The sequence below is a fragment of the Cinclus cinclus genome, chromosome 1 (genome assembly GCF_963662255.1).
Source record: "Cinclus cinclus chromosome 1, bCinCin1.1, whole genome shotgun sequence".
Lineage (NCBI taxonomy): Eukaryota > Metazoa > Chordata > Aves > Passeriformes > Cinclidae > Cinclus > Cinclus cinclus.
In genome coordinates this window covers 140,183,172-140,316,090 of record NC_085046.1, presented here as the reverse complement: position 1 = coordinate 140,316,090, position 132,919 = coordinate 140,183,172, and the positions used below count along the sequence as shown (strand labels likewise).

The 132,919-nt window shown below is 42.4% G+C and overlaps 5 protein-coding genes across 15 annotated transcripts; 4 read left to right on the top strand and 1 right to left on the bottom strand.

Annotated features, from left to right (window-relative positions):
- The first annotated feature begins 4,277 nt into the window (after positions 1-4,277).
- On the top strand, positions 4,278-28,376 carry FBXO32 (F-box protein 32). Of its 2 annotated transcripts, XM_062491480.1 has the most exons (9): positions 4,279-4,548; positions 7,583-7,695; positions 9,393-9,442; positions 10,114-10,206; positions 17,154-17,247; positions 18,045-18,229; positions 21,243-21,425; positions 22,597-22,740; positions 23,387-28,376. In XM_062491480.1, the coding sequence occupies exons 1-9, from the start codon at positions 4,433-4,435 to the stop codon at positions 23,474-23,476; spliced, it is 1,068 nt and encodes a 355-aa protein (XP_062347464.1). In that variant the 5' UTR covers positions 4,279-4,432; the 3' UTR covers positions 23,477-28,376. The 2 variants fall into 2 exon arrangements, with proteins under 2 accessions (XP_062347471.1, XP_062347464.1); XM_062491487.1 differs by lacking the exons at positions 17,154-17,247; positions 18,045-18,229 and having other exon boundaries at positions 4,278-4,548.
- A 1,211-nt stretch (positions 28,377-29,587) lies between these two features.
- On the bottom strand, positions 29,588-53,455 carry NTAQ1 (N-terminal glutamine amidase 1). 9 transcript variants are annotated; one of them, XR_009933130.1, is made up of 7 exons: positions 53,242-53,455; positions 52,969-53,068; positions 52,265-52,315; positions 50,119-50,267; positions 49,672-49,796; positions 32,216-32,398; positions 29,588-31,369 (listed from the first exon to the last, which is right to left on the bottom strand). XR_009933130.1 is itself a non-coding variant. In XM_062491547.1 (7 exons), the coding sequence occupies exons 1-6, from the start codon at positions 53,313-53,315 to the stop codon at positions 47,847-47,849; spliced, it is 540 nt and encodes a 179-aa protein (XP_062347531.1). In that variant the 5' UTR covers positions 53,316-53,455; the 3' UTR covers positions 41,399-41,511; positions 47,843-47,846. The 9 variants fall into 9 exon arrangements, 8 of the variants coding, with proteins under 8 accessions (XP_062347507.1, XP_062347522.1, XP_062347483.1 ...); XM_062491547.1 differs by lacking the exons at positions 29,588-31,369; positions 32,216-32,398 and adding exons at positions 41,399-41,511; positions 47,843-47,887; XM_062491523.1 differs by having other exon boundaries at positions 29,588-32,398.
- Positions 53,456-53,723: 268 nt separating this feature from the next.
- Positions 53,724-83,798, top strand: ATAD2 (ATPase family AAA domain containing 2). The gene is made up of 28 exons (XM_062491468.1): positions 53,724-53,930; positions 57,960-58,099; positions 58,611-58,660; positions 60,019-60,172; positions 61,199-61,295; positions 61,719-61,767; positions 62,103-62,213; positions 62,676-62,754; positions 63,689-63,781; positions 64,706-64,814; positions 65,034-65,149; positions 65,857-66,031; positions 66,727-66,815; positions 67,155-67,314; positions 68,686-68,776; positions 69,153-69,467; positions 70,376-70,481; positions 71,775-71,958; positions 73,452-73,637; positions 74,889-75,024; positions 75,175-75,371; positions 76,607-76,766; positions 77,125-77,247; positions 77,348-77,482; positions 78,520-78,876; positions 79,551-79,675; positions 81,353-81,481; positions 82,892-83,798. The coding sequence occupies exons 1-28, from the start codon at positions 53,724-53,726 to the stop codon at positions 82,928-82,930; spliced, it is 3,912 nt and encodes a 1,303-aa protein (XP_062347452.1). The 3' UTR covers positions 82,931-83,798.
- An 18,329-nt stretch (positions 83,799-102,127) lies between these two features.
- ZHX1 (zinc fingers and homeoboxes 1) lies at positions 102,128-104,984 on the top strand. The gene has a single exon (XM_062503807.1). It carries the CDS (start codon positions 102,244-102,246, stop codon positions 104,866-104,868), a length of 2,625 nt encoding a protein of 874 aa, XP_062359791.1. The 5' UTR covers positions 102,128-102,243; the 3' UTR covers positions 104,869-104,984.
- A 14,147-nt stretch (positions 104,985-119,131) lies between these two features.
- On the top strand, positions 119,132-128,119 carry C1H8orf76 (chromosome 1 C8orf76 homolog). Of its 2 annotated transcripts, none has more exons than XM_062503784.1 (6): positions 119,132-119,246; positions 119,796-119,891; positions 122,307-122,450; positions 123,245-123,762; positions 126,649-126,781; positions 127,876-128,119. In XM_062503784.1, exons 1-6 carry the CDS (start codon positions 119,133-119,135, stop codon positions 128,080-128,082), a joined length of 1,212 nt encoding a protein of 403 aa, XP_062359768.1. In that variant the 5' UTR covers position 119,132; the 3' UTR covers positions 128,083-128,119. The 2 variants fall into 2 exon arrangements, with proteins under 2 accessions (XP_062359768.1, XP_062359779.1); XM_062503795.1 differs by lacking the exon at positions 127,876-128,119 and adding an exon at positions 127,550-127,622.
- Positions 128,120-132,919: the final 4,800 nt, after the last annotated feature.

The following is a 132,919-nucleotide window of genomic DNA, read 5'->3' as shown; positions in this document are numbered from 1 at the left end:
TCAGTGCCCATTTTTGTAACCAGATTTGCACAGTGGTATCTGTATGTGCTGACCACGAGTCTATAGTTGAAGTTGAGATACTGCTGGAATAAAGACCTCAACACACCCCCCATGCAGATTCACAGCACCAGGACTGTGTCCAGTCCCAGCTGCAGCCTATGGCCACTTTGCAGTGTCACCCTGTACCAGGTTGTCCCAGAAATAACAGGGTTTGGGGTTGTTTTTTTTTAAACTGTGGCATGGTGAATTCCCCCAGCTCCAACCAGCACAGGGCAATGGCAGAGCCACTCTGAGCTGTTCCATGTGCCCTGAGATAAAACTCATTCCTTGGCAAGAGGAGCCCAGCCTTGAAGGGGCTCAAAGTGGGGGAGGTGGGTTGTGTGCTGGACTCCAGGAGGGTGTGCAAGGGGCTGCTTTGATGTCTGTGCAACACTTGGTGTCTGCACACACACATGCACAGCAGGCAGCTCATACAGTTGCCTGCCACAGTTGTCAGCTGTGATGGACTTGCTGCAGCAATTGACCCACACGAGCCACCACACCAGTGTAGGGTAGGGATATTCTCCTTTCACAGCTAAACATGCAGCTTCTACTTCCTCTGGTGCCAATTCCCAGGTCTGTAAACACAGAGCCATGATCGGATAGAGGAGCACCAGCTTTGGGCAAAACTGAGGGCAATGCCTCCACCAGTTCCTTTACAAATCCCTGCACCTTCCCTGGAATGCACATGGGTTTGTCCCTGCTCATTAACCCCTGCATACCAATGGTCTGTGGAGGACTGAGGACAGAGTTTGAGCACCTGTGGTACCTGCTAAGTAAAGGCTGAAGTAAATAAAGGAAGCTGCTGCCCTGCAACACACCAGTGTAGAAGCATGCTGTCGTAGATGCCCTCAAGAAAGCTGCCCCTCCATGACCTGCTCCTTGCTACTGTGCCCAGCAGGAGGAGGAAGAGGAGGACGAGGATGAGGACGAGGAGGAGCAGAGCAGCTCAGCCATGAGAGGATCAATTTTGGCCTGCGGGAAAAGGATCTGTGCTCTGGAGCACTATCTCCAGTTTCTTACTGTGCCACCAGTTCTACAATGTCAGTACCTGCAGCGGGTCCAGCCTGGCCAACCCTGGCTCTGCACCTGTATGTCTGCACAGTGAGCTTCACTCTGGGTTTTTTTGTTGGGTTTTTTCAGTCATAACATTTTTTACCATTGACTCAGGCTACACTAGAGTGCCAGTGGTGGCAGCTCTCCATGCCATAGTATGTTAAAATCTCCAAAGGTTTTAACACCCACCCACTCTGTTGAACCTGCAGCTCTCACTGCATCATGATTTGACATGGTGCTTTCAGTCAGCAGCTGACCACCTGTTGCAGCCCACTGGCAGCTCCCTGGCTGCTCACCAGGGCTGATGGTGTTTGCGGGTTATCATGACAGATCACAATGGCTTTTAAAAGAGATAGGAGAAATTAAACTCTGTATCTACCTTCCCTAGCACTCAATTCTCTCTTCATCCCCTTCTGCAGACCAGACCCAACTGCATTTCAGAGTTGCCAAGTGATCCACATTTTTAATGAGGTGTATTTTCAGTGACAGTGACATGTGACAGTATTTTCAGTGACATGGATCTGCCTGGCTGAACCCACTGTCATGGTTTCACCCCAGCCAGCAACCAAGCACCAGGAGCTGCTCACTACTCTCCCACCAGCAGGATCAGGGAGTAGATTAGCAGACTAAAAGCCAGAAAACCTGTGGGTTGAGATAGAGAAAATTTAATAAGGAAAGCAAAAGCCAATCACACAAGCAAAGTAAAACCAAGAATTAATTCACTGTTTCTAATAGGCAGCCAGGTGTTCAGCAATCTCCAGGAGAGCAGGAACGTGGCTCCATCACACAAACAGTTGCTTGGGAAAACAAACCCCATCACTCTAAACATCTTCCCCTTCCTTCTTCTTCCCTCCACTTTATTTACTGAGCATGAGCATATAGTTTGAAATATCCCTTTAGTCAGTTTTGGTCATCTGTCCTGGCTGTGTCTTCTCCCACCCTCCCATGTACCCACAACTTCCTCACCAGTGTGGCTGTACAAAAAGCTGGAATGGCCTCAGCTCTGTGTAAGTCCTGCTCAGCAATAATAAAAGTATCACTGCATTATCAACCCTGTTTTCAGCACGAAACAAAAACACAGCCCCAGACCAGCCACTTTGAACCAAATTAACTCTACCCCAGCCAAAACCAGTACACCCACTCTTCAGGGCAGGATGTGCTGACAGGTGATCACAGCCATTCAGGGACATAAGAGGTGGTCTCACCTCAAGCATCTCCACTGCTTCAGATCTGGTCCCCTCTGGAGTCTCCTGATGTGTGGAGGGTGGTATCATCTGCAGTGATGCTGCTGAAAGATGCTTAGAGCATTTAAATTGCAGAAGGAAAGAGCCAGATAAGATTTTGCAGCTCAAAGCACTCTTGCAGCTCAAACAATATCTCCTGACACTCAAGAAATAGTTGGCACTGCCTGAAAGAGGTGAGACCACTTCTCTGAAGGGGTGAATTAGCTGGGCAGAAGGAAGAGACCTCAGCCCTGGGGCTCTCATATCTGGATTTTAACTTCCACATGCACTGTGTCTCACCACTGCTCTCAAACACTCTCTGTGCCATGGGGCTGCAAGAGCCCTTCAGATATAGCTGCTTTTAGCTGCTGGGTTTTCACTCTTCCTCCCACTGGCCCTCTTTAACACCCACACAGGTGAGCCACAGCAAGATGGGGAAATGTGGTGGCCAGGGCAGCCAACACTCCTGGGGTGAAGATTCCAGCATCAGCAGATGCTCCAGCATCTGCTGCCTTTAGCCCCAGCAGCACTGCATCTGCACCTGCAGCCTTCCCCACACCTCCAGGGCTTGTTTTTATTGGGGTTTTTCTGTTTTTTTGAGGGAAAATACATAACACTCACGAGCAGCAGATGCCGCCGAAGGCCCCGCGGCGACGGCAGCACAGACAGAACGGCTGCAACATGACGGGATTAGGACAGTTTATCCCCCCGGCCCCACTGCCACATCCTTCAGCCCTCAGCCCCAAGCACAGCCCAGGCCATGTCCTGACAGCCACACACCCCTTCCCAGGGCACTGGAGCTGCTCCCAGACACCCAGAACACCCCACGCACAGTGTCCCCTAGTAACACTGACTTGGTAAAACCAAAACATACATACTGAGATATATATACCATAGAACAGGGCAAATATATCATAATGCTAATACAAAATGTCTTATATTTACAGAATGTGCCATAGCACATTCTTAGCTGGGAAGGTACTCCCTCAGCCCGGGCTTGGATGAAAGAAAACCCATGTTTTTAACGTTCAATAAATAACAGTTTTACTAAAAACTGCTGGTACATGCACCAAATAAACTATGGTAAACAGCATGTATATTTCATATATAATACTATCTTATATTTATATAGTTTTCAGTCATACGTATTTATCTATAAAATATGAAAATAAATAGCACTGAATGTAAAACCATAGTACACATAAGCCCACATGAATATATAAAGCAGATACATAAAATGTTATCTATACATAAACCCTTACAAGTATAATATAAATACATATACGGCATACATTTGGAAAACATTCCATAGTATATTTTTTATGTAGTGTCCTCTATAAAGAGCCAATATGTAACATAATATTTATTCTGTTTGTTTTCACAAGGTTCTAAATTGGTAGCTTTAAAAAGAGGCAGAAGAAATCCTGTGTCTGCCTTACCTAGCACTTCTTTCTCTTCTCACCTGCTCCTGCAGATCCTCATTAAAAGGATGACGGTACAGGGACATGGATCTGCCTGGCTTAACCCCCTTTGCAGAGCAGGATTTCGATTCCGTGTGTTCCTATAAAGATAACTTTGCAATACATACACTACACATTACACTACTATATACTACTATACGGTACAATATTGCAACAAGTAAATACCTAAAGCACATCTATAAGCCTATGAAAACTCTCCTGCATAAATATTTATATTTTGTACCAATAACACGAATATGGGGGCCATATTTGACACTGAGATACACAAAACATATTATTTTTGCGTTTGTTTGTATTCCGCACTCGATGGCCACACACACAACGCTGACAGTGCCGAGCCCGCACGCACGCGCGGCGCTCGCGCAGCGGCGCTGGCCCCGCCCCCTCTGCCCCGATAAACACGGCCACGTGCGGGGGGGCGGGGCCGCTCCGCGCTTCCGGCAACACGCGCCCGCCGCCGCCACATAAATAGCGCGGAGCGCGCCCGCAGCCACTGCACCGCTCTAGCCGCCTCTCCGGGAGCTACCCCGATCTGCCCCGCGGCGCTCCGGGTATTGCCCTGGTCTGTTCCCTGGACTGCGCTCCCGGTCGCCGCCGTCGCTCCCGGTGCCGTTCCCGCTCCGTGCCATCGCCATGCCGTTCCTGGGGCAGGACTGGCGCTCTCCAGGGCAGAGCTGGGTGAAGACGGCCGACGGCTGGACGCGTTTCCTGGACGAGAAGAGCGGCGGCTTTGTGGGCGACATCAGCAGGTACCGGCGGCGGCGCGGTCCGGCCCCGCTGCCGGGCGGTGCCGCCAGGGGGCACGGTGCCGGGACCGGGGCAGCCGTGAGGGGCGGAGGGGGCCCTCGGCCCGGGCCGGCTCAGGGGACGCCCCGGTGTCAGGGGAGCGGCGTCCTTGTCTGGGTGACCCCGGCCCTGCCGGCGGAAGGGCTCGGCGGCCCCTCGGACCGAAGGGAAGCTCCGGAAGGGGTTCACTTAGCCCCCGGCGGGGACCCTCCCGATGGAGGCTGCTCGTGCCCGGGCGGCCGGGCTGTTCTTGCGGGGTGGAGTGTGCCCAAGAGTCGAGGAAAAAAAAAAAAAACAATCACCTGCCCCGCGGCCAGAGGGTTGTGCCCCCGGGGAGCATCGCCGGGCGTCTCCTGGGGGCCCTGGAGAGGGCTGCCCACCCTCCCCCTCCAAAAACAGCCGAGCTTGGGGCTTCCCGGTCTCGGGCTGGGAAGGATGATGTGTCTGCAGCCATAAATCTTCCCCAGGCCATGAGTAATGTACCTTACGTTGCTGCTTGACTAATCTGGCTGCAAAACATCAACAAACCCCCAAGATGGTGCGGCAGGAAGCTTTGCAATGCGTGGGTGTCGTAAGCTCGAGCAAGATCGCTCCGGTCAAAGCCAAACTTTTCTCACAGAGCTGCATCTTCTCCTCTGCTGTGTTCTGCCAGGGTTGGGGTTACTGCCACCAGGCCTAGGGATTGGTCAGGAATGCCCATGGCAAATGGACTTGGAGTAAGAAGAGATTTACTGTGAGCCACTGATGATGTTATTGTGCAAGGAGGCTTATGTAGCAGGTATCTCCTGCTCTCTTTTATGTAAGCTGTAAGTAAAACTCGAGTTTAGGTTTGTAATTTGAAAACAGGTAGAAAAAAATGTCTGGCTAGTGGTAGTGTGTTGGGAATAATGAATTTAGCATGGGTTTATGCATCCCTTTTCCCATTTAAAAACAAGGATGTGGCATATTGACCCTGGGCTGAGGTCTTTGCAGTGTGAGGTCCAGGTGCCCAACTGATCAACCTGTCAGGATGCCCTGGAGAAGTGTGTGGAAACCTGGCAGCACAAAAACAGGGAAATAATCTGCCTCCCATGCTGGATTTGTCCACTGTTGCTGTTATGGTGGTTTCAGATTACAGTCATTCAGTAGGAAGTCAACAGGCAAGGATGTGCTGTTGACATGTGAGATTTAAAGCAGATCCATCTTGTGTTCTTGGGCTCAGATTCTGCCACTGCATGGGGTGTGTTAACCTGACCCCCTGTTGACTTTTTGCAACCATGATAAAACATGAGCTTGGATATTCCAAAACATCTTCTTCCTTGCTGCCATATTCTATTCTTAGGTTTTGGTCGTCTCCCCCACAGGAAGCAGCATGGATGGGGGGTACATGAGCAGCTGAGATGTTCTGCTCTCAGGTTTAAGTGGTTCTGAGCAAGCTGCAGCTGGCAGAAGTGTCTGGTTCCCCAAGTTATTGTTTCTGTGAATACTGTTCACCTTTGTTGCTGCTGCTCTTCCCCTTCTGCAGTGTTCTAGTGGAACCCACAGCAGTGGTGCCTTCTCCACAGCTCAGATGTCCTGCAAGGGGGATGTGGTGTAGGAGGGGGGAGCTGAGGGTCACAGTGTTCTGAAACTGGGAGAGGTTTCTTCCACCTCTGGGGCCATGTGCAGGTGCCAAACTAGAATACCCATCTGGATTGTGCCAGAGGGAATCTAGGTTCCTCCTGGGGTTGAAACTCTGACTTGGTTACTTGGCTTTTACATATGTTGGTGGTGTGGCTATGCAGACAGCTAGTGAACAGGGGAAACAAGTCTTGTCCCACAGGTTTCATTCCTTTGCAGGAGACTGTGCTGAATAGCTGTGAGAGGTGTGTTTGTTTGGGTTTTGTTTAAGACAAAACAGTATAAACCCATGGCCTGTACAGGAAGCCTCCTGGCTGCATAAGGGTTCTTGTGGCTGCCTCAGAGGAAACTTGCCCAGGACTGCAAGCAGTAGCAGCGTGTTTTGGCACCTGTCAGAGCTCCAGGGCTGTCTGAGCCACAGCAGCTGAGAGGTGCAGTGAGGTGCCTGTGACTCTTCTTCGAGTTTAGGCCTGCAGACAGCTATTTTTCATCCCTTGCAAGCTGCTAGAGCAGTGGTGACAGCTCTGTTTTGTTCTCCTGGATGCATGGCCTGTCTTCTCCATGGCACCTGTGAGGCACCCTGCAGCTTTGGGCAGCAGTCTGTGTGCTGGGCCTCTGCTGAGAGCTGCTGGTGGTGCTGCCTTCCCCTGCCACCCCCAGGGATCTCTGCAGCAGTGCCACGGCTGCCCAGGGGCTTCTCAGTTTTGACTTGTGGCTCGGATCTGCTGATTTGCAGGTCAGCAGAATGTAGGGGTGTTGATGCACAGCTTTTTAGCTAGCCTTTCATTATAAGGGGTTATAGCTCCCTTCACTAATAATGCAGTTACAGCAGAGCTCCTGCAGAAACAGGCAATGGACAAGAGATCCTAACTGTTAACTTGTGTAGTTACTACTACGCAGGGTCTGGAAAACCATCAGATAAGTCTGAACCTTAGCTAAGCTTTTCTGGTAAACTTTAAATAGTATTTTGTGGGAACTCTTTTATAATAAATATTTTGAGTAGGTATGTGTCTTCAGGGATGTCTAAATGTGTCCTTCCCTTGCAGTCTGACTGGCTCAGAGCAATCCGCTACCTACGGGAGGAGGATAGGGTGTTACTTAAGGATACAAATAGGTTAAAGAACATTGGTCAGCAGCATCCTGGTGCTTACTGTGTAATCTGTGTCATCTGTTCCTCTCATGGGTGTCTTGGCTAGCCCAGAATTGAGGCACCAGAGTTTTCTTTAAAAATACCATTACTAGATGCTAAAACTGTGTGCAGACTACTTCTCAGGAGCAGCCTGCAAGGAGACAGCTTTGGAGGCCACAATAAAAACTTGTGTATTTTCTCTCCTTGCAGGAAACAGTGCTCAATAGAATGCAGAAATAAACAGAATCCTTGCTTTGTGTCATTCACAGCTTTTGTAAAAAAGATGATCACAACAAAGAGAATCTCTTCAACAGCATAAACTATGATGTTGCTGCCAAGAAGAGAAAAAAAGATCTGCTGAATAACAAAGCCAAGACTCAATGTAAGAATTTTTCTGGACTTCTTTTAAAACAAAAGTTGCTGCAGAAGAATGGAAAATGCTTCGTATCTGTGTTTTTTGCACAGTGCATGAAGAGCCTTCTAGAGTCTTGAAGGGCTTTGTGCCCGTGTTTGACCTAAGTAGAGGACTTGGATGCATTTTAACATGAAGATTTATGCCCCTGTTAGTAATCCCTGTTCTGAGGAGTTGTGCTTGTTGTGTTCAGATTTTTGTCATTTGTTTTTCAGGAGGGTAATTTTTTCCTATGGTACATTCAAATGAACCAGTTCCAATATTTTCCCCTTGTAGACTTCCTTGTGCACAGCAGGCTAAATTTATTCTTCCTTCCATATGCATGTTGAGCACTATTCTGCATTACTGGAGGCTACAAGCCTGAATATAAGCTTTGATCCTATCTCTGTGTTCGGAGTGCATGAAAAATTAAGTTAGATTTCAGCTCACTCGAAACAATAGAAGGCTTGAAATCTGTGTGCACAGCGAGCAGCCGGGGTCTCGGATGGGGCCCTGGGGGAGGACCCGGGGGAGCCTGCAGGGACAGCGAGGTCTGCACTGGGTTGATTGCAATATGGGTGCTGGAGTTACATGTGGAGGCTATGAATGTAAACATACCCAGAGGAAATGAGTTACTATTCCTACACTGCTATTAACTCTTTGTGCATCCCCCAGGATTTTGGAAACTGTTGCCAAAAGTTGGCCCCCTCAGTGTATTCAGTTCTCTGAACAAACAAATGTTACCATGATAGTTTTTGGCTGGATTCTGCTCTGAGCCACCATTAAAAAGATCTTGATGCAGGGTCAGCCTGCCTGTAACTCTGACTAGGTCTGTCCTTGGACTTACAGTACCAGGCAGGAGTACATTCCGTAGCTTCAGCTCATTAATTTACAGGTTGCTTTAGGAGCTCAGCATTTTTTTTAATGGAAAGGAGTCCAACAGGGTGGGGAGGAGAATTTATTTTATACTAGCAGTTAAATTGCCAGTGTGTGGTGGAAGTAGGGTCAAAAGCCCATGTGAAAATGGAGTGGGAGAAGGACTGAGTGGCATAACTGCTTATAGTACAGGCTCTTCTGCAGACAGAGTTAGCAGTGTGTGGTGGGTATTGGGAAGTTAGTTTGGGGAGTGGATGGGACAACTCCTATTCAGATGGGAGGGGCAATTAGAAAAAGGAAAATTTTGGTCCTACATTGTTTTTTTCATTTTTAGCAAGTTATGTGCAAGCATAAGCATGCTCCTCTGAGCCTGACCTCACTGCTAAAACCTCTTACGTGCCTGGTGTCTCATGACATTTTTGCTCAACTTCAAATTTGACATACAATCCCAGGCCTGTAACCACAGTAATAAATAGTTAATAAAATCAATAACAACAATACCTGGCTGTCAGCCAACTTGCTGTCTGGGACCAAAGAAGAGAAGGTGCTATGGTATATCTGTGGCTGGCAGATTAAACATTTACAGTCTTGAGCTATGTCAATGAAACAGAAGCCTTTACTGAGGCTTAGGGCTACAGTCTCAAATGATGCTGTATAGAAACAAAGAAGCTCAGCAAGTTGCTAGATTTGGTTTCAAGTGTGGTGGTGTAAGCAAAATACCTTATTTTATCCTGAAAGATGGTGAATGTTATGAGCAGAACAGAGATGTAGCCCTCTGAGGTGGAAGATTAACTGATTCTTTGTCCTAACAGATTTCCACCAGGAGAAGTGGATCTATGTTCACAAGGGAAGCACAAAAGAGGTGAGTGCCTCTATAGGTTTTGCCTTCTTTTCTACTGCTCTTTGCAAGCAGTAGAAGATCCTGTGCTGATACAAATCATCAGAAGCTCTTAAGAGATAAGTGGAAGATTTGGCTTGTGGTTGGAATTTCAGTAATGATTTTAAGCCCCTATCAGGGATCCAACTCTTGATGTACAAGGCTTTGTGCATGTGTTTAAAATATGACTTGTTTGCTTCCTTCATTTAAAAAAAAAATCAGCCATTTGCAGGCCAAGCCATAATACTGTTCTTGGCTTTCACCCAGTACAGTCCTAACATGGAAAGTCATTGGAATTTATCACAAGGGCTTGCTTGCACTCATGGGGAGAAGTGGCTGTATGAGACTGCTCTGAACTCGCACTATATATTGAACCCCAGGAATCTGTGGCCCATTCTCACACATAAATTCATGGGTCATGAGCAGAGCATGGGTCTCTCTTGGGAAACTACCATAATCTGCATTGGGCCATGCCTACTCTTGATGTCAGTAAGTGTAGCTCAGCAGCAGCCAGGCCTGCCTGCACTGGCTGTGACCTTGCTCCTGTGGTTTGTACCCACCAGCTTGCTAAATCAAGTTGCTCTGGGTCAGGTCTACCTGGTGCTGTCTGAACTCAAGCCTGCCAAAACACGACCCAGAGTGTTTTTTCTTTTCAGCGCCATGGTTATTGCACCTTGGGAGAAGCCTTCAACCGACTTGACTTCTCCAGTGCTATCCTGGATTCCAGGCGATTCAACTATGTTGTGAGGGTGAGTCAAAGACCAGGGTTTATTTTGATGGGATGGTGGTGAAGGCTCTGAACTGAGTACCAGTTGGATAATGGGAAGCACTGGCAAAGAAGATACATCTGAGCATGCAGGTGGGAGTGTTAAGCTTTTCTGTATTAAGTAATTCATGGAAGTTTTGTGTGTGGATAGAGGCCCAAATCTTGTCTTTACTTTATTAAAATGGAAAGGAAGGAAAGCAGTTAATATGTGGAAGATGAGTTGTCCTTAGCCTAGCATTCCTACTACTTTTCAATAGTGCCATTTACTTTTGAAGCCCAGAAAGCTTGGCTTCTAACGCCTGAGTTTTCAGTTCAGCTTCTGAAAAAGAACATGGGCTCTCTGAAGATGCCACAGGGCAGTGGTTACCTCTTTGTTCTGCAAGCTCTAGTCTGAGGTCTGTGGAGCTTTGTCATTGAGGTGATACAGGAGAGACCAAGGGGAGTTGAGCATTTTAGAAATTAGGGGATGGGCTGAACCTCTTGGTGGCATGGATCTTAACTTCTCTGTTGAGGACTGCGGTTGGTCTTAATCCTTTGACTGGCAGTGGTTTCAGTGGGTGAAACACTTTAGTCCGGACAACTTTAGTTAATAAAGGAGTCATCAGCTTCAGGTTTCCCATCAGCTCTGGCTTTGCATAATAGATCAGGGCTTTTCTTTTGGCTTGGAGTGGCCAAGGAGGTAGTAGTGGTTGGGGGGACCTACTGTCCCAAGGGCTGTGGGTAATTGTACATTTACCTGCATGTGATCTGCAAATTGATCCTGAATTTCAGAATGCTTAGCAAGATTTGCTGTTCAATAAGGTTTAAAAATAGTTTACTTGAGGCTGTTTATGAGCAGTTCCTTTTCATGTCTTGTAAGCAGCTGATCACTGATGAGGCAACAGCTGTTCAGGTGTTAGGTTCTGGAGCAAGCAGCAGTGGTATTGCTTTCTCTTTGAGTCAAGTGTCTTGAAAAGTATCTCAGGAAGAAATTATATGAGCAGGTTTACTTTGATTTATTTGATTTATTTTATTATGTCTAGGTGATGAGTCACCTGTGGAAACCTCTGTCACCCTGGGAAGAGTACAAGCACTGGGAGTGATGACCCACTGGCTGTGTAGGAAGGGCAATCACTTGGATGTCCCACTATTGGAGTAGTGGCAGGGAGTGGGGATTCTGCAGGAGGCAAAGCAGGAATTCAATTCAATGTAAACTCAGGCTGTCCTAGTTCTGCTAATCTTGGGACAATTTGTTTTCCTGCTTGTGTGATCACCAGTGTTGAGGTAGTAGGTGTTTGCTGATACTGGAGAGATATGTATATACACACATACACAGCTGTGTCATCTTCAGGGGGATTACTGGAGAAGGAACAGTTCATGCCAAGGCCATAACCTTTTAGTCAAATATAAAGAAGGAATGCAAAATAAAACCTTAGTGCTGCAGGTATCACTTTGGCAGACTTTCTTATGACAGTGAAGAACTCCAAAGACCTCTGCTAAGCATGGCCTCAGGTCATGCTGTGCCACATGATGGGCTTCTCCTGCTTGGGTCAATGTCATAAATGCCTCACATGGGACTGCAATGGTTGAACAGAAGTCCTACTACATTTGAGGAACAAACCTAAATTTGAGTGAGGTCAGTGTGATCTGGTGAGGAAGCTGACCTCTTTTTCTCATGAGGACTTAATACAAAGCATGTTGGGGATGCTTTTATCAAAAACAATAGTTTTGAAAGCTATGGAAGCTGATGTGTCCTTGTTTTTACAAATTATCTCTCTTCTGTGCTTTTAAGAGTAGCTTCCCCCCAGTAGTTTACAGATACAGTACTATTAAGAAGTATGAAACTTTCTAATTGAAGTTGACTTGTGGTTTGGCAGTTTAAAGAAGATCTTAAACCTGGTACCATGGATCAAATTATAAAATTGACTTCTTAAAATGAAAGGCATATATCAGCCAAGTCTCCAGTGAATAGTAGTTCATCAAATGCCTTATAGGCCAGATTTACACATTGCTCTGCCTAGATGTGGATCATGTTTATGGTCCTTTGCAAGTCTCAGGCCTCCTAGAGCACACAGATGAGCAATCTGTCACATGGAAAATGCCTTGAATCTTGGCAGGCAAAACATTTTTCCCTTTCTTCTCTCTCCTCTTTCTCTCTAGCTCTACTCCTTACTCAGGGCATCTGATATTAATATATGCTACCCAATTCATCAAGCAAATGCTTTTCGAGGAGGGGAGTATGGAATTGGAGGCTGGGAAAGAAAATTATGTCTGTAGGGGAAGAAAGAGAAACTGCTGCAGGTTTGAAGTTCTGCTGGCTACACCCAATCTTGCCCTATAGAGACATAAGCTGCATCACTTGCTGGTAGCAAAATGGGCTTTCAGGCTTAACGTGAACTTGGCGTTCTGAATTTCTCTCAGCTTAAGTGAACAGTGCATAAGTGTTTTTGGTGCTTGCTTTCTTGTCACAGAAGTTTCTGCTTTAGACACCCAAACTAAGTTCTTAGAGTTTCTAATGGTGCACAGATGATGGGCACCTCCTTCAAGTGGGGTTGGAGGTATGAGCTGCAAGAAGCTTAGCAGGTATTTTTGATGGGCAGATACCAGGTACCAGCTGGAACCAGTAAGTCCATGTAAGTGAAGCAGAAGAAGTTTTCCTCTAACATCAGTCTTATCTTGATGGTCTGCTGGTACAGCTCTGGAAGTGCCAAGTTATAGGTGTTGGTGCTATGATTTGATCCTTGCTGATACTTGAAATTAGTGCATCTGCTTACATGTTGCAGAACAATGTGTTCCCTTTTCAGGGCTAATAAGAGTGTATGATTGACCCAGAGAACCCAAAGTGTTGTTGGTCCGAAGTAGCTCTGGCTCTTCTGTTCTTAGCGATTTAATTAAAAGACTGGAAGCGTTCTGTAAGCATAATTAATGGGAGCAGAGACAGGTGCCTGCAGCCCAGAAGTTGGTTTTCCTTCAGGAACACTGTGTTCAGATGACACATTTTTCAGGCTGCTTCTTCAGAAAGATTTCTCATATGATGGTTGTGTAGTCTTGAGGGAAGGTGATGTTTCTGATCATAAAAGCTTAGGTCAGGTTAAGCTGCCTGGCCACAACTCTTCTAAAATAACATGATCTAGGTTGTGTGCAGCCTTTTAAAGTAGTCTTTTAAATTTACTTTGCAAGTTTTAATAGAGGTTAGTTCCAGGAGTCCTGGATTTATGCTGTCCTGAAAGAATATCAGCTGGATGCTGTCTTAGGGAGATCTGTCAGCACCTGCACTGTAAATCATTATAACTTGCCTTGCTCTTGCTCCACCCGTCAGCTGACTGCCAGTGTGATGTTTCAGCCACTGAAATTGAAGGGCTGTGGGAGCAAGGTGTGGCTGGAGGAGGAATTTTTCATTTTTCCTAAGTAGTCCTGATGTGAGCAGTCACATCCCTAACTGTCAGGACCTTACTGATCCCCACGCGGTGCAGTCCAGCTTTCTTATAGCTGGCTTTTGATGTATTCAGTGGGGCAATTACACTTCAGTAGTGTTAAGACTTGTGATTTTAATCACTGCAGAGCATTTCCCTTTTTGAGTCAAGGCTGTGCTTTCCTGCTTAGCACAGCAGGAGTACTGAGGTTTTTTTGGCCCTGTGTGCTGTAAGCCCCAGCAGTGGTTATTTGGGGTATGGATTGCCTGTACACCCCAGGGTTGAACCAAGACTCTGGCCAAAGTGCCATCTGTCTGTAGCAGGTCTAAGCAATGCTGTACACAGTAGTCATAGGTGCACAACAGTGTTTTCATGGCCCTGAAACAGGGATCCTACTTCCCTGCCACATGGCACTGTTTTTTGGGGTTTTTTTGGTTTTTTTGGGGGGTTTTTTTGTGTTTTTTTTTTGTTTGTTTGTTTTTTGTTTTTTTTAAATCTCATGCTAATGGGAGAAGGAGGATCTGCTCTGCTGCTGAAGCTGAGAAGCTTTGTTGTGCTGCCTGCTCCAGACAGGTGGCTGGTGGATTTGAGCAGGAGCCCCATTGCACTCAGGGGAAGTAAGCAGGTTACTGCCCTGCTATGGAAGATGCTGCCTCCTGCCAGCTTTGCAGAGGTTCTGGGATAGCTCACTGCATCTCTTTTCTCTATAGTTCTAGCAAACCTCTGATAGCAAAGAAAATAGGGAAGGATTTTCTAGTGGAGCTACCAGGTTACCTTTCTTAACATCTGAGGAGCTGGAAGAGTGAATCTGGATCTAATGCCCTGTTTTCTAGAGGTGTTGTAGATTTCCCAGCTCCAGTTAAAATTGGCTGGAATGCAATTACTTAGTGTGTTTGAAAAGCAGACCTTTTAAAATTGCTCTTAACCTTTCCCTGTGCACTCTCTCCTACCATCTGTCCCTCTCAGTTGAGCGTGGGCTGGACTTAATGCAGCCACATCATAACACATGCTTTCAGCTCTCCAGTCTTTTTACCGTACTCAACGTTAATCTGCGTTCATCAGTCTGCTTTAGTCTGTATCATGCAAGTGGCAACATTGATTTATTTTTCATACTGCTGTAGACCCCCATTTGGCAATCCATTAGCCAAGACCATACTCATGGCCTGTGCCAACACTAAAAGACTCCCAGTGCACTGGAGCATGTGGGGCACAGATCAACTGTACTGCTTACCTGGTTTTTGTGTTATATGAAATGAGCATAGAAGAATAAAATGTCTTTTGATTTGGAGGACTAGCTAGTTGCTTCGGTCAGCGGTCCCTGGGGAGTGGAGTAGCCCTAGAAGTATTCACAACATAGTTTTCATATGGAATTTCATCCTGTGTTTATTGCTGTAGGAGAAGGGAGGTGACACATGGTATCTGAGCTGGTTCACTGAACATAAATTGAACCTTGATAAACACTGGGAAAATTTGAATTGGTTCCTTCAGCTCAATTTTGTACCAATTTAGTGTTCTTCAAGGAACTGAGATTTTTATCCTTGTTCTTCTAAAGGCACAGCTCTGGTGTCCAACTCCTCTGTTGTTACATGATGCTTATCACTGCATGCATTTTGGTGTTGTTAGTAATGGGCTTAATATTGCTGACACCCGGCCTGGAGAAAACTGTCTCTGTGTCAGTTCCACAACAGTGCAATCTGGAGAAAGCAGTTGTTTGTGCATAGACTAGCTGATCTGGGTGGATGTATGGCCAGTGTACAGATGGAGTCTGGCAAATTGGTCACTATAATCAAAGGTCTGAAGACTAAACAGTTTAGGGTAGCAGAGTATTACAGACTACTGTGGGACATTGGTTGGGTGTTTTTGACTTATTCATCCAATATTTCAAAAAAATGAAGAGACCTTTTATAGGCTTTTCAGACATTTTGCAGGCTGCCTTGTTTTTAGGAGTATTTAGTTATTCTGGTCTCAGCTGATATAGCCAGAAAATCCACTGATGCTTGTGTACCAACTATTACCCAACTCTCCTGCATTTCCTGTTTGCTCCAAACAAGCCAAGAAAACAAGAAGCCTGCCCTTGACAGGAGTTAGTGCAGGTCTTTTTTCATCTTGGGTTTCTTTTTTTTTTCTTTTTTTTTTTTTTTTTTTGGTCATGTGAGGTGCAAGATATAAATAAAATGTAAACTCAGAGCTATCTGATGGTGGTGTTGTCCTGGATATTAAACAGAAGATGATATTGGTCACTTGAGGCGACTTCACTGCTCCAAAGTGGCAGTCACATGCTGGTGCCCCAGATGAGCAGAGCAGGCTGCAGTAATGCCTTTCCCTCAGCTCCCGCTTCATGGCAAGCTGCCGGTGACTTTTTGGATACATTCCTGTCATTCTTATAGCGGGGCAAACAGTTCAGTTCATGACTTATCAAGTCTAGTCAAAAGCCATCTTAATTACTTGACACAAGTAGTTGCACCTTCTCTGGACTCTCTGTGGTGCCAGCAATGGGATACTGGAGCTGCAGATGATAAAGGATTAATAAGCTGGTCATGTGGCCATGTGTTGATTGATTTGTAGCATGAAAGGTTTTTCCTTTCCTTTCTAAATTAAAACAGAAGGCTATGTACGTCCAAAACAAATGGACTGACATGTGGGCAGTCTGCATTTATCTAATGTTGGGGGAAGGGAGAAAGGCTTGTAAGATCACAGGCTGCATGTTCCATAGGAAACTTCCCCCAGCTGTTCTTGTGGCACAGAGATGAGGAAGAGAGAGCATCCTTCCCTGTGGGAAATGCTTCCTTTAGCAACTGCAGCCCAAATTCATTGTTTAGCTTGCTCAAGAGTCAGGAGGCCAGTGATGGGAAGTAAATGCTAATCAAAAGTAAAAGCAAGATTTACATTAGGGGAGGTTGAGAAGTAAACAGGGTAGACAGGGAAAGGTGGTTTGTTATTGTAGCTGTTAGAGCTGAACAGGGGAGGAAACTTTGAAAGAGAAGGAGTTTGTTGTGGGGGAAATTTTTGTTCTTCCTACAGTACTTAACCTTTCTGTTGTGCTGACAGTGCTCTGACAAAACCCATGCAACCCAGAAGCTGACGTAAATTGTGGAGTCTGAGTCTCATTAATGGCCTGTCAATAATATCCCCATCCAAACAGGCATTTGCTCGTGTTCCCTTATGACACTGCTTGTTTATGCCCCAGTGAAGGATGGTGATGTTGGCTGTTCGCTGTTCCCTTGGTGTGAGTAGTGGCTGTCAGTCCAAGCACTGCTGTGGTTTCTCTGCATCTCTGAGCCATGAAATCAAGTTCCCTTTCCCCCCACGCTGAAGATAGTTAAAACACCTTTTTTCCCCCTGCCTCTTATGATGTGAGTTCAATTATTTGGCCTCTGTCCTTCCCCTTTGCGTTACTTTGCTCTGTTGTTCTGGCTCCTTTTTATTTTCAAGCAGCAAACAAGTCTCTGGACTGTTTTGCTGTGTCATGTGACTAGGAGTTAAGATTAGAAAGGTATCTCTGTGCTCTAAGGCTTGCAACTTCTATTTTTACCCACAGCTGTTGGAGCTGATAGCAAAGTCTCAGCTGACGTCACTGAGTGGCATTGCCCAGAAAAACTATATGAACATTTTGGAAAAAGTGGTTCAGAAAGGTAAGAAACAGAAACATTGAGGGGGAGTCTGATTTAATCTGATGTACTTGGTGAACCATATCTTTGAGAATAGTCAGGCAATGCAAAATGGGTGAAGAGGTGCACCACTGCTTATTTCTGGAGTGCAGTTCTGCTTTCTTTTCCCTCAGTGAAGGACTTGGGGGAAGGGAAGAAGTGTCTGTAGTCTGGTAGGTATGAGAGAGGTGACTCCTCCTTTGCCAGCTTTCCTCACTACCACCCCTTCTGCGTCCTACAGAGTACTATTTCTGACTGCAGAAGATCTGTCTGCTCCTGCCCTTGGCCAGGCATATCTGCAGTTGTTGGCAGTGTGCTGTACCTGCTGCTCCCACTGCTCTGGAGGGGTGTCTTCACCTGTTCAGGAGAATGAATTGTGGTTGAGATGTGACACTTCTGTCATGGATGTTTAGCTGTCCCTGAAGCCTGGGCATTGACAGCAGACATAATGAGAAGTGTGCATTAGCTGGGGTAGATGGGAAGAGGTGCACATGGATAACAACTTGCACAGCATCAGAAGGAAAAACTGGCTGGTTGCCAGTGGCTGGAAGTGGGAAGTGCTGCAGATCTCATCTGCTTATCCTGGGAGGCTCTCTTTCCATCTGCTATCTAACCTGCTGTGACTGGCTAATATTAAAGTACTTTCCTCTAAAAAGGAAAGCACAGGTTGGCTCTCTTTTTCTGTGAAATTAAAGCAAGTAACTTGACTTGCCTGAGAAGCATGTAGATTCAGAAGGGGATTTTGACAATTCCTATTTTTAATCTTTCCTGTTCTTCCTAAGTCCTTGAAGATCAGCAGAATATCAGGCTAATACGGGAATTGCTACAGACCCTCTACACGTCCCTCTGCACGTTAGTTCAACGGGTTGGAAAATCTGTCCTGGTTGGAAACATCAACATGTGGGTGCACAGGATGGAGAGCATTCTCCACTGGCAGCAGCAACTGAACAATATTCAGATCACTAGGGTAAGCACAAATCCTGAAAGCTAAAAATATTGTCTTCATCATGAAACCTTTTTGTGTTAACATCTCTCACTTGGGTGACTGCTTCCCATTCCCGGTGGCAAGAGCAGACTGGAAGGACCTGGAGTTGCTAAAATAACTGGATGCATTACTTGACTCCCTTAATTCAAACTCAATGTACATAACCCAGGATCATGCTCGAGGTTACTGGTCACAGGCTGTGGCTTGACTCCATTATGGCTGTAAAGTGCTGTGTGAACACAGCTGGGAAGAAAACAATCTCCCCCTCTTCAGTCCTCAGAGGCCAGGCCTCAGTGTGAAAAGTCAACTCCAGCTTTCTCAAATTGAGCAATTGCCTTCAAAACTCATTTATCGGATGCTTGAGTTTTTTAGGTTTTGTTTAATATATAAATTAAATGCAAATTTCCAAATAGTTGCATAACTTCACGCTTCCTGGCTGAAAATACCAAGGATTCTCCCAGTAGTCTGGAGCTACCTGTTCCAGCTGGATGACTCCTGCTTTCACAACATCTGGTTTTTTCAACAGCATCTGGTGGGGATGGGGAAGGATGTGTTAGATGATAAATTTCTAAACTGGCTTTACATGGGAGTCAGGTCTGAACTTGTGTTCACATAATCACAGCAGGTTTGATGTTGGACTAGATGTCTGGAGGTCATCTTGTCAAACCCCCCTGCTCAAGCAGGGATACCAACAATAAGCTTCCAAGGGCTATAGAGATCCATTTAAGGTACAAAAAAAAGTGTAATTACTGCACTGAAATGCTAAAGCTTTCCCCCCATGCTGATATCTGTGTTGGTGTTCCCCTTGTAGTCTTGAAGGACTCTGCCTACTCGGACAAAAGTGCACCGAAACATTGCTTGTGAAAGGAACTGCCTTTTATACACACTTGTGTGGGTTTGCAGATACTTTTTCTAAAGTAAATAAGAGATGTAGAGCTTGCAAAAAATAATTCATACCACTGAAGGTAACTTCAAGCTGGAACAAAATCAGATTAATTCAGAGAAAGGAAGCTCAGCTCTGTGTAGCCAATTACTTATGGTGCAGTGAGCTTGTGGTGTTTCTAAAGGGGGAAATGTCTTGCAACACCCAAGATGTAAATAATTTTAAAAAAGCAAAAACAAGTAAACAATCTTGCAAAGTGTTGTATGTGCTACAGCTGCTTTTAAAGAACAGCTTCTGTCCAGAAAATGACAGTGTACTGAACTGTTCTGGTCTAATCAGTGTTCGTTCTCCCAAAAAAATGCTGCTTGAAAAGTCCTGGAAAAGTAGTAGCAGATAAGCTTTTGGCCTGATCCAGAAAACCTGTAAAGATTTGCTTGAGTCACAAGTTTTTTCAGAAAGAGATAAGTGTGAGCTTTGGGCTTGTGGGGTGTTTTTTTATTATTATTTTTTGGGGTTTTTTGGTTGTTGTTGTTGTGGGGTGTTTTTTGTGGTTTTTTTGTTGTTGTTGTTTTTTGTTGGTTTTATTTTTTTTTGACCCAAGAGTCTCTGAGCTTACTCTTGTCTGTTGTGCCCTAGAAAAGCTTGTATATAGACAAAGTACAGAAGAAGGCAAAATTTGCTCTTCCTAAACAAAAGGAAGAGCAGTGGGACATGATCCAGGCATCCAGTGCACTTGTCCTAGCCTAAAAAATGACCCAGGCTCTCATGGAAAGGAATGTCCTCTGGACACTGTGGAGACAGTTGACTCCTCCTGGAGTGCTTGTGCCAGGTCTGGCTGGTGGGTGGTGATGCAGGAATGGATGTCTTGGTTGAGAAGCTCTGGTCCTTGCAGGTACCAGGCAGTGCCACTGCTCTGGGCAGACTAGCACTGAGGCACTGGAGGGGAGGGCGGGAGCTGCTGCTGTGCAGATGTACTTATTGTTTCTCTGGAGTCTCCCATGCTGGGGGATGGCTGGAGATGGGACCACATGATTAAAAGCAGCTTCATTCAGTGTCCCCTGCTGCTGGTGGGCTGTGTGCTGCTTGTTTGAAACAGTTAATAGCTCTGCCAAAGATGAGGCTGGTGCTGTGACTCTGCAACTTAAAATAGCAGCATCTCTGTGCAGGGTAAAGGATGGACTTGGCACATGTGTCTAACATTGTTTCTTTGTTGGAGCCCAATCCTAGAAGCTGCTGTTTGCCTTAATAAGGCTGGGGCTGGTTTTGAAGCTACAACTGCTGTCCAGGTTGTGGTCCTTGCTGATGCCTTGCTCCTGTGTATACCTTGGGTTTCCCCTGGGTGCAGGACATGCACATCTACTGTGGTCAATTTGTCCTGGAGCTGTACCCGATGTGGACTTAAAAAACAATCCTGGACCCTGTGGAGGCTAAGCCAAGGTGCATGGGGGTGCCTTTTTTTCTCTTTAGGCTAGAATCTGCTTTTGTGTTGCTGAACAGCCTGGAAAACCAGGGCTGCAGCCTGTGGGAAAGGGGCAGGTCCTTCAAGTGTTCCCAGAGGAAAAGCTAGCCTGCCAGCAATGACCTGGGAACCCATGCTGTGGGTACTCACCAGCCATTGCTGTGGTTGCAAGATCCTGTGATGACATGAGCTAAAACTCATGTCAGAGGAGCATGAGATTCCCAGCAGTGTGTGTAACCAGAGCTGAACTTGAGAAGTAATGCCCATCTGCCTAATGGTGGAGAGACCTGGATGGGCAGTAGCTGACACAATGATACTGCCAATGTCCTGCTTAGTGAAAGCTGATGATGATACTTCAGGGAGCAGTGTCTCAAGTATGGATGTGGGGTGGACAAAAAAGGAGAGCAGGAGGCTTGGACTGCAGTTCTCCTGATTATTGTACTGCAGATACATGTCCTCTTCCTTGAGGTTATTTCAAACTCTGCTGGGGCAGAAGGTCAAATATTTCTATGTAAAATGTCCCCATCATTTAGAAGAGGGAACTTCTGCTTTCTATGTGTGAAAAAGTTTTTAAAAAGCAGTAGCTGTGCTGCAAGCTAGAATTTCTTTGGTTTTCAGCTTCCTGGGAGCTCAGATCTATCTGTCTCTTCCAGCCTGCCTTTAAAGGAACCACTTTCACCGACCTGCCCTTGTGTTTACAATTGAACATCATGCAGCGCCTGAGTGATGGGAGGGACCTGGTTAGCCTGGGTCAGGTGGCTCCTGACCTCCAAGTGCTCAGTGAAGATCGGCTGCTGTGGAAGAAGCTGTGCCAGTACCACTTCACAGACAGACAGGTATGAGGAGAGGTGCAAACTGCCATCAGTTCATGGTCTACCCCCCAGAAAGAGTCCGCCCTGCATGTTCTTGTACTTGGCTGCCTCTTGGATCTGAAGACTGTGCAGCAAGCTGATAATGTAGGCTGGCATGAGAATGGCTGTGAAGATGATTTATATAGAGGGTTTTACATGCCACAGCAATGATTCCTGAAATAGGAGCTTGAGGAATTAATCATACACTGAATTTCAATCCTAATCCAGGTGGGAACAACTGCATGACTTGCAATTGCTCCTTGCCCCACGTGTGCAGGGAAAACGTGCAGGCAAGCTCCAGCAATCACCCTGATGTCCCAGGGACTGACAGCCTTGCAGAGAATCTTTGTGGCTGTGGTCCATGAGCTGGACTCTCTTGCCCTTTAGAGCAAGAAATCCCTTCTGAGCTGTTCTGTGAGTGATGGGATGGTATGTGGAAAACAGCCCTGCTGCTGCCCATTTTGTACCTGTGTAAACATCTCTGGCAGACTGGTAGTCATCTGGAATCATCTAAACTTAAAAGCAAACAAACAAAAATCCCTCTTTGTTTATGGGTGAATGTCTGGGGTGTTTATACTAGACCTCTGCACTTCGGGAACCATGTGCCAGATTTCTCTGCTGACTTGGCTTTATTTACTCACTCTGAATCTGACTTCGGAAGTGACTCTGGAGGAGTTATTTCTATTAAGTAAATTCAAATCCAGCCTCTTCAAGTAATGAACCCTAAAAGAGATGGGTGTGTCCCAAGCTAATACAAGAAATCGTTGACTCTTATAGAAAAATACCTCAACATTTACAACTGTTAAATGAGACTCTACTTGCCAGCCATAAACAGTGGTCAAAGTAGTATGAAATAGCTCCCAGGGTTTCAGGCTTCCTACAGTGAAGCTGATGAAGTGGGAATAGACCCTCATAATAGTATTGAGTGAGGCTGTTCCCATCAGGAAAGTACTTATAGCTTTTTCAGCTATAAGTAGAAAGGAGAGCTTCTTAGCTCAAAAAAGCTCAGAAGTCTTCCAAGTAAAAGCTTTCTTGGTGTTGCAGGGGAGCTGTTATGGCACTGGCAAGGTTGATATGTGAGGGAGAGAATGTCATGAGTTGAACAGAACAAATTGATTCTTTTGACCTTCTATAATTGCGTGTATTTTTCTTTAAGATTCGCAAACGTCTGATCTTGTCTGATAAAGGACAGCTGGATTGGAAAAAGATGTATTTCAAGCTCATAAGGTGTTACCCACGGAAGGAGCAGTATGGTGATACACTGCAACTGTGCAGGCACTGCCACATCCTTTCCTGGAAGGTATGAGGTGCTGCTGGGACAGAATTGATTGGGGCAGGAGCCATAGGGCATTCAGTGCTTCCTCGGGTTGCAGTTTGTCTGCATGGCCTAGGGAATTCCTACATCTTAATTCTCCCTTAGCTATTAAAACTTCCTTCTGTGCTTCAGAGATCCTGTCTTTATCTTGAACATGAGTAGTGTCCATTGGGGCCAGAGGGTTGGAAGATGGGCATGTTTTAGGGCTGCCTGCAGGAAGTTATTTTAGCACTTCCAGCAGCTTCCTCTACCTGTTATGTGGAAGTGGAGGTCTTGGCAACAGGATTAGCTGGAATGAAAGCTGATGGCTTCAAAACAGCTCAGGACAAAAATCTGCTGACCACTGTGGTGATATGCAAGGCATGTCTCTGGAGTTAAGCTCCAGTAGGTGATGGTAGGCTCTAACCTCTCTTCCCTCAGAAGAGGGGAAAAGAATTAATTGAATCTTTGCAGCTTCTTTAAGCGACTTCCTCCTAAGATACCAAGCCCATTTCTGAGCTGTCTGTTATTCTGGGCTCTACTCTACCCATTTGCCTGTGGGATGTCTGGTGGAAGGGCAGTGCTAAGTTGGCTGATGCTTTGGCATCCTTTCTGCAGCCTCTCTAAATAGAATTGTTTTCTCCTTTCCCAGGGCACTGATCATCCCTGCACAGCCAACAACCCAGAGACTTGCTCCACCTCTCTTTCACCACAAGAGTTTATCAACTTGTTCAGGTTCTGAACTTGGGTCAGAGCAGCTTATGCGATTCCTACAGGACACTTTGTCACAGAGCTCGGACAGTCCATTTGTAAATAGTGTAAATATTCATGTTTGTTTGAAGCTCCTGAGTCAAGGAACAAGAGGATCTCAGAAGAAAGGTGAAGTTGCTCACTGACATGCAGCACTTAAGGAATACAGACTTCCATAGGACTGGCGTATAAATACAGCATGTTGTACAGAGTCCCTTTTTTATCATCAGAGTACAAGATACAGGGCAAAAAAACCCCATTTTTTTAGAAGTTTAAAAATGAATTTTCCCCACATTTATTTGAGAATTCTTTTGCTTTGTTTCTAATAGAGAGAAAGCAATATGAGGCTAGGACTGTTGAACTGTTCCTCCATCTGGTTTTATTTAGCATACATATTTATAAGTATGGCATTTTAGAAATATTTATAGAAAATATCCCTGTGACAAGTTTAATACTTTTGTGCTTTTAAAAGGACACATTCTGAAATACTTAGGATAGATCTCTAGCCTACTTGCAAGACAGAATCGCACCATACCACTTTCTACCTCTAATAGATTGAGTACCTTTCAAACAAAAATCCAGTGTACAATGTGAACTTTTGTATTTTGTACAATGATTTAAAGGGAAATGTTTGTGACAGTAAGCATCTTTTCTTGTATTAATGCTTACCTCTTTACATTAGTTTTCTTGCTCTACTCAGTGCTTGAATGCCTAACTGATAGGCACCATATGAATACCTAAGACTTTACTCCATCCTCTTTTAATTTGTTGGTTTTATGAAAGACTATGCAAATGTGAAAAGAAGACAAAAGGAAGAGCATTATCTATAAGGGAGGAAGTTCTATGATAGGGAAACAAAGGACTGAATTTAATCTCACAAGGTAAATTCTTATCTGCTTCATTAGGTTTATTGCATTAGTTGAAATCCTAAGTGAGGTTAGAATATTTAAGTCCATGTTTTCAAACATATACACTGCTCTGTATTCCCACTGCTGTCAAGTGAATTCAGTCATCTTAGAGTTGGTAAAAAATAGTGAGAACTGGGCCACTGAATCTCATTAAATGATGCGGTTTTTATTCACTGGAAGACTGGCAGCAAATGTTTCATTTCAGAGCCCTGGAGCTTAGGGAGTGAGTAGTATTTAGCAGTAAGGACTTGGCTTAAGCAAGGGATTTCCAGCATACTGATATCTTTGGTTCTTTAAGACCCAAGGACCCTAGTCCCTTCTGCTTCCAGTGCTGAGCTGCTTTATGGAATTTTTTGACCTACATTTTCAGTCCTGCAGAGTAAGTGGCCGCTTCACTATGGCTGTGATCTGGCTCACTGTCTCCTCTGTTGCATGCAATGCTTCACTTTTCTCTACAGTGGAGCTCGAAGAATCTAGCTCATCATAGCAATCTGAAAACCTGCAGTGGAAAGTTTTTGCTGTTTGCCAGTAGCTTTCCTTTATAGCACTTTCTCTGTGTATGGTGTAAGCAGGATACCTCGTAAGGGTAAATATTTAGTGGGTTGTGTGACTATGTACAAAAATTGAGGAAAAGGAGTACTCAGGACAATTCAGGAAGAACTACTTGAGTTAATTATTGTTAAATATGCTGTTCCTTTTTTTTATATTTTTATAACTGACTTTGAACACTTTTCTGCAGCTGTTTGTATTTTAAAATGACAGTGCTTGTGTTTTTGTGAAGTAAATCACTTTGCATATTCTTGGAAGAGATGTGAAAAGGGAAAAAACTGCCTCTAGATGGAGCAGTGGGAAGAGAGGAGGAAAACAAGGAAAATGCTGACAAGAACTGCCCTTCTTCAGCCACCTAACAGCAAATCCCGAGTTTTTGTTCTTCTAGAGAGTTCTGTGAGCCTGTACCACCCTTAACCATGGCCCAGAGCTTGTCACTCTCCAGAGATGAGGGGAAAACACATGCAGGATAACAAGCTTTATCTTGGTGTTGATGCCCCATTCATCAGTTTGACTGCTAGTGGAGAGCATAAGCCCTCCTGATCATACTCATGTCGACTGAAAGTGATTTCAAAACTGCTACCTTGGAAAAACGCACTTGTGCTTGTTTGGGGATGTTTATGAGTAAAGGAGGCTGGTTTGTTTTCCCTCCTGTGTTGATGGAAGTGGGTAGACAAGGCTGAAATCTGGCTCCATGAGTGATGATATTAAGGAATGAAATTTGCAAGTGAAGTGAGTGAAGCATTGCCACTGAATTTGGAGAGTCCTGTAGCTCCTTTTTCCAGCAGTGAGGAGACCTGTTCCCCTTGGCATATTTTGTTTCTAGCTCTGACTTGGGGTTGGTTTGTCTTGTAGTTTTGCCTCTGCCACCCATGGTGAGCCAACCTGTTGTGATGGGAGGAAACAGTACTTAGGTATGAAATGCTGCAGCATTCTGCCTACTCTGCATCTGTGCTTAGCACTTACGCTCTGCGAGATTGTGACACTGAGTGAATTTTAAGCTCAGGTTTTGATCTGGCCTACTGCATTCCTTATGTAAAATGATGGAAATTCTCAGTGTTGAGCTGTGATTTGGGAATGTCTTGGTTTCAGCCATTGACTCTATCAACCCTTCACTGGCCTCTTCTACACAGAGACCATGGGTCATTCTGACAACAGATGTAATGTGCAACTGAGGCTCCTATTTATAAAACTTACTTCTATTGCTGTGTATTTTATTTCCTTTCACTGTAAGAATCAAAATCATGTGAAGATGATTTGTCATATGTAGACACTTCTCTGTTGCTTGTGTGAGGTCTTGGGATATTGCTGCAGTGTCCAAACTAGCAGCAAACCAAGCAACTACTGTACAGAAGAAAACAGACTGAAAAAGAAACAGAAAAGCCTTATTCAGTTACTGCCTCAATCCTTACCCTGATGCTGCAGCAATTGTCAAAGATGGCCTCGGTCTCTTTGGGGGACCCATTGTTTCTTGAGTGGCTGGTACGGGGAGAGGTTGCAGTGAATTCAGTGCTCTTGGTTTGTATTTAAAGCAAAATGCTGTTCCACCCAAATACCTTATTCTAACCATTTACAAACAATACAATTAGTATTTTGGCAGTGCAAAGGCAGCAGCTTGGCTGAGGGGGGCAGAGTAACAAATCTGACAGTGATATCAGGGGCTTCCAGGTGGGATGGTTTAAGGCTGCTCTCAGGCAGAAAGGACCTCTGTATTTTAAGACAATTGTGGCAAAGCTGTTGTGAAGGACGAAACAGACTTGTATTTTGGAAATAGAATGTTCTTTTCAAATGACACTTCACCTTCCAGTCAGCTGATGCATTTCCATTAGATATGCGTCCTTTCTTATACTAGGAAAGGAGTTTTTTCCTCTTTGGGGTTTTCTCTTGCCAGCATATCCAGGGAAATCTCATTGTCTTTAGAGGATGTATTAAGTAGTGCAACAGCATAGAATGTGGTGCTGTGAAGAGGAAAAATCCATGCAAGGGGGTGAGAGATCCCAAGGATGTCTTTTTTTCAGCTTTCTAGAAGAGGCCAGTTTTTTGATGTGATGGCCATTTCAAGAAGCACGATTTCAGCTGTACATACCTTAAGCCTTTTATACTAACTATGGTATGCTGAAGTTTGATCACAAAGTGTGTGTACCTCCTCTTATATTTTCTGGCTTTTTTTTTTTAACTGTGGGAGTTTCTAGATCCTTTATTATGTAAGGTGATTAGGAAAATGTGTATTGCTCTGAAGACATTGCTTTGTATGTAAACATTTAATTGCACCCTGACACTTTCTGTATATGGGAATATAATTTTTCTTTGCCCCAGGTTTTAAACTGTTTCTATTCCCATTTCTGTTTGACTTTAATTACTTCTGTGAAGCTATCACCTACTAGAACATATGCAGGTACTAAACCAGCTTTTCCTGCCTAGAAAATTCCTTGGCCCTTAGTTTCTGGAATTTCATTTAGAGCAGGAACATTTCAACTCCTATTGTGTAGCAAACAAATCAGATGTGCTTTTCACACTGCTTGGTACAGCCAACCAGCGTTGTCCTTACAAACATCTTGCACATCATCTCCCTAGATCAGCACCTTGCCAGAAAGACATAGCTTTGAATTAAAATGCACCTCTTTGTAGCTGGCCTGGTTACACAAACACAGGCCCTGTGGAGCTGATGGCTGATCAGGCTGGTATAGATGCACTCCCTCCTTCAAGGTTTGGGACTCTGGTGTTCTGCTTGTGCTGCTTCCTCAGCTTGTTGCTTGTAGTGATGCTGGTTCTAGGCTCTGAAGCTGTGGTTGGACATTTACACAGCTGTCAGTGTGGCTTTCAGGCTGCTGGGCTCTGAGTCTTTACCAGCACCTCATTTCTATCCAGTGTCTTCCTCCAGTGGTTTTACTGGTAGCAAATCAGCTTTGGAGGATCTGGCCCTAGGCAAACAAATCCATCTTGTCCTTGACACATGCGGTCTTAAGTACATTGATACTCTTGACACCAGAGGAATTCCCTCTCTATTAACCAAGTGTTGCTGCTTCTCATCCTGGGAGGGCAACTGAGGGTGGAATTTGCCTTTCTTTAGCCATCCTGTGCTGCACAGAATGCTAACATGTCAGCTACCAAGAGAACACTTTAATTTGAAATAGAAAGTATGCTCATCTTTAGGAACTAATCTACAGTAATTATAAATACTTATATATGGAAGTGTGTGTTCTGCTTTATTTTTCCTTGAACTTGTAACTAGAGACAATATGAAATGAAAGGCATCCCTTATATAAGACTTCTGTTTAATATTATTGTGTGGTTAAAATCCTTCCATTATAAGTTTGCACACTTTTTTCCTCTTTCCTTGCATGTTCAACTGATTTTTACAGCTGTTCTGTGCAGACATTATTTTTGTAAAACATTTTTGACACTGAATTGCAATAAATGTTCAAACAATGTGAACCACAGAGTTGGTTGTCTCATTGCTTCCAAGGTGGTGACCTTATCAGCCTTGAGCTTCTGAAGACTGTAAGCAAAGACTCTTTTGCAGGAACATCCAGAACTTGGCTTGTTGTCACAGTATGACATCCCAGATAGAGCTATTGCTTCATCATATCTCAAAGGAAATGAGCCCTCACTTCTAAGAGAGTGCTTACTGTGAGCTTGTGCTCATGAGTCTGAACTTGCCCACAGTGCAGGAGTGATTGCTGCCCCAAAAGAGATCACCAGTGCTCACACAGATCTGAGACCTTCAGCTCTACCTTACGGCTTACAAAATAATGTGGTTTTGGTTTTTTTTTTTTTTTTTTCTAGTCATAGTCCCACAGTGATTATTTTTAAGTCTTTTTGGAGGGTGGGGAATGTCTTGTTAGTGTCAGGACTGTAAGCAGTCTAACCTAGGTTCCTGCTCAGAGGGAATGTGAGTAGGAGCCTACTGAAGTGGTGCCTACTAACTTGGGGAAAAGCAGTTGAAAAGGCAAATAAAATGTGCCTCTGATTGGAACAGAAGCTATCATAGTAAAACTGGATTAATTGTCTCATGAAAGCTGTGCCAGCTATGGAAATAAACTCAAAATGCAGATGCTTTGTTTTTAATCTCATTTGCACTGTCATATAAGGTATGTTTGAGTGGTTTCCTAAGTCTCTGTAGTTATGCTGTGGCTTGCATCTGCAGTTAGAGGATTGCACACCTCACACACAGGTCTCTGGAAATACAGGATAAGACAAGATCACAAAGCCTTTTAAGCAAGAGAAAGCTGTTAAGACCTATGTCTTATTCAAACTTTTTTGAAAAGATCAAGTTCTACTTATTTTAATAGACTAAATATGCAAAGACTAAATCCTTCAAGGGGAATAGTGGATCTTTTTTAGGAGTATGTTGGGGCCCATTTTCATGTTATTGCTGCTGCCACCTCCACCCTTTTAAGAGCAGTCAGGGATAGAGGGAGGGGCATCCCAAAAGATAGATGAGGGTCTGCCTTGATCCATGATAACAAGTTGCCCTGTATATTTCCTTGGAGTGTCCTCACTGTCTGTCTTACAGCCTAATAAAAGAAGTAGTGTTTAGCCAAAAAAGCATTTTGAAAACCACTTACACGATGAATATTAAAATTATGACTCTGCTTAGCCCCACCTTTCCCTAATCTTAATTTCTGCTTCTCTGCTTTACAGGGGTGAACCCCAGTGAACCGTGTGAGGGATTGCTTTATTTTTGACAAAACCTGAGCTGTTCCTGTGATCAAAATTGAAGAAATTGGAAAGAGCTGCTTTCCAAAAGGCTCTGTAAATAACTCGTGGGTTCTAAGGCCTTCACTAAGATGGAAGGACACCAGTTCACTCCTCACCATTCTTGATGCATAGTATACTGCACTTTTTTTTTGAAAACAAACAAATGTCTTTTTCATGTTTTCCTTGGATAATTTCAGTCCTGCTCAGAACAGACCTTGAATACAGACAGCAGCACACACAGGTTTTCAGCTGAGGTGCCAGGTCCATCCCAGAGCTCCCTAAAGGTGCTGCTGCTTTCATGCAGTGGCTACAAGTGGGTGGTGGGACAGGAAAGACACCCACTCCCAGCTTCACAGGATAAATAAACAAACCACCCTGGGATATGCATTCGTAGACAGAGAAATGCAGTCAGTGCAGGAAATGCAAGTTCCTCCTTGTCACAACACACCAGGAATTTTGACTTATTTTAGCAGGGCTTTTAAGAATTGGGTTAAATTGCTTCTTATCAGCATTTATTTTTATTCTTGAAGTACATGAAATACGGTGTCTCTGTGAGTAATCTTTGATGTGAAAGGTGTGTGTAATAAACTGTCAGCCAAGAAACTGCCTCGCTCCCTGTCTGCACCCTGTGCCAAGCTGGGGTGGGCTACAATATTGCTTTTTCTTGCTTTCCCTCCACAAGTAAAACTCTCACTTTTGTGAGGGATTTAGCTCATGTTCCAAGCTAGAAATCTCTTCTCTCCTTCCTCTCACTCCAGTGTGACAGTCCAGCCGGTGGGAAGTGTCAGAGGAGACTGCACACCCACAAGGGGCAATTGCCTGGCTCAGCCTGGGACCAGCCTCCAGCCCAAACATGATCCAGCCTAAGCTGATGAGAGCCCCTCTGGGTCTGGTCATGACTGCAAGCATTCCAATGCTGGGCTGGGCTGGGCTGGGACCCCACACTCTGTGGCCTTGCCTTCCCAGCATGAGGTGTCTCTTGCTACCATGGCCATCACTTTTTCCCTTGGGGTTTGGGGCACATTTTGTCCATGGGTCTTTAACTAGAAGCTGACCATGGATTTCAGCATTGATCTTCTCTTAAATTAATTTCTCCCAATCTTTTTATAGCTCTCTGACTGAAGTGGAATTTATTCTTTCTTTTTTTTTTAATATAGCTGGAGGTGTAAATCCAGATAAATATAACTCCTGAGGAGGAATCAACCTGCCCATGCCACAGCTCAGCAAGGCCTGTGTTACTGCTGGTCTATATAAAGCAACCAGAAGCTTTTTTTAAACCTGTGAATTACTGAAGTAATTTTTTTTTGTTACTTATAGCTAATTAAATGGTTCTCATTTAAAAGCACTGTCTCCTGGTGGTAGGTAGAAACACACAATCTTACTCTTACCACACACTTTTATTTTTAAAGCCTCTATTTTTAATCCAATGGTGGGATTCAGGGTTAATGCTTGTTAGATCTGTGTCTAGACAGTTGTGAAAAACAGGAAATGAATTACATTATAGTACAAAAGGAGAATTTAACCTCTTCTCTCCCCACTATCTCATGGGACTGAGTAAAATACGTTACAGCAGAATATTTTAGAAAGTTTAAGGAAGTAGAAAAATAAGAAGGGAAAAAAAAAAAAGCTGGGTTTCCACAAGGCCTCATGGGAATTATTACACAGAAAATAATGTACGAGACTCTGTCCTCAGCTACACCCAGGCAGTAATTTGTTTCCTCTGGTCCCTGTGGAAAAATTGAATTTTATTATTCCCTGCTTATGCTGAACATTCGGAAGAAGGAAAAGCCAAGTGAGCCCATTTCACACACATGCACAAGCTCTTGTGGCAGCTGCAAGAGAGCAGCCACTACACAACACCCATCCTGCAGCTCCATGAGCCAGTCAGAGATGTTTGTAACATCCCTGGGCCAAACAGCACCTTGTACCCCTTCTCCTCAGGCTGCCTAAGGCTTCAAGGTATTTTTGAAATATTTACAAAATTATTTTTTGTTTATTTGGATTAGAGGCTGAAAAAATGCAAAATTCCCTTGCTTGGCCCTTCAGGAAAGTAAGAGCTCAAAGGCTCATTGGCCCCAGGGAGCAGCACAGGAATACTGCTGAGGCTGAGGATGTACAGGATAAGGCTCCAGCTTTTAAAGATTGCTGTAATGACCCCAGAGCATGAATTAAGCCAGAATTGCTGTGGACAGCTGGCCTGCTTGGAAAGAGCTGGAAATCAGAGGCCTGGGTACTCTTCACCCACTAATTCCCTCATTCCCTGCAAAATTGCTGCTGTTTTGATGCAAAATACACCATGGTCAAAACCGGTGCTGCAAGCATCTTCCAGACTGCTCTGAGCACTTTCCTCGGCCCCCTAATGTGCCCCCAGTGGTGCATTTACACAGTTTCTTAACACTCCCTGGACCCCAGAAGGCTGCAGAAGCATCAAGCAAGTGCCTGTTCCACTCAAAGGCACTGTCCTTCCCGGATGGCTGCATGTCCCTGTACCCTCCTCCGTGCCAGGGTGCTATTGGGGCCGTGACCAGCCGGGTGCTGCTGCAGGGACCCTTTCCATCATGTGCACAACTCACCTCCCTCATCTGCATCTCTTTGCTGGAGCCAATTGTTTATGTTTGCCACACATGCTGTCAGCTGGCCAGAAACATTAATACCCCTATGGCAGAGCAACAAAGCCTTCCCAAGGATCCTCCGCGCCGCTCAGCCCAGGCTCTGCTGTTCTGCTCTCCTGGGATCCCCACTGGCTTTGGTGGCTGCTGGGAGCATGGAGGAAAGGGATTAGTCCTTTCAAGAATATTTATTTGCTTAGTTTTATCATGATTTCTTTTAATTTTGAAGGCACATGAACATGCCGTGTACAAATCACTGGAATAATATTGTAGCTAATTTTATGGCGTCTTCAGCACCGTCCAAAAAGTAAAGAAAAACCTCAACCAACAAACAACTGTCCCCGCAATGGAGCAATCTAAATAAAGTTCTTTAAGCAATACAATATTTTCCTGTATAGCCGTCAATGTTTCCACTGTCAGTTTGTCTTCATAAAGGAACCAAGCTTTGGCACAGCTTATATCAGAAAAAAAATAACACCTTTAAGTGCTTCCAAGGGGGTATGGGGTAAGGGGGATTATGGAAGTTAAAATCACTGGAAGAGCTGTAGAATGCTAGCCTAAGGGTCTCAGAAAGGAAAAGAGCCTCTATTTATCCAGATTTATTTGCACACACTTGTGCCAGGGAGGGAGGGTGTGGAGCAAGAGCCCTTCCAGCATTTGCACCAGATCAGGTAGCAGCAGTTAAGGTGTGGATCATCCTCAAGAAGAGCCAGCTGCTAACAGGACTGGTGAGGAAATAATTCAGTGTTGCCCATTGCTAATGTTGAAGTGAGCTGGGGAGCCAATACCCACTGCCAAACATGCTGCTATGGAAGGAGCTGTCTGTACCTCTGTATCTGTACATGTGGGGAGGCCCAGGGCACGTGCATGCAGATGGGCATACAAATAGTACAAGCTGTCTTTCAGAAGTCTTGCTCTGGAGTGTGAGGAAGGTCAATAACTTTCTTGTCAGCAGCAGCTTTGCTTGAAGGAGAAGCTTTAGGACATGGCTCATCCTGGGGTGGTGGGGTGGAAGGGAGTTTCTTCATTAATCTTTTTTCTGTTTTTTTCATTAGCATCTTCTGCTTGATGTCAGTGTAGCCTGCTTGACAGTGTATTACTGCCAGAAATGGAGTTTGATTTACAGAAGAGGTGAAAAGCTAAATAGAAAAGGATACAGGTATTCCAAGGATCCTCATCTTGGTGTCCTTCCATGGCCACACCTGTCACCCCTGAGATCTACTGGCTCTGGAGACTGTTGGAGGAACCCCAAAGCTCTTCTTGCTGGCCAGCATGGATTGCTGTAGTACACTCTCAGGTATCTAGGAAACCACACTTACCTCCACCCCATCCTCAGGTTACCAGATGAACTGCATGCGCTGAGATCTTGCATCCCACTTAATATTTAATCACCCTTTGCCCTAATTTTCTTAAGTAGGCAGTGAAACCCTAGCAGGTTTGTGTGCCCCAGCAGCATGGTATTTTATTACAGAAAGCTCAAAACAAAGCTTCCATTTGCTAACCCAGCCATGCCAATTGCTGTAGCACAGGAGCTCCATAGATCAGTCTCCCAATGGCATTGAGCAGCAGCAAGGAGCAGTTCTAACAGTATTTGGGAGGGGGCTCTTTTGCACTAAGCAGGCCAGGCAGAAGACCTTAGTGTGGGACAACAGTGCCAGCTCAGAGGAGACCAAGAGTCAGTGAAGATGGTGACAGCTCTTTTGGACCCCACATGAGTATTTCTGTCATGTGTCAGGCTTCAGATGTCCTCAGCAATGGGCAACCTCCACGTGTGATTTTTTTGACTCTATGTGCTAAACCAGGACATTTGCTTTTTGAATGACCACAAATAATCCCCATTTCTGAGGATGTTTGTAAGCCCAGCAAGCATCCTTGCCAGGTTGGATGGGGGTCTGAGCAACCTGGTCTAGTGAAAGGTGTCCCTCCCACTGCAAGGGGGTTGGAATTAGATGATCTTTCAGGTCCCTTCCAACCCAAACCATTCTATGATTCTGTGATCATGAGTGGGGTGGTAATGTCCTGCAACCTCCACTGTCTGCATTGCCCCTGCAGGCAGTGAGCAGAGGGGACCCCAGGGTCCATGACAAGGGTCCCTGACAAGGGCTGGGGACCTGCACCCATGTGGCCAGGGCCAGGCTGAGCTATTCCACAGCTCTGGATGCCCACAGCAGTTCAAAGCAGTAGGGCCACAGAGAACATTGGCAGAAAGGTTTCATCAGGCTTTGTGCCTTGGAAAGGGTGCCCCTGGCTCACACCGCCCTTGGCCCCAGCTCAGAGGAGGTTGGGGCTTTGCCTCTGTGCATGGATCTGACCTCCATTCACCACGAGAGCATGGAAAGACTGAGAAGCAGGAGGTGCTGGGAATGTGCATGGGTCATCTTTGCTGGCAAAAAAGTTCCTCACTTGGTCTTCCAGATCTCAAAAGCACCTAACCTGGGGTGTTTTATTTAATAATTATAAACTAAGTTGAATGAGAATGACAATTAAGTAAACAATCTACCCTGTAAAGGATCTCAGTAAAATATAGCAGGCAGAGCACTGCAAATCTCCCCCAAGTCCCTCCTTCCCAGCCTACTGCTGGGAACAAGGCAGGGGGAGCACCCTGCTGGTGATGCCATCAAGGAGAACAGCTGGACCCCACAGCACTGGCAATTTTGCGTCTCAGGACTCAGCGTATCGACCTCTGTTTACTTTATGGGAACTCCATGGACAATGCATTTGAAAACAACTCCTGGCCAGACACATACCTTAGCATATTAAAAGGTATTTTTAGTACTTCTGGCAAAGCAGATTGAACTCTGCTTTTAGTTGCACTAAGACAGCTCCATGGACTTTGCTGGCAGCCCTGAATATTTGTATCAAGGTAGCAACTGGTAGAGGTTACTTGACTAAATAGTTGCATTTCCTTCATGCAAGAGAAAAACACAAGTGCAGATAGATACTGGTGGGATTCCTGACTAACAGCGGGCTCTATTTTCTTCCTAAGAGAGTGACTCTGCCTGAAAAAAGTTTGAATTGCCAAAGAAGTAGTGTCATGTAGCAAGGAAAAATTACCCTGAATGTCGCCTCCTCGATTTGTGATGACTTTGTTTTTGTACTGGTATAAATATAACTGTGACCATTTCATACAGCAAAGTGCTCTGTGATGAGTACAGTGAAAATAGTGGGACTGGTTACTCTTGCTACTTTTGGGCTGTCAAGCCTTGCTTCACCCCAGCAGTTAGAATGGTGGAAGTGGCAGGAGCTTTACAGCTAAATGGTTAAAAGCTGCAGCAGAACATTTTCTCGTGATGGCTCCAAGCATGGTGTTGGTGTGCTGCCATTTCAGCAGCCAAGCTGAGATGGAGAAGCACGCCACCACAATTGCATACTAAAAAGAAGGGAAGGCTGAGATAACTACCATCTTCTTACTGTGTAGGCTGTTTGGAAAAAAAATAACATATAATGATTCCTGCCTTATTGCAGTGTTTGGGTTCCAGATATAGCCTTCCATGGAAAGGCTGGTATGATGCTGAACCAAGCAAAATGAGCATTTCCTGCTTTTAAATAATATAATGTCAGGAATCCAGCTCACTGGAAACATCCTGCTCATCTTCCAGAGCAGGAAGCAGACATTCATCACAAGTACCAGGTGAATAATGTCATTTCAGCTGGACTTTGTAAGTAGCAGTTCACAGCTCAGGTCCTTAATGCTTATTTTTATTACTATAAAATGAAGCTTGGTACACTTCATGCCTAGGAAGTGGCTTAGCTCAGAAACCCAGGGACCTGCCAGAGGCCTTAGATAACTAAGTAAGATTTGTTTTAACTGCCCTCAGTATCCAAAGTATTTCCTACTGTAAGTATAAGGAAACATTGAGGGTACTTAAACAACCATATTTGTTTATCTTAGGTCAAACTGAAGAGATTTTCCAGAACCACTACTGCAGCTGCATTTAACTTGCTGAAAGGCTGCATTTGTATAGAGTGCTTCACTTCTGACTCCATGATCATAAACGAAAAGAGGTGAGCTCCACAGGGAAGCATGCACAAACCTGGGTTGATGTCTCCAGACATGCCCTCCTTGGGTGTGCTTCATTAACCTTGGCCTCAACTGGGCCATGTCCTGCATAAGGAGGAAGCCAGAAGGCAGAAGAAAATCACCAGCATTCTCTCCCTCAAATTTCTGAGAATACAATTGCTTGAAGAGAGACAGACATCCAGACAGGTTTTCCCACAAGAGATGAGATTCTCCAAGCCTGTGAATCCAAAGCATCATAGGAGGGTAACCCCACCAAACGTGGAGCCATCTGCTCTGCTGGGTGACATGTGAAGTGATGCTCTGCAGGTCCTCCCCTCCAGCAGGGTGGCTCATGCCAGGTGTTGGGGAGAGCCACCACCTGGGTCAGGGACAGTGTTTCGGTAATGGTTCTGCAAGACACCCAGTGCAAGGTAACTGTGACTACTGTAGGGACATGGTGGTATTTTCATACCTCATTCTTACTCCCTGGTACAGTTTTCTCTAAGTCATTTAGTCTACAACCCTTGTTTCCTAAAAAGATAGGGAAAAAATGTGAAAAATGAGAAAATGTGGACCAAACTCATTCTAACAAGGAAAACCTGACCAACCAGAGATGGCCATTTTGCAGTAGAAGCTTGGAGAGGAATAGTGCTTCAGAACATGCATGAGGCTCTGGCTGGACAATAAGAGTATGAGGAGAGGAGGCCACATGTCAAAATGTCCTGACCAAGGCTCTCATCCTGGAATTTGATTCATACAAATGCATCCCACTGCCCCCTTTCTTCCTGAATAGCCCAGATCAGATTGCAACATCCCCAGGTATCTAAATATAAACTGATAGCAAACCAATTGGTCTGACATTGTGAGGTGTCACAAACCCATTCTGGTAGGGGCTGTGACTGCTGACCAGATCCCCGAAACTGGCACGCGGTGAGATGATGGTTCCATATGGTCCCTGGTGTGCAGGAAGAGCTTGCACTGACATTACAGGCTCAGGCAGTCGATGGCAATACCTCAGCCTTCAGCCACAACCTTGCAAGACACAAATCCCCTCTGCAGTGCTGTCAGGATGACTCATTTTTAACTGTAACAGCTACTGGCAGGGCTGAGCGTGCAGGGGACCACCTCTGTCCTTATCCCAACCTGCACATCCACTGAATGCTGACTACTCTCTCTGCTGGCCAATTGAGAAATGGGATTTTTCTCAAGACAGACCTGGTCACATATAAGTTTGCAAAAATGCACTTACCAAGCAAATGCATGCCAGAAGAAAAGTGTCTATTTCTCTAAAGACACAAACAGCTGAATAAAAGCGGTTAGTTATCAAATAAACTATATTCTTGGGTAAAAAGCAGCAGCAAAGAAGAGAAACATGCAGGAGAGATGTGGGTGTTCCATCTCATGCTGCAGCTTACTGCTGCAATAGCCTGCTGGAGATGGGAGGAACCACCCATGAGATGGGATATGCTCCCATTATACAGCTATCAGAGTCTTACACTATGATGCCTAGAAAGAAAAGGCTTGGAAATTTTCCAGTGATCAACAGAATATAGAAGCTGGGAGATGGTGGGATTGTGAGTAACTGCCTTGAGAGCAGGAGTGTTTCTCCTCGCTTTCTTCAATGCCTGACTCAAGGATCCCATAGTCCAAAAAGCCACCACTTAGGGGTGCTCATAAAACTGTAATAACTGGACAATAGGAAAACATCACTGTGGAAAAGAACTAGGTAAAGAAGGCTGAAAGGGAATGGGAAGCTGAGCTGCAGTAGGAAATCATTGTACCGAAAGTGCGTAAGTAGCACATCTTTGTCCTGGACACAGTGGGACAGCATGTGGACACAGTAAAGATTAAAAGTCTCAGGGGCTATGGGACCAGCATGGAGTGTAAGTGAGCACAGGCTGATCCTGTTGTGCAAGTGCAGCCCAGACAATGAGCCATCAGTACTTTCCTATTATTTCCAATCTCTCAGTGGCATGAGCCCAGTTCCCCTGCATCAAGGAGTGAGACTCTCCCTAAGCACCACTTCAGCTGCACTGGCCAGCTGCACCTGAGGACCAGCAGTTGTGTTCTGTCATACAATATACCCCACACGGGTATGTATGACTGTGGTATGAAGTTCCTTGAATCTTAGGTATTTAAATACATCACTGGTCACAGAGCTGACAATCAGTGATGTCTGACAATAAGGTTGCCTCCTTGCCATCAGATTTACAGTTCTTTGCTTGTACTTCTACAGGTACATGGCAAAGTGGCTCTTGGCAAACTTTGCTTTTCTGTCTGCAACCTACTGTGGGGCTCAGTGGGGAAACCACACTGGTGGGGCCACCTCATGCATCAAATATGGGTTGACAGCAGAGGTTAAACACAGCAAGTTCCACAAAATAGTCCGGCTAGGGTTACCTGGAGAAAGGAACAAAGAGGGTAGGGAAGTCACTTAGTTCCTCTGATGGGACACTAGGACTAACCAGCATCAGAAAAGAGCTGGTTTCTGATAATTGGAGTGAAGCTTATCTTTGTATTTTGGGCTCTAAATGAGCACTTGATGTATTCCTCAATTCCTTCCTTCTGATACCATGCCACCTGAAAGCCCCAGACTTGATGGGCTACAGAGACAGCATCACACTATCACCATCCTCAGCACTGAATTAAGTAATACTCTGACTTCTACTGATCCCTCTGGAATGACAACTTTTTACAAGAGCCACAAAAATATGGCTAATTATAGAAATGCTATCATCACATACATCCAGCCTGCTACATGTAAAATTAAGCACCTGTTGAGAATGATTACAGAGAAAAAGGACTAACTCTTCACAATGATTTTTTTTAAACTTGCATATTATGAATAATGATTGTGACTGTTCTTAACAGCCTTGATGCTGAAACTAGATTAAAGCAGGCAGATTCTTGTGTCTTGACCCCCACTAAAGGGAGTATGTCACAGATTTCAGGCACCGGAAACCAGCTGAGGTTAAATCAAATGACATACTCAAGCAGGGAGGGATGAGAACCTCATGTTCTGTAACAACTTAAGGGGCCTGTTGAGCAATGCACAGGAACTCTGTGTCTGTGAGATTCAACCACTTGAAGGGTAAGAAGTGCTTAACATAACCTGTTCATGTGAAACATGGATCTTTACATTCTCACTTCTGCTGTGTCTAACCCAGCATGTTGGCAGCTACAGAGAGCTGAGCAGGCAAACTGCTGCTGCTCTGCACTGTCACAACCAGCCTTAACATCACCAGCAAGTCACAACATCTTCATTCCTTCAGAGTGTGCCTGCTACACCAGCATCAAGCAGAAATAACTGCCATTTCATCCAAACATGGAGACATCAGACCTTTTACACAGGAGTAGCTGATTAAATCCAGCTGTCCCCTCTCAAGAGGGTTCTGTGCACCAGTTTATCAGGAATCCCGAGTTTCATCTCAGTTCCTTCTGGTGACACTGGTTCAGAGTGACAGAAACTGCAGATCAACAGTCCCACTCCAGAGGGGAGTGTCACAACAACTGGCCACCTAATTAGTCCATGCTGGCACTCAAGGAGTATGTGGAGCAGCAGCCTATCTGCACAGGCAACCAACTATGCTGCATCTGGCAATAGAACGTTTAAGTTCCTATATTCAGCAGCACTTATGTACAGAAAGAGATGTCTGGATGAAGTGAATCAATCCCACAGTTGTTCAGTTGGCTGTCTCTGCTGTTAATATGCTGAGTAAATTCTCTAAAACTGGTGACAGATACAGTAAAACACTATGTATGTAACAATAAACCTATGTCTATACAATAAACCTATGTAACACCAGATTTTTACAAGTTTTGATATTTTTCTTTACTTACAAATAAAATAATCCCTCAATACTTAGAATCTTTACTGTGCTTCTCCTCACAGGAATAAACATTTGTATCACAAATGTTTATTGTAGTCTCAATCCCAGTATGTTTCCAAGGCCTGGCTGGCTAAAGCCCTGAGCAGCCTGGTCTGACCTGATTTCAACAGATTGGACCAACAACTGCCTGACCCTTCTAACCCGTGTTCTCTTACTAGTCCGTGAGTCTCTGATGTGCTAGGATATAAAGTAGAACAGGTCCAAAGCTGAGAATTAAAGACCTCATTTTAGCCTGTTTCTGCAATTCCATGTTTAGGGCAGTCTTCTAAGAAGTGTGAGACTGCTCCAAACCCTCAGTCAGCAGGATGGCTTTCCTGGGATGCCCTGCAGGGATGCAGCTTGGTGTCACCTTTAAGGATATTTAGCAGCAGACAGCCCTGAAGGGGGAGGCTTTCCCACTCCCTTCCCCCCAGCCATATGGCCCTGCTGATTTCCTTACACCAGCAGGAGCAGCTGTCTGACCTCATGGCAGGCCAGCTCAAGGAACCATGAGGCAAGAAAAAAAAACCTCAACAAAACTTCCTGCTTTCTGTCAGAATTATCCTGAATTACCATAAGGCCAAACAAAAACCAAGTCCAAGAAGATGGGAGCAGGTGAGAATGCACACAGCCAGCATAAGAAGCAAAAATAGCAACTGCATCTTCCAGGAACTGTCAGCACTAGAACATTTAACTGAAATGGCAAGATTTAATTCTCCCCTTGTACAGCACAGAAACCTGGATACTTACCTGGTTCTACATAGTGCATGGGAGTTTAGAGCTGAACTACTAAATAAATTTTCCCTTTACACTTCTGCTAAATAAGGACCAATCACTAAAGCTAGTGAGGAAACTGAGATGCACTGTCTGTTTATATATAATTGACAGCAATCATAATATGAAGAAAACCGTATCTCACTTTTAAAATGTGACAACATGTAGCAATTTAGGCTACAATATTGAATATTTTATGCATGTATTTTTCCAAAAGCTTTTTTTGCATCTCTTTTCAGTTTGGGCACAGTTGCTGGAAAAGCAGTATGCTTATGGTGGCATGTCTGCCTTTGATTTGACATTAAAAACCAAGTGAATTCTTACATAATTAAAATAAAGGTTTTTATTCAGTTCAACATATTTCTGACTGGGGGTTCTATTTTCCAAATACCTATTCCATATACAGAAATATAAACCATAAATACAGTGTATGAGCAGCAAAACAAAACACATCCACTCAGAACCAGAAGACCTTTGTTCACTTTACTGTCCTTCCAAGGAATAGCTGTAATCAGTCTGACTGCCAAATTGATGCACAAAGTCTGAAAGGGATATCACTGAGCCCCATCCCACTTCAGGATTCATACTGATGAAATCATCCAAGTTCATCTTGGAATCTAAAAAAGGACCAGAAAAGGGAAATATTTAAGTTCCTGGTACAGGTTCTGTAGCAGAGGTATACATCTTTGAAGAAAACATTCCAAACCCCTCTTCAATAGTTCAGTTCACTCCAGCAAGATTCTGCAAATTGCATGGTAGTACAGAAACATCTTTTTCCACTCTCTGAAACATTGATTTTGCCCTGATTCCCCTCTCTGCCCATGGCAATAATCACATTACAGGATCAGTAGGCATCCACTAAGTCACTAGAAAATAGCATGACTGGGTAAGATTTTTCCCTACAACAACAGCCTAGAAGGGTCAAGTAGTGGTCAGAGAATTGGAGTGCAAATAACAACCAACACAGGGAAGTGCAAGGCAGTCCCCTGCATTCACACAAATGGAATGACTCAAAAGCAGGGAAAATATTATTCATCCATTTAAGTTCTCAGCCAAAATCAATGGAGTCAACTTTTGCACTGACCAGAGGAACAGGCTCACAGCAAAAGTCAGAACTGCAAGTTGCTTATTGTCTCTCAGACGTGATTAGCCCCTTGGCAAACCTGCAGTTAATTACTCTCTAGATAGCAGTATTTGTTTTCCCTCCAGCCCTTAACTTTGTCCTCACTGAACACTGACCTGCTGCAAGGCCAGAATGTGCAGAGGGGAGATGTGTGACCTAACCCAGCCTCCAGCCTGGAGGGATGCTCAAGTGAAGAAAAGCACAAACCTAGGCTGGGGCAAGTACTTATTTTTTTTGTGAATGACAGAATGAAGTCAGTGGGAAAAGTTTAACTGCCATGGTTTCAAGAGAAAAGTAACCATGACTGCTCTTTGCTAGGATTTTAATCTGCTCTGTTCCCTGCAGGAGGGGTAGAAACCATTCTGTCCCAAGAGCTCACTGGAATAGCACTGGTGTGCAGTTTTGGGTTTAGGTGCCTTATACATCCTTTTTCCAGAGCTCACCTAGTACAAGCTTTGCTGACTCAGAACCATGCTGATCAGAGGTTCAGTTCTGATGATAAACACCTATGGGCTTGTTGTTTTAGGTTCTTACTGGTGATGTTTAAATGCCCACTTTTAAATGCCCATTAAAAGAAAATTGGCAGAGAATGAGTTTAAGGAACAGAGTAGTAATGCCACTGCTACAGATTTACTTTACAGATTTACTGTTAACAGCTCTTCCACTGTATTAAGTATTTACCATGAATGATTCATGTATGCATTTAAGGATTAAGAATCAAACAAGAGAAGGCTCTGAAGAATAGATTATTATAAAATCCAAAGGATGGAATTTGCTTCAGCTGCAAAATGCTTGTGTAACTAGGCTTACCATTATGGACAGTATAAGCAATGAAAGGAAGATGATATTCAGGAACTCCAGAACCAGGAGACCCAGGCATAACCCAGCCCCTGAAGGCCTCTACACATCTACACTACAGCACAGCTTTGTGATTTCCCTAATCCCAACTCTCACCCCTTCTGAGGTCTGGCCCCTAAATCTTTTGTTAACCTGTTTGAACTCTGTATATGGAAAATCCTTACGTCCAGCCAAGCACGGTCCTATTGCTGAAGCGAGTCTGGCAGAACAGGGAATGTGGGAATTTAAAATAGCACAAGCTCAGCAATTTGCTGCCATAGCTCAAGAACAAATTAGTAGTGGATAACAGCTTGTGCTTGCTGGCAGACTGTTGAGTCTTGTCTTCCAGTTCCAAACTTGTCTTTTCCTCCCAGATGTGTTTTCAAAATTAATGTGATTCTTCATATACTTTAAGATTAAATAAATAAACAATTCTCTGCTTTATGTGCATTGAGCATAGTAAAACAATCCATAAAACTGTTCTGTGAATGGTAAAGCAGTCCAAAGGAGATTTTTCCAGTAGTTACAAACACAGCTGCTGTTCACAACTTGGAAGTTGTTACCAAAATGCCTGTAGGAAATTAAATACTCTCTAACTTCAGAAGGATTGTGGCAAAGCATAACACAGCCCACAAGCAAAATTTAATGAAAGGAAAAAAAAATCACCAAAGCAAACAAGTCCATTCCTATGAAAAGTGACAGCCTAGGAACCTGTCGGTAGATGGCACTGGAGCAGCACAGGAGATATCCGTAGGGAAAAACTCTGTGAGACCTCTCCTGCTTTATTCCTGTAATAACAGCTCCTCTATGCTGCTCTTTCCACATAGGTCTATCTAAAGGCCGTGAATGTCGTGTTAGACCTTACGGAGTGAGGAAACAGCTCGACAAAAATGCATAAGAATACAACAAAGTTCTCTTTCCGAAGCAGATGAAAAGTGACAAACATCAGCATAGATACATAGATACAAAGATACATCTAGATGCTACAGCTGATGACCAAGATGATCTCTCCACAAAAGCAAGGAGCATGTATTCCACAACATTTTTACAAGACCAATAGCAGCAAATTATTTTAAGATTTACATTACCCTTGCAGTCCTTCTCAGGTGCTGTGACTGTTATACTAGCTTGCATTTGCGCATGCTTGGGGCTCATCTTCCTTTGTGACCAAACACACTTTGTTACACACACTCCCCTCCAAATGAGACCTATCTGGCCCATTATGGGATTCTTGTGTAACTTTATTTTAGTTTAAATTGTCTGCCACTTTTACCCCCAGCAGGGGGGAAACAAAAGGCCATGTACTATCTCAGGCACCGTCAGCCATGATACTTCTGGCTTCTGCCAACAGTGGTTAGAAAGCTGCGCTTAAGCCAAGCCTCGGCTTGGCTCACAGACCTCAGACGAACTCGGCGTAATGACAGCTGCCCAGGAGCGGCTGGAAGCAAGGAAGTCTGGAACAAAGCCTCCAAAATCAGTTCTGCTGATGCCTAAAACCTTGGGGGCACCTAAACGAAAGTTGGACTCTTCATAGACTTGTGTAGGTGTTTATAGTTCTCTTCAGATCCTTCCGTCTGAGCATGGAGATAAGTGAGAAGGACTCTTCCCACTCTCAGCTGGGGAGCTGCTGTCTCCACAGCTAAGATATAACTGACTGTGCAAACCATCCTGGTTGATCTCAATGTAAAACACAGCTCACCACTACAAATTATCTTTTACATCAAGTGGTATAATTTCAATAAGCCACTCTGGGAATTTAAATACTTCTTAGTTATGTCTTTATTGCATCTATCTGACTTGACTCATTACTTCCACAAAAACTTGTGAAGTAAGGACGGAACTTGACAGACTGGAGTTTTATTCTCAAATGAGAGCAGCAGAAGGTTCTCATGCAGTACATAGGAGCTACTTGTATTCCTGTCAGTGCATTTTCACTTTTACTAGGATCCTGCCACCACTCTGGAGACAAGATACAGAAAGCAACTGCAGACATCTGCGGGGCCTCTGTCTAACAGATTTCCTGTTACATACATGTTTGATAAACAGTGTCTACAGAATTTCTCAGCTGTCCTACTCATCCTCTTCGAAATAAAAATAAAAAAAAAACCCAACCCAAGTAAACCCCCATCATTATTGACTACCAAGGATTTTATTAATAATAAAAAAACCAAAAATCTTTTACAAATCAACCAACAAGTGTGCTACTAAACACCTTGGGAGAACTGAAATTCAAACCAGTGCTTTTCAGTGTAAGAGCTGCTGCTATGACTTGTACAAAAGCCATACAACCATCTGTTCTGAGTAATTTTGAAATGCACTGTGCAAGCTGTATTTTACACAGGCTTGCAGTAAGGAAGGCTGATCTTATCCCAAATCATACACTAAACAGAATCAGACCTCATTAATTTGTGGAAAGAAGATTTAAGAGAAAACCCAAGGTTGGGCTCACCAGCTCCAGAATAATCTGTTCACCAAATCTAATTTTCTTAGTTTTTATTATTTAAACAAAATACCTTGTTTTCTTTCAACAGGAGGTCACTAGCAAACAAGTAGGACCATGGGAATGTGCTGCAGCTCAGGTATGTTTACTCCCATAGAGCAGCTTTGAGGACAGGGCAGGGTGAGAAAGCACTGTGCAGCCAGTTAGGTTGGCCAGCCTCTTGTGGCATCCATGGCAGCAGAGCAGAACAGAGGCCAGAGCAATGCCAGTAAAAACCAAAGAGGCCTAACTCTGGGAAACACCTAGAGCAAGTTGCAAGCAGTTCCAAGAGGCTAATGCTTAGCATGGGAGGTCTAAGAAGATACTGAGGAGTCTGAGAGGGTTCTTTTAAATTGCTGTTTTATCGGTTAGACTGGAGTTGTTTGTCTTTTAGAAAGATGCTTTTAAAAATCACCTTGTGCCAGCTTCAATTTTTTAGGCATAGACAGGAATTTATGACTCCACATAAACTTATTTTTGATTTATTCCCTTTGAGTTACAAGTAGGAGAAAAATGCTGAATTTGTTAATGATCGAGATTGCTCAATTAAATTCCAAAAGATTTTGGTAGCAGGGGAGAGCTGTAGAGGTGGCTTCTCTAGAAGCTTCCCCCATGTCCAACAGAGCCAGTGCCAGCCAGCACTGGGATGGACCCACCTCTGGCAAAGGCTGAGCCCATCAGCAATTGTTGTAGGACCTCTTCCTTTAAGAAATTTTTAAAAAGCTATTGCACAGAAGTAATTGTGGCCAGAGAGGAGTGAGAATATGCAGGAGAAACAACACGACAGACACCAAGGTCAGTGCAGAATGAGAGGCAGGACGTGCTCCAGGCACCAGAGCAGGTATTCCCCTGCAGCCTGTGGTCAAGACCATGATGAGGCAGTTGTGCCCCTGCAGCCCACAGAGGAGCCTCAAGCAAGAGCAGGTGGATTCCTGAAAGGAGGCTGTGACCCCTATGGGAAGCCCATGCTGGAGCAGGCTGCTGGCAGAGACCTGCAGACCTGTGGAGAGAAGAGCCCGGCTGGAGCAGTTTTGGTGGCAGGACTTGTGATCCCTCAGGGGATCCACGCAGGAGCAGCCTGTTCCTGAAGGACAGGGGAAAGGGAGCCACACTGGAGCAGTTCATGATGATCTGCACCCATGGGATGGACTCACACTGGAGAAGTTCATAAAGAACTGTCTCCCGTGGGAGGAACCCCACACTGGAGCAAGGGAAGGACTCCTCTCCCTGAGCAGCAGCAGAAACAACCTGTGATGACTGCAACTGCCATTCCCCACTGAGGGGGAGGGAGGAGGTAGAGAATTAGGAATAAAGCCAAGACTGGTAAAGAGGGAGGGGTGGAGGAAAGGTGTTTTTAGGATTTGTTTTGCTCCTCATTATTCTGCTCTGATTTTGATTGGTAATAAATTCAACTAATTTCCTTCAGTCAAGTCTGATTTGCTCATGACAGCAATCAGTAAGGGATCTCTCCCCATCCTTATCTCAACTCATGAGTTGTCATTGTATTTTCTCTCCTCTCTACAGCTGTGGGTGAGAGTGATTGAGCAGCTTTAGCAGGCACCTGGCATCCAGGCAGGGTCAAACTGCCACAAACATCAAAGAAGACATATAGGAAACAGGAGGAACATAAAAACCTTGCATCTTCTCAAAAGCTTAGGAATTTGGCTACTCTAAATGAAAGAAAAAAAAAAGGAAACCAAAACAAACCCACTCTGATAGAAATGTACCTCACAAATAAATTGGTATTAAAACAAGATGGGGTCGGTTCTGTCAGCCATTATACTGCAGTCACCTCTAACATGAAATATGTAAGTAATTTAATCTTACGCAAACACAAATCAACATGGAAAGCCGAATGTTCTATCTAAGTGAAACGGCAGGGAGAAAACAGTTATCTGTAATGGAATTTGGCATGGACGCAAACATTAATACCCCAGGCTCTTTTACGATAACAAAAGGTCTGCCACCCAGTTTTACATCAAGTTAAAAATAAGGCAGCTTTATGCCTGATAAAACTGTGCTGACACATTAGAGTTGGACCCAGACTCCTCACAGACTCACAGCACAGTGCACATTGAAGCACACATCATTATAAAGTATCTCAAGTGAATGCAAAGGGAAGACAAAAGTAAAGCTGGAGAACTGGTACTAAATGAAAGACAACTTGAACTAGACAGCCTAGATCTGAGACAAGCTAGTCTTGTTCTGGCTCAGACCTTGAAGCTCCTTAGTGAATGACTTTTCACCTTCAGTGGGTGCAGGGTAACAAGTTTCTTTCAGCCAACTAACCAGGAGACCAGAGCACGTCAGCACAGTGCTGCAATACTGTGTCCATTTGGAGTTCCTCAGCACAAAAAAAAACCAAAATATGGACATATTGGAGTAGGCCCAGAAGAGGAAATCAAGTTGTTTGGTGCCGGACATTTAATCAAGGAGAGGCTCAGACAACTGGGTCTGTTCAGTTAAAAAGAGAAGATGAAAGGGAAACATTACTGCTGCCTACATCTACCTGATCAGATGTAGGACAATGGAGCCAGAGTCTTGTTGGAGGAGCCTGGCAACAGAACAAGAAATGAAAAAAGCAAGTTGGAACATGGGAAATTCAGATTATATACTAGGATTTTTTTATTCATTTTTTGTTTACCATGCCAGTGGTCAAACATTGGAACACTGTCCAGAAAGGTGGTGGAATCACCATCTCTGGAGGCATTCAAGACCAGACTGGACAGAGCCCTGAGAAATCCCTGTTTTGGGCAGATGTCGGACTGGATGACCTATGGACATTTCATTCAGCATGGCAAGGTACAGAGCATAGAATGAAAGCATAAGAGGAAGTAAGAGCTACATATCCTTCACTATCTACCAGCATCACAGAGACAATCTGGAGGCCAGCTGAGGCCTGTGGCTGCTACTCACCAGTAAGGTAAAGCTCAGCCAGACATGACAGGTAAGGGGAGAGTTACTGGGTCTGCAGCTATGGAGTCATTTACTCCAGCGAGAGATACATGTGCACATTTGCAACTGCTTGAGTCATTATGTAACATACTACCCACAAGTTATGGTTTTTATTCTTTTGATTTGAGTAGAATGTTTTGCTTTCCTGGTCTGACCTCATCTGTATTCCTTACACTTTCATTAGCTCTCAACCAACAAAAACAATAAGGCAAAACCAGTAAGTTTTCCACAGGCAGAAAAGTTCTCAGCACCTATGAGACTCCAGCTAACAGACAACCTTCACTGTAGTTCAGGAATCCTACACTCCCTACAATACCTTTTCATAAAAGTCTGCTGAAAATAATAACCAAGAGTTAGAATACAAGGTGCTTCATAACCTGGATTGTCTAGAAAACACCCTAAAGCCTCATAACTAAGACTACATCTGTGTTCCTGCTCACTCTCATAATTAATCTCTACTCTCATGTGAAACACCAAGCTTCCTTAAAAGCCAAAGCAAAGACTGAGAATTAATTTCCCAGAAACTTAAAACCACTTGGACTTAAACACAGAATGTGTTTCTTTGACTCTGCCTTCTCTAACAAAAACACACAGCAATACTGCATTATGAAAAATCAACAAAACCAAACATGCAGAGCAGTAACATGAAAACTCTTTCAAAGCAAAACGTCACCATACTTTCCTTGGAAGAAAATGAGAGAACCAACGCACACATGGCAAATGTTACTCAGCTTCCAAAACACATGATTAGAATAAAGCGAAGTGCTGTGTGATAAGAATTCTTTAAGCAGCTCTACAGAATAGATGGCAAGTCTTCACCTCTCTCTCTGCCTGGCCCAGAAGCTATTGGCTATGCTATCACTTAGAAGAGGCTTAATGCTTAGGGAAAAACTTGCCAACTTGCCAGTGACTTAAAACATCCTGGAGTCCAGTCACCTGGTAGAGAAACCTCAAACATTTCACACAGGTAAAGCCACCACACTGAAGAGAGCCTGAAAACTTCCTCCTGCCAACACTATTTTGCCAGAATGGGCTCTGTGTGTTAGAGTGTGGTATAATCACTGTGTGAAAAACGTTGTGACCCCTAAGCAAGTTATTTGGCCTCTTTCCTTCAGTTCCCTGCTGTAACACGAGAACAGTATTACTTACCTCTCACTCTCTGCTCCACTTATGAATATCAGTTTGATACCAGTAAATGCCAGAAGGCAAGTTAGACTACATGTTCAAAAAAGTGGGTACCAAATGCTTCTTAGCCCTGTTTCTTTCCCATATGAAGTAGTAAGCTGGCTGGACAAATGTTATATAAGTTATTAATTTCCCATGTGCATCCTGGACTACATCATCCAGCACTGTAAGCAGGAAGAAGGAGTTCTGGTAGCTCACCTGCAGTTTCAATGCAAGGGTATGGAGGAGGAGGTTTCTGCCATTTCCCATTTGCATCCTTCATATGAGACCTGTCTGAAGCAAATGTCTTCAAGTACAGATCTGCTCGAATCATTCTGAGTTTTCTAAAAAAATTTGCAAAATTGTATTAAAAGGTGCATGCACACAATACTGCACTAATCACTCAGAATAAGAGCATGTTCTTCTCATCAAAGAGCACTAATGTTATTAAGTACACAAACCAGGAACGTTGGGCAAGTTGTTTACATGAAGCTACAGTAGGCAAGAAAAGGATTTTTGATGACTAAGAACTACAGGAAAGTAACACAGTGCATTTATTTTACTAGAGTATGGTAAAGAAACCTCTATACCTATGCATACACAAAGAGAACTTCAACTTTGATTTCATGAAATAAAATCCACAGTCTTTATATTTCATGTCATCACCTGTGAAACTCTGGATGAAGGCTGTCATCCAACCTAAAGGCCTCCACACTGTACACATCAAAAGGACATGGAAATGGCAACACTGTGTCAAGATCATAAATGAAGTTCTGCTCCCCACTGGAAACATGAAGTAGAATAACATGGTAGTCCTGGGAAGAAGAGTAATTGCCATTAGTTAAACAGCAATTAATGAACTGGCAGAGAATGGAATAAAAAAGATTCCTAGAAGCATAAGTTCAGATCCATTTTTTAAAGTCTGCTTGCTGTCCTTGAATATTAAGCCTGTAACATTTCTGACACCAGGAGAGAGATTTCCTAATGTCTATCTTTCCATCTGCTCTTCCAGAAACCTTGCTCTTCTCCCCACTTCTTTGCAGCCTCCTTTGAATTAAGCTAGGACAGCAGAAGTGTACGCTACTGAAGTGTACAACACTCCTAAGAAAACAGAAAATCTCTCTCATGTTCCACACCAAACCACAACAGTTGTTTCGTTAAGCACTTTTTATTAGACCCAATCATAAATAAACTCACAAGATAAAGTGATAGGTTAACATTAAAGTTACCCAGTGATCTCTTCTAATAAGAGATTCTGTACCTGTTGCAGTAACACGGTCTGTGAATTTGAGTGTCGAGTGTTCAGCTGCCAGAAGCACCTGAAAAACCAGCACACCACTGAAAAACCAGCAAACAGCTCAGACTGGGAGGACCACAGGAATAAGACAATTTCCTGTAGCAGCTCTTGAAGCTGGGAAAAAGTATCTGTGGGTACCACATCACACTTTTTCAAGGCAACTATTTTATCAAGACATTTGGGTTATGCAGTGCAGTTGTACTCCTTAGCTTGTAAGAAACACAGGTGGAGGTTTGGGGATGCTGCAGTTACTGACATTAGGTGTCAGGTATGTATACTGCTGTTTTCCAAAATTAAATTGAAGGTAGCCCTTAACAACTTATTTAAATTTACATTGAATCCACTCACAAAAAGGGTTGAGCACTCTCTTATGACACTTTCAATATTAAAACCACAAAGACATCTGAATGAAAAAGATCTGGGCAATCTACTTCACCAGACCAATACACATACAACAACTGTATTCAACTGCATTTAGAAAAACCTATTAGAGAGTATAAGAAAAATTAGCTTACAAGCTTTGCGCAACCTGTGATCCACTGAAATGTCAAAATTAAAAGACCCTTTAATGCATTAATTTTACAAAAAAAATCCATATTCTGCTATGGTGTTTCCTGACTCTGCTATTCCCTTTTAGGTTATCTCTGTAACACTTGGATCTCTTTTTAAACCAAACCTTTTTTTTTTTTTACTGTAAAGATACCAATATTTTGGAAGAAAGTGATTCAGAAATCAGAAAACTTCAGAAGTTTGCAGATTACTTTGCAGAATTTCAGAAACAGAAACTGTCACAAAAAATAGTTTTTTTTCTGTGCCAGATAACTGAAAGGATTCTATGATAGCAAGGAATTCTGCATCAGCAATTACTGAACTACATTAATTGATCAAATGACACTTCAAAGCCACGGTTTATGGGTCAGTTTAACTGCTGACACCTGAATACATATATAGCTTATATTTTTCTATCATCTGGTAGGACTACATATTTTCATCCATCTGCTTCTTACAGTCATCTACCTACAATTCTACAGGGCTGGCAGCCTCAATACCCAGATAATAACTTTCATAAATCTATTATGCATTTTTACTATAATTAAGACTTGTCACTTGTAGGTTTTACTGACTGTCTCGCTATTAATTTATGAGGAATGGTGCAAAGGATCAGCAGGTTTAGGCTATTTATAAATCTGTTGTAAAAGTTTTATAAATATTAATGCAAAACTATGCAATGTGTGAAGTTGCAAAGGACTTCAAGAGGTCATCCGGTCCAACCTCTTGCTTAAGGGGACTCTCCTACATCCAACTGCCCAGGACTGTGTGATAGCTTTTAAAAATCTCCAAGGATGGAGATGCTATGACCCCTCTGAGAAACCTGCTCCAGCACTCCATCACCCTCAGAGCAGAAAGCGTTCCTTTACGTTCAGATGGAACAGTTTGTTACATGCCCATGTGTGATCCTGCGGCTATCAAGTACAGACACACATTCAAAATTATTGAGAATAATTAATGGCTTACCCAGACAACAGGATCATCTCCACGTCCAGATTTCTGCTTCCAGAGTGGAATCTAAAAGTTATAAATTAACCTGAAGTGAATAAAATCTTATAGATTAATACAAATTCATTTCAGGTGGTCAGTTCTTTGCTAAGCTATCAACTTCCTCAGCTTATATCTGTAGTGCAGTAAGAAAATTTCTTCTAGTTTCTCTCGTAGGAGCATGAAACTGGAGATACTATTCTGGGCCACATTAGAAAAGCTGTGCAGAAAAGTGATGGAATCACCATCCCTGGAAACATCCAAAAGACTTGGGGATATGGTTTAGTGATGAACATAGTGGTGCTGGGTTAACAGTTGGGCTTGATGGTCTGTCTTATAGGTCTTCTCCAACCTTATGGTTATTAATGGTTCTATGATTTTGTAAAGATAACTATTCTCCTAAATTGACAGATTACAGATAGAATTACTCCCACAGCTCACAGGAATACCATGCCTCACTCTTGAATGCAGTGCATTATTAAAAGATCGCACGTGTGGCTGGCACACCTCTGAATCAAAGTGAGCTACAAGACTCTATCTCACCTACAGGCTGGGTTAAAGGCTCACTGCCCAACACCGGACTATGGTCGAAGTCGATGGGACCATGTCTCACCTACACGGGGCTGCAGTCTGGAGGCCAGAGCCTTTCCATAGCTGACTCCGATCACATCCCATTGACTCACCATCCTCCTATCATTGGATATGAAAACAGCATAAAATTCTTCCAAAGGATACCGATCCTGACTCCTGATGTAGTCACATAGCTTCCAAACATTTTCTTCGCTGAAAAACACAAAATCGATTATTTATTTCGTTTTCCTCCAACTTCATTTCTCGTGACGAGAAACGCGCCCAGGAGTGTCACCAGCCCGCAGCGGCGCCATTCCCGCCGGGGGCTCCGGCTTTCCCGGCGCTGCGAGGGGCACTCGCTCGCCCGTCCCCGTAGTTCCCCTTACCAGTAGCAGCTGGTGTAGGTGCAGGCGGGGCGGGGCGGCACCGCCGCCTCATAACCGGCCTCAGGCCGCGCCATGGCCGGTCCGAGCGGGGGTGAGGGCAGCGCAGGGAGCGCTGGGCCCGGCGGGGGCAGCTGCTACGCCGTCCCTGAGGAAACCGCGGCCATCGCGGCTCGGGGCGGGCACTTCGCGGGTACGGCCAGAGCGGCGGCCGGAGCTGCAGGGACCCCTCAGGCGGGGCGGGAGGGACGGGAGGGACGAGGCGGAGCCGCCGAACCAGCCCCGCCCCGCGCCGCCTGGCGCAGCGCTCCGAGTTTTCGGCGCCAAACGTGTGCGCCTTCTGCCGCAGCGCGCCGCGTGTCCTTCCGCCGTGCGCGCCGGGAGTAGCGGCTGCAGGGAAGAGCGGAGCGGGACGGAGCGCGGCGGAGGGATTCGAGCGGCGGGCGCGGGTCCCGGTCCTGGTCCTGGTCCCGGTCCTCCTCGTCATGGTGGTCCTGCGGAGCAGCGCCGCCACCCCGCCCCGCATGGCCGCCCGCGACAGCCGCTGTCGGCGGCCCCCCTTCGATCTCCTGGACTCCAGCTCTGAGTTCATCTCCCTGGAGCCCCCCACGCTCAGGAGCCAGCGCGTATGGACGCGCTCCGGATCCGCTAGGGCCGCGGGATCCAGGGGGACCAGGAGGGCCGAGGAGGCCGTGAGTGTCGGCTGGGGGTGGGGTGAGCACGGCCTGCGGGCTGCACTGGGCTGTGGGCCCGGAGAGGCGGCGCGGGGGAGCCGGTGCTGGCCGGGAGCTGCTGGGAGGAGCCGAGAAAGCACTGGGGAGTGGTGTTCAGGGGAGGAAAAAAATAAGGGAGAACCGAGTGTTTGGGACAAGCGGCTGCGGTTGGGGTGTGTGAAGAAACAGCCGGCCAAAAGGGGGGTTCAGCACAAGCCCTGGTCCGGGGGCTGTGATAGCTTGCTGGTCTCTAGGAATATAAATCTTCATCGCCTCATGGTTTGGTGTGGTGTATGTCATTCGCTATCCTCGTTTATTTTGGTTCGGTTCCTTATCTAAAAAAGTTATCTTGAGAAGATATAAGAAACCTCTCTGATTTAGTTGCAGTAAGGCTTATAGAGCTCTCTGTGTTTAGACAGCAGAAATGTATCAAAACCGGCATGACACGAAATGTATGGGACCTCTGACTGCGTTCTGTGGCCCGAAGGGCCTGTTAAATGCTCCGTAGTCAAGTGTATCCAAATAGTACTTTGGATGCTGTAAAAAAGAAACTGTTTAGAAGTCATGGCTCATTTGTGGTTAATTAAAGTGCATAACCCAAACTGGTGAAAATGTCACTTAAGCTTTCTATAATTTTGATCTACTCTACTAGTGCATCTCGGCACTGGAACTGTTAATAACTGAGTCATTTAACTTCCATTGTTTTTAATACAGCCTTCGAAAAACTAAAACTCTCCTCTACTGTTTACAAGTCAGGCTCTACTCTGCAGGCTGTCCTGCATTTCTGTGACAAATAAAGGCAGACCAGATCTGACTTGGAAGTTGTCTGCTCTTCAGGGGAGACCTGCCTTGGAGAGATGCTACTCAAAGACTGTTTCCTTCCAGCAGATATCTTTCAGGAGTCTCAGTTGTATGGATTAATTTTATATTTTTTGGCATTACATTCAAGACTACTGAACTAAGAAGGAAGAAGTCCTAGTGTAGCAGATTTCCCCCCCCCACCCCCTGCCTTACAAAGGGTCATGGGGTTTGCTTAAAGATCACTGCTTTGTTTTTGCAGTCTGCACTAGAAATGCTTGTTGGGGGCTCGTTCAGCCTTTGCACAGGAGGGAAGGCTATGCAGTATTAGGCAGATAACACTGCTGGCATGTGTTCTCAGTGTGGAAAACAGGAATGAGGCAGCTAACTGTAAAGTCATCCTTGAAACCAAAGCAGAATCATTGTTATGAAACTGGTTGTAAGGTTGTTCTTTGGTTTGGGTGTTTTTGGTTTTTTTTGTTGCTTTTTTTTCCCCCTTCCTTTTTGTAGTCCTTTCTTGTACTTTGAGCATGAATTCATTACCTCCTTTGTAGAATGCTGGGCTCTGCTGGGGGTTTTAACTGTAGAGATAATGTAGAAGTGCTCCATATAACAGAGGTCATGAGAACTGGTGCTGGCCTAATGTTCAAGTCTTGATGTCTTTTTCCTGCCTTGGTGTGCAAGGACTTGGTGGTGGCAGCTTTTGCTTTTTTTTTTTTTTTTTTTTTTTTTTTTTTTTTTTTTTTTTTCTGGTATCAGCATATGTCTTATCTTTAGTTATACAGCTTATTTCATCCGTAGACAGTAAAAAGCATACAACAGGAAATCTAAGGTAAACCAATATCTGCTGAGTTTATTCTCTTCCAAGTTTCCAGTCCCAGTGAGTTTCATGAGTGAGTCCCCCAGTGAGATCCAAAGTGGCTGCTATCCCTTTGGAAGCCATGTGTCTCCAGGTCTATAACCCTACTGTAATTCCCCAAGCTGAACGATTTTGTTCTTGTGACCTGTATTTGAGGGTGGTGTGCTCCAGAGTTCTCTCTTTGTCTGGGCATTCTGACCTGTGTCAGAAATGTGGTCAGCAGGACCAGGGCAGTGATTGCTGTGCTCAGCAGTGGTGAGGCCAGACCTTGAATCCTGTGTCTAGTTCTGGCCTCTTGTGACAAGAAGGACATTGAGGTGTTGGAATGTGTCCTGAGAAAGACAAGAGAGCTGGGAAAAGGTCTAGAATGTAAGTCATATGAGGAGCAGATGAGAGAGCTGGGGGTGTTCAACCTGGAGAAAAGGAGACTCAGGGAATAACCTTATTACTGTTTACAGCTACCTCAAAGGAGGTTGTAGGTGATCAGCCTCTTCTATCAGGTAACCTATGACAGGCCAAGAGGACATAGCCTCTGGGTGCACTGGGGAAGGTTCAGGTTGGACATCAGGAAGAAATTTTTCACAAAAAAAGTGGTTAAGTCTTGGAACAGGCTGCACAGGGAAGCATGGAATCACCACCCCTGGAAGTGTTCGAGAAATAACTGGATGTGGCACTTAGTGCTGTGGTGTTGTTCACAAGGTGATCATCATTCAAAGGTTGGGCTCAATCTTGGAGGTCTTTTCCAACCTTAATAGTTCTGTGAAAGTGACTTGGCAAGCTCCTCTGCCAGCTCCCTCTGTAGCCTTGAGTGGGATCCCATTGGGGCCGGTAGAAGTGTGGGTGTCCAAGTGGTATAGCAGGTCACTAACTTCCCTCCTGGATTATGGGGCCTTCTGTTCTCCATCCATGTCTGAGTACCATGAGGACTGCTGGTCTTACTGTTAAAGCCTGAAGCAAAGTACTGCCTTTTCCTCATCCGGTGTCATATGTTTGCCTGTGCATCAAGTGAAGTCTTCCTTTTCTTGCTGATGTATTTGTAAAAACGTTGTGTCATCTTTTACAGCAGTAGTCAGATTAAATTCTGTTTGGGCTGTGGCCTGTGTAATTTTCTCTCTTTATAACCTCCTGACATGGTTGTGGTCCTTCTTTACTTGTCATATCCATCAATCAGTGGAATTACCTCTTGGTAGCATTAGTGTGAAGAAGTAGAATAATCTGGTCTGTTTTCTGCCCTTTTCAGTGTGAAATTTAGTTTGGCATACTTTTAATGAGACCTGGGGTTGTAAATGGAACAAGCTGCTTCCCATGATCATCACAGTTTTCCTCACGTAGTAGAAGTCAAAAGCATCTTCCTTGTAGAAACACCAATGTGAACAAGATGAACATCCATGAAGAACTGTATCTGTATCTTGAGTTCCCTTTGGTTTTCTGTGCATAAATGCTACCCTCTGGAAGGAAGTCTTTTTATATCACTCTGAATGCCATTATAAATGGAACAGAGACAGGATGAAAACTCTTCTAAAAAGATTTTAATCCCAGTACTAGGAATTTTTCTGTTGCATTAAAGATACAGAAATCTAGCAGAAAATGGACCCCGCTTGGGTTCCAGCTGTTCCTCAGAGATCAGAGGAGCTGAATGCAGCGGGGCCTAAGTTCTGATTGTAGCCCATTGGACACCATCAGCCTGGCTGAATTCAATAGAAATTTACAGGATCCAGATTCATAAATAGTGTGGGTAATAGAAGCAACAGGAAAGCTGATGGTAAATGCACCAGGTGCAGGGTGTTAATATGTGCTGCTATAGAAGGAATAGTGACAGAGATCCATTAGCAATAGCTCTAAGTAGATATTCCCAGGTCTGCTCCAAGACAGTTAGGAGACACAAAACCCACCTAAAGGTGTCCCTTCAGGGACAAGGAGTGACACTGTCCATCAGCTGATCCAAAGCAAGCAGAGGGGCTTTCCTCTCTCTCTATTGTTTTGCTCGTTTGTTTGGTTGATGTTGTTTTGGGGTTCTTTTTGCCCCAGACCCCTCCTTTTGTAGTGTAATTTTTTACCTTTCTCAAAGAGGTAGAACAATTGCATGTTATAGATGAGATTTTGGTTACTGGAGCCACTGAACCGAGTTTGAAATTGAGGATTTTGGGATTTTTCTTGGAAATCTGGTGTGTTCTTTTCGTCAGAGCTACTTCTTGGTGCAGAAGTGGTTCAAGGCTTACTTCAAGTTGCATACCTTGAGGCTTACCATTAGTTGCAACTCTCTTGAATCAGGAGTGTAACAGACTAAACTTGATCAAATGAGGCAATATAAATGGTTCAGATAAATAAGTGGTTCTTTCTTCTTTTCCTAGAAATTTTCCTCTGGCAACATTGAATGTTTCAATGGGCACTGTTTAAGATCTATGAGAAGGAACATGCCTCGCTGTTCAGACTCGAGCTTTGACAAAAGCATGGAAATACTAAGTGAAAATGTCAATCGACACTTTTCAAGGTATTGTATTTCTAGGTGTTCAATCTTTATTTAAGTCATAGAATGAAAAGGAAAAGTGAAAGCATGCACAGTGAGTCACATCATGATAAATCTACAGCTAAGAACCCACAAGGGAATATGAATATCATAATGTCAGTGTCAGTGTCTTAGAACTAGAATCACTCTTCTTATTAAGTGTTCTGCTTTATAAAAGGCATGTATCTCCTTCCAGGTCCTTTGAGATCTCTCTTCCACTTTGGTTACTGAGATACTACCTGCCTTATTGAGATGTCAGGATGAGCAAGCTGGGAAATACCTGTCCTTAGAGAGCTGTGTGCATGTGGTACACAGCAGGCTTGGGATCCAAATCTTCCCTGGAGTCCACAGGCTTTTCTTTGCTTGACATGGAGCACTAGATTAAAGTTCCCCAGTGCTGAGGGGGAAATGTGCAGTGCAATGTGGTTCAATACTTTTGTACAGTACTTCTAATACAATTCTGTACTCCTTTCTTCTCCTCTTTTTCTTAATGTAGGCAGTTGGCAAAGCCAAAATCAGGCCCAAAAAGGGAAGTCTATAAAGAAGGTAAGTAATTATAATTCCTTGCATTCCTTTTTAGCCAGATTTCTGAGAAGGATTGCATTTGTTCACTTTGTCCATTTAACTGGCCTCAAAAACTTCTGAACTCATCAGCCAAAATCACCTGAAATTGTGAGAATACATATAATGAAGATAGGAATTTCCACTGAGTTTTATGAAAATAGGTAGGTGCAAATAGGAGGAGATGCTATTAATTGCTTTCAGGCTTGGGAAGAATTCAGTGTGAATTCCTGAATTTTAAGGCACTAAAAAAAAAAAATCTGTTAACTCTTGTTTCTTTGTGCCAGCTATTTTCTGGAGTCTGCAGAACTGGTTAACTTTACAGGTTAACTATAAATCAGCCTTTCAAGTAGGAGGGGTACTGCAGTACTGTAACATAAGTCAGTTATAAAGTATTTCAGTCATGAGATGCACACTGGTGTGGGGAAGGTGTCCCTGAAGTTGGGCGTTTGACCTTTGAGCTAGCTTTCCATGCTGAGTACACAAGCAGGCTTGGTGCTGTGAGGCTACTTCGAAAAGGAAAATCCTTTAGCTCCAGGCAGCATTGTGCCAGCTACGGGCTGAATGTGGGAAGGGATCTAAAATGCACTTTGTGTGTAGTAACTCAAGTTCTTCTTGGGCAATGTAAATTATTATTTACTGAGCTCAAGGTTAGTTTTATAGTTGGTGGTGATGAGATCAAACCTACCTGTGTTTAAAATGACATGGTAATGTATCTGTTACTCTCACCGATCTCTCAACAGTTTTAATGACAGTGCAAGTAATGAACCCATAGCAAGGGATGCTGTCTTGTAAATATTGGGCAGATCTCTTTTAAAGCAGGCAAGTGTTTTTGAGTTCTTTACATGTGGGAGTGTATCTTGAGGCATTTCTTGTCTTTTAGGGCTTTTGTGTCATGGTGCAGAAAATGATGCATACTTAGGCAGTGTACCAAAACTGTGTATCTTTAGAAGAGACCTCTTACATAAGCAATTTTTAGAAAAAAACATTAGATACAATTTTACGTGAATGGAGGGAGAACATCTTAGGGGTAGACATTTGTTGTTTTCACTTTCCCAGAGAATGCTAACAGGAATAAATTTGTCTCCTACGTGGAACAAAAGCTGGGTGTTTGGTTTCATCAGCTTGGCTTTTCAGTCTATTAAAAAGCTGCTATACAGATCAGACTTTTAAATATGTAGTTTAAGCAGAAGTACTTTAAGTTGAATGCTGTGATCATGAAAGTAACTTCAGTATTTAAATTTTTAAAATAAAAGGCATTTACATTTTCCTAGAGCAAGAGTGAAATAAAGTGACTGATGTATTTTCTGTCACAGAAAGCTTTATGTATTATTGCATTTTAGTGTCCAGAACACTGAGGACCAGATCTGGCTCAAAAGCTGCAGAGCAAGTCCATGAAGAAAACAGGGATTTGGAGGTTCGCCGCAGCTGCAGACTTCAGCGAAGGCGTTACAGCAATACAAATGAATCTGTTTTGTTTGACAAACTTATAACAAAGTAAGGAGGTTTTCCTTCATCTTGAAAAGCTACTACGATGAGCCTTATTAGCAACCCTTTGTACTATGGCAAAATATTGGCTAGGGATCTTCTCTTCCTTTTGACAGCAGGAAAAGGTATTGTTTGTCCTGTCAGCAAGAGCTATTTGCATTCACTGGTCAGGCTAAGACTCTGAGCTGTTATGTATACGCTATATCTCTGTGATAGGATGTTAGGAAGAAATTGTTTATTGTGAGGGTGGTGAAGCACTGGAATAAGTTGACTGGAGTAGCTGTGGATGCCTCCTCCCTGGAAGTGTTTAAGGTCAGACTGGGGCTTTGAGCAACCTGGTCTGGTATGTATGGGCTGGGTAGGTTTATATGTTGTGAACCAAAACAATTAGCTTATGTTGTGATTTCTAGTAGTTTTAACTTAAGATACTAAGGAAAGTTGGATATTGGCAAAGTGAAGCAATTCAAGTATTTCTGCCTGTCTGTGGCTTAATTCCCTCTTGTGAAGCCCAAAAACTGAAACTTGTTTTCTGAAAGGTTTTCCAAAAGTATAAAAGCAGTAAGACGTTATGTCTAGCATAAGTAGTCATTGAAAAGCAACATGAAATTTAAATAGCAGTGTAGAGAAGCAATCTGTTGTCTGAAGAAGGCTGTGAACCAAGTGACTCAGTGCTATCATGCAGAGCAACCTAAGTGCTATGAAAAACTGCCATAATTTCTTTGTTGCTTTACTGTGATCTTCTGAATTCTTTTTCCTACTGAAATAGTTGGGGTTTTTTTACTGTGTTCAGCAAGAGGGGGGAAATAAACCTGAAAACAGTGTATGTTTGCGGATACTCATGCATTTGTTCTTAATTCTCTCTATAAGAAGGTAAACATTTGACCTAATTTTTAAGTAGCGTTGAAAAATTTGGAAAGTGTCAATGACTTGCATTGTACATGCTGTATTATGGTATTATGATTATGTGTGCTGTTCTAAATGGGCTTTTTCTGTACTTGCCTATTTTTGCTTTCATATGTCAACTTTGTATCTTAGTACTGCAGAAGCAGTCTTGCAGAAAATGGATGACATGGAGAAGATGCGTAGACGGCGAAGGATGGGAGACCTGGAGGAGTTCCATGACACAGAAGAGGTAGATACTCATTTATTTTGCTGGTTTTGTATAAGTAGAGTATTTCTTTTCCCCAAGAGGAAATAGTGTTAAAATGATAGACAGCAATCATACGTCCTCTGTTCTAGTTTTGCTTTATTAAATTGTTAGCCCACTGTCCTTTTGAATGGCAGTTACTTTGTTTTTTCAGTGTTGTTGTAATCTGCTTTCATAGATTTTTTAATTTGGATCTCCATTCCTGTTTTAGAGTTGAAACCCTTGTTATTAATCTTATTAATCCTGGGTTCCAGAATGATGTTCCTGTTCTCTCTTGCTCTACAATAATTAAATCTTCTGTGTATTTGAGTACACTGATGATAATACTGTATAGGCATTAAATATGTCTACACGTTTTCTGCTTCTTTGTGACTGGTCTTTCTTTTTTTTTTTTTTTTTTTTTTTAAGGAAAGCCTTGATACAGAAAGGACTGATGAAGAAATAGCTGATAATCAAGGTAGCATTGTTGGATAAGACTCTTTTAAGTTTGCTTGACTATGCTCTAGCCAAAAGCTTTGTCTTAAATAATTGAGATGGGATGAACTACTGGGTATTTTTCACCTATTGAAAATAATCTGTGCTGTTACTGACGTTACAAGCCACAGTCAGACTCCAGGGCTCTACTGTAGTGAGCTCAGAAGAGGTTTTCAGAGGAAAAGAGAAGTTGTTTGTCCAAAGTGCTTACAGCAGGAGAGGTTATGTACTGGTGGGAACACACATTATGTAATGCATTTTGAGTTTAATGTAATTTGCGACGGTACTTAAACAGTGCAACGTAATGTTGATGTGCAGGGGGTTCCTCAGAAGAAAGTGAAGCCAAAGAAGATGATGGTGAAGATGCTCGAAAGCGTTACTCCTTTCGGCAGAGGAAAACTGTTGAGCGCTATCAAGCTCCATTGCAAAGTAGGTTATAGGCACAACTTCCCTTAAGAGCTAATTGCTTTCATGGAAGTGAGTGTTATGGGGGTTTTTAAGAATTAAAATATGTACACACACTCAACTTCTATTTCCATATCTCACTTGCAATTTTGTCAAAGGCATATATCCTGTGAACATCCTATTTCTTTGCCTTTTGGCATCCTTACTGTTGTTTTTCAATAAAAATGCTACCTATGTATCCTTGAAAGAATAGTAATTAATCAGACTTGATGACCTTACTCTTGTGGTTTTCAGTTCTTAATACCCAGGTGTGTATGTTTTTGCTTTTATTGTACACTGATTTTAAAAAACTTCTTCTTCCCTTCCCTTGAAACTTCCCCAGAATTTAGAGATGGATGATATACGTCCTATTCTCTGCCTCTTTTAGTACCCTGCTTTCTCTAAAACTTGTTTGTAACCTTATTTCAATTTTTTTCCTTTCAACAGAACCAAGACAACGCAAGATGTATTTTTCAGACAGGCCTTCACCTGTCAGACAGACAGATTCATGCAAAGGAACTAATAGGTATGTGTTTGGTTAGTGATAATTCTTTCTCAGTGCTGTCAGTCACATGACTAAATACTGCTTTCAAGGGTTTTTGGACTCAGGGCAATTAGATATAACAGTATGGTTATTGCTGTGGTAGTCAGGGGGTATAAAGAAGGCAAATATTGGAGGGAAGCCCATCCTTTTTACTGACCATTAGATTTTATTTTAAAATTCAGTTTTTGTGGTAATGATGAGGGTTATGGCTGAGATTGTACAACTGAATTAATTTGTTCTGGAATTGAAGCCAAAATCTCCCTCTGAAAATCTCAGACTGTTGTATCTTCTAGGATGGAGATTTTCTTAAAACTAAAAACAACTTTAGAGAGAGTATGGAAGTTTTAATGATTTTTTTTTTTAATCACTCAGGTACTGATTCTGGTTTCTCTTTGGAATCAATTCAAGTTTCTGTATGAAACTGCTTAAAGCAAGAAAAATGCTAAATTAAATTCTAAATTACAAATTGCAGTAGTAATGACAAATAGATTTAGTATCCTGCAAGTGTTTAATGCCATTCCTTGCTAGATAGGAGCACTTTATTTAGCATCCTTGAAAGCAGGCAGATATGGAAGGAGAGAGTTTTGAAACCAAATTTTGAAATTAAAAGGTTGGTGTTTCACAGAGTAGATAATTAATGCTGAGTGAAACTTGATTTGTGTGAGAGCGGGTGGACAAAAAGTAGCTTGGTTAAGAAATTTCTTTGCACACTGGTTAAACATTTTACCTTCCTAATAAAAATCAAATTTTGCTGTCATGAGGGAAATCACATAATGTAGTTTGAAATCAGAGTTGGATGGAGTACAATAATACAGAAATTTACTAGATCTCAAAGTAAACTGAGACAGTGTTCACTTAAATTTTGATGTTACTTAGTGTTTATTTTAATTTTTTTTAATTGTTTGAATGTTTGCAGACAGAGACACACAGTCCCCAGCAGTGATTCTTCTTCCTCATCTGATGATGAAGAGGATTTTGAGAGGCAGAGGAAGAACAGAAATTTAAGAAGGTTGATGCAGTTGGAGAACAGGGGAGAAAGGAGACTATTTGGGAGTACTTTACATCTTCCAAACTGTGAAGCGTTGCAATCTTCATCCTGTTCAGTTTCTAAATTCTGGCAGTTGTATCTGTTGATACAACTGTAACTGGACTCTCTACAAGTTGATTTTTAGCATTGATTTTAATAAGCAATTTGACTTCTAGGTGGGAATGAGGCTAGCAACATTTTGATGAAATTTCTTAATGTAAAATTCTGCTGTTCCTGTGCCTTAAGTAGCTGATTCAGAGAGAAAGCCACTATAACAGAGGATGTTGTAAATAGAGGAAATGATGGAGACTTGGGTTATTAACAAATGCTCTAGAAAACTCTTTTAGTAACAGTCTAACAAATACGTTTTCAGCCTGATGTCTCAGATGTCTTTCAGAGTAGTCTACTGGCACACAGGTTCCAGGGGCCTTGGGGAGGACTGGCAGTGATAGGCAGCCTTTGTAATGTTAAAACCAACTGAAATAAGTATCGTCGTGGGCTGTAACTTTTTGAATATAGAAGTTAAGTGTTTGAAAAGTATCAATGTATTTGGGGGTCAGAAGGGGCAGTTTTCTTTCTCACAGAATTATTGTCAGTCCATGGTCTGCACATAAAGAATAACTTGTTCTAAGCTTGTATTTCTACATATACTTTGTTGACTGGCATGGATATTTTTAAGTGCTAAGAGTTGTTAAAATAATTAGCTCAGCTTAATATCTGGAGTGACCATTTTCCTTTCTTTACTCATGGACATTAAACATAAAACAGCTGGAATGGATATTTAACAATTCAAGAAGTTTGCGCTCATTTATAAGATATTCTTAATTAATTTGCTTTTATTTGAAAATCAAAAATCCACATTGTAAGTTAGAAAGCATCTTTCTTTTTCTCCTTAATTCAAATCAGGTCTCTTCCTGTCAACTTTCGGAAGAGTGACTTAAAAGGAGTTCACAAAGATCGCATGAAAATCGGAGCAAGTCTGGCTGATGTTGATCCAGTGCAAATAGATTGTTCAGTAAGTATTTTTACTTCATTGTGTCAGTGAGACATTTTCAGTAATTCTGAAAGCTTGCATACAGTAATGTGCTGCCTGTAACTGCCTTGGCTTAGTTTTTTTTTCAAGCAGTTTGAAAATTGGCATAAATGTCTCCTTTGTGCTGACATCTAATTTCTGATGAAACTTTGAGGCTGCAGCTTTAACATCTAAAATGTGTTCTGTTGTCTTCATCTTTAGGTACGATTTGATGGCATTGGTGGTCTTGCTGACCACATTTCAGCTTTAAAAGAGATGGTTGTTTTTCCATTGCTTTATCCAGAAGTCTTTGAGAGGTTCAAAATTCAACCTCCAAGGTAAAGGATGCCATTTAGAGCTAAATTCTAATTCACCTATTTTCAGGAAAATGCTCAACTAAGTATTATGATTCCACACTTCAGAATTTTAAGTGTTGATGTTTTTGGGGTATTTTAGCAATAGAAAAAAAGTAATTTTTAAAAAATGAATAGAATCCAACATACATGTAGGGTCAAAGATTTGCAATGTGGTGCAACTATGTTTTAAAAGTGTCTTGCCTTCAAAAAGGGGGAGGTGGAGTGGTTTTGAGTTCTACATGCAAGTGGACTTGATCAGTCTGTAAGTGATAGTCAACTGCAGTTTGTTTTTGTGGAAGTCCAATTGTCTGTCTCACCAACTCTTTTTTTCAAGAGTTCCAGTATCAGCTTTACAAATGATTGGACTTGTAACTAGAACCTTTTACTGCTAGCTATGCTTGGGCTAAAAATACACCTGTCCACTTTTTATACGGCTGAATGGATTCTGTTTTATGAAATGAAATTATTAGAGATTTAAGTGTTAGATTTATATATTCTGGGCCGTCAACACTCAGTCATGGTATATTGAATTAGGACTTCAGATTATTTGGTTTCAGTAACTCAAAAAGTGTAACAAACAATGAAGAGAGCTTTGTTTAGGAGACGGCAGTTGTGCTTCAGGGATGAGGGTGGTAACAGGTAATTTTCTATTTTATTTTTCTTAGGTGAATTATTTTTTTTAATTGCAGAGGCTGTCTATTCTATGGCCCACCAGGGACTGGAAAGACATTGGTTGCTCGTGCGCTTGCTAATGAATGTAGCCAAGGTGACAGGAGAGTAGCCTTTTTTATGAGAAAAGGTGCTGACTGCCTGAGTAAATGGGTCGGGGAATCAGAACGACAGCTTCGTTTGTTATTTGATCAGGTACTGTTGAAATGTTGCATTATGTTCTGAGTTGTAACTAAATTTCTGTGGTCAAGAGCAATTCTTTTTCTTTTTTTGTCAACTCCTTCCATTGAAGTGGGATTGTCAGTGTTTCCTTTTTCAGTACATTTTTAGAGGCTTGAAAGTCTTGAGATGCATTAAGAAATGTTAGTAAAGCAGTCAAGAGAACCTTGTAAAGCAGCACATACACGCACACGCCCAACTCCTTGCCTCAGGAAAGAAAAATCCAAACAGCTGCAAAAAAAGTTTCAAGAAGTGGTGACTTCTGATCAGAGGGAAACAAATGCAGTCCAAAAGCATGGTTTTTTGAAATTGGTAACAAAGGTTGCTTCCAGAACCTGTAATACAGTTAAGTCTTTGCTCTTTTCTTGGTGATTGCCAAATGGTTGTAAAAACCAGTGGTGGGTTTTATTTTTTTTTTGTTTGTTTTGGTTTTTTTTTTTTTTTTTTTCTTTTTCTTCCCCTGTCACCTATCTCCGTGGGTTGACCTATGCTCCTGCCTTCTGTTACTCAGGACACCTCACTACTTTAGATCAATGAGTAGAAATGTAGAAATCCCTGATGCTGGTCTTAAAAATCTACTTCCAGTGACTTTAGAACCACAGTGTTGTTTGTGCATTTCTCCTCCAAACAGTGCTGTTTTCCTGATGTCAATATTCCTGTTTTCACTGTAGGCCTACCAGATGCGACCATCAATTATTTTCTTTGATGAGATCGATGGTCTTGCTCCTGTACGCTCCAGTAAACAAGACCAAGTTCATAGGTGGGGCATGTTTTGTATCAACATAGAAGATGCTTGATCTTTGTGAAAACCTATTTTACAACCTATTTAACTTAATGTGACACATTCATTTATCTTGAAAACTTGTAATTCAGTACTACTTAATTTCAGATAATCTTTAAATAGCAATTAAAAACAATTCACGAAACTTTATACAAGCACAATGTCTGTGTTACCTTATTTATTTTATGTCTTAAAATGATTTGTCTTTTTCTAGTCAGTGTTTTATCTATAAGAGCTAGTCCTTTCTGAGTGAGCATTGGTGATTATGTGGAACTGAAGAAAATCAACTACTGAGTAAAAACTGTATTCTCCTCTTAGCTCTGTTGTATCAACACTTCTGGCACTTATGGATGGCTTAGACAGCAGAGGAGAGGTTGTGGTAATAGGAGCCACCAACAGGCTGGATTCCATAGATCCTGCTTTACGAAGACCGGGACGCTTTGATCGAGAGTTTCTCTTCAGCTTGCCAAACAAAGAGGTCAGAGCTTCAACTCAACCTCAGTGCTTAGTATGGCAGAGTCCATCTTTATAACAAACCCCTGCAACACAGCAGGATCATGGAGCAGTGAAAGTTTCCTCAGTATTGTACTACTTGGACAAAAGAGAGCTCACTGGAGAGACTTTGCTTTACTGTGAAGGGCAGACCTGGCACTGAATATATATCATTAAGATGATTGTAGTAGGTAGTTAGTCCTCTAATTATTAGTTTTGGTTTCTCTGCAACCAGTGAAGAAAATGGGGTGCTGCTACTCACTGAAATGTTTAAAAATGACTTTATGAATTAGTTAAGTACTATTGCTGTAGCATTGTGAAACTGAAAGAAATTGTGTGCAGACAAGAATTCTTTTTTAGTAACAAACTTTGATCCAGGCTGGTGCTGGAACCAATTAAGTATGTTATGAACTGATATTCTTACGAGTACTCAGTAATAGGTACTTGGACAAAAATGTGAAGTCCCTGCACAGGTGCAGGGCTAGGAAAGCTTCTAGTTCAATGACAGTAGGCAATGAAAATATATTGTGGGTGGGGGTAGCAATCAAAACTAGAATACAGTTCTTGTGTTTTCTTTCTGGCTATCACTGCTAGCTCTTTTTCCTAGCACTTTTTGGAAAGTGCTGAATTGAATGCTGGTAAAAGTGCACTAAACAGTGCATTGAACGCAAACATTTTTCTCCAGTTTTATCTGCTCTCGGAGCAGGTGGGGAGGTGTCGTGAAACAGATATAATGCACACTTTCCCACTGTGGAAGAATTTTAGAAATCCACCATAATTAGTCCGTGTACCACTAAATACTTCAGTAAAAGTCCTGCTAAGATCAGAGATGGGGATATGCAACATTTGACGTTTTCTGGATGAGTGACGGTAATTTGAGTCATAATTATTGTTCTACTTGGTAGTAACAGTAGCAATTGGGAATGGAGTGCTAGGACTGTTTTCCTTGCATGAGGTATCAGAAGAGCAAATTTGATGAACTAATGAGACTGACACCATGAAATTTTGCTGAATTTGAGAGAATTTTCTGTAAAAAATCTGTTTGCAGTTAAGTTTGGGGTTTTTTACTGCAGTGTTTTCTTCTAGATCTCACACTTGTGAAAACTCACTTTTTATGAAAGGTGTAAATGCCTTTTACTTCATTGCAGCCCCCAAAAAGGAGTTTAATGTAACAAATTTAGAACTAGGAAATTTCCTGCTTGATAAAGCAGAATATATTAACTGACCCTTAAAATGCTTCAGAGTTTGGCAGATAAGGAAAGTATTTGTATTAGTGTGAGGGTTTTGGGGGTTATGCGGTGTGGTTGTTTCAAGAGAAAATTTAGGGCAAACTAAAATGCAAGTGTTCTGTTTTCAGGCGAGGAAAGAGATTTTCAAAATTCACACACGAGACTGGACCCTGAGGCCCCTGGACAAGTTTCTTGAAGAGCTGGCTGAGAAATGTGTTGGTGAGATAGAAAACACTGTTGTTCACTGCACGACTTGAGTCATGGGGATCCGGAGCTTGTTCCAGGCAGTACTTGAGCTCCTGTGCCTTGCTCCGGAGCGAGGCAGTGACACACCTGGCATATCTTGGGAGTAAACCAAGACAGATGCTGCTTTCAGGTTTTGGGGTTTTTTTCAGAATACTGAATGGGTTTAGGCCATCTCTCCCAGGAGTAAAGTTTTGACTAGGGGGCTGCTTCCTTTTAGTGCAAGATAACAGGCTCTGAGGCACATGTCAAAACTTCTCTGCAGTGCAGTAGTTCTTTAAATTATCTCTTACCCTATTAATTTTTGGCTGCATGCAAAGTCTTAACATTTGATTCTTGTTTTGTTTATTAGGATACTGTGGTGCTGATATTAAAGCTTTATGTGCTGAAGCTGCACTCTGTGCTTTGCGCCGCCGCTATCCTCAGATCTATGAAAGGAGTGAGAAACTGCAGTTAGACATCTCTTCGATTAAAATAACAGCAAAGGATTTTGTCATGGCCATGCAGAAGACTGTTCCAGCTTCACAGAGGGCTGTGGCTTCCCCTGGGCGGGCACTATCACCTATTTTAAAACCACTATTAGAAAACACACTGGAAAGAATTTTACAAGCCTTACAGAGAGTATTTCCCCATGCAGAGCTTGCGCTGAAGAAGGACCAACAGCAAGGTATAACAACAACATCCAGTCGTTTAAAATTCTGCCAAAGCAAAAGCTTCTGATACATGCAGTAACACACATACCTCTCAGCCATAGTTTCAGTTCAGTTTTATAACCTGGATGTGCAGAGTGCTGGATGGGAGCAGTGAGTGACTTGTAATACACAGTGTTTTAGTTTAGGGTTTGGCTTCCATAGTGTAGGTGAGTTGTATGTCAGTTGGTGAGAACAAATCAATATTGATACACTCTCTCTTGATTATTGAAGGTCTGTGAATAGTTAATTACTATGCTAATCTCTGGAGAGTGTTCTCCCAGCATCACTCTCAGTAAAGCTGGCATTGTTTGCATTGATCAAACAGAGGCAGGGACCCACCAACACAATGAAAGCACTGGGGCTGGGAGAGGGGTGATTGTGTCCCTTCTCTGTTGTCCCCCTCCCATTATCTCATCCTCTTGTGATCTGTGAGGAGCCTTATTTAGATGTTGTGTGGGTGTTTATACTCTGACTAGTTCTGGACAAATGGAAGTCTGTGGTCATTACATTCACTTAACTTCCTCACGTTTGATGGGAGAACCTGTTTGAAAAAGCAGTGGCCTCATTGGGTTTTTCGGGTGTCTAGGAAATACAGAAGTTGTTCCTAATCAAATTTATTCCAAGTGGAAACAAAACCTCCCACGCTTTTGTCAGAGAAACCTGATGCAAATTGTGGGGCATAGGACAGTTTTCTAGAAACTGTGCAATCTCCTTACAGCTGTGGTAGAATGAGCCATTCAGAAAATAGCATTCAGTGTGTGTCTTCAAACAAAATACAAGAGAATGGTTTCCTACACTGACTTCAAAGGTGTATTAATGAAAGAGTGAGATTTGAACTATTCAGGAAAGTCAACAAAGCTCCCATCTTTAAATCCTGTTTTAGGAAATGATGTGATTGAAAGTGAAGAGGAATCACCATCAATCTTTGAAGAGAATGGGAATCAGAAAATGCCTGATCGTGGAAAGGCAGAATTCCTCACAATAAACAGGTCTTGTTTGTCCCTTTTATATTTTTAAGGTGGTCGGGTCTGTAAACTGTTTTGTTGTGAGGGGTGGTAGATGAAGAGTGATGGGTGTGTGAGAGGTGGTTCAATATTTGCAAGAAGTATAAAGATTCAACTGGGTACTAAATGTTCTAAGCAAATACACTACCCTGGCCCATCAAACTGACTGGCCCAGCCCTGTTTGCCTGAGTCAAAGTGGTCCACAGATTATTAGAACATGTTCATTTAATCCAAAGTTTCAAGACCCAAAAAATGCGCTGTGTGCCCTTTTAGTTTAAAAAAACTGTAAGGATTTGTGTAGCCATCTTTTGCCCTTCTGCCTTCCAAGATTGTTAAATCAGAAATAAAATTGAGAAACGGCTTGATAAAACACCATGAGGAAAACTTAAACAATGTCCACGTTTTGTACCTTTTAACCTACAGAGTTTGTTAATCTTCTGATGTTTTATTGTGTGGAAACTGTATAAATCAACATCTGAAGCAGTAGGTTATTGCTGTCACTGTTGGGTCAGTTATTCTTCTCCATTTCTGTTGCTGTGCTGTCCAGAAAATGTGACCTTCTGAGCTTGGGCTCTATAATCTTTGACTTCAGCAAGTAAAGGTACCACCGTCTTGAGGTAGAAAAGCCCACAGACATCTTCCAAGTGTGTTTCATACTCATAAAACAAGATGATTAGCAAATTAATAGACAATTCAAAGAGGAAACCATAAAAGTAATTTAACTGATCCAATTGTGTGCTTCTTCAGATACAGCTAATGTGTTTCAGTGCCCACATTAATCTTTTTCGTAGAAATGCTGGTTTGCTTCTTCCTTAACCATCTCCAGGCACTACAGCCAAATTTTAGCTAAATTTGACAGGCGTAGAGATCTAATTGCTTGAAGTCAAGAGCCATTGAAAATGGTTGTGTATATGGAGCGAAGGGACCCAGATCAGTTTGTGCTTAGAGAAGAATGGGAGTTGTTGTTCTACACCATATCAGGTCACTGACCAGCTGTGTGTGTATATTTGGCTGGACAGCTTCCCTGAAGGATTTAAGAGCTCTTACGTAAACCAGCTAAAGGAATGGCAGACATGCTGGGGAATGACAGGATTTCTTAGTGGAGGCATGGTACCAGTTTTTGAGAAAACAGGCTTTGGTAGTCTTCCTGATCACAGACCAGCTTATTATTTAGTGGAACATGGACTGTGTTTATGAAAAGAAAAATAGGAAAAACTTCAGCATCTGTGTGTCTGTTAATCACTTGGTTTTAAGCTTGTTTTCTTCTTTCTGTTGTAGAAATCCTCGTTGCCAGCCAACATCTTTCAGGCCACGTTTCTTATTAGTTGAAGATCCAGGGTGTGGGCAGGCTTTTCATCTGGCACCTGCAGTAATCCATGCCCTGGAAAAGTTTCCTGTTTACACACTAGACCTGCCTGCTTTATTTGTTAGCATCACATCCCCAGAAGAAACATGTGCACAGGTATCTTTTTTCTCATTAATCTTGTAGGACTCTTAAACTGAATATGAACTACATATAAACTTGTGAAATAAGCAAAATTCACTATTAATGGAGGAGGCCTGGTTGGAATATGCTGTTATGTTTACTTCTGTCTGGAAAACCACTTTTTTCCTAGATGGCATGATACTGTGTAAGGACATTATATGTAGTCATGCTTTCCATTTGAAAGGAAGCAGCGAGGGTGTTGCTAGGAGCTTGGGAAGATCGGAGGTGCTGCTAATAAAGCACTCTCTGTGGCAAAAGTCCTGCTGGTCTGGCAAAAGTCCTGCTGATCCAGGAAGTTTTCATTGCTTCTGAAGCCTCTGTGCTCTCAGTAGATGGCTCTGCATCAGCCTCATGGCATTATGCACTTCCTGAAGCCCTGTTTTTTATTATATTTGTCAGACAGTCAAGGTTTGGGGGAAAAGGGTTTGTTTTTTACATACACAGCTTTGCACTACTGCAGTATATGCAGTAAAGGAATTAACTCGTATAACACTTAGATTTTTACCCTGGTGTGTTTTTCATCTCTAGGAAAATTAGATATAACCAGATTAGTGCTGGTTTTCTTCTTTTTTAGTTCTAGGCGGGGAAAACATGTTGTTTGGCATCACTGTATTAAAATATTTTGACCTTTAGTAGCAGCACTGGAGAGCTGCAGGAGTCAGGACAGACACATTCCGTGACTTGTTTGTCAGATAGGAGGAGCAATTTTCCTTTTATTTTGTGATGGTTGCATCTATGGACATGTAACTACCCTGTGTAGTGACTGCCTGGATATACCATGTGTGCTTCCCACCTTTTGATGGGAGCTCTGAATATTGTTAATCTGAGAGGGCACACAGAGAAATTTGACACTTCCCTCTGGCAGTAGATGCATTTTGTCTCCTGTGATTGGGGTGCCATCTGTAAGCGGTGGCTTGTGATCTTCCAAAACATGTCATCTGGTCTGATGGATCCTTTGGTAGTAAGAAGTTGTGATTTAGCTCTTCAGGCAGACAAAAGAATGGTCACCTCTTCTAAAATGTGAAATTATGCGTTGTAAGCAGGCTCCTCACATAGGTCTTTGTTTGTTGAGTCTGTGCTCCAGAGTCTTTGTTGGGTGTGTGCCTGCTCTGAACTGAAATTGGTATAGTTGCAGGCGTGTGGCAGTTTCTCCAAACTAATACACCTTGCTGAAGGACTAGTCCTGTTTTTTCAGGCACATCACCAGATTGGCTGGTTGCTGAGGCTCTTTAGGAGTTCTTGCACCTAAATAATTGTGAAACTGAGCAGAGATTCAATTCTTTCTCTGCCTGTGTTTGAGTCAAAGTAAAAATTTTACTTTATCATGAATGAGTAGTTAATTTATTGGTTTGTCTTGATGTTTTAGCTTCATGAACTCCTATTTCATAAGGTAGTTTGACTGATTCATAGTTATTTAGTATCCTGTTCTAGAGGATGTAGTTTTCTTATCTGAGCTTTCATTTTGCCAGTTGATGCGAGAAGCTCAAAGAACAGCACCAAGTATCATTTATGTCCCACAAATTGCTTTGTGGTGGGAGACTGTTGGAGCTACAGTGAAAGCTGTTTTTATGACACTGCTGCAGAACATTCCAACATTTGCTCCAGTTCTGCTCCTTGCAACAACTGATGTGAAACAGGGAGATCTCCCAGAAGAGGTATTTATCAATACTTTTATCTTCCTTTTTGCTTGTTAGTTTATAATGCCTTGAAACATGAGAATGCTGTGCCACTCTAAAGCAAATCCATACTATTTAGGCACCCAAACCCTCTTAGAAGTCTCTTAAAATTTGCTTAGACAAAACAATGCTGAAAGCATTTATCTAAAATATTTTCTGAGTAAAAAGATAGACTTCAACTCAACTCTCACCCATCTCACACACTGGTGCTTATTAGACAGATCTACAAATTTGCTTCAGGCAATCATTTTGGTGACTGCAAGATGGTGAGGTGTTTGCTTAGTGAAGAATATACAGTGCTTGAGGTAGAAAAAAAGATTGTTTTACTGAAAAGAGAAATATATTTTTACTGAAAAAGTGCAGTGGTCACACTGTTATTGATGGAATGGCATTTCAAATTTAAATAATTTTATTATTATTTGAGTTTCTCTTCACATCTGGTAGGTGAAAATTTGACATACTAGAAAGATAAAGTCCAACTTCTGTTTAAGTAACTTGGAAATCAATTTTTAGTTGTATTCATTAACAGAATTCAGCAAGACTACATGCTGAGCTTTCTAGATATTTGTGGTGGTACACGTGTCCCCCCCTCAAGCTGGGATTTCAGAAACATCATCAGAGAGTGTTGAAGGAAGGTGTTCAAAATGTGAATATGATGCTCTGATTATTTTCTCTTGGTAGCAGAAGTTTTTTGTGCTCTTAAAAAATGCTTTCCAATATAAAGAATGAAATTACTTCCATACCCTTTGGTAATAGAGGTGGAAAAACAGGGCACAAACTCGAAATTTGCAACTTTAGACACTTCATTTAAATTAATTAAAAACAAAATTTTAAGTCATCTTAACAAAAAGCTGGCACTTGTATGTTGAACCTTGCCCATTCTATAGCTGCCATAAAGATCCAAGCCAAAGAACGGAAAAGCAGGTAAATACAGAATAACCAGCCTTGGAAGTGGTGACTGTCAGCTCTTTCACAGTGGTTTATTATATCTTTTTTTCATGGAGCCTAAACTCTAGACTGTATTATTCCTCAGAGCAGATGTTTTAATTTGCCATGCTATGAAAATGTAGCCTTTTAAAGCCAAGAAGATGACTTTACATAGCTTATCTGAACAGGTCAGTATTCAGTTTAGTTTAGAAAGGTAGTCACCTTTTTGCAATAGAATATAAAAAATATACACAAAATGTGTGTGGCCTTATATCTGAAATATCTTTTCTCCTCATGCTTTAGATAAAAGCTTTATTTAATAATGATTGTGAAGAAGTTTTCAAAATTCAGTGGCCTACCTGTGCTGAAAGAAGAAGTTTTTTTGAGGACTTAGTTATGAAGCAAGCTGCTGAACCTCCTGTATCAAAAAACAACTCAGGTGAGGATATTCAAAATATAAAACCTTGCTAGCAGTAAGTTAACAGCTAATGTAATAGTGTTTCCTTTGGGGGTAATTTTCTATCAATTATTTTTCATGAGCTTGTATTTGAGTACCGTTAATTGACTAAAACTTTCCAATTAATTTAAGCTCGGCAGCCATTGGAAGTTCTGCCTGTAGCACCGCCGCCTAAGCCTCGCCAACTGACCGAGGAAGAAATAAAACAACTGGAGGAGCAGGAAGAGGATACACTGCGTGAACTGAGGATTTACTTAAGGGATGTGACTCACAGACTTGTCATTGACAGACGTTTCAGGGCATTCACAAAGCCTGTTGACCCAGAGGAGGTAAATTAGTGCTGCTGTGTGAATACACACAGGTATAATGGTAGTGCAGTTTCTCTGTGTGTGTGCTCCTCAGTGTTTGTGTGTCCTTTCTAGGAAGGTTGATCTTTGCTTTTATGATCATAGTATTAACAATCTCCAGGATAGGGGAAGTGAATTTTTGTTTTGCTTATACTTTTTTTCTGACTCTTTGGGTCTCTCAAGTATCTTTTATTTGAGTGTTTGCTGAGGTTTTCTGTGTTCCTTCTAAGACCTCTTTAAAACTTGAGAGTATCCAACATCATCCAACAAGGATCATCTAGTCCAAGTGCCAGTTATATCAAATGCCAACTCAGTTTGCTTGTGAGAAGGCTTTGATATGTTGGTGTATTACAGCATTAAAAAGGAGAGATCTCTTTCTCAGTAATTATAAACAGTACTTCTAGGGCTGTTTTAATAAGGCCTGAAGCTCTTTAATTATCTGTCAAATTTCTGCAAGAATAGGAGTAGAATCAGCAATTTGTCATATTTTCAGATTCTGTTCTCAGTGGGCTTTTCTTGATATAAGATCAACCATAAAGGCTGTGTGCTTTTTTCTTCCTCCCCTATGCTTCTCATTTAATTCATTAAGCAAGTATAGGCTGGGGCACATACTTCCAAGTCACCTGGAGATTTTAGATAGCTTTGCATTTCCACAAAGTCCTGTTTCCCCAAATGTCCACTGACTTATTTCCTTTCCTTTTACTTTCTAGATCTGAATAATCTAAAAAAATACAGATGTCCTTATCTGAGCTAGTCATTAGGCTCCTTCTATTGTCTGAATAAAAAAATTGGCGGCTCTTGAGTCCAGCTGTCACATTCTAGGTGCCTAGGACAGGTGCTTCAAAGGTGCAATTTGTGCAGCCTTTTTCTTGCTGGCAGAAACAAAGAGAATCTCAGGTGACTTTACTGAGAAACGTTTTTGCTGTTATTTTCTGAAAGGAAGTAAAAAGAGTCCCACTCTGGCTGCTGGCTCCCTTTTCTGCCCCACTCATTCTTCTGACCTCCCTGCTTGTTTGTTTTCCCCTCTTCTAGCCTGTCTCTTCAAAGCCAGCTTAAACATTCACCTTTCTGTTTTCAAGAAACTAATTGGGTAATTTCTGCATCTTTGGGTTGTATCATACTGGGATTTTTAAGAAATCCTTTATTTCACTTTATGAAAATAATTATTTATGATGGCTGCTATGTTAAATCTCTGAGCATGTATATTTCCTTTGTAGGTACCTGATTACAATGCTGTTATTAAACAACCCATGGACCTCTCCACAGTTCTGTCCAAGATTGACATGCACCAGTACCAAACTGCAAGAGACTTTCTAAAAGACATTGATCTAATCTGTAGCAATGCTTTAGAGTACAACCCAGTTAAAGATCCTGGAGGTGAGGATGTGGTTTTACCAACTAAGTTGTAAAAGTTTTAAATGTGCAAGTTGATAAACGTCATTTGTGTACAGTAGGTGTGGGATTAGATCATTTAAAAGATCCCCGGAGAACATTTCTGACCAGGTTGTGAATGTTCAGCATCAAATAAACTTATTGGGCATGAAATTGTGATAGACATGTTGATTGAAAACTACTGCTTTTGCTTTAGTAATTAACTTATCAGTTGGCATACTGAAAAGATTGACTAGAACCTTTCAGAACCTACCTATGACAAGAGAAAAAACTTTTTAAGTAAACAAAATAAAGGGGTTAGTTGGCTAGTAGAAAGTCCTCAATTCTGTCTGCAAAATTTCAGATCGTCTCCTTAGGCACAGAGCCTGTGCTTTGAGAGATACTGCCTATTCCATAGTGAGGGAGGAAATGGATGAAGACTTTGAACAACGCTGCCAAGAAATCAAAGAATCTCGTAAGCAAAGAGGTACGTTTTTTGGCACTGAGGATTTAAAGACTTCTCTCAGTATTTGTAACCAGCCATGCAAAACACCATTCTTTGCTCTCTTCTTTATTGCATGGTTCAGGCTGTGCTTCCTCTCACTTCTGTGTAATGCCAAAGGAGGACTATGTTCCTGGGTGTAAGAAAACAGACCCAAAGTGTAATGAAAAACTGAAGATGCCAGGAAGGCCTGTGGATGTCAGTACCCCCTACTCTAAAGGCAAGTTGTGTTTCACTTGGACTTCCCCGGAGAAGGTGCTGAAGCCTCTGCTCTTGTGACCTGTAGTGCCTGGTTCTTTATGCCAGAGGCATTGAATTTTTTAATATGCTGCAAAACATGGGATAAATCCAGAGGTCATTCATTCAGTATGGTTGTAAAGTCCAAGTACAATGGCTGGTTGACATTAAGACACTGCCCTTGCTAGCCCAGCTGATATTTGATGGTTCCTGCGTTGCTACCTCTTAAAGTCAAAAAAGTTGTATATGGCAGTTTCTGGATGCTTACCTAGTTTTTAGGTATATGCAATAGTGTTTTCCCCTTCCCTGCCCTCATACATTAAACTCTATTCCTGTGGTTTCCAATTGAAGGGGAAAGGGTTGATAAAAAAGGGGAGCAATAATCATAGACATGTAAAGGAAAGATCATTATTTCTTCAGTTTTACCATGAAAAGGACATGGGGCAAAAAAGGGGCCTTAGATCTCTTTCAGTTAAAACCCATGACATGATGTGACATTTCCTGGTCTTCTGGCATGTCTGGGAATTTTTCCACTGACTTGACCCATAGGCCTTGTGTGGTACTCTGTGAAGTCTCTATGGAGGATTTTTTTTCTCCAGCAAATACTCTCTTAAAAGTGCCTCTTCAGCTCTTCCCAATGTGTGTCTAACTTTTGTGAAGTTTACAGATTGAGGGCTCATCTCCAAATGCATTTCTGTTGTTCACATATCACTTACTAAGTCACCTAATAATCTTGTTTGCAGCAAGACTTCCTGTCTAAAGTAAGATTTGTGTTCATAGCCTCTTGAAGCTGGTGATGTGAATGGTTGATGGTTTTGTGATTAAATTCTATAGCTGTAATTTTAAAAATCTAATCGCTAACTGACCCCATTAAATTGCAGCTTTTTCTCCAGACACGTCTGGGGAGATGGGTGGTGGTAGTTAAGCTCATTTGGTCATTTTCCTTGTCAGACAAGTAAGATGAGCATGCTTCTTGTTTTGGTAATGCTTTGGAGTACTTTTGCTTATATCTCTTTGTAGATAAGTCAAGAAGAAAACGCAAAAGGAATAGAGAGTCTTCAAGTCTTGCAGCAAAGAGGAGGAATATTCAGTTCAATAAAGAGAATAAAATTCCTGAAGACCAAAATGAAGTAGAGAGTAATGAAGAGTCTAACTCAGATTGCACCAAATTTGCACCCTCTCAGGATACTCCTATTGAAGAACATGAAAATGTACTTCAAGAACGACAGAAAAATGGGACAGAAAATGAAAGAGAGAGAGTTCTCTTTGTGGGTAAATCTCCTTCTGGAAAAAAGAGAGAACATTTGGACCTAAGAGAGCAGAGTGAGATGCCAGATTGTCAAAAAGCCAGAACTTCTGAAGATGGAGGTTCAAATAGTAAGTGAAAGCTCAAAAAGGTCATTTACCCCCTTCTTTGTGAGGACAGTTACACTACCTACCTACCAGGTTTTGGCCTTGCTTTCTGTTCTCAGTTGTTTCTCAAATTGGTGCACCGTGTTTCTTGCATAATGGTGCTGCCCATTGAGTTATGCTAGTCAAGTTTGTGTATTTCTGCAGCTGCTGCATTTCTGATTCTGCAGTTTGTTTTTCAGATGTTACCTAACTGAAAAACAATAATTGGCTTTCTTTTATTGCATGAGGATCTTTCCAGAGTAAGAAGCACAAGTTAAAAAGCTGTACTTCAAGCAGTGTGCACACAGGTTCATGTGTGGAATAGAAGAGTTATGTCCTAGTGTTTGCAATGTAAGATGAGTTTTATAACCTAAATTACTTTGGAGTTTTACAGTGCAGTGCTGTAATGGAAACAGGATTTTTTCCCCGTTTTTCGCCTGCCTTTTTGTCTAGTGTTGTTTTTGTGTTCAAGTTTCTAGCTTTCATGGAGCAGTGATTTTTGCCAGAAAGGGGGTAGAAGTGTCAAACATTTATCAGTGAAAAATGGTAACAGTTGTCTCTGTTGTTGCAGAGAGGTTCTCTTCTCCAATTATAGGGTACTTCACTCATACTGTGTTCCAGAGAGAGAGAAATCCTGACTTTAATTTGTGTCATTGCAGATTTGTGGGTACACCGTGTGACTCGTGCAAGATCTTCTCAGGTGGAAGAGAAACAGACAGGATGTGTTGGGAAGGCAGTGAGAATTAGCACACAGAGAGTGTTTGTGGATTACTGTGAGCTCAAAGTAAGTTTAAATTTTAATTTGATTAATACCAAAGTAGGACATTTTTTCTTGCTACATACAAAGTTGTAAATTGAGTCAGTTGTTAACCAATGCCAATTCAGACAAAGCATGGGAAGGATAAATACCTGGTGATATAATTCAACCTATAATGGACTATGTTGTTTCCACAGCTGGTGTAGACTGCTGTTCTTGCTTTTGGCTAACTAAATTTTAGGAGACTGGATTATTTCCTATTTTTAATATAAAAAGGCTTGTCAGATTTTAAAATAGCCCACTGATAAACTGGTAATGCTATTGGTTATTAGTGTCTTGGCAGTTTTCATGATGGACTGAGGGGTTGCTTTTGTTTGCTGTTTGCATGTTTTCATTTATTAGGAACTGAAAGAGTACCTTGATTTTTAGCAGAGATGACTTTTAACTTGAAGTTAGCAGGTTGACTTAAAGGTTATCATCCTGGATAAAATACTAATACCTGGTCTTCTCAAAACACTTTCAAAATCCAGTAATAGAATTTTGCTTTCATATAGCTATACAGTGTTAGAAGGTTCTTCCAGTCCCCTTTAGTAGAGGAGTTATCCTGTGATACAGTTGGAGAAAGGATCAAAAAATGTGCCTAGCTGCAGGGGGTCAAAGAAGTTTCTTGGTATGAATTAGAGAGGGTAGATGGACCTGGTCATGTTCAGGAGATGGTGCAGTGAGAAGAATTGCCAGGTTGAGGTCCTGGAGGTGGGTCAAACCAGAGGGGGATGCTCTTTACCTGCCATGATAAGAAATGAAGTGAGAGAGAGAAATTAAGACAGGCTTTTTAAGGCAGGCTTCCTAAGCAAGTAAATTTCATGGGGTTGTATTCATAGAATGACAGCATATCCTGAGTTGGAAGGGACCTAGAAGGATAGAGTCCAACTCCTGGCCCTGCACAGGGCACCCCCAACAATCCTGCCATGTGCCTTGAGCTCTGCCAAGCTTGGTGCTGTATCCACTTTGCTGGGGGAACCTGTTCTACTGCCTGACCATGCACTGGGTGAAGAGCTTCTTCCTTGCATCCAAACCTAAATTCCCCCTGACACAGCTTCATGCTATTCCCTCAGGTCCTGTCAGTGCTCACAAAAGAGCAGAGATTGATTGGTGCCTGCCCACCCACTTCCCCTTGTGAGGAAGCTGTTGTTCATGTCTACCTGTGTAGGGAGTTTGCATGGGTTTCTCTGGAGTCAGGGTGCCAGCAGCATACAGTGCTCTCAGTGCTCTGAGGATACTGCCCACTGGAGAGATGGTACCATAAAGCCCTTACGGAGGTTTCAGCTCTGAGGACAGAGCTACAGTCATGAAATGCATCTTTTAGAAAACTTGATTCCTTAACATGGGTGCCACTGGAACTTACTGCTTGTGTTAAGAGAGCCTGTTTGGAATTCACTTGCAGATAATAAGCTGGGTGAACCTCCTAACTGTAGCTGCTTGGTTTTGTTTGGGCTGGTTTTTTTGTTTGGAGTTTTTTGTTAATTTGCTTGGTAATAGGCCTAGAACTTGATGAATGCATACAAGAGCATGGAGTCACTTACGTGGCAGCAATTAAAAAGTTTTGCATGGGAAGTTGGCCATATACCTGTGCCATGTCCTACCTTTTCTGTTTGCAGCTTAACTTGTGCTATTCTGAACTCTGGTTTCTGTTTTTTTCTTCAGCAAGTGTTGCATTCTATTGCCGTGGTAACTGAGAACGTCAGTATATTTCGCATGGAAAAGCTATATGCTGTCCTTAGCCAGTGCATTTACCAACATCGGGAAGATGATGACAAAAATGAATTAGTGAAGGTATTTTTTTTGTCTTGTAGCACTTTCTGTCGTTATTACAGGTGTGTGTTATGCATACGTATGTGTGCCCTGTGAACATCATGGTTATTTAGCATTACTCATTGCTGTTTAGTTGCCTGTGTTACAAGATTTGTTCATTACAGTCTGGAAGACATTTCTCTGTATTGAAAAACTATTGTTGCATTTGGCTTAGCTGTTGGCAGTTTCAGCAGGAAAAGGCTTGGAGACAACGGGTCCCTCCTGGAGCCCTCTCAAAGCAGTTAACCTCAGTCTGTCACCACTCCTGCTCCGGAACCTTTTAAGTGCTTGGGGTGCTGTGAAAGGAGGGTGCTTTTCTCAGTCTGTCACTTCCTCGGTCTCCCCTTGTGGGCAGTCACACATGGTAACACTTGCATAGTATTCATTCAGTTCCTGAAAAGAAACTAAGTATGAGGCATAACAAGAATAAGAGACTTCAGTCTCAGCAGATTTCCTTTTTTAGCTAGAACTGCTCAAGCATCTTTAATTTCATATATGGGGAGCTTCCTGCCTATGAGCATTTAATAGTAACAAGTCAAAATCTGTAATCTCTTCCTCTAAGAGAGGATTTCCAAGTTGTCAGAGCTTGGCAGGAATAGTCCACAGGAACCCATGGTCCCATTCTGACATTCCCAGTGTAGAGTTGATTTAGATAGGTTGGATATTCACTCTTCAGCTTCCAAGTCCTCAAATCCATTTGTCTTCCAGGTGGTTATGCATAAGAATAGATAAAATTCTTGTAAGTGTCTCAGTCTTCCTTTAAAAAGCCAGGAAGCCTCTTCTGTTGGGTCCTGGTCATCTTGATCTCTTCTTCCACATCTGATGAGGAGTCAGATCAGATGCTCTTGCTCTGACTGTGCAACAGTGAGGGTTACTTGGATTCAGGGATGCCATTTCTGAAAAATGCACCCTTCTCTCATCCATCATAATGACGTGATTTAACATGCTTGTTATCTTGGGGCTTGTAAGCTTTTGTGACAGATCTTGATTTCTTTGTTTTCTGCTTCTTTGAACCAAAGAATATTTCCTATTCAGAGGGCTTGCACAAGTCAGTCCAGGAGTAAGTTCTACTGTATGAAGACAGAGACTTTAACAAGTATTTATTCAGAGTGCAGAAAAGAACAGTTCAGCTTTTAGCTGTTGAAAGCACTGTTGATCCATAGTCCCCTGATACAGATCCCTGCAGATCTTCTTAGCCTACTGTCTATTTTGGGTACATAAGGATGTGTTGGAGCCAGGGAGTATAGAACAACAGTGATGGTGGTAGCACATCTGTTGGCTAAATCGTTACTAACACTTGTGTGCACAGAGTCTCTTCTTTTGATGAAGTGGTAGACAGAGTTCTTAAGTTTGTATTCACGCTGACTCCTGATGTCTTTTTTTTCTCCTTAGGCAATGAAGAAAGAAATTACAGCCTTCAGTTACCCATGATACTTGATTTCAGCACACTGGACACACTCTGTAATGTTTTCTTTTTATTGCATGCTGTTCTTTCTTGGCATTGTTCAATAAATACTAGGTCTACACATATATTTATACAACTGTATCTTAAAATTTATTAAGAAAGCTCAAATAAAGTCATTCAGTGACTTTGATTTGATATTTCCCTTTTAGATATATATGTTAATGTGACATACTGCTGTGATTGCCTTTGGAACTTAGCAGATCTGAACACATAATTTCAGTACCTCTCTTTAAAAGAAAATGTAACTTGAAACAAAGCAAAATTCACTACTGTAACTTTGAAAGTTTAATCATGCTTGTAATAATGGTAATACTGGAGAAAAGCATTTTAATACAAATTTTAATTCAGCAGATGGCTTGTAGTTGAATTCTGTTGTAAATATTTTTATAGTTACTGGGAAAGAATTATATCTGTTTATTACATAAAAGTTGAATATATTATTGGTGATAAATATATTGAAGTAAAAGCAAAGCAGCACCTTGTTTTGAAGAACTATATATCTTCAAACTTGCAGAGAAAATTTATCTGTTAATTTGATAGTTGTTTTAAAAAAGAGAGTAAGACCAAGTTCAACTATGTGAGAATAAAATCTTATATAAATAGAGATAAAACATGTAGCATGAACCTTTACTCTTCTGTCACCTCACATATACAACATCTGGCAATACTGAATGCCAAACTGTTCAATCCTTCTTTGTGTGTTTGGTTTCTTGCCTCTGTCACTTGTGTTTTTGTGTCCTTTTACTGTGTTGGTTCAAACATTGGTGTGCTATGCAGATTTTTTTTCTCTCTGTATTGTTTGGTGGATATTAATAAAAAAATCATCTCTTCCTAGGGGTGGATTGTCTGCTCTATTTTAATCACAGGACAATTTTGATAATTGATAATCTTGCATTTAAGACACTGGCATAGATACTACGATTTTAAAATAAGAACTATGTGTGATCAGCTTCATCTCCACTCAGTGTAGGGATTATACAGCAAAGACAATCTCAGGCAAGAGAAAAAATTAAATTGAAAATTTACATTTTAATGTAATTTATGACACTGGAAATGTAATAAATGAACTAATGTCTTTATCTCCTCCTTGGCTGCCATCACCAATTTCAATGTGACTTGGGGTAGGCAACTTTAAGTGCATCCCCTAAGAGCACTACTTGAAAACTGGCAATGAGGAATTGAGGAACCAGATACATTTCTGGGATCAAACCTTCTGTTTTGAGCAAATGTCTTCCTGTCACTAGGCTCGACGGCATCCTGTACCTAGGGAGGTAAATTTAAAAAAATCTACCCAGCTGTGTAAATCTTCATCTTCTGTGACCACCTGCGAACAGTTAAAGGTTCCACACAAGCCCCACCTTTCTTTTTTTCTTTCTCAGAGAAACTGTTACATTTTACTATCTGACCCAAAACGGCGCACAGTGATGGGAAAAAAACATTATAGGGAAACAATATTTTTGAGAATTGGGCAGTGAAAGTTAAAACCAAATATTAATTAAAATATTATGTATGTAGTAAAGAGAGGGAGGTCTCCTTTCTCAAAGTTCTCTAACTAATAAAAATTCCTCCAACAACCCAAGATGTGGGAAATGTCTTTTCCGTAAGAGCCGCTCCTGTGTTCACTCGCCCTGGTTTAGGTTTCGGGACCCTGCACCGCGTCCTCAGGGCGGGAGCGGCAGAAACCCTTGCCGGGCCGGCTGGCGCTGTCCCTTACAGCCCGGCCCGGGCGCGGCGGGAGGGCCCGCGCGGAGCCGAAGTTTGCGGGCCGGGGCGCGGCTGCCGGCCGGGAGCTCCGACCCTGCCGCCCTCGCTCCTCCCCGGGCCGCCGAGGAGCCGCCGGCGCCCCCGGGCTGCGGCGCTGCGGTGCCGGGGCAGCCCCCGCGCCCGGTGTCCGCCGCCTGACGGGCGGGGCGGCGGGAGCGGCTCCGCCCCCGCTCGCTGCCAGGGCGGCCGAAGCAGCGGCCGCGGTCGCCGCGCTCTCGCCCCGGGGCTGCACCGCGCCGGGAGGATGCGAGTGGGCGCCGCGGGGCGAGGCGAGGGCGCGGGCGGCCGCGGCGTTGGGAGCTCCCGGCCCATCCGCCGCCCCCCCGCCCCGAAAGAAGTGCAGTAGTTTGTGAAGCGCAAGATGGCGGCGCGGCCGTGAGCGCAGGCGGCGGGCGGGCGGCGGTGCGGGCTGCGGGGGCGAGGCGGAGCGGCGCCGGCAGGTAGGGACTCGCCGAGGGGGGCTCTCGGCGCCGGGAGGCGGGAGGGTGACCCCGCTGCCCGGGGAGGCGCGCCCTGCGCCCGCCCCCGCTTCCCCCGGGAGCGGGCCGGGCGCTCCTCCGGTAGGGACGGGACGGCGCCGCCGCCCCGGGGCGGGGGCGGCTCCCGGCCAGCGGGGGCGGGCGGGCCGGGCCCGACGGGGACGGAGCCCGCTGGGTGGGCGCGGTGGGGCGGCCGCGCCCCGCCCGCCTCCCCATTGTCTGGCGGCGGCGCTGCCCCCGCGGCCGGGGGTCATCGCCCGTCGGGGGCGGCGGGCTCCGGGCGGGCTGGTGGGAGGCAGAGCGGAGGCAGAGCCGTGGCATTCCTTGAAGCGGACGGTGCGCGTTCCCCCGACCCGGCCTGCGGTGGGGTCAAACCCCTCCGTGGACGGGCTCCTCTCCCCTTTCTTCTTCCTCCGCCCCGTGTCGGGAGCCCGCACGGTGCTTTGATCGCCTCAGGGCGGAGGAAAATCCGTCTGACTCGTCAGTCGGAAAGGAGAATCGAGAAGTTCAATCCCGATGCGCTCAGAGCAGCCGGCGAATTCCTGCCCGCTGTCACCGCTGGCGTTCAGGCGGGCGGACGGACGGACGGACGGACGGACTGACTGACGGCAGGTAGCGAGCCATGAAGTTCTGGCTCCAGAGTTACCTTGCATCCCGTGGCGTTGGGGTGCTGGGGCGAGTGAGAAGAAGCAGTACAGTGTATGTGCAGGCAAAGTTGGGGAAGATGTCTGGTTTGCTCCTCTGAGGGTGCCTGTGTTTTGGGGTGCGTTCTGATGCTCAGCTCTTCCCTGTACCAGGATGTGCAGCACTGGAAACCATCAACTTCGATAAACCATGTAACTGAGGCAGTTCTGGATCTCTGAAAGGACTCAGAGTATCTGCAGTAGTGAATGTTACCTGGTAGGTACTTGCACTTTATTTCTGAGCTGCTTGGTAGCTTAAATAGTTAATGGAAAGATGAGGAAGTTTACTGTATACAAAGTGTCACATAAAATAGTGAAGGCTAAGATGTCTCTGTCTGCAAGCTGGTATAGGTGCCATTTATTTTTAAAATCAGAGATGTACAAAGAGTATGTTGAGCATTTCAAAGTGCCTATAAACATTGTGTAAATAAAAAGTGGATTTTGTTACATGAAAAGTGGATTTTCGTTTATGAAAACAAATATTCCCTCAAATGTAGGAATGAGAGGGGAATTTTAAAAGCTGTGCTGTTAGTTTTCACCAGCAGTCTTGTTTTTTTGTTTTTATTCAGAAGGATTTCATGCCAAAAAAAAGAAAGCTTGTGAGTACTTACAGAAACCCTGTTTAAAACAACCTGTGTGATGTCGACCAGAGGACTGCCCTGAATTAAGACCTCTTGGAGCAAAAATGCATAATTCAGAAACTCTTTTGTTACTTTAAACGTTGCCAGCAAGGCAGTCAATTCCGCTGGTGGTGTTAAATGAATTCCCCCAATCAGATTAGAAGTAGATGCCATTTTGTGTAACTGAAATTATTTGCTTTTAAATTTAGGCTAGTGGTTCTTGTATCTTGGCTAGACTGAAAAGCTCTCCACTATCACATGGATAATGTGTATGTTTACTCTGATTGTCCCCACACTTGTCTTGGGAAAACATAGTACTTTGAGGTAGAATTTTCTTTTGTGAAGCTAACTTTTCTACTTTCCTGATATTTCGTATGGATCTGTTCTGGATTATTTCCTCTCTTGCAGCACCTCTCTTGGTGTGAGTGCATTGGCCGGATCCAGTGTCCTGATACCTAGCTTTAACTGGAATTGTTTGTAACTGTTGCTTATTTCAGAATAGACAATATTTATCACAAAGTTTGTCACAATACTTGCCGAGCTATGTGGTGAGCAGTTCTCTCTTCCGTAGATAGTCCACACTTAAGAATTTCTATCAAACAATGTCTTTGTAATATTGCTAGGATTCCTTTTGTCCCTAATGTACCCAGAAGGCAGTTTCTTGTGTCTTTTGCTTCACTGGGCCATCTGTAGCATTTCAGTTAAGCTTATTGCTATCACTGATATTTCCCCTGGGTTTCCCACCATTTGTTCATATGTAGTCTGAGGAAAGGTTTAAATTTTGGGTCAACTTTCTTCTAGTTGTGATTGGTGACCCATTTGTTTGTATGTAACTTTAGAAGAGTCTTATTTGAAAAACAGTCATTCATCTTTGAAGTCAGATTCTTTCCTTTAGTCTGAGTTCAGGATTTTTTGCAGTTTTACAAAGCTGGAACTTCTAAATAACCAAGTACAAATAAACTGTGGGGTTTTTTTGTTTGTGAATAGTAAATACAACCGAGCCACAATCATTTGCAAGTAAGCTATGGCTAATCTGTATTTTGGTGATCAGTTTCTCTTCACCTATCAAGCTGAGGTCTAGTAAAGATTTAATGGTATCAAATTTAGTATTTTTGTGTTTTCTAATTTTTATAAATCCGGAACTTGCTGTAAATTTTTCAGAATGATCATTGTGTTAAAATCTTGTGTGATAACAGTTTTGGGGTCATGGTGTGAGGGAGTGTTCTGAACATTTTTAGCTGAGTGCATGGACGTGCTGTTCTCTTCTGTGTATAAATGGTCAATATTCCCTCTCCTTGTGCTTTAGATGCAGGGTCATTGATCCATAAATGTCCAAGATGGTTTGCTTCTGAGATGTCAGGGACTTGTAAACAAGTGATGCAATTTTCAGTTTAGTCCCATTTTCCCTTTTGTTTACTTCCTATTTCCTAAATAGGCAGCAGTAGTGAGTATAGTGTTCTCCTTGTCCACTACCTATCAGTAGTGTCACTTTTGCTGAATATACACATCTAAAAATAAAATTTTCTCTTATTATTTAACTTTCTAATATTGTTAAATTAGGCATTAAAGGGATGCGAGTACTTAAGTTTTCAGCATTATTAGTTCTATTAATTCAAATTTACTGTCTTTTATTCTTTATTCCGATTAATATTTTCTCATTTTTCTCTCTTTTCTCTTTTTCCTCTTTTTTTTTTATTTTTCAAGGCTAGTTGAGGACTTTCCAAACAGTCAAAACATTTTGCTGCATAAACAATTTCTTTCTTTTTCTGTGGAGGTGGAAGCCACTAGAATGATACATTTCCTTGTCCTCTACCATCCAGATGGCATTTCATAATTCTGTGCCTTGCACCACTTGTGCTGATGGTTCATTTCCAGTTCTGTGGTCTTTCTGTCAAGGAGCTGCATGGAACTTGAGGGGGTCCACTCAGGTCTTTTTCAAATCCTTCAGAGTTCAGTGAACTGTTATGTATTTCTTAGAACTACCAGTGGATCCTTTCTAAGCAGCCCCAAATTGAGCAGAAGTCGGCTATTGTCACTTGTTAGAAGGTGAGCTTTGAGATCATAGTAAATGTTCAGTGTAATTCACTTTAAAAGAATATGATCTAAAAGGGAGGAATGTAGCCTACATTTATTATACCATTACAATTATAAGACACATTGACATGCTAAAGCACAGAAGACAGGAAAATTGCTGAGGACTAAAGGAGGAACAGATGTAGCATGATTGCAGAACCTTCAGGAAAAACTGTAAAGATCTTTCAATATGCTACTGTTTGTACTTCTTAAAAGATCTAAAAGGTAAGAAAGAACTTAATGTTGCAAACATTCTTTAGCATAACCTCTGCTTGTGCCTTTGGGTCTAAAGGAACTTTATATATTCTACTTCAAAAGAGCAGGTTCTGCATCATATATAGACCCTTTTAAGAAAGTGACTTTGGTATTTTAGGTTTACTCCATGCAACTTGGCCTTCTCTGCTGGTGTTTTGCAGTATGCTGCTCACCTTCCTTGTCTAGTGGTCTCACTAGGTTTGGAGGAACTTCGCATGCTTTGAGTGGACTCACAATTTGAAACCATTGCTCGAGCAAGACTTGAAGGCTGACAGTTTTTTTTAAAGAGTGGGCAGACAGAACTGTGTAATGAGGCGTGTGTAACGCCAGCCCTCGCTGCTTGGCAAAGCCAGCGTCGTTCTGTGAGCGCCAAATTCACCTCAGCAGACAGAAGGACAGAAATGAGCTTTTGAACTTTCTCATGGTTATTGTAAAGGCTCCACATGTTCAGCATTCTGAATCTTCAAAGCATCTTCGAACCACATTTATTAGATGGAAAATAGCTGTTAGCTCACAATGAATTCTGTGGATTGGGTAGTCATGGAGATTTTAGGAATTGAATCATTGGTTATAGGTTAGGACTGCGATTATTTTAACAGTCTTAGTTTAGAAAGTTGCTAAGAACATCATAGATGGAAGTGCATGTTTGTATAGTCCAAGGCAGTCTTGTTAGAGGTCTCTAAGCTTGCCTTTCTTAAAGCTATGAAATAGATTAATGTACACAAAATATGGTACTAATGTGATTACTTTCCTCCCTGTGTTTATAATGCAAAGACTTGGTATGTCACAATGCTGTTGATTTTTAAAACTCTCCTACTGGCTCTGTGTGTGGGTGTAAGGCTCTGTCTTGGTATTTAGGTTAACTTAGATCTAGGTATGTTGTATGTCCGAAAAAGAGTAAAGGGGAAACAGTGGGGAAAGGAGTCAGGAAAGAACAGTTACTAACTACCTGGCTGTAGAAGTCTGGAAGTAAAATGTTAGTTACAGCTATGTGCTTCCTCAAAAACTCCAGATTTCTTTAGAATACCTTCGAGGTAGAAAGATACTGCCTTTTTATATATGGATCAGATGCCTTCAGCAAATCAGTGGGAGCTGAGAGTGCTCTGCAAATCCAAATTGTATCAAGAGGAGTTGGGCACTTGGCAGAAGTTGCTGAATGAGTTAGATGGAGCAGGCAGGAAAGCTCAGGATTTTCTGTTTCTCAGCAGGATTTTCAGCAAGGTAAAATGCATTTGTAGATGCAGTGGAATTTTTGGAGCGTTCAGCACTGCACAATGTTCAGCCTTGTTTGCTATGTTGAATACTTAATGGCTCTCTGTCCTCCAAACTTCTCAGGGGAATCTGGTCTGACAAAAGGTTCACCTCACCTAGAATGTCATGTGAGTTTGGGTATTTTTTCATGGATCAGTTTGAGGAATTGATGTCCATACAAGATCCCTGATGGCATTGTAGGTATCTGCTTAAATAGGAGGTAAACACACAGCTTCACTGCTTGCAGCTTACAATAGTTTTTAAAATTTGACTTCTTAATACATTTTACTTAAATTTGTTGGTGAATAGAGAGCTAATTTTTTATTTCATTAAAAACAGTAATTTAGCATGGAAGACAACTACTTTTGGTGAGGCTTTCTTTTGTGAGATGCCTACAATTTTGGGTGTTTTATCAGTCCAAAACCATTTCTTTTAACTTTGATTTTTGACAATTAGCTTTTTATTTTTTATTTTTAACTCTCCTGGGTTCCTCCAGGGGAAATCCAAGGCCTTGTTAATAACGGCTGTTTGTTTACGGGTAAAGGAGGGAAGAGATGGGAAATGTTAGGAGAAAAGAGTGGTACTGAAGAAAATTAAGTTTACTCTTTCTGCACATAGTACATTAATAATCACAAGCATACATCCTTAGAAAGATACATTAATCATCATACATAGAGTCCAGAGGGGGGGAAGTTCTGCATCACTGTGTATACTGAAATTCAGATTCTTTTGTTTTGAAAACTTTCCAGTATGTTAATATATGCATGGATGATGACAGTGTGAGCACCATACTCTGATGTCACACACACTGACTTAAGAGTGGGGAATACTTTGACTGCAATTTAAGACAGATGCATATGGGCACAAAGTAGTTCTAAGTTCAGAATTTGCAGCTATATGCTTCTTTATATGAGTGGGTATCCTATTTCTATATGTAATGCTCAATTACAGATAGTAATTACTATCTGTGAGTTACTGAACAGGAGCCCTCTTCTTCACCAGACAGCATTTAAGCCCTGTTGCTGCAGAAAGCTGGAGAGAGAGGGGGAGAGGCTGAGGGTGAGAGCTCACTGGAGTATTAGGACTGAAGATTGTTTTGCACCAGAGCAGCTTCTTCAGCACTACTTTGTGTGGAAAGATTCAGTCATTTCCACCCAAAGCAATGAAATAAAAAGCTCGGTCAGCCATTTCATCTTGAGATACCCCGCCCTCTGAAACAAATATTAAAAAGAAAATGTAGGTTTTGGCCCATGCATGTCTCACTAATTTCCACTGATTAAGCTGATGCTTATAATTGGTGTCTAGACAGGCTGTGTGTTTTGCAAAATATAAGTATTTTTTTTTAATTTCTGTAGAGAGAGTTACAAGATTTATGTAATCCCTTTGATACTATATTTAACCCAATAACAGCTTGAAAAGGAGTCTGATTAGCTTACCTTTGTCCTAGATTCAGGTTTAACATCTAATGTTTAAATGGAGGGGGGATTGATCTTTATTCTTAATGATTTGTGCAGCTTCAAAGCACAGTGGTTTCTAGTTGTGTGCTGCCTTTCCCACTGGGGGATGCAAACAAAAGAACAATAATTTCAGACTCCTCCTTCAGTTTCCAAGAGAACCTTAGCTGCTCAGGGATAGCTTTGAATTTTAAAAGCATCTTTCTTCCAAATTATGTATTGATTGCGCACAAAATAGCAGTGCTCTAATATGCAATTTAAAACAAATGCATGATGGTGCTCATTTGTTTTTAATGCTGCTTTTTCCAGCAGAAAAACAAAAAGAGGATTCTATTCCCATAAACCAGTCTTGCAAAATCCTTACAAACATTTATTAGTCTAGACACAAAATATTCTCACCCAGCCTCAGCTTGATGATGACCAAAAAAAAAAAAAAAAAGAAAAGCAAGCTAATATTGTAGTTGGCTGTAAAAAAGGAAAAGAAGGAAAAAAAGAAAAAGCTTGCCCCAGGCTAGTGAATCAGTAACATTTTGCTAGGGCTGCTTACAACAACAGATGCATCTTATTCCCATAGGGTTTCCTGGCCTGCCTATTTTCTATGCTAAACTTGGACACTCTTATAAACATTCACTTTGAGTACCACGCCCCAGTTGTATCCTGGGCTCTTCTGATTTGGTTGATTTAATAATGATACCCAACATGTTCTTCTTACCTCTCTTGTATTTCCCTGTCTCCCCCAGATATCATTTCACTAATGCATTAATTCAAAACCAGTCCTAATAAATGGAACCCAGAATAATGGAAATGGATGATTTGATGACAGCTTGAATCTGAACATAGGGAACCTTGATATAAATGATTTCTCCTAATCATGAGTTAAATTTATGCTTTCGATAACTTTTGTAAATGGCAAGTGATTCTCATTGTTTGATAATGTGGTAGTTTGCAGATGTTTTTTGTAAAGGGATAAATTATATCAGGGATTACTTTATCTCAACATACACTCAGATTATTAATTTTTACTTCTGTCATTTTCCTAGAAAAATGTGAATTATGCACATACTGTTTTTCAGTTGATGATTAGTTCCCGTTTTGCTAAATTTATGTCTAACTATATTCGATTGGAAATTAAAATTTAACTTAAAATGCACCTAAATGGTATAACATGTCTGTATTAACCTACTGTAAATATGTATCATATCTAAGAGTACATTTATTTAAACATGACTTTTTTTTTAAACCTATTTATTTGTGAGACAAATTATGATAATTTTTTAATACTCCCTGGAGTAAAATTTATTGTTTCTATGAGGACATATCCATGTCTGTTAAGGTTTTAACCCTGGCAGAGTTATCCTTGAGCCTGAATTGGAGATCTTACACAGAAAAAAAGCGGTCCTGCTTTTTAAAGTTTGAGGCAGGAACTTTTGTCATCCAGGAAGTAATTTCTACCTTCACTCAGTGCAGATGTCCACAAAGTGAATTTCTGTGTATAAGGTTAGTTGTTAACTGCCAATAATTCAGTGTTTTCACAGAGAATTTCCAACTTAAGTAAAAAGCTTTAAGTAAAATAGTAACAGCATGAACTAAAAGTACTCATTATAATAGTGATTTTTTTATGTCCTTGTATTCCATTAATAAAAACTTAGCTGTATACAATTAGGACAGAACTTCCGACAGTAATTGCTGCTCTTAATGATTATGTCTGCTTTTATGTCAGTAAATAAGATAGGTGTTTCTTCTATGAGGGAATGTGTTCAGTGTGTTCTTGAAACATTAAGGTAAATGTAAAAACCAAAACCTTTCTGTTTAAAACTTACAGGCTAAATAATAGGTGGTTTAAGCATGATACTGGTTCTTCTTTTCCTTCCCCCTGCAACTGCCATGCTGTTTTGTGCTGTGTAATGTTTTTTAGGCTTTTCTGTTACCTCTTACATGTGTTTTATCAACTCATGCAGTATTCCTTTAAAAATTTTGCTGCTCATTCTCATTTAAATCAGTGAGAGTATGATTTTGACGCTAGGATATTTATGCAGCTTTTAGCTACCTATATTTTAAAAACAGAATTAATCCATTTTCCTTAAGGTGTTTAAATCTAATTTAAAAAAAAAAAAAGAAAAAAAAACCAGCTCCACAGCTGTTAAAGTACAGTGTTTTAGTTAACTCCATATTTTCTACTGAAATCATATTGTGCTAATTTTCCACCATTACAGTTGAGAGACACAAAGTGAAAGAGGGCAGTCTGTTTTCTCTGATCCACTCTCTTACTTCCCTGCCAGGACTGAACACGGGAGGTTTGTGTTTCTCCTGCAGGAGTGACTCACATGACAGGCAGCTCCAGCAGAGCAGGGCAAAAGGTGCAGCCTCCAGCTTTCTTCAGCCAGTGGTTCCCAAACTGGGGAATGTCCCCTCCAGGGCGCCGAGCAGTAACCAGAAGGGTCACATGTCTGGCACAGATTAAGTCACAGAGGTCAGGTTCACAGTCAAAGTTTAGGGCATTAACCTGGGAAACAGTGGAACAGGGAAGCAGCCTGGTGAAAGACGTGTTGGTTCTTTGCTGCTGCATTGAAGGCCTTTGTTCAGGTGAGCTGGGAGCAGCGTGGGACTGCAGGGTGCCAGGTCCAGCAGCCAGTGCCTGTGGAGCCTCTGAAATGCTGTGACTGCAAACCTCCTGTGCCGTGGGCCCAGATGCTTGTTCTGGTCTGCTGACTCTTCATTACCCCATGGCAACTTGAGTACACAGTCATCTCTCAGACTTCTGCACTGACTGTACTTCAGATTCATCTTTCTAATCCACTCGTTGTGCTTGTAAGCCTCTGCAGTGCCCTGTCTTTTACCTTTTTTGTCACGGGACTGATAGGCAGTAAACAGTGTTTATCCCCTCTGTGGATGAATGATGGGGGTAGGGGGTTGGGGGTGAGGAAATCGGTCTTGTCACACATAGAATAAGACATTATCTCCCACAGAAATCAGTGGGAGTATCCAAGGAGTACAGTACAGTACTCAGCAGGGCCGTGGAGTCATGTCACTGTTGCAAATAAAAATGCTTTACTTTTCACAAAGGTTAACTTGGTACACAGTGGTATTTTACTAGATAATTGAGACCTGCAGAGACTGTTTATGCAGACAGCTTGGACTGTCCTCTTTTTTTCTTTGTCATATGTTTGAACATCTCAAAATCCTGAGGAGAAACTTCAGAGTAGAAGGGACTTCTAAGATCGTCTAGTTCAGCCACCTGCTCAAAGCAAAGTTACCTGTGATGGTAGATAGGGTTGTTCAGGGTCTTACCGAGTTTTGAAAACTTATAAGTATGGAAATTCCTTAAAAATCTCAAGCAGATTTTTACACTCTCCAGACAACTGGTTACAATTCCTCACCAGTGCTGAAGTGCTGTTGCTCTATCACTATGCCCTTAAAGTCATCTGCAGCAGACATAGAGTATATTGGTGTTGCAAGGAAAGACAAGCCTGAGTGATCCTGGTAGTCTCACCCTGGTCCTGGCAGTAATTTAATGCTGCTCTGGGAAAACTTGCACTTAGACCAAGTACTCTAAATACAGAGAGGGAACTTATATGTTGTATTTTGACTTGTGAATATGCTGTTCCATGACTAGCATTGTTTGGATAAAGTCAGAGGATAGGATAGGATAGGATAGCATCACAGAGAACTTCTGTAAGATCAGCTGTACTTGCCAGCATGAACATAAAATTCTTCTGCATTTTTCCACTGTGGAGGAGTCTGCCAGTAAGGGACTAGGTCAGTTCTTTGTTGGGTCCATACGTGATTCAGTTTACAAATGTAAAGCTGTTATATGGTACTGGAAACATTCTGGAACACCTTAAAAAGAACCTTATAAAATACCAGATCTGAAGTCAATTTTTTTGCATCCAAAATGGAGATGCAAATCACATGCCATTGAATATAAAGGACTTTTTATTCACTCTACACTCCTTGGCCTTCTCACAAAGTGGAAGCAGACCTGCAAGACTGTGGGAGGCTTTAAGGAGGACATGGAGTAGGAAGCAAGCAGGTGGATCCAGGGTACACAGGAAATGTTCTGAGCAAGCACATTTGAGCAAAAGCTCATAGTGGACCAAGTGGTAGAGGAGATTCTAAAGAGCAGTTGAAACATTGAAAATGTGCCTTACAGTCTTCACCTTGACATTGGATTGCATAGATCCATGCAGTAGAACTGATCTTTTTGCTTTTCAAGTGACACTCCTAATCCTTGCCTTTTGCTCATTCATAAAACAACAGTTCATACAAATACTAAGTCAATACATTTCTTTCAAGTATTTTGGGATCCTTTACAAGTTATTTAAATTATGGGTCTGTGTTCTGGTGTATGCAAGTCTGTGTGCATGTGTGGAGCATGTAGCAGTGTGTATTAGTGTCACCTGCTCAGTTCACTTCAAGTCCCTGTTTTCAGTTTCTTATAATAGTTGAAATAATAATTTCTCACATTGTTTCTGTCTTGAGGCTGCTTTTATTCTCTGTTCATTGAGTTTTGGGGGAATATCAGCTGGTTCAAGAGCAAAACTAGCAGAGTGGGGAGGAAAGCAAGGAGAGGAAGAGAGGCAATCTCCATGTAAAAGCCGTATTATCTTTCTTTCTTCTGAGCAGCTCTGTCCCTCAAGGATTGAACATAGGAACTTGATATTTGGCAGGGATCTGGTCTTGAGGTCTGAAAAATGCATTCTGCTGTTAAAAAAAAAAAAAAGGCTGAATTATGAGTCATAATGTATCACTACCTTTTTGTATCCAAGGTAGAATTTGCAGGATGTTTTATCACCTGCTCTTGATCATGCTTTTATGCCTGTCATGCACATCTGCAGACTGCTTTAAACCACCTATATTTAATGGATTATTTTTCTCTGTCTGTCTAGTTTCTTGTATGGTCATGCATTAGGGTAGTCCTTAACCTGATGCTGGTCCTTGGGCTTCTGCAAATGCCACTGGCCTAGCAGAAGGTATAAAAGCATTGGGAGCTGTAAGCCCTGAGACCCAGTCCTACATTTTAAGGGTAGAGTGCTACTAATACTCTTACTTGCTGTTGAGAGGTACTGTTTTGAGTGGTGACTAAGTAATAATGAAAGCAGCCAATGTGACATCTGGTTTCCAGTGTGACAAGGACTCATACAGTTCCTTGGAATCAGTGGAAGAGGAGGAGAGAAGAGTGAGACAATCTGTGCTGGGCTGTGTCACCTCGAAATCACAGGGGTTCTGCTCAGCACCAGCAGTGACTCGGGAATGAGTTGGGCTGTCTAGCAAGGAGACCATCTGTAGGACTGCAGCTTGGGTCTCTGGAGAAGCTGAGAGGTGTTGGGGAACATGAACTCCAGGAAGTTGAAGGAAGGTCTTGTACTTGGAGCACTGGACTAGGGCATGGGAAAATTAATGTCTCTAGAAATTTTTCATCTGGAGGAAAAAAAAAAAAAGGCAGAATGAAGTTGAAAGGAGAGTTTTGTGAAGTCATATGTGTGCCAGATTGTTTAACTTTGAAGAAGGAAATCCCATGATAATAAAACCTTTTGCTTTGGTGTTTTAAGGAGAAACATTTTTGATAAACAGTTTTTGAAATTAATAATTTCTTACTGTTCTACATTTTTAAAGCCAACATGAACCATTTGGAGGGTTGAATTAAATGTTTATTCAGTGCAGAACACATTAAAATTTCTCTTCAGTCAGTAATTTATTTCTTCATCCTTTCTGTTTTGTATATAACAGCACAGCAATTAAAACAAAATAAAGCTGTAACTATGCAAAGAAAAAATTCCTCAACTCTGCTGCCACTTTATTTGGTATGGTAAGAATTTACACAAGTCTGATACTCACTTTCAAAATAGTCACGCAGAGGTGTCTGACGTTAAAAGTACTGAGTGCTCACAGTTTGAACTGGACACTTCAGAGCCAATAATGTAAAGATCTGCCTGTGTGAATGTAGCTGCCTGGGTGTCTGTATCACACAGAAAATACCTGTCTGTGTGACTGAGGAGCAGAGACATGCACCATTCATGCTAAAGGTTCCTCTTGGTCAGTGCACCTCTGGTTTTTAAGTACTGTTTGTCAGACATGTTTGGTCATTAGCTTTATATGGTCCGATACAAAACCTGGTTATGGCTTTCTATATCAAAAGCAGGGTCACAAGTTACTGTGCTCTCCATAGAGGTACCTGGGGTATATTGTGCAATAGAGACAGATAAAGTAGGGCATTTAGTGGTTGCTTCTGGCATGAAATTCTGACATTTACTTTGATGGAACTGCCTGTTACCCATTAAAACCAGCACTGTGAGGAAGTAACTGAGGAAGTCCAGTCACATGTCCTGTGGCAGGCTCCCTTGAACCTCTGCTGGGGTTTGTGTCAGCTTTCCAGTGCTCCATCATAGCCTGGAGCTCTGTGTGGGCATTATAGTAGCTTTGGTACTTGCCTTCCTCATTACCAGTCATAATGCAGCATGGACCCTAAGTGGGCCTTATCTTTGTAATACATGAGGGCTTCTGCTGAAATCAGTTTGACAAGTTTCACTCCCATGTTGGATTAGTACCAGACCTCATTTTAAAAGAGGAATCAAATGTGAATATTACAGGATTAACAGAGATATGGCTTGATTTTGGAGTCATAAGCAGTAAGGCTCTCTGAACTTTGCAGATAATGAACAACTGAACAAAATGGCCCTGCAACAAAGTCCTTCACCCTTCTCACTGAGAGGCAGCACAGATCAGAGTGTATTAGCCTATACTGAGCTCTGCAGAGCTCTGTCAGAACAGTTTCTGACATAGATACATCTACTCTGAATAAATGGTAGTAGAAGGAGGCTAAGCAGAGGGGGAGCAACAATTGCTTATTGTCATGGGTTATAAGAAGGCAGCATTTTGTGTGTGAAGTCATAGGCAATTTGTAATCTAGGTGGATTTAAAAGTTAGAAGCAGGTTCTGTTGCTTCATCTTCTCCTGAGCCATTCTCTGCATATCCTTAAAATCACATTACATGGGGTTGGATTTTTTTTGGCATGCTTTTCCTGCACACTGGATGGAAGTATCATACAGCAAGCAGGGAGCAATGCCTTTTCAGAAAGCATAAATCCTGAACACACAGTGAATGTTTTCTGTAAACTCACTTTTCTTCCTGCATCAGCTACTCCTGTTTGGGGAAGGAGGAAATGAGTAAAAAAAAAATTCTGGAAGCAGGTTCTTTCATGTGTGTCTTCTGTGGTCAACTCTGTCTTTTCCTTCCCAGACTGCAATCAAATGGGCAGAAGGTTTCTGCCTCCATTTAGAAAATATTTATATAAGTCTTCATCCAAATCTGCTATAAAGACAACTTTAAATGTTGAATTCCACTCTGGAATTTATCTGTCTTAATATGATTACTAATTAATTTGGATTGCTAACTGTTCATGTTTCTGAAGAGCAGTGTCCTGAGAAATTGCCGGCTGAAAGATAAAATATCAGATTCTGGACTTTGAAAAAGCATGCCTGCACTTGCTGGTTTATGTTCCTAGAAAAACATGTTTCATGATCTTATTTGCTAGGAATGTCAATTCTATGAAAATCTGAGGTGAAATTACAGAAGGGGATTGCAATGTAAATAATTGAAAGTTTTTCTTCAGATTCCTTTATTTAAAAAATGCTGATTTTGACATAAAATAAACACCTGGATTCTTTAATTGGAAACCAAATTGCACAATGCAATGTCAATATTTACAAGGAGGGATAAAAACAGAAAGTTTTTCACAATATTTTGTCACATATTTGACCTTAAGGTATGTAAGGGAAAAGCAAAAGCATTCTCTGAACCATTAGTGGTGACCTTCATGAATTCATGGAATATGAGGGAGGTCTCAGTGGCCTTGAGACAGGCAAGCACAAGACTGGGCACAAGACTGCCCAGTCTTAACCAAGGAAAATGCTTGAGCAGAGGACACATAGTGAATCTCAGGTCAGTTAAAGGGATGATTCTCAACTCAATACAGGAAGAACTTACTAACAAATAGTATGTAAGAACCTCAAGAATTGTAACAAGGTTCTTAGAAAGGTGGATATGGCAAAACCACACTTGCTTCTTTTTTTTTTGGAGTCTTTCTCCTGCTGGTGCAGAATGTTACAGACCTTACTGAAGTTGAGCGATGTGGCAGGGTCCCTGTAAGCAGAATAGGAGGGGTATTTTAAAGGAAATGAAGATTCCAAGGATGGTGCATAATTGGTTGGATAAACTATGCAACTGTGAGTTTTCGTAATCCCCTACTAAATTGAGAGAAGATGTCAAGCAGAGTGCTACAGGTGGAATAATCACATTAGCTCCAGGAAGGAGGGAATGGAGGTTTCTGCAAAGTCAGTAGAGGAAATAAGGCTGGGAAGGGTTGCAGGCATGTCACTTTGTTGAGTTTTTACTGAATGCTGTCACAGCTCTTCATAGCCATGAATTAAACAGGGTTTTGACATCGCAACATCCTTTTTAATAAAAAAAACATATTTTACACAGCATAGTCAGAAGAGCACAGGTGCAGCGTTCTTTTTCTGAGACCTGAAACGTGTTGGTATCTTGGTAAACAGAAGAGGGACACAATAATCTGCCTATGCACCATATACAAAACTAAAGCACAGCAGAGATGTGATACAGATTTAGCTAAAAGCACACAGGTTCTGCAATTGCGCATAGATCTGTTGGCTTACAGGCACTGTGAGCACTATTAGGTACATGAGGAGACTGGAGAAGAACATTTATTGATTTGTCAAACAGGTTTCCCATTTTATTCCTTATCTCTGGCCCTGCCTTCAGCATGCTTCAATACTGCATGTCAGATCAAATGTTGCTTTCACTTGCACTCCGGGCCATGCCAGAATGTGACCCTTGGCAGGCACCTAAGCTCACTCAGACTGCCCTGTGTATGGATCCTGTGTGCTGTGCTAAGGATGAGGCACTGCAGAGTACCACAATCACTTCTCAAAACACAACTTCAGTCAGCAAAACTAGCTGTTAAGTTGCTTTTTAAAATAGGCATTTCTGCCATTTCTGAAATTTTACTCAAAATCGCAGAAACATTAGGTAATACCACCCAGCTCTTCCCCCAGAGCATTGCTCAACGTTGTCTTGGCAATTGTCTTCCCTTTTGTCAAGAGCCCTCCAGCCCCACAGAGAAGCAGCACAGTTAATAATGCTCTACCTCTTGCCCCTCAGGACACTGAGACAAATGGATCTATTTAGCTTTGCTTCATGGTTCTCCTGCTGCAAGGAGAAACGAGGTGGTCTGCAGTAGGTACTTTGTACATACATGAAAAGAAATACCTTCACACTTCTGTGCTCAGTTTTACAGACTGCCACTATTAACTTGTGGAGGAGGGATAACTTTCTACTCCAGCAGCATTAAATAATTGTCATCCTGGAATGATGATTACCCAAGATTTATTGAGCATTTTCAGTGTCCTTAATGCCATGTAACCATATCCTTGGCATAAAAAGCATATCATGTGAGGCTCTGCACTTTGGATGTAGTCACAGATGTAGTGCAGAGGATGACTGTTAAAAACATTTGAGGGGGATATTTATGAAGCAGTAAGGTGACACACAGATTCAAAAACAGAACTTACGGAGCAGCACTGGATGGCATCTATGGATGAACACTTTTGTCTTTTGTCTAAAGAAAGAATGTGAAGCTAAGGCATCTTCTTGGGATATCAGTCTTTAATGCTTTTTCTCTCTGTTATAGTTTATACAATCAGTCACATCTCTGTTAATGCATAGAGGCATGAAAACAGATTTTAGTTAATTGCAATGTGCTAGCAATCAACTTTTAGTGGTTTGGAATTGGTCTTCAATTGGAGAATGATATTTGGGAAGCTAGGAAGAAAGGATAGTTGTCTTTTGTATGTCAGAGTGCCTTAAAAAGACATTGTTTTGCCTGTTTCCAGGCATGGAAGAAAGGCCTTGCACGTGATTTGTGCTTGTATGTATAATGCAATAGAAAAATACTCTAAACCTGCCTTTTCTGGGACAGTTCACAGCCTCCAGTGTGAGAGACATGACAGAGCCAGTAGTGGAGATGGGCTCAAGTTAGTGATAGGAAGGACTTGAGCTCACAGAACAGTTGAGAGTTGTGGCTTAGGCAAAGCAGTCCAAGGGCAAGACTGACATCAGCACTGTGCCAAGTAAAAGGCTTCTGAAGCAAGGGAAACAGTCAGGAAGTTACCTGCTTTACACCATTCTGTTGTTTAGGTCTGTCACAGTATTAACAGAAACTGAAACAAACTGAAACAAGCCTGTAGTAAGTGGATTGGATTTTGCCTTTCTTGTCTTAGCTTCAACTGTATCTTCTTGGAATGGGTCTGAATGGGTTTCAGGGGATGAGCAGTGCCACACTAAACCCTAAAGGACTGAATTACCTTAAATCATAATATGTAGCAAAATAGAAGTTATTATTTAAATTAAACTAATTCCCCTGTCTCTTCTTTACTACAGGTGGTGGATGTGGACTTTAAAACAGTGTGTCTCAACATCTCATCCTCATCTATTTTTAATCTGATTGCACTACGAAAGAAAAGCTGCTAATGGGATAAATGTTGAGACTTTACAAGAACTGACTTGAAGTACTGAAAGCCATTACTATTATTATTATTATTATTATTGTTGCTATTATTAATCAAGAAGAGCTTGAAGCTGAGTCTGTATCTGACCAGTCATTATCATTTTCACAGTAACAGTCATGGCAAGTAAACGAAAATCAACAACACCCTGCATGGTCTTAGCCAATGAGCAGGATCCAGATCTAGAAATGGTATCAGACTTGGAGGAAGGACCACCTGTGCTCACACCAGCAGATAACCCTACAACAGAGAGTGTAACAAGTGATGAGGATGCTCATGAATATGTGGATTCAGACAATAAGAAAAACACAAATAAAGTAGAAGGTGGTTATGAGTGTAAATACTGTACTTTTCAAACTCCAGATCTCAATATGTTTACTTTCCATGTGGATTCAGAACACCCCAACGTAGTATTAAATTCATCCTACGTTTGTTTAGAATGTAATTTCCTTACCAAAAGATACGATGCCCTCTCAGAACATAATTTGAAGCACCACCCTGGAGAGGAGAATTTTAAATTGACTATGGTGAAACGTAATAATCAGACAATCTTTGAACAGACAGTAAATGATCTCACTTTTGATGGGAGTTTTGTTAGAGAAGAAAATGCTGGACAGGCTGACTCTTCTGAGGTCCCCTCATCAGGGATCTCCATTAGCAAAACTCCTATCATGAAAATGATGAAAAACAAAACTGAGGCTAAACGTATTGCTGTTTTCCACAGTGTAGTTGATGACATTCCTGGTGAAGAGAAGGGAACTGAAAATGAGCCAAACTCTGAAGAAGTAGTAGAAAACCCCCCAGCAGCAGTTTCTGAGTCAAAACCAAGCCATTCAGTTGTTTGCAGTGCAGCAGATGTGGCTGGTGCAGTAGTGACCCCAGCACCAGTGCTTCAGCCGGGGGTGGCACAGGTTATAACAGCTGTTACAGCTCCACAGAACTCAAACCTGATTCCAAAAGTACTAATACCTGTAAATAGCATCCCGGCCTATAACACTGCTTTGGATAACAATCCCCTTTTGCTTAACACCTATAACAAATTCCCATATCCAACCATGTCAGAAATCACTGTTCTTTCCTCTCAAGCTAAGTACACAGAAGAGCAGATTAAAATATGGTTTTCAGCCCAGCGTCTGAAACACGGAGTGAGTTGGACACCAGAGGAGGTGGAGGAAGCAAGAAGGAAACAATTTAATGGCACAGTGCATACTGTGCCACAGACAATTACTGTTATTCCAGCACACATTTCGGCCGCTAGCAATGGTTTACCTTCAATTTTACAGACATGCCAAATAGTTGGTCAGCCAGGACTTGTCCTCACTCAAGTTGCCGGTACAAATACGTTACCAGTAACAGCCCCAATAGCTTTGACTGTAGCAGGAGTCCCAAACCAAACACAGTTACAGAAGAGTCAGATTCACAGTGCTCAGCCTATTGCAGAAACCAAACAAGTAGCTGCCATTCCAACCCCTCAGCCTATCAAAAATGAATCCACGCTGATGAATCCTGACTCCTTTGGCATCCGAGCAAAAAAAACTAAAGAACAGCTAGCAGAATTAAAGGTCAGCTATCTTAAAAACCAGTTTCCTCAAGACTCAGAAATTGTTAGACTTATGAAAATAACAGGCCTCACTAAAGGAGAGATCAAAAAGTGGTTCAGTGATACACGCTACAATCAGAGAAACTCAAAGAATAATCATGGGATTCATCTCAACAGTGATTCATGTGCCACCATTGTTATAGATTCAAGTGATGAAATGAATGAATCTCCAACAGGAGTCACTCCACAAAGCAGGTCATCTTGGGCTACTTTTCCCGATTTCACCCCACAGAAGTTCAAAGAGAAGACTTCTGAACAGCTGCAAGTCCTCCAAGCAAGTTTTCTTAATAACCCTGTCCTTACTGAGGAAGAGATGAATAGGTTAAGAGCCCAGACAAAACTGACCAGGAGAGAGATTGATGCCTGGTTTACAGAAAAAAGGAAATCAAATGTCTTGAAGGAAGAGGGAGCTGACACGAATGAAAGCAATGCTGGCAGCTCGAAAGTGGAGTCTGGAGAAACATCTGTGGGAGATGGAGCAGCAGGAACAAAATCAGGGTGTTCCACTTCAAGCAAAATAGGCAAAAAATCACCAGAGCAGTTGCACATGCTCAAAAGTTCCTTTGTCCGTACTCAGTGGCCATCTCCACAGGAATACAACAAGCTGGCAGAAGAAACTGGGCTTCCAAGATCAGAAATTGTGAGCTGGTTTGGAGATACTCGCTATGCCTGGAAAAATGGTGGATTGAAATGGTATTACTATTACCAGAGTGCCAATGCAAACAGTCTGAATGGCCAAGGCTTTTCAAGGAGGAGAGGGAGAGGAAGACCAAAAGGGAGGGGGAGAGGGAGGCCTCGGGGGAGGCCTCGGGGAAGCAAGAGGTTAAACTGCTGGGACAGAGGTGTGTCTGTCATAAAATTTAAAACTGGAACAGCAATCCTGAAGGACTACTATATGAAGCACAAATTCCTTAATGAGCAAGACCTTGATGAACTGGTAGCCAAATCTCACATGGGGTATGAGCAGGTCAGAGAATGGTTTGCAGAAAGGCAAAGAAGATTAGAACTTGGAATAGAGCTGTTTGATGAGAATGAGGAGGAAGAAGAAATGCTGGATGATCAGGAGGATGAGGAAGAAACAGATGATAGTGATACTTGGGAACCCCCCAGACATGTTAAACGTAAACTTTCAAAAACGGACTGATGTATAATTTGGAATTTGGGGGCCAAAAACCTATGAATTAGGTTTGATGTTATGATGAAGAGCCAAATGATTTTTCATGGCCTTCAGTTTAGCAAGCAGCTGCTTAGCATCTTCCTCCCACCTCAGAGTACATGGGCAAGATGCTACCTGTGCAGGCAAGAACTGTTTGCTTTGTTGCTACAAGAGATGAACATCCTCGGGCCTGGCCTGGGACAGGGGGTTACAAATCAGATCAAGTTCAGCTCTTCCTTTTCCACACTACTGATGGGAAGGTTCACGTTCATCATACACTTGACTGTTTCTCAATATTTTATTGCCTTATGTTGTTTAATTCCAAAAAAACGCAGACACTTTTTTTTTGTTGTTGCTGTAAGAGAACACTGCCTGCTTGTGAAGGAGGAAAACAGAAAAAACATTAGATGGATTTTGCAAACATCACTTCATCTGAAAGGTTTCAAGGCCTGGGTTTATTTCTTAAGGAAAGTGTTGAAAACAAAAGAGAAGGGGAAAAGTGACAAAAGGAACCAGTGAACCTAGGGGTGAGGATTGTTTGGTTTAAGAAAATAAGGTGATATCTGCACCTTTTGCATATCTTCAGAGTGTTTTGGGTTTACAGAACTTGGATTGAAATGTTCCTTGTTGATAATTATGAGCTAACTGAATGAGTCTGATTCTAGAAGATGCTTTTTGTTACAGTTAATCAGTGTATCCCACATCAATCTAATTTAAATGCCTGACAGACTTGATCCAGTTAGTAATGCTCAGTTCTACCTTGTGCATTCTTTTCTTTGTTGGACATGATAAAAGAAGTATCTATATTTCTAGCAAAAGAGAATAATTTCTTGAAATCTGACACTGAGTTTTAAGGTTAACATAAGACAAAAACTGCCTAAAAGTTGTTCAGAGTTGCTTAGGGGTTTGTAAGAGTACACAGATACAGAGATAAAAGGCATCTTTTGGTGCTAGTAAGAAAGGTTTTCAAGTAAGTTGTGGCAATTACATGGTGTTTAGTTCAAAAACAAAATGAAGTTATATGGCTTTTAGATGCTTAGTAATTACAAACATGATAGTGTTGAATTATTCTTCAGTGATAGCCCAGTCGAGTGATTTGTGTGCAGGTTTAACTATAAAACATCCTAATTGAACTCACCATTGTGCTGATTGCTCCTAGGACTGATGATGAGTGAACACACTTACTTCTGGAGCTAGTTTGATCTGCTTGAGCTGAACTCCAGAAGTAGTTTGATAGAAAACATTCCCATCTTAAATAAGTGTATATAAAATAGGAAAAAAAAAAAAAAAGCTATTTGGTCTCAATACCATGAAGTCATAGTGCAGTTTGAATTAGCAACTTCAAAACAATGGGCCAAATTCACACAAATTAGTTTAGGCAGATGTTTGGCATCCTAGAGAACTGATACTCTGAGGAAGACTACTTTGTATTCTTGCTACTGCCAGCCTGCATTTTTAGGGATAAGTTACTTTATATTTAGATGTCAAAAGATGGTGATGAATTGGTGCTGCTGTCACCAGCATTGTCTGCTTTTACATTGTCACTAATGGAATGGATACTAGCAATCTCCTTTTGCACATCTGTCAGCATCTTCTCTGTAGGCTTCTGAATCTGATGACTAATGAGGACAGATTAGTGCAGAGAAAATGGGACCTAATATCTCCCCATCTTCAAGAACCTATTCTAGAATTTTAGAATTAGTCTTCTGGATTGTGATAACTCAAAAAAGCCAAGAAAGCCCTTTTAGTGATTACTTTCTGAAGCAGAGCAGTCTGTGTTAGACCTAGTTTTCATATCTGATTGTGGGTGAAGCCCAGGCTAAAATAAGAAAGGGAATAGTGTCTGACAAAAAATATTGTTAACCTCCCAGACCCCTTCCTCTCTGGTCTCTTGTAGCTGCCCTTCTGTTCACAGATTGAATAAGCTCCCTGAGCTGCAGGAGGATGTTTCATATGAAAACCATTTACTGGGCGAGTTCTTCTGACTGTTTTAAGATTATTGGAGAGAAAAAGGCAATAGCTTAGGGTATATGTCATGTGTTTGATGATGAAACTATTCCCTGGCTTCCAAAGCTCAAGTTGGTGAGACACTAAGTGGCCAGCATTGCTAGAGAAGAATAGCCAAGAATCCCTCAATTTAACTTTGGAGTGGGACAGAAGCAAACCCATGTTGTCAGTATATTGCATGGGAGCGTTTATGGCACTGCATGTGCAGTGGTACAAGAGAGATCAAGATCTGACCTTTTCAGCATGGAGTTGGGAGGGATTCTCATTTGTGTGGTAATTGTGTGGATGATAGTAATAGTGTGCTGTTGTAGATGCCAGCAGATGAAAGAAAAACTCATGCTAGTTTCAAGCTCTTTTGGGAATACAGGGTCAAAAATCTGTGCTTGCTGAGTAGTAAAGAACAAAGCTAGAAGGAAAAGATGCTATTTTTAAGTTTCCAAAAATATTAAACCAAATCCTTGGGAATATGCCTCTAGCAAGCAAAATCTGGAGTTGCCTTAATCCTTGAAGTTGACCCAGAATTAATTTTCTTTAAAAAAAAAACAAACCAAAAAAAAAAAAAAAAACAAAAAACAGCCTGTCCAAATAAATATCTCAATTTTTGTTATGAGAGATTTATTTAGGTTAGCTAGGAATCCTTTCTTTTAAAAAATGGGGGAAAATACAAAGATCCAAGTTAATTACGTGATTTCAGCTGGGATATTTTCCACTTTGGCAGTGCTCTATTAAATAACTCAGCTACAATGGTAGGCCTTAGCACATCTGGTCTGAAAAACACAGGAAGAGGAAATACATTGTTTATCAAACTAAATATAGTTGGATTGGAGCTCTTCTTTCGGTAGAATGGCCAGAGACAGTAGCTGATGCATACTGGGCTAGATTTTCAGTTGTTGTAAATATTAGAGTTCCATGTATTCTACTGGTTATACCAGTATTTACAGCTCAATGCGAAAATTATCTCTTTGCAGAACATAAAATTTAAATTAAAACATATGCTGTGGATCAGCTAATGGGTGATGCAGAGTCTACACATAGCATGTTGGGCTACATGCACATTCTAAGCCTTTCAGTTGTTCCAAGGATGAGGAAAATCTGGGTGGGTTCAGCCTGAAGACAGAAGTTGTATGCGTTCATTATTGCCCATAATCTGACTGTTACTTCTGTTTGAACAGAGTCCATTAATTACCAGTCTGTTTCATGTTTACAATATGTGTATATTTGCACTGCACACTGGGAGAGAAGCAAACTCCTTCCAGAGGCCTCCTGCATCAGGACTGACAGGGGAAGCATTGGGAAGTGCTGTGGTCAGTTGTATCTCTGACCTGTGGTCATGGCTGGTGGGAACTCAAAGCTACTGGTAACAGTGGTTTAGGCCAGGTTCATCTCAGCCACCCTTAGGCTGCTGTGGGCACTGTACACTGTCACTGAGAGAAACAGAAATGGGTAGAAAGATGGGTAGAAAGGATATGGCACCTTCTCATTCTACCAGTCATATCCAGAAAACTCCCTGAGCTTAAGCATATAAGCAAGTGTCTTAATTTATTATGATTCTGAGCATCTCTGTGCTTATCAGCTGTGCACCCCTGCAAGCCTGGCTCCCTCTTAAAAGTTTGTACACACCTGCAAGGTGTTTTTGAAGCCATTTGGACTGAGTTGTACTGGAAGTGGGAAAGGAAGGGGAAAGAAAATACATCTGCCCAGGAGTGAGTGTCCATGTGATTTTTTTGATTTTCCTGCATCATAAGGACTATGTCTAGATGAACCTGTGGTATGTTTTCTTTATTTCTGTGGAGCTTCACCTCTTGGGTTTGAGCTCATTGTTAGCCAGGCTTCAGTGATTATCACTGACATGGAGACAAAGCATCTCTGATCTTGCTTAGATCTTACCTCTGGGTGGCTGATTTCTCAGTCTTCGTTGGGACCACTACATCAGAATTCAGTTGTGAGCATCAGTTCCTTTAGAGCTAAGCTAGTGCATTTCTCTTCATCTGCTATTACTGCCAGGATGACCTGCTCTCGTGATGCCAGTTGTGCTGTCTCTGGAATTCAGCTAAAGAGAGAGTACAGATAATCCTGTGCCGGAATGGAGAGGGAAAAGAGCTAAAAGACAGAAAGCAGTGTTACAATCAGGGACAACATCCACCATCACAGTATCATTTCACCCTCGCTTCTGAGTGCAGTGAAAGAGCACAGTTCCATCTTAAACAGTGCTGTCTTCCCAGTATCACCTCTCAATGACCCCAAAGTTAATGTTGGAAAAAAAGTAAGTTAGGCCTATATTCCCCTGGAGGTTTGAATGAACTAACAGTGCTGGCTTGTAAGAAGTGAACAGAAGGGAAAAATGAAGAAGCTTGAAGGCTCTGACTTTTGCCTGCCCTGTAGAATTTACTTTTCTAGAAGTTGATAAGCAAAACAAGTTTAGCTCCTTCTGTTCTGACAGAAAGAGTAAATTTTTAGCACATAGTAATCTCTTAGTTTGAAAGCAAAGAAGAGGAAAGATACCTAGTACCTGATTATTAGAATTTAGTATCTCATCTGCAATACACTACAGTAAATAAGGCCATGCCATTTTTAACCTTATCTGTGTTGAAAACTGCTTTTTCATTCCATTATGAACTATAATTCACAATTCAAAGTTATTGGCTGTAACTTTGAATATTGGGAAACTTGTGCAATGAGTCCACACATGACATGAAATAATTTTCTCATGGATGATCTGCTCACCTTGAACAAAATCAGATTTTCTTTTGCTCTCCAATAAATGCTTGAGGCAGGCAAATGCACTCCGTTCCCCTGTACAGAGCAAAGAGAGGATTTCTGGATCCCATACAAAGTGATTCATGGCTGTACACAGTCCCTGTAGGCCAGAAAGCTCAAAGATCTCCTCCTCCGTTTTCCTCTGAAATGAGAGTGCAGCAGTAACTCTGACAACTGATCTCTGGCTGCTGAGTAACCAGGCTGTGGTTTAAGGTGGGGAGCATTTTCCCTTTTGCATGTAACGGAGTACTGTGTATTCAGGCTGGATGTCAGTATTTGCTTCTATAAATACGGTAGTACCGATTTGCGTCCTCCACCTGAGTCCAATACCTGTCTATATTCATATCTCCCAAGGAGAGAAGATAATCTTTAAATTTCTGTAGTGTTAAATATCCCTGCCCTAACCTGAAGGCACAAAAGTAGAGGGCAATGAAATATAGCTATTTTCTTTAATTTATTTTTTTTTCTTTGAAAACAGTTTTGCTTGCATTCAGTAGTAATAGAGAGGTAGTGTCAATGACCAGAGAACGCTAAAACTTGTAAGAATTGTTTGTAATACCTGGAATGATGATATAACTTAAAAATAGAAAGGGCTAATAGAGAATTCGGTTCCCTACACTGAACAGTGCTGGGTATTCTGTTTTCTCCATCCAGCTTGTGATTTCCTACGATAAGTAGATTTACCAAGAAACATGACACAAACTTCCCAGGTCAAGTTACTTGAGTTTTGCTGATGTATTAAAATTCTGTAGGACTGTATTTTGAAATAAGAATTTCAACAGAAGGTGAAAAATCCCCTTAATGGCTACTAACACACAATAACTCGAATTTCTGCATTTTTTCCCCCACTTCTAAAAAGGGATATTTTGAAGCACAGGTGGGTTATAGCCAGTATTTCCAAGTTTAATGATTGGAGTTCTTGGGGATTTTTCTCTTTCTATGGTGAAGAGCATCTGCACCTTTTCAGTGAACAGTCATTACAAAACCAACCAACACAGCATTATGAAGTGTAGAGGGATAACTGAGCATCCTGTAGCACTTTTCATGAATTAAGGTGGGATTTGTCTGATATATGTTGATGTCTGCACTGGGGCAAGACACTGTAGGTAGTCAGCAGAGCAAGGAATGCAAACCTCCTCATCCTGCATGGCTGGACTCACTCAGAGGAGCTGCACCCCAGCTCCACTGACTTACCCTGACTCTTAGGCAGCCACTGACACTGCAGACATCTGACATTACAGGGAGGGATCTTCTGGCTGGATTGCAGCACTGATCTTTGTTTTGTGGTTAGCAATGGTACTGACCTCTGCTTCCAACTTCATGCTTGTTGGGAAATGAGGCTTTTTTTTTTTTCTTTTATTTAGAGCAGCACTACAGTGATGGATAAAGTAACTGATCTTTGGTTACAAAACTGTGGCACAGTAATGCTTTGGGTTTTCTCAAGTGTTTTAGAGATAAGGTTACTGTGTGAACATTGGACTGTGCGTAATCTAGACTGTGTTAGGACACATAATATTTGTGTCCTGGTTGATGAAAGTATTTCCTTATACTTACTCAATACTAGATACCTATCATAAAACTGTCCATAAAGAATCTGCTAGAGTGACAGAAGAGTCCTCATCTATGCTATGAAATGATCAACCATTTCAGAATGTTCCTCCCATCTTCCAGTTCCAGCTTACAAAAGTATTTCCAACCCTGCATAGTTGGCTATCTGCATGTATGCCTACAGTCTGTACAGAAATGCACTAAAATGAGTTGCCCTACCTGGGAAGGCTTTATATTGTATAGAAAATGTGGCACTAGGTACTGCTCTTCATGTGCACAGGAGAGTTAACAGGTGTCAGTCTCGTTTACAGAAATGATGGCGCTTTGCAATTTTCTATAATATATTGCAATATATTTAAATGTCCTGTTTGACATGTGAAATGAAATTAAGTTAATGCATTGTTATGTATTTGAAGTATGAGGAAGATGATTCACTAACGACCAGCAAGGTTTTTAGAAAGGTGTCCAGTATGTAGGTGTCTGTGTGATCTGTCTGGTGTACGTGATAAATTAAAGGAAGCAACAATACTGTCACTGTTCAGAATGAAGAGTTTCTTTTGAGTGATGCAATAGCTTACAGTGTTTTTCCTTTGTAGCTGCCCAGTGTGGTGAAGGGGAAGCAATTCTTGAAAAATTTCAAGATAACTGGTTAACTGTGAATGGGCCTAATCTTTCGTGAAACCAAGAAAATTTTTGGACACACACAGGACTTGAATACTCACAAGGATTGGAACTTAGTGTTGTGCCAAAGTTAAACTACTGCAGTTGGCAGTTCTGCACTGTAAATAGAAGACTGATTAAAAAACAGCTTGTAAAAAAAAAAATCAAATTTTAATACAGTACATTTTTATTCTGATACATGATGGAAACATTCTGGTTTAGACCTTTTTTGAAGAGGCTTCAGTGACCACTAGATTTTGTCCTCTTATATTTTGTTTGGCCTAATACTATATGTTTTAGTAAGATGGGCTTTATTGCCTGTGTTCTTTGATATGTGATTAAGCTTATAGCTTTGAGTGACCAAACATTTTACAGAGTAAAAGTTCTTAGAAACAGTATAATGTAACTGATATTTCTGTGTCTTATTTATCAGGCTCTGCACAAACTTGGAAATTTGTGCTGGACTTGTACAACTCGTATATGGGAACGCAGCATACGTCTGGATATTACAACCTAAGCCTTTGCGGCTCTATGGATCTTGTCTTTGGATTTATTTTTGTTATTTTTTTGAGGCAAAGAAACAAATGGATGCTGCTGTAAAATATTTGTAATATTGCCATTATTTCTTTCTGTAGCAATTATTGCTTTTGCTTCAAGATAAAGAAAATAAATCAGAGATAGAAAAATCCTAAAGACGCTGGTAGAAGAAAGGATCATGTGAGAACTTATGAAAATAAACTTTGTACCAAAAATTTGAAAACAGAAATAATGGAATAAACGTCTCCTTACTGAGTGCGTGCGGTTTTAAGAGGTGGTGTAGAAACCAGGAATCACGTCTGTATGAAAATGTCAAAACCAGATATTTTCAAATACCATTTTCCCTGTTACACAAAATGGGATTTCGCCAGCTCCTCAGATGCACTGAGTTTGGAGAGCGCACTTGGCGGGGCAGGCAGTGTGAGGTCAGCTTCACGTGTGAGTCCGTGCCCTGCTTGCTGCTGAGCTCTGCCGTGTCAGCAGCCCAGGCGCGTTCACGTGGTGGTTCGCATTACGGCAGAGATGCTTTTTATTACCGCGTTTGAAACACTCGGGCTGGGCAGAGCAGGGACCAGCCTCCTTACTGAAGTCCCTGTCAGCTGGAGAGGCCTCTTTAGCACCTGCGTTTCCCTGAGGCGAGAAGGGTCTGAGGAAGGAGCTGCTGTTGAGCTCTGCCCTTCTCCCGTGAGCCCAGCCTGCCTGCCAGAGGCAGTGCCACTGTCCTGCTTTGGGGTCACACCCGTCTGTTCCAGCTGTTGAGCTGCAACTGGAGGAACTCGAGTCTGAGATTTTCCTGCAGGACCTGGCATTATGCTTACACATGTATCCCCAGCAAATAAAAAGATGCTTAAAGCAAGAGAGTTGTTCTGTGCTGTAGTTAATGTTAGTCTGAAGAATGATATCTCTAGCTGAAGTAGTGGCCTAAGCACAGGACTGGAGATGAGCATGAGTCATCAATACAGCTTGGTGTTTGGCCAAATAGTTTTTACTCGGTTGGGTAAAATAAAAAAAAAAAAAAAAAAAAAAAAAAAGCATTTGCAATCAGCTAATGAGGGAGTTACAAGAAGCACTGGATTATGCATGCAGTCACCTTTTTTTAAAGGTCCCTTTTTTTTTTGTTTACAGTGTTACCAGCAATTCCAAAATGCTGCAATTCAGTAGGTATTTTCACAAGAGATCAGGTGGCCTTGTGGGTTATTTCCCCTTTCCCAGCCCCTTCTTCCCAGCATCTTCCAGCTTGCATTTGTTTTCATAACAATACTATCAACTGCTATTTTTGCAAATTGAAAATACCAAACCACTTTGTGTACTGCCTTTTTTCTCTCTGTATGCCAGAAAGTTACCTCTATAAATTACTCCTTGTGGGTTTAATGTTGCTTTGGAGTATTGCTGGTGGAGGTCCCTAGGCTCAGATAGATGGTGGTTTCCAACATTTTTGGTGGTTAAATAACTTGTTGCACTTCAAATACTGTAAAATGAAATACTTGAATATATGTTTCTACTACTATAATATTGAACTATTAGCATTGTGACTAATTTCTCTCCATGTGTGTTTCTTTACAGGTTCAGTGCTGAGCTGATCTTCATTACCTTAAAATATTTGGTAGAAGAAAGAAAATATGGAAAAAGGGAAAGAAAGTGTGTGTCATACCTAGTTGATTTTGTGTCTTTGGGTGAAAATAAAGGTCAGTGTTGACAGTAATTCTCTTAGTGAACTTCAGTTTTCCTAAATGAGAGCCAAAGAGAAAAAAACTTAACTTCAGTAAAGCCTGTCTTAAGGGACTAACAAGGAAGAGAGCCCACAAAATAGCCAGTAATAATGACATGTTCTGAACCAGCAGGGGTACAAATTGTATTGCAATTGTAACTGCTCTCAATTCTGGAGTTTCCAGCAGCTGGCCAGAGCCTCCAGATGAAGTCCAGCTGCAAGAATTTCTGTGCAGGTATCACACCTGGCACCCACAACATGCAGAACTGGAGCCCCACAAATGTGCTGTTATGGGAAGGGGTTCATGATTTTTCCTAGAGATACCACAGTTAACCACAGTTAAAAACTGCATCATTGATGTATGCCTTACAGTTTTCTTTGCTCTAAATGCATTTCACATGCAATTATTGGGGGAAGGGAGCAATTATGGGCAAAGTCCATTCTGGATTTCTGCATTTTGTTTGCATGTGTTCATTGAGCAGTGCTTTCCCTCTGCTGTGACTCACACTTTCTTCAGGCACTGCTACTTGTATAAGGCAATAAGAAGACATAGAAGCTAAATTTAATAGCAGTTTCCACTAGTCCTCTCCAGCAGTGCAAAAGCTGCATGGGAAACGAGGCACTGCATAATCAACAGTTTGGTTCTTTCCTGTGTGGAGGCAGCCTCCATATGGAAAAACAGAGCAGGGCCTGAAAAAAAAACCTGTGAATTGTGAGGGCAGGCCTGAAGCTCTGGGTGTATTTCTTCAGTGTAGCTTATTTTTCTCTAAATATTTTGATTTATTTCTCTTTGTTCCTGCTAGACAGCAATATTGTAGTAAGTCAGCTCAGTTTATTCAATGTTGTTATAAAAAAAGGTCTTAAATAGTGTCCTAAAGGAGTTGCCACCAGTGTTGCTTGGTCCTGCCTAACCCTGAAAACTGCAGTAGGAAAGTTGTAACCTAGAGAAGTAATGAATCCACTGTGGTCTCTGTGACCTGGTTTCATCACAAGTAGAAATTAAGCAACAAGCATAACAGTGGCCAGGGCAGATTAATGAGTTTTCAGAAAAACTGATAAAACTGAAAAAAGGGTATAGAAGGAGGCATACAAACCTCACCATGCCCAACCCTGGGACTGGGTTGTTTTTTCCAGTTAGAGCAGTAGATCACTACCACCCTTTGTCATGACTTCTGTATTCTGAAAACCATCAAGGTACAGCCTCAGTGCTTGTACTACACGGCTGAGTGACACAGTTCAGACACATGATCACATCAGTACTGGAAATGTGTAAGCTTGCCTCGGAAGATCACTGCTTTAGGATTCTTTCTAGCACTTGATCACATTCTTCTTTCTAGCTTTCCAGAAAGCTTTTTTTCCTCTTTTCTTTTCAACAGCTTTCTGGTCAAACCCAAGGGTGTACTCATTCTGCTCATCATTTATCCTACTAGACAGAAAATGGTTGCAAAACCCATTAATAGTTGAACACATCTCTATGCAGTGCACCCTTTTGGCAATAACAACTTTATTAGGTTTTGTGAGACTTGAGGGGGATGGATTATGGCCTAGTTAATATGGCTTGCCAGGGGCTTAAAAGGTTGCACTATCTTAAGGTAGAGCAGGTAAATGAACTGTCTTTTGGGGGATGTATCTTCTCTGTCCTAAGGACCCCTAAGAAGCTTTTGGCTTCTATTAACAACAAACAATTCACTCTCTTTGATTTCCACAGTGCACCCCTCCCCACTCAATTTCTGTTGTGTCTAACTAGAACTTACTGTCACCATTGTAAGTTATGCTAGAGTTCATCTGATCTCATCAGAGCTTTTATTGTTTGCAGTTTGTAGTAGTGATAACCTCTGTCTGCCCCAAACCATGAAATGTTTTTACTATCCTCCCAGTAGTCACAGACAATATCCCCTTTTGTGTGACACCATGCAAAGAAGATGAAAGATGGTTTCTGCTGTGAAGAACTTTTAATCTAAATAAAAGGCAAGAGACAAGGGCACAATGAGACAATGTCAGCAAGTAAAGGGCTGCTCCTCTTCTCCTTTCATGAGTGTGTTTAGGGGAAAGGGTATGTTATAACTATCCAACAAGAAAACTAATCTTCCTCAAGGTATGAATATTTCACAATGTCTGGAAGAATCCACTTAACAATTTAGGAGCCACCCTGTCCTTTGAGGAATGCTGCCTGTGGACCTTACTTGGCTTCTTCACTACAGGCAGCTCTCTTGCTTTGAGGAGAGAACTACTCTCTCTTCTGCTCTTTTCCAAAGGCAGCTGCTTTCCAGTATATTTTAATAAAGCCATGTGAGCTGCATTATTCCTGGCCAATGTGTGTGGGTAGTGCCTAGCAAGATAGGGCCCTAATTGTCGACTGAGGTTTCTTGTTTCTGCTGTGTGTGCTTGATGGTCTCTGAAGCCTTTGTGGTGTGTCTGTGTGCTGGCACAAGAATGGCTGGACTGTGGCTAGGACCCATGGAGGCTATCACAATACAAATAACAACATCAGTAATTAAAGAAACACTGGAGGAGGATTCTTCTGAATTAATTTTTCCTCATAGTAGACAGGGAAATGGGGAGAAGGGCATTAGACAAACTCTGAAGGGCATTAGATAAACTCTGTCTTCCATGCTGCATTTTCTTCTCCTGGCCAGAAGATTCAGGCAATAGGACAGCGTGGAAAAACCCTGCCTATTGCTGAAATTATGTTCATGACCTGGGCTGTCTCTGGGCTCACCCTGACTGCAAGGTGAAGCACACTGGCCAATCCCCCACTTGCCTGGCCCCACTCACCCAGGGTGAAGCTGGGTCACAGCCTCTCGCTGCTGCTGTAACGAGGCACGCTCGTGTGAGCAGCCACAATGGCTTTGCTGATGCGCAGGAACTCACTGGGAGGCCACAACTTTCTGGAGCCCATTTTTATTGGTCCAGTGTTCATGTGCTGAGCTTTGGCTGGCAATGGAGTAAGACCTTGGCTGCCTTTAGGGAGAGATTCATCTATAGCTTCTTTTTATCCCTGAAGTTGCCTTCAGAGCAGCTGCAGCAGCACAGGCTCTTGCTGAGCTCGTATATCTCTAAGCCCCCTCCAAGCTGCTTCTTCCAGGGATGATGTTTTTTCCTCTGTGAAGCCAAAGCTAACGGCATCAAGGCAAATTATCCCATGCAAACTCAGGCAAACAGCTTTACTTAAGTACAGTGAGAATTTGTATTCTGGCAGCTACACTGATGACTTGGATCTGGGGGGAGAAATTGAGCAAACTTTCAGTGCTGACAAGACGGATTAATTCTTAAAGCTGCATTTTTTCATTTCTGTAACTAATATATGAGGAATTTTTTAAATGTCGTGAGGGGAGGCAGGGGCAGGGGAGAGCCAGGCAAAGAAGAAATGAAGAGAGGCAATACTTTGCCCATGACTTACAACTGAAACCACACAGTCAGCTGCTAGGCCCCCTGTGGGGGGGAAGTCGGGAATCATGGCTCTTCTATCACTGATTTACCAGACAAAGGCATTCCCTGCATTGCAACACAGAGCATTTTGTAGACCACGTTGGTATCCTCAGAAGAAACTATGGTCAAAACCCCCAGCCCTGGAGGACTCTGCAATTCAAGCTGGCAGCCAACTGGCTGCTTTGGGATTTGCCCCTGGGAATGCCCTGCTTTTTGTGTTTTCCTTTGAGCTGTGGCCACATTTCACTTTGTTTACTCATGTTTCTTTTTTTGGATTTTCTTCTTTTTGATTTGTGCTTATTTGTCGTTCTGGATTTTTGCCCCCTGTTCATCAGACCAGTGTGTTGCAGTGTGACCTGCAGCCCTGGAGTAGGGGGAACAGGAATGTGTGTGTGCAGTGTACATGAGGGGCACTACAGGTGCTGAAACTGTTCATACACTTGTGCCAACCTCCACAGTCTGACCCCCGTGTGCTTTGCCTGTCCTGGTCTGCAGGCAGGAGGAAGCCAGGTGGTTTTGTGTGCATACACAAGTGACTGCCTTCACCTACCTTGATAGTTTTAACAGATAGACTGAAGCATGTCAAACAAACTCCTGGTTCTCTCAAGATTTAATTGCTGAACAGTTTCCTCTGTGCTGGAGGGCTTGTTTGCCAAATAGCAATTTTACAAGCAAAAGAAACATCAATCTTGCTTTTGTTTTTCTGATCAAGTCCAACTACCAAAGTTGAGTTTCTACCCTGGCATTTATGCCAGGTCATGCTACATCCAGTCACAGCTCTGCTGGTACAGAAGAGCATTTTTAAGCACGTAAAAAGAGAAAAAAACCCTAACAAAAGCAAGCCACATCTTTTACATATCTGCTAGAAGGAAACCTTTAAAATCATCTATACAAGCATTGCTTTGTCCTCAAAAGGTGTTCTGGTATAGACAAGTCCATTAATCCATTTTGCAGGCTAAGGAAGTTCAAGGACGACTTTTCAGGTCACCTTCTCCAAACCTGTGTGGTGATTAGATGGGACAAAATGGACCTTCCAGGATGGATGGACTGGAGAGAGGAGACAGCACAGCAGTACCCTTGGAACACAGCAGACTGCACAGCAGTACCACGAGGCAGGGCAGGCAGCCAGGGCAGGTAGAGCCCTCAAGGATCAGCCGGGTGCCTGTCTTGACATCCTGAAGGAGGTCTAGGATCAGTCTCGACTTCGTTGTGTCCCCGTTTCCCATAGGACAGTGTAGGTTGCTCTGGGAAAGCCTGTCGTGGAAAGCCTAGAATTTTACAGAATCACAGAATTTTTAGGCTCGGAAGGGTCTGGAGGTCATCTAGTCCAACCCACTACCAAGGCAGGGTCACCTAGAACAGGTTGTACATTTTCTGCTTTGAAACAGAAGTGAAACCAAATGGAAAAGTTACGAAGACGCATTCCCACTCTCCCTATGCACAGTCACCAGGACGGGATGCTAACAGAGCACCTCCACAATTACGCTCTCAATGTATTAAGGCGCGGGACCCTAGCTCAGCCGGTTACTGGAAGCACTTCCCTTTCGGGGAGCGGTGACCGAGCTCCTCCCCCGCGCGGGGGCCGGCGGGAGCGGCGGCGGCAGCGATGGAGCCGGTGCTGGGCCCGGAATTCGAGGATTCCCTGTTCGCGCCGAGCCGGGAGCGGCGGGAGCGCGGCGGGGACGGGGCTCCGAGCGGCGCCAGGCACTGCGAGCCCCGCGTGAGGAGCCGGGGCGGCGGGAGTGGCTGGGGCGGCGGGCGGGCCGAGCTGGGCCGTGACGGCTCCGTGAGCGCTCTGTGTGCGCGCAGTGGTTCCACGGCCCGTGACTGCTCTCTGTGTGTGTGCTCTGTGTGCCCGCCGTGGTTCCACGGCCCGTGACTGCTCTCTGTGTGTGTGCTCTGTGTGCCCGCAGTGGTTCCACGGCCCGTGACTGCTCTCTGTGTGTGTGCTCTGTGTGCCCGCAGTGGTTCCACGGCCCGTGACTGCTCTCTGTGTGTGTGCTCTGTGTGCCCGCCGTGGTTCCACGGCCCGTGACTGCTCTCTGTGTGTGTGCTCTGTGTGCCCGCCGTGGTTCCACGGCCCGTGACTGCTCTCTGTGTGTGTGCTCTGTGTGCCCGCCGTGGTTCCACGGCCCGTGACTGCTCTGTGTGTGTGTGCTCTGTGTGCCCGCAGTGGTTCCACGGCCCGTGACTGCTCTCTGTGTGCTCTGTGTGCCCGCAGTGGTTCCACGGCCCGTGACTGCTCTCTGTGTGCTCTGTGTGCCCGCAGTGGTTCCACAGCACGGCTGACGGCGGGGAAGGCGCCGGCGGGGTCACGGGCAGCAAGTTCCGTGCGGACTGGGCGTTCCGGCAGCGGGACTTCGAGGTATTTCCAGGGTTCTCGCACGGGTCGAGGAAGTCGTGGGGACGCGGACGGGGGCGGTCCTGCAGTCCCCGATGTGCTGCGCCAGAGTGAACGTACATGAGGTACCGCGGCCTGCGGGTCTGGTACAAGCTGTACCACGCCCACGTGTCGCGGTTAATCTCGCTTCTGGTTCGTGCTGAACGCGTGGCAGCCCCGGGCAAGGCCGTGTCGGGCCGCGGTGCGGATCTGTGTTCTGATCCATCCGGCAGTCAGCCTGCAGCAAACTGGGCAGGAACGCGGCGCTGCCCCGGAACTGATCCAGGCCATGGCAGCAGTTCGGCCGTGAGCAGAGCGGGTGTCTGTGGCCGGGGAAGTCACGGTCAGAGTTTGGCGTGTGGGTTTCTCAGCGCCTGGGGATAACGGCGCGTCCCACCAAGGCTGTCAGATCGCTGGCACCGCGCGGCTGCGGATCACCTTTCTCAGAGCTCCCCCCGCTGTCCCATGAAAGCTGCAGTGGCTGTCAGGCTCCTGCAGTCGCGGAGCTGCCTCTGCATGACTTGTGCCGGGTCTCTGCGGCCTCCGCTCGCTCCGGAAGGCCGCTTGTACCTTTGCCATGCTGAATGTAGTCCGTGTCTGCTCCTGCCCGCCGTGGTCCCGGACCTCTCCTCACTGCGTATGTCTTGAGCCGCGTTCCTCGTCAGCGATGCTCCCCTGCCTTTTGCAGTCCTAGTTGCAGGGTCTAATCTTTCGTTACCTTGTTTCCTTCTTGAAATCGGCATCTCCAGGCCTTGTTTCTGGTGTGGCTTCTTCTTCTTACGGTTTGCATTATAGGTTCCCTGATTTCAAAGCCCTCCAGTTGACTTCTGACTCTACTCCTTTTACCTTGCCCAATGGATTTGTAGATATTTTTGTATCTCAGCTGGCACTGATTCTGTTGTTACTTCAGCACCACTGCAGCCTTGTGTATACCTGACAGATGTTTTCTAGTCTCAGCTGAGATGCCCTGAAGGGGTTCATAAAAGGGTGCTGATAGCAGAGCTGCCTCAGGCTGTGGTCAGATGTAGCTGCTGACCCCCAGGAAAAGCAGATTTCTCCTTACTGTAGTTCCCAGTCAGGAGAGAAAAACACCTCCTCACATCTGCTAAATAGACCATTACTTCCTAACTCTTTTCTGTTGCAGTAATTCATGTCAGAAATGTTTTCAGTTTTATTGCTAACCTAGATCACTGGTGGAACAAGAACCAGGGCTTGATTGCACATAAAATTACTGATTTGGAAGCACTGACCTTAGAAAGGGGGCTGGAATATGTAAATAAGGGTAGTAATCTCTTCTTTCAGTATCAATTTTTTTTTTTTTTTACTTCAGGATTGGCCACTTGATAGGAAATACCAAGGACAGCAGTGATCTAAACTGTGCTTGTTTTTAGGATACAGATGACTGCAGATTCTGCAGTCATAATGCCTGAACCTTGCCAGGTTATATCCCTTTGTCACATAACAAGGCAAACAGGGTTGTCCTCAACCATCTGATGCATTTTTATCAGTGGCTACTGCATGCACTGGGCAGATGGGAGCTCCCTCTTTCGCTTAAGAATGAATGTGAGCTCAGCATCAGGAAAGAAAAATATTTCAGCCCTTTTACTAGGAAGTATTTAGGGTATTTAGAAGCTCTTTCTGTTAGAACCATTAAAGTTTGCAAGGAATAATTAAAGACTCATTTTGAGAGATGGGAGAATGAATACTGTTCTTTAGTCTTCTCTCTGAGCACTTACACAAAGGGAGAGAAATCAAAATTCCAGACCTAGCTTCACTGAATACTTAATTTAATGTATTTAAATGTTAATTGGAGTCCTGGTGAGTGCCCTGAGCATTAAGCTGCAGAAGTATTGCTCATTCCTGCCTTTTTCCTTAGCCCAGTTAATATTTATTTCAAGTACATTAAAACCAGCCTACAGGAACAGTGGAGATTCACCTTCGTCATGGTATTCTCTGACTTACTGATTATTTGAGGTGAGGTACTTCCAGGTTCAAACCTTCCCATGGAGAATGTCATGGTTTGGAAATAAGGTCCCACAGATTTAGGGTGAGCACTCAGATCATTGATGCCTTGTGTCACATTACCCAGCTCAGTAGATGATCCCTTCTGGATCAGGTGTGGTAGGAGAGAAGTGGACAGATGTGTGGTGAATCCTGCTTGGGCCTAAACATGAGTTAGAATTGAGGATGCTCATCACCATCTAGACTTGGCTGTGTAGTACTGGGGCCTTGTCTCTTGCTCACACAGGTAGTAGCTGAGTCTGGAGAAATGCAAATGTGGACTTGAGGTTCTGAATTCCCTTTGTGACTGTAGTCCTAAAGAAAATGTGCTGTCAGGCTTGCTTTTAAATGCAAATTTCTCCCTATTTTGTTGGCTTTTCTTCCTGTCCACACTCCTAGAAAGCCCTGTGTGAATACTCTGACTGCCTGCTACTCTTACCTGCCAGCAACATTGCAATGAGACGTGATGTCCAGGAGGGCCAGGCTCGGTGTTTATCTCGCCTTGGAAGGCACAAGGAGGCTCTGGATATTGCAGAAAAAATGGTAAATAATGAAGTGGGTTTTTTTAGGCTTTGAACATGAAAACATTGCCACTAGTTCTTTTATATGGACCATTTTCTGGAAAAATAATTTTCATGTGTATAATCCTTCAGGATGTTCAGTGCTCAGAGTATTTGGTAAACAGAGGGTAACTGTCACTGCAGATATAATCACTCTTTAGAAACTGGAACACCCTGTACCACAATGAGCTCCCTGTGCAGGGAAACTGGTAGTCCTGGAAGGGACTAAATATCATGCTCTGCCAGGCAGAATTAATGCAATGTAATAGGAATTATAAGAAAGGGAATAAATGAGTGCTTAAATCTTTCCACTATACAAGTGACAATTCAAAACTCCCTTTCTTTTCCATATACTTGCTGCCAAACTGCCACCAAGAAGAGTATCTAGCCACAAATAGAGTTTTTTCCCATAAAGGAAAAAGTCCAGAGGCTCTGAAGTCTGCTAGAATATTATTGATGCTTTTTATTTTATATAAAAGGTATTTATGATGCAAAGAAAGGCAGCTGTAGAACACTCTGAAGGCAAATAAACAAATGACAGCTTTTAGGACCTTTTTGCCTCAGACTGGGACAAGGCAGCTAGAATGAATGCTGTCAGCTTGATTGTGCAAGATCTGTATCCCATTGTATCATTTTAAATTAAGAGCACCATTCTGTACAGTTCAAAAAATTACCTTGTGGTATTTGTATGTCATTATTTAGGGAGACTTTTTTTTTAGGCTCCGAAGGATGATTCTAATCTACTCCTGTTTTTAATCTATTATCTTTCGTTTCTAGAGAAACAGTGCTACTAACACGGATCACTTAACAACAGTTCTCAACCTGCAGTTTTCCATTTACCAGGGTCTGGAAAATGTAGAAAAAAAGATTATGTGTCTGCAGCAACTGATCTGTTTACATCCTTTCAGTCCCTGGTTCTGGAAGTTACTTGCTGAAGCTTACGTGAGTCTTTTACAGAATTTGTCTTCACTGGTCATTCCAGAAGCAAATCTAAGTCAGTCTGAAGAGGTTTGTGTAAGTAACAGCAGTTTCAAAACATTGACTGGCAGAGAGATTAATTTGCAGCCTCACAGATCAGATGGCCAGAAAGAAGACCCTTGGTTCAGTCTTGTTGCAGAAACAAACGGGAAGAATGCAGTGACTTGTCCCAGCAGCCAAACGGTGAAAGAATTCCTCTACACTTCAGGAGAACTGGAATGGATGGACAAAGAGAAATGTGCAGACTCCAAGTCCTGGAAGCAGAACATGTTAAAAAAAGTTGGGATAAAAGCATGTGCCTCGTTTCTCAGAGCAAGGTAATCCTTCGTATGCTTAGAATAATATTAAGTCCTCTCAGACATGAACAATGTAAAGCATGTTTTTCCCAGTTGTTTTCAGTTTGCATTTTCAATTTAAATGTTTGTTTCAGAGTTGGCAACTCTAACTTAAAAGCACCCTAGTGTTGCTTCAGATCTAAAAATAAAATCTGCTTAGTGTGGTGGCTGTGAAGAGTTTGAATCTGAGTGGAAAGAGTAAACTAGTGTCACACACAGTTGAGAAGTAAAGAGTTTTTTAATGAGCTTATAATGTGTGAATCTTTTCAAGTAAATATATACAAAAGGGTCTGTTCTTCAACAAATGTTCCTGCTAGACCATTGCTGTTCTCTGGTCTGGTATTAAAGATGCAGTAGCAGGAGTGCCCCAAAGGGAGGGCATAGCCAGTCTTCCTTCTGTGAGTGCCACCTGTCTTATTTGCTTGAAGCCTCATGCTTGAGTGAAAATGTATTTTATAATAATACCCCAATCTGCATAATGGATGAGGCTGGAAAATGAACTCTGTGACAACTGATTGACAGGGCTGCATTAAAAATGTTCTTTCCTTTTCCCTCTTCCTAAAACTCTTGCATACAGCAAAAATCCCCAAAACATAATTTTTCAAAGAGATAATTAGGATCTGGTTTTGTTAAAATAATCTTGGATGGTTTTCCCCCCTCTTGCCTCTCAGTAATGTATCAGTCTTTGAATGTTTTTAAAGGCATCTTAAGAATGTCCAGAAAGTGTTTACAGAGAACACTTTATAACTGCCCTGCTGGGGCAAGAGTTAAGAAATGAAAAAAAATTCCGAATAGTAGTTTTTAATTGTGCTCAGACTAAGAGATGAAGATTTGAATTGAAGAAGCTCATTGAATTAGTACTTGATATTGAATGTTGAACATTGAAAGTACATTTATGTTAATAATTTGCATTGCTTGTTTCAGTGTGTATGGTTTAGAACTGAGACAATTATAAATGGTGGCATTTCCTTGCTTGGCTGCACAGTTTCAGAGTGTTACTGTGGTTTACATTTGCAGATACACTTGTCCCAGAAAAGCTTCTCCCCTGCCCAAGGCTTATGCAGGTTGTCTAATATTTTCAGGTCTGTTGGATTTGAAGTGGGATGTAGATTTTTGTATAAATGTGTGTGCAGGATAAGTTACAACTGGAAAAGGGATGTTAGTATTGTTTTTTGTAGGAAATAAGGTTCTCTGGCAATGCATCATGAATAATTGATTCTCATTGTTTTGAAAAAAAAGGAGGTTTTTGTTTAATTTTCATTGAAAATTCATTCTTTTTTATACTATGTTGATGCTAATTTTGAAACAAAAATACTTTAAAAATATTTTCCATTTTTACTTGGAACCAACAAATCATCTGTAAATTCAGTGAAGTTTTAACTGAGAAAATCAGAGTTATAAATGTTGATGCCTGTAGTATTTAAATGAAAGTTTTAATCTCAGATCTTGAGTCTTTTCCTTAAATATGCACATCACTGTTGTAACACCAATTTCTCTTAACTTCAGTAAATGGGATAAAAAATTTTGCTGTTTTTCTTTTTGTATAAAGCTTGAATTACACACATTTTCAGTAACAATACTGCTAAGTTCTAATGGTCCCTTGGTTAAATATTGTAGAATGATAGAATTCCAGGGTTGGAAGGGACCTCAAGGGTCATCCTTTCTTGGCAAAAACATGAACTAGGCAAGATGGCCCAGCACCCAGTCTAGCTGAATCTAAAAAATGTCCCACAGTATGAAATCCACAACTTTCTTGAGATTATTCCAATCTCATTGTGAAATACTTTCATCTTGTGTCCAGTTGGAATCTCCCCAAAATTAACATTATACCTATTGTCCCTCATCTTTCCATGTGGCTCCCTGTATAAAGCGAGTCTCCATCTTCTTTGTAGCCACTCTTTAAATACTGAAACATGGTGAGGAGGTTTCCCCTAAGCCTTCTTGTTTCAAGTTTGGACAAACCCAGTTGTCTCAGCCTGCTCCCAAATGGCAAGGCTTACCAGGCCTTTGATCACCTCTGTAGCCCTTTTCTAGACTCCAGTGAATTCTCTAAAACTAATAATTATATCAGCAATAATGCCCATTGTGAATTTCAGTGAGTTCACAGGAGATCATGCAATGTGTCTCTCTGTTCCTAGAACTGTAAAATAGGCATAATACTGTTAATTTATCTGACAGTGGATTTGAGACAAATGTATAGACACCTGGATATTTCCTCTGCTGACCTGTTTTACAGCCCTTGTATGAAGGGGACTCTGGAAACTGCCACTTTTCTTGCTGGTTGAGCAGCTGGTGATGGGGCCCTGTGTGACATCAACCTCTGTCATGAGCAGAGTGTGTAACCTTTAACCAGTTCATGGTTGTGACTTCTGTGGCACTGCCTGGAACATAAAACTGGTGAACACTTTTAGAAAATTATGCAGGGTTGGCCTGTGTGGGAAGGCTGTTTGATATTTGTCCAAACCCTCACATTTGTAGCTTTTCAAGTTCCATAGGCAAAAATGTGGTGCTGTCTTTGTTAGGCTGTAGTAAGGACATGGGGCACCTGATGACTCACAGGTCCAAGCCTCACTTTTGAATGGTGTGATGAATATATGGGGACAAAAATGTTTGCGTGGAGCAACCAGAGCTGTTGTCATATTATTTTTCAAAAATAACTTCTCAGTAGTTCTATAGCACAGATATACAATATCCATGGTAGATTGATACACATGTATTGACTTCTTTGCAGTAGGCAAAAGTCAGGAAGAAGAGCTGTTTTAAAGTATTAAGTGTTAATTAAAGTATTAAACATTTTGGTTGTTTTTAGGTCTGCTGACTTACTCTTTTTCCAGCTGTGCCAATTTTTAGCTGCCTTTCTCATTCCAGGCTTTTACTTCAGCTTACCCAGTCACAACAGTTGTCCTTTGTGCTGGAGAATAACAGAAAAGGTCAAAAAGAAATTGATGACAAAGTGGCTCTACTTGGTTTTGATGAAGACTCCTTGTTGTTGATGACCAAAGTAAGAGGATACTTCATTGTGTGCAGGGTCTCAGTTTTCTGTGTGGGCTGATTGTCCTCAAAGCATGACACTCCCTGAGCTAATTAACCGTGCCAGGAAGCACGGGGAATTAATTAACTGGGGCGGGCTGCTGGCAGGGTGTAATCTGGAACTGTCAGAGGTGCCTGTAGAGCCCTGGCCTGTGTCACACAGGTGGATCTCTGATCTGCTGAGATTCTGCTTTCAGGAATGTGCAGTGTTAATAAGTTTCTTACTGGACTTGTATTTGCAGATGCATCAGCACTGTGCATTTCCTGGGATGCACATTTTATCTCAGGAGTTTTAGATGCCCCAAAGTGAATCACTAGTTTGACATGGAAGTAAAGATTACTTTGATGGCCACAGCAGTATTAAACACTTACATAAAAAGTATTAAATATTTCTGGAAAAAGCCAGAGACTTTCTTTTGCATTTCTTTGTTTTGTTTAATGTACTGGGTTCTAGTTTAAAAAAAATAACAGAGGAGAGAAATATTTAATCTCTTCATAGAGATTAAATATTTTTAGTGTTTTTTAAGGAGCTTCTGACAATTTATCATAGTGAATATTAGGACATGTAAAATGAAGCCAGCGAGCTTCTAACTGCTGTCATCATTACAGCTTTAAGTTAGTGACAGCCAAGCCACTGCCCGGCTGCATCCATGAGAGGGCAGTAGCACACAGGCTACCTCAGGGTTGGGAAAGGCTGGGAAAATAAACTTCTTTCCTCCCTTGTTCGGACATGCCCCAGGAGTTCAGTGTTGATGCTGATGCAAGGTGAGCACTGAATGCAGAGCTGGCATTGAGATTTCTGCTGCTATTCAGAGTGAAGACCGCATGTGCAAGTGCAGACAGAAACTGGAGGGGCTGTGCAGCACTGAGCTTTGGTCTCAGCTCTCTTTGCATGCAGAATGCCAGGGCAGGCATCTTCATCATGGTTTGGAAACTTCTCCAGGATGGTGTGTGGATCATGTGACAAGGGCTTTGCCTGTAAAGGCTGGTATTCATGCCATGTGTAATGGGGTTATTTTCTGCAAGCTGTTTTCTTGATTCACTTCTTTCTGACTCTTTTTGCAGGCTATGGGGCAGGATCTTATACCAGAAAAACTGAAAGAGGAATTTCAGGGTGAGGTAAAATGCATAGGCCCTTCAGCATTGTCATCACTGATAACTGCTTCAGTCATGGAATTTGAAATTAAATGGTTTGGTAATCTCCAAGATGATTTATGTCACTTTGACAGACAATTTTATTCAGATATTTATCTCCCACCTTCAGTAACATAGATGTTTTGTTGTAATTATTCTTGTACCTCCAAATGATTACGGCATGATACATGCAATAAAGTTCATACTATATTTTTTAAGAATTCTTATTGTATTTCTTTTAAGAATATATATGAATCTCCATATTTAAACTCTTAACTTTCCATCCTTTTCTTCGTTCACTGATTTGTTTGTGTTTAAAATTATAATGAACACAGTGTAAAATAAAGCTTTCAGATGCAGCTTTCCATCATAATCCTCACCAATTTGTGCTTGAAGTGCCTGTGATTTTTTTGAGATCTGCAGTGCTGGTGAGATGGAAGCTTCCTTTCTGATATCCAATTTGAAGGTTTCCTGGTATCATATTAGAAGTGTTGCATTTAGAGCCATGGAATTAGCCATTTTCTTAAGTAATTTATTATTTCTTGATTAACATTATAGTGATTTTCTGTTCAGAGATGGATAGCTAGAAATCTCAAATTTATTTATGCTGAGAAATTGTCAACAATAACAATTACATATCTTTTAGTAATGAATTCTAAGTAATAAATATTTAACTTAAAAGTAGGACATTTTTTCTCTTTTTGAAGCCAAGTGTTTGTTGCAGGCATCAGCAAGCTATGGTCTTGTGTTCAGTGTGCTTAGATGAGAAGGAAAAAACTGACAAGGTTGTTTATATGTACTGAAGAATGTTTAGTCAGATCATATCCTTTGTAGAAGCCTGCAAGGAAGATCTTTGCTGTGAAAACTGGCAGTGTTGTTTCTGCCTCATCCAGCTCCTTCTGTTGTGCTTTCATTTGACAGTGACAACACTTTGCTTTGCTTTCTCAAACACTGGTGCTCTGTGCTTTGGGCATCTAGAAGAGGGCAAAGATCCTCCTGTAGTTTCTTTCACTTGAAATAGTTTACATTTCAGACATACAAGGTGTGCTCTTCCCCTGTCTTCTCTTAAAATGTGAGACTTAATTTTTCTGTAGCCTTCTGCAGACATGTTCTATAATGGATATAGTTTAAAACCAGGAGTCTCTTAGACATACTTTTGCTGCCCCTTTTCTTCATGTGTTCCTGTGTTTTCTTTCTGGAGTATTAAAGAGTGCCAAAACCTTAAATAATTCACAATTGAATGATGATTCACCATGGATTGTATCTACTACTTTCAGATGAATTTTAAAGCTTTAAGATACTGATTAGGGAACCTATCATGAATCATAGAATGGTTTGGATTGGAAGGGACCTTAAAGATCATCTAGTTCCAACCCCACTGCCACAGGCAGGAACACCTTCCACTAGACCTCTCCAGGCGTCCTATTTTAGTATCTCACTGTTCTCACAGCAAAGAATTTCTTCCTAATATCTAGTCTAAATCTGCCCTCATTAAGTTTGAATCCATTCTCCCTTGCCTTGTGACTACAGGCCTTTGTAAAAGGTCGCTCTCCAGCTCTCTTGTATCCTCCTTTATGTATGGGAAAGCCCCAAGGAGATCTCCCCAGAGTTTTCACCAGGCTGCAGAGACCACTTGTCTCAGCCTTTCCTCATAGGAAAGGTGCTCCATCCCTCTGAACATCTTTGTGGCCTCCTCTGGACTCACTTCAGCAGGGCCATGTCCTTCCTATGCTGAGGACCACAGAGCTGGGTGCAGCACTGCAGGTGGAGTCTCACCAAAGCAGAGCAGAGAAGCAGAATCCCCTCCCTCACCCTACTGTCCACGGGACTTTAGATGCAGCCCAGGACACGCTTGGCCTTCTGGGCTGCACATGTCCATGGCTGGGTCATGCCCAGCCTCTCATCCAGCTGCATCCCCAGGTCTCAGCAGGGCTGAGATGTGTTCATCCCCCAGCCTGGATTGATACTAGGGGTTGCCCCTGCCCAGATGCAGCATCTTGCACTTGGTCTTGTTAAACCTCATGAGATTCTTGAGCTTGTCCAGGTCCCTCTGGATGGCATCCCATCCTCCAGGTGTGTCAACTGCTCCACTCAGCTTGGTGTCACCTGCTAACTCGCTGAGGGTGCACTCAATCCCTTCATCTGCGTGACTGATGAAGAGATTGAACCCTTGGTGTGGTTTAGCTCTCTGCTAAGTTGACTGAAACTTCTCCAGAAAAGTGGAATATTGCCTTCAGCCACATCAAATTACTTTTGATAGTTTGGTGAGTTAATGTGATTAAACCACATCCTGGTCAACTGGTTACAAAAGATGATGACTTGGCAAGTATCCTTGGGTGAGCATTAGTGCACTCATAATGTGCCACAGAAGATTTGGTTTAGTCATGCGTGTGCTTTGCTAGGTGGAAACTTTTGTGTGCTTTTATGCAGTGCTATAGTCAGGTGGCAACGAAGCCCGCTTGTAGGGCTGGGGATGCTTTTAAGACTAAGAGGTGTTGTAATTCTTCAGAAGAGACCGTCCACAATGTGTTGTAAATTAATTACAATGTTGGCATCAACAGGACAATCTTACAGCAAAGACAGCAAACGTGGAAAGCTTAATGCTAAATATGTCAGCAAACAAATGAAACATGGACATCTCCCATTTCTTAAACTGAAGGTCATGAGTAGCCATATAAAAAGGCTGTAATTTATTTTGTCTCAGTTGTTAGGACATCAGAACACAGCTTTTGTGGGAACAGGTCTATATAGACATTTAATGGAAACTCACTAAATTATTTGGCTTCACAAATAGCATTGGAACTATTTTAGCAGTAAATTAAATACTTGCCAAATGTCATTTTGTGACTGAGGTGTCCAAAATATAAAGCAGCTAGCCAAGGTGATTTGGAAACTTTTTTGTTGTCTGTGCAGATTGTTTGACTTGACATTGTTTCTTAAGCTGGGAACACAAAGGTTAACTCCCCACTGGCTCCAGGAGTTAAAGAGAAGCGGTAGCTTGTAACTTTTTGTTGTGTCCCCTGCCCTGTTGTTGGGCAGGGGAAAGTTAAAAGGTTTGTGAGCACTGGCCTTTCAGGCATTTAGCTTCATGGTTTCTCACAGAAACCTGTAGTTTCCAGCTGGTATAAAAAGACCAGGAGAACAGCTCAGACTTTTTCCACAGGCTTTATTATAGTCTGTGAAGGGGTCAGGCTACACATCCAAAGATGGGGGATCACACATGTAATTTTATAGGGACTGGGGAGATCACAAGTAAACCAATGGAAAACAGGGTTAACACATTTTTGGCCAACTACATTATCTTTATTTCTTCGGGACAACCAATTATAAAGAACCAAACCGAACCAATAATATTCTAAAAAGATAAGAAGAAGAGCTTACATTTTTCTAACATGAGTCATTCTAAGCAAGTAGTTTTTCTTATCTCAAAGGAGGTTCCGGGGCTGTCGAAGGGCTGTCTGCAGAGGGATTCATCTCCTCTACAATAGCTCTTAGGAGCAGGCAGTATTTTCTAAAACAACATGAACCAAAAGTGTTGGTTTTAACTACTGCAAAGAAAAGAAGATGAATGCTGTTCTGAACGTGTCACGTAGTTGCTGTTCCAAAAAACCAGCATTTATTGCACTGGGGCTACAAAATGTTCCTTTGTCCCATTTTTGCCTGGCTATCTCTCAGCTACTTTGGTTCCTCCTTTTTTGGCCTGCCTCTCCCTTTTCTGTGCCTCTTCTAACTCCAGTTTTCTGTTTCTGATCATGTCTCAGAAGGGGCTTTACATTTCCATTTTGCATGGAATGCTTCATTGTTGCTTCTATGTTCTGCATAATTTTACATCTGCCTGTAATAGATTTCCTCATCATTTGGCTTTTATGATATTATTGTTGGTATTAGTATATGCATCAGCACTCGATTCTGAGTTAAACAGCAAATTTTAGTATTGCAAATTGCAAGTGAGGATCCATTGACAGTTACTGAGTTTTGATTTTGTTATTTTAACACTTGCTTGTGGTACAGGTGCTTTGGGAAGGACCCTCTGCTGCTGGTTCTGATGCTCCTGAAATGATCACTGTCTGCAAACACCATTGTGTGTCTTGCTATTGAGTGTTTAAATGCTGCTGGCTTTGAGGTGAGGGAGTGCTTTTAGTGCTGTAATTAGTAATGTTAACAAAGCTTTCATCACAGAATCATTGAATGATTTGGGTTGGAAAGGAACTTCAAAGGTCATCCAGTCCCAGCCTTCCTGCCTGGGGGGGTGGCAGGGAACTTTCCACTCCACCAGGTTGCTCAAAGCCCCATCCAACGTGACCTTGAACACTGCCAGTGATGGGGCGTCCGTAACTTCTCTGGGTAACCTGTTCCAGTGCCTCACCGCCCTAACAATAAAAAACTTCTTCCTTGTGTCTAGACTAAATCTACCTTCTTTCGATTTAAAACCTGTCATCCTCTCACTGGCTGGGCAGTTGACCTTGGCCTGCTGCCAGGTGCCCACCCTGACACTTTATCACTCCCTCCCCCCAGCACCACAGGGAAGGAGAAAGTAAGATGGACAGAAAAAAGACCTGTGGTTCACAAAAAAGGCAGTTTAATAGAGAAAAAGCAAAGGCTGCACAAGTAAACAAAGCAAAACTATTTATTTATTCTCTATTTTCATCAGCAGGCAGTCATTGTAAAAGTGAGGAATCAAGGGTTCTAACATGGAGTCCTGCTTGTGCTCCCAGCTTAGAGCTTTATTGCTGGCAATAGCAAAGGGGTTTTAGGTAGTGCCAGCTTCTCCTGCCTTCTTTCTGGTACAGATACACAAGCTAGACGAAAAATGCAACTAAACCCATTTTGATAGCAATCTGGGAAGCGTGGTGGGACTCTGTGGGCTCCCCACCTGGTGAAGGTAGCGATGGTATATGACACAGCCAGTACTGGGTGAGTTCACCCAGTAGAGGTTCTTTTGATGTGAGTCAGTTGGCCTTCCTGCCTCATAGGT

Excerpts from the sequence above, each read along its gene's own strand:
- FBXO32 (XM_062491480.1), top strand. The coding sequence starts at position 4,433 with ATGCCGTTCCTGGGGCAGGACTGGCGCTCTCCAGGGCAGAGCTGGGTG. Across the intron at positions 21,426-22,596 it reads ACCACTTCACAGACAGACAG|ATTCGCAAACGTCTGATCTT; the intron begins GTATGAGGAGAG and ends TTTTTCTTTAAG. Across the intron at positions 22,741-23,386 it reads GCCACATCCTTTCCTGGAAG|GGCACTGATCATCCCTGCAC; the intron begins GTATGAGGTGCT and ends CTCCTTTCCCAG.
- NTAQ1 (XM_062491499.1), bottom strand. The coding sequence starts at position 53,315 with ATGGCGCGGCCTGAGGCCGGTTATGAGGCGGCGGTGCCGCCCCGCCCC. Across the intron at positions 50,268-52,264 it reads GAGATGATCCTGTTGTCTGG|GACTACCATGTTATTCTACT; the intron begins GTAAGCCATTAA and ends TCTTCTTCCCAG. Across the intron at positions 49,797-50,118 it reads CTTCATCCAGAGTTTCACAG|AAAACTCAGAATGATTCGAG; the intron begins GTGATGACATGA and ends AAATTTTTTTAG.
- ATAD2 (XM_062491468.1), top strand. The coding sequence starts at position 53,724 with ATGGTGGTCCTGCGGAGCAGCGCCGCCACCCCGCCCCGCATGGCCGCC. Across the intron at positions 65,150-65,856 it reads TTCAAAATTCAACCTCCAAG|AGGCTGTCTATTCTATGGCC; the intron begins GTAAAGGATGCC and ends TTTTAATTGCAG. Across the intron at positions 70,482-71,774 it reads GAATTCCTCACAATAAACAG|AAATCCTCGTTGCCAGCCAA; the intron begins GTCTTGTTTGTC and ends TTTCTGTTGTAG.
- ZHX1 (XM_062503807.1), top strand. The coding sequence starts at position 102,244 with ATGGCAAGTAAACGAAAATCAACAACACCCTGCATGGTCTTAGCCAAT.
- C1H8orf76 (XM_062503784.1), top strand. The coding sequence starts at position 119,133 with ATGGAGCCGGTGCTGGGCCCGGAATTCGAGGATTCCCTGTTCGCGCCG. Across the intron at positions 119,247-119,795 it reads CCAGGCACTGCGAGCCCCGC|TGGTTCCACAGCACGGCTGA; the intron begins GTGAGGAGCCGG and ends GTGTGCCCGCAG. Across the intron at positions 123,763-126,648 it reads GCCTCGTTTCTCAGAGCAAG|GCTTTTACTTCAGCTTACCC; the intron begins GTAATCCTTCGT and ends TTCTCATTCCAG.